Here is a 137285-nt window from a genome sequence, read left to right as displayed (position 1 = left end):
TGGGGTGTTTCGCCCCACAACAGCCCCATTGACCCCCACAGCCCCCATGACTCCCCACACCCACCCCATAGACCCTTGTGCCCCCCCCATAGTGGGCAGTGGAGGCGTGGTGAGAAAGGGTGGTGATGTGGACAGAGGTGTGGGGTGCTGTGGGGCAGAAACGTGGATCTGTGGGGGAAAATGTAGAAGCCATGAGGTGCTATGTATGTATAGGGCAGGGTGCAGCAGCTAAAGGGTGCTGCAGGGCAGCACCGTGGTTCTAAGGGGCAGAGTGCAGGAGCTATGGGGCGCTGTGGGGCAGCACTGTGGATCTATGGGGCAGACTGGAGGAGCAATGACATGCTGTGGGTCTATGGGGCAGAGTGAACAAGATATGGGATGCTGTGGAGGAGCACTGTGGGTCTATGGGTCAGAGTGCAGGAGCTCTAGGGTGCTGTGGGGCAGCACTGTGGGTCTATGGGGCAGAGTGGGAGAGGTGTGAGTTGCTGTGGGGCACTGGTGTGGATCTATGGGGGAGAGTGGAAGAGCTATGGGGTGCTGTGGGTCTATGGGGCAGAGTAGAGGAGCTATGAGGTGCTGTGAATCTATGGGGCAGAGTGGAAGAACTACAGGGTGTGGGTCAGTGTGTGGGTCACTCACCTGCAGGGGGTTCAGCCTCTTGTGGGGTGTTTCACCCCACAACAGCCCCATTGACCCCACACCCCTGTGACCCCCCACAACCGCCCCATAGACCCTTGTGACTCCCCCCATAGTGGGCAGTGGGGGCGTGGCCAGCTGGAGAGGGGGGCGTGGCCAGGCGGGAGCAGATGGGGGGCGTGGCCAGGCAGGAGCAGATGGGGGCGTGGCCAGGCAGGAGCAGATGGGGGGCGTGGCCCGGCGGGAGCAGATGGGGGGCGTGGCCCGGCGGGAGCAGATGGGGGGCGTGGCCCGGCGGGAGCAGATGGGGGGCGTGGCCCGGCGGGAGCAGATGGGGGGCGTGGCCCGGCGGGAGCAGATGGGGGGCGTGGCCCGGCGGGAGCAGATGGGGGGCGTGGCCAGGCAGGAGCAGGTGGGGGCGTGGCCAGGCTGCCTTCACTGTTCTCTGAGCAGGAGCTGCAGTCGTAAAAAAAAAAAAAAAGGAAAAAAAAAAAAGGTGTTATTGGTTTCAAAATCCTGGGAAATAGCCCCGAACCCCCCCTGCTTAAATATTACCTTAGTGAGCAAATTGATTGCAAAAAAAAATACATCTTAAAAGCTTCTCTGAGCACAAATTATCCTAAAAACAGCCTAAAAATATCAAGAACCCACCCAAGTATGGTCCCTCCCAGCTTTAAATAATAGAATAAGATATATATTAATGTATTAGATATGTTATATAGTAAATATATATTATATCGATACTAATATTAATGAATATTAACATATAATAAATATTGTTGTATTATACATCACATTACTATATTATGTTATTATATATTAATTAATTAATAATAGTAATTGATGGTTAGTATATAATTTTTTATTATTCATCATATTATTACATAATGTATATTATGTTATTAATACACTAATATGTTAATTTTATATATCTATATTTTTTATATTCATATATTACCATATTAAATAATACAGTAATATTTAAATAATACAATTTAAAGAATTAAGCGGGTTTAGGAACGCGGCGACCAATCAGCGCCTTCCTCCCCTGGGAGACAGCCGCGCGGGGCTGAGCCAATGGGAGGCTTTCCCGCCAGACGGCACCGGCCAATCAGCGGGCGTCTCCTCACCCCGCTCAGGGTGAGGGGGGAGACAAAATGGCGGCGGTTAAAAAAGCCGAGTTTGTTCCCGCTTAAATATTAATTTAGTAAATTATCGATAAATAGATTTTAAAAGCACCAGATCTGGGACCCCGAACTTCAGATACGTTCAGTAAAGTGAATTCAGCCCCCAAATCGCCTCAAAAAGCAACAAAATGCCCCTCCCGACTTTAAATACAATAATTTACACAATTAGGTAAACATTTAAATTATTTCAACAATTAAGCGGCTTTAGGAGCCTCACAACCGCCCAAAAAGCTAAAAAAAACCCTAAAAACCTCAATTAAAAAAAAAACTCATAAAGCCCCGTTTAAATATAATAATTTAGCTTAATAAGGAGTTAAAATAAAAAGCCGAATTTGGACTCGTAATCCTGGGAAACAGCCCCAAATCTCCCCCTGCGCTTTAAATATTAATCTATTGAATAAATTCGTTATCAGTAAATAGATTCTAAAAGCTTTAAAGCCCCAAATCTGCCCCTCGAGCTTTAGAAGCGTTAAATAAACCTTTAAAAAGCCGATTTAGACCCAAACAGCCCCAAAACGGCTCCTCGCAGCTTTAAATAATTAAAACAATTCAGCGGCTCCAGGAGCCTCGAACCGCCCGAGCCCGCTGAAATAAAACCGCGAAAACCATTGAAGTGCAAGAGCCCAAATAAATCGGCCGGTTGGTAAAAACCCCAGTTCGGCTCCAAACCCAGAAAACCTGAATCCGCGGTTTGAACTGCTCCATAAACCGGTTCAAATGAAGAGTTTTAAAAGCTTTAAAGTCACGAATCAGCCCCAAAGTGGGATCTGCAACTTTAAATACGTTTAAAATGCGATTTCGACCCAAATGGCCCCTCCCGACTTTAAATACAATCATTTCGACATTAATAAACGGAACAATTAAATTTTAGGAGCCTCAAACCCGCCCAAAATGTTCCAAATAAAACCTCAAATAAACCTTTTAAACATTAAAAAAAAAAAACCCTAATCTGGACTCAAACTCCTGGGAAAAAGCCCCAAACCTCCCCCCGAGCTTTAAACATTAATTCTCCTGATAAAATGTCAATAAACAGATTTTAAAGGCGCCTTTTAGCACAAATTGGCACCCAAAACCCCCCTAAAATATGTAAAAAAACCTTCTAGAAGCCGAACTGGACCCAAACCTCCCCGGACTCCCGAGAAAAGCCCCAAACCGGCTCCTCCCGCTTTGAACACAACGATTCGAACAGTTAAAGCGGCTGCGGGAGCCTCAGCCCCCCCCCAACAGCCACAAACCCGCGGCTTTTAAACCCCCAGTTTCGATCAAAGCCCCAAATACACTCAAGCCCGCCGGGCGCTCGTCACCCCGCTGAGCCCCAATTAACACCCGCACGATAATTAACGCCCTGACCCGCCCGTTAATCGGTCCCAGCCGCCGTTCCCGCTGCTCTCGGTCCCTCGGGTCCCGCGGGGGGGGGCGGATCAGCCGGTTCGGCAGCGCCGAGCACCGCGCGCAGCCGCCGCCGCCACGTCCTGCACCCGGCGCGCTCCGCGCCACGTCCTTTATCACCTCGCTGTCCCGCCCGGTCCCGCCCTCCGCCCGCCCTCCGGCCAATGGACGAGACGCCCGCCTCAGCCGCTCTGGCCAATCAGCGCCTCGTTACTGTGGAAGAACGTCGGCGGGAAGACGGAGACCAATCAGCGCCTTTTTTACCTCAGAGGCACTAGCGAATCAGCGCCTGGCACGGACGGGGCGAACCTCGGCGGGAAGGCAGTGACCAATCAGCGCCTTTCTCCCCTCAGCGATACTATCACCAATCAGCGCCTTTCTCCCACCCCCTCGGAGAAGCCCGCGCGGGGATGAGCCAATGGGCGACTTTCGCGCCGGGCGCCGGCAGCCAATCAGCGGGCGCTCCCTCCTACCTCACTATAAAATAGCGACGGCGCAAAGGAGGGGAGAGAAAAGATGGCGGAAGAGGCAGGAAGCGGTGGCTTGTCCGGCGGCGGCGATTGAGGCGGGGCGGGGAGATGGGGCTGGGCGGAAAAGCGGCAGCTCCTGAGGCGGCGGCGGCAGCAGCAGCAGCAACGGCGATCGGGGGATGTGGGGGGGGAAAAGCGGCGGCTCCTCCGGCCGCAGCGGCAACGGCGATCGGGGGATGTGGGGGCGAAAAGCGGCGGCTCCTCCGGCCGCAGCAGCAACGGCGATCGGGGGATGTGGGGGGGGAAAAGCGGCGGCTCCTCCGGCCGCAGCGGCAACGGCGATCGGGGGATGTGGGGGGGGAAAAGCGGCGGCTCCTCCGGCCGCAGCGGCAACGGCGATCGGGGGATGTGGGGGGGGGAAAGCGGCGGCTCCTCCGGCCGCAGCCAGGACGTGGCTTCAGCGGCACCGGGGCCGCGAGGCCGCGCGCTGTGGGGCTGCGGGGCGGGTGTGGGGCCGGGGGCTCCGGCGGTCCCGCAGCGGCGGCCGCGGGGCGGGATGGGGCGGCTGTGGCGGTACCTGTGGGGCTGCTATAGGGGCTCTTCAGAGGCGTGTCTGGAGCACTTCTGGGCAGGTACAGGGCTGCTATAGCGGTACCTGTGGGGCTGCTATGGGGTTACTTATGGGGCACAGATGGGGGGGCAGCTGGGGGTGGCACCGCACGCAGGGGGTGGGGTCAGTGCGGAGGGGCGGGGACTATGAGAGGACGCGCCCACGGGGAGCCCCGCCTGGGGAAGGGGGTGGAGCCTCCGTGTGTCACGCCCTGTGGGAGGAGCCCGGGGGTGGAGCCTGTGCAGGCAGCACCCCTTGGACAGCCCACTCGGGGGTGGGGTCAGGAGGGGATGTGCCCCAAGGGGGCGTGGCTTAGCAAAGGAGGGGGTGGAGCCTTTACAGGACATGCTCTGAGGGGGCGTGGCTTAGGGGAGGTGGTTGGGAGGGGTGGAGTTGGGGGCGGGGCTTCAGTGCGTCATGCTCCTCGTGGGTGCGGTGAAAGGGGAGGGGCCTGCATGGGACACGCCCCTTGGGGAGGGCACACACTGGCAGGGGCGGAGCTTTAAGGGGATGGAGTTGGGGGCGTGGCCTCTCGAGGACACGCCCCTGCAGGAGAAGCCCAGACTGGATATCACAGTGAAAAATTAAAATTAACTGTTGTTAATCAGATGTAGTTTGCTGTCTTTTTATTTTGACTCTACTTGGAGGTAATTAATACCTGTGATGTTTTCACACACCTCCCAAAAAAGCTGTGTTTAAATTTGAACAGTCATGACTCACTGTTTTCTAATTTTGTTTTACATCTAAATCTTTTAATGTTATGTTGGGAATCATTACTGCCTCGGAATTTTTTTAATACCTCCATTTAAAAAAACAGCCACTATTTAGTGATTCCTTTTCATTTCTCTTTAACAAATCTACAGCTTTGACTCCATTTGGTTCTGAGCTTTGTTGCTTCCAATCTCTGTTATAATTTAAATATTAAACACTCCCAATCACTTTCCAATGCTGTTTAAAATCTAAAACTTCCTTCCTTTGTTTCCAATACAGTCATTCATGTCTGCAATTTATTGCATAATTGTTGTCCAAACGAAGCTGTTAATGACTCCCAATTAGTTTTCTGCCTCTGCCACTTAAAAGTAATTCCAAACTATTAGTTTTTTAAACTACGATACAGATTGGGAATAATTACTGCCTAGTTCATTAAGTAATAGCTGACATTAAATTTAGTTATTGCTCGCACAGGCAGGGGACGTGTTGGGGTATTTTTAATTAAGGGAACTTCTATTTCAACTGCAGGTGAGAGCAGCCGCGCGTACGAGGCTGGACACAGCAAACGTCCCGACTTGCTCCGCAGCTGCTGACAGGCTGTCCGGCTCGGTCAGTAAAGCTGAAGTCGAGCAGCTTCAAAGAGTAACGTTAAAAAGCAAGGAACAAACCTCGGTAATTCGCTTTCTACTACAAAGCTGTGTGTATGTTTACCTACCCCGAAACCTTTGGCTTTCCTGGCTGGCCCTGCGCTGCAGTGCCCGAGTTTCGCCACACGAGGGCAGCACTGTGGCGAAGCAGCGCCCGCTGGGCTGCTGTAGTGCGGGTTTAGGCTTTCTATCATTAGAAACAATTTATTGGAAGCGAAACTCGTGGAGAGCTTGGAGCTCGGCTCTGATGAAAAGCGGGGGGATGTGAGTTCACGCTTTATTTCCCTGTGGCACTCAAATTTGGTTTAAAACAGTGGAGTCATTCCTGCTTCTCGCTGTTGCCTTTGCTCTCATCTGAAAACCAGAAAAAAAAAAAACAACAACAACGAAAACTTGAGGTAAGCAATAGGAAAAAACCCTTTTCCCATTTTAAAGATGCGCAGGCCGAGCACTGAGGAAGGTGAATAATTCATTCCACTAAGAACACAAAAACAACTTGGCTTTTCTCACCCCTCTCCAGCAGTGGAACAAGCGAGTGGTGCTTTCCCCACGCTCCATCTCCGGCTCTCTGCTGGCCGCGGGAGGCCGTGGCCCCCGCTTCATCCCCCCGGGAGGGGACCATCCCATCCCCGAGCACCGGCTGGGCTTATGGGGTTGAAGACAAACAAACTGAAGTCCGGATCGCCACTGTGAGCACTCAGCCTGAGAACAAGGACTGGGCTTTTCCTTGGCGGGCTTTTAAAGACCACCCATACTTCTCCTCGCTGTAGATCCTGCACAATCCAAGCCCAAAGCCGGGGTGTGGTTTAATCCCAGAATATCTGCGGGTTCCCTGCACCGTGGCTGTGAGCACTGGTGCAAGCTGGCTCTCTGGGGGCTCTTCATATGGGATCCCAGCCCCATGGAACTGGGACCGAGCAGTAGCAGTTGGGATGCTGCCACGTGGCCACCTGCTTCCACCCCTGCTGTGGTATCAGGGTTTAAAGGTTCTGTACAGCCCTGGGAAGCTGATACCGTAAGTGAACTTATTTTCTTGCTGGTCATTTCCTCTTCTTTTGGAGTCAGGTTAAGGACCTGTGGCAGGATGACGCAGTTCTGGTACCAACTTGAAATTGATGCCCCGCTTCCTTCTGCAGATCTCTTGGGCTGTTTCTGGCAAAGCATTCAGCAGAGCAACTCGGTGCTTTGAATACTTTCCACTGAAGAAAAAAAAAAGAAAATAGTAATTCAGCCAAAAACAGGAAACACATGGCCCAGGGCAGCGTCTCTGATTTGAGTACACCTGTTCCTGTAATGATCCCGGCAGCAGATATTAACTCTACCGCAGCAGAAGCTCCGTGGTTGAGGCATGGACTGCAGCGCGGGGCTCTGGCTGCTGATCTCTCTCGGCTGTCTTTGGGGTATGTATGTTTTCCTCTCCCTGAAATACTCAGTTTGGATCGTGGGGTTTGGGGGTTTTGGGGTTTTTTTTGTCAGATATGAAGACCTTTAGAAATCACAAACCGTGTGCCAGGCAGGCGGGCAAACAGTATAAATATTCATATAGAAGATAAATGGCTCACAACTCCAAGCTGGATGCATGGTGCATGCCTAATATGCTCCTACCAGCTGGGCTGAGGGAGGAGAGAATAAAAGATGATGGATGAACAGAGACAGCGATGGACAAAGTGTAGCTGCAATAGTGAAGCACTCTACCATGCGTTTTGATGGGGTATTAACAGCATCAAGCAAATAATTTAGTACCAGATGTGAACTGGGGTACATGAGATGAAGGTCCTTGGTGGAGCATCTCACTGTGTGTGATACTGAGAGTGTCTTAGGTCAAGAGGTGCTGGTGGGCTGGGAGATGGTACCCAAGTAATAAAGCATGTATAAGGCAAGTGGAAAGAGACTGGCAGTGGGGCAATGCCTGTTTTCTGGCTGCCTGGAGAGCTGTGGCTGGCTGTGGATGGTGTCATGGACATGATGGTGTGCTGGACAAGTCGAAATCCACTCCCTTTACTGATCAGGGCGTGAGGACCACCCAGATGCCCCCAGGGCTCCTGGGTCCTCTCCTTCCAGCCTGCTGGCAGTTACAGGAGGTTGCTGAGAAATCAGTTTTGGTGGCACAAAAGAGCTCAGACAAGCCAGGGTCCCCGAGCAGAGCAACAGGAGCCGTGACTGATCCTGACCCTCTTCTTGATGCCAGCCTGACATCGGGTCCCCTTCCCTGGGGACACCATGTGTCCTTGAAGCCCCATGAGCCCTCTGCCACTACATCTGCACAATCACCGGGAGCAAATCAAAGGGCTTGTCTGGGAAATCAGAGACCTTGGCAGAGCTGGGGTTTCTCCTCAGCTTTTCTGGCTCACTGTTACTAGAATATCTGCCTGTAAAATCTCCCTGGGATTTTCTGTCCAGCCAGCACGCCAAAAGTCCCACTGGCCCAATATCTGATGCAAGGGCTGCCCCGGACCCAGTGCCGTGCTAGTGCGGATCACTTGTCTTCTTCCATGCCCTCCATCCGGGTTCCATCACAGATGGTTCCAGAACTCTTTACATCCCTCTTCCTGCAGCCTTGTTCCAGCTGAGTTGTCTTCCCCACAAAGGAGATGTTCCTTGCCAGGGCAGACGATTTTTCTAACATGATGTAAAAAGGGCTTTTCCATTTGGTAATGAATGAGGAGCCTAACCACTGTGCGTCAAAAAATACGTGTTTCTGAGAAAATACAGCATCTGTCTGCGTATTGGTCTTTCCAGTAAATGTATCAGCAAAAAAAAAGTGTGAGGCACCGAGTCAGCTGAACCGTGGGGTTTCTGTGGGACGACGACTGTGTCCACATGGCTGCTTTGATGCCTGGGAGATGTAGTCCACAGGGACAGCTCAGGAACTGCTATGTTTTTTTTGCCATAGAGGTGGAAAAATAATGAGTGATAGCACTCACTTGGGATGACGGCAGAGAGAGTGTTTGCTCTGTGGTTTTTACTGGAAACATAAGTGCCACAGGAGAGGCAGGCATTGGGTTTATCTGAGCCTCCCCAGACCTGTTCTTCTGGGGTAGCTTCGCCCCTCTTTTCTTTTCTGGGGCAAATCCTCATTCTGATGGAAAGAAGTCAGTAGGAAACATGGAGGTGACATGGCTGAGGTCCCTTCCACGCTCTTGCTGCTGGCAGCTGGCAGCAGCAGTGAGCTGGCACTGCTCCCCACGCTGTTTCCTACAAAAACAAAGCTGTTTGCCTTGGGGGTGTGGGCAGATGTGAATCACTGCCTTGCAGCCAAAGACAGGAAAGGGTTCGGGGAAGAAGCTCCTCCTGCGTGCTCTCCAGGAAAGCCAGGTGGTTGAGGTGCTTTGGGACGGGTGGGTGAGTGGCCCAAATCTTTGTCCCACCATCCCTGGAGATGCTTACACTCTCTTCGTAAGAGCATTTTTCCGTGGCCATCAAGAAACACACCTGGGACCACCTTGACCAGGAGAAGGACAACCTGGGGTTTACACCTGAACCCACACCTGAACCTGAATCCACTCTGTGGATTACTAGGGTGGGTCTGACGCTGCTGCTGGCTACTGCAGCTCCGTGGGCATCTGTATTCCTCTGGCACAGCTGGGATGGGGGGACAGTCACCCTGAGCTCCCCATGCCTGCCTCAGCCCTTCTCTCCCCTCTCCTTCCAGACACGGGCCGTGGAGTGAGGGAGACAGTGCTGGGCACCTTGGGGAAGGCGTCAATCTTGCGGGTACCCCCTGAACTCCAGAACCTCACCTTGCGCTTCGGGACAGCCATGTGGAAGCGGGACACAGAGGACCCACAGAGGAAGCTCGTTCTGCTCAAGTACTTGGGTGGCAACTACACCAACTACATGCAGGGACGGACTCGCTTCCACGAGTTAGATTTCTCCCTGGAGATCCTGAATACCAGTCGGCAGGACAGGCAGCTCTATGAGTACATTGTCAGCAAGGAGTCGGAGGAGAAAGTCTGGCAGATACAGCTGGAGGTGTACGGTGAGACACACTGCTTTGGGAGGACCACGCGGGATGCTCCCAGCCTTTGGCAGTGCCGGAGGCAGGTCTGGGAGGTGGGCGGTGGCTGGGCGGGCTGGGAGGTGCCCACCCTGGTGTCAGGGTGCTGCGGTGAGTCCAGGACCCTCTGCAGCCCCATCTGGGTACCCCAATGAGCCTTTGGGTGTGTGTAGACCATGTCTCTAATGCCATTTGCAGTGGCTCTGGGGCCAGACTGGTTCCTCTCCATCACCTGGGGATTTAGGAGCGGCCAGAAGGATTTCCCAGGCAGGGACCAAGGCAACGTTTGCATCCTTCCCCAGACACAAACCTTTGCCCTTTCTCTTCTCTTTAGAGCCGGTGTCTGATCCCAGCATCCAGATCCTCAGCTGGGAGCTGGCCAACGGCAGCTGCACCATCACCGTCAACTGCACGGCAGAGCGAGGGGACAATGTCTCCTACAGCTGGGAAGGCTGGGATGCCGGCACCTGGGGGCTCTGCAGCCACAATGGCAGCCTCCTGCACCTCTCCTACCCCCTGCAGAACTCCAGCATCGCCTGCGCCTGCACAGCCAGAAACCCTATCAGCAGGGGTGTTGTTCCCTTCAAGTCCTCCGAATGCAGCTACGAGCAAGGGGGTGAGTTCCCAAGTGCTGACCTGGCTCTCTCCAGCCTCCTGGTCCTGCTCTCACTTTGCAGGGGACTTTTTCATGCTGTTTTAGGCAGCCTCAAAGGAGCCTTTCACAGGGAAAGTGGCCCGGGGTTGCCCAGTCCTTCCTGTAAATGCTGGCCCCAGAGCTGTGGGTCCCACCTGCCTCCTCAGGCAGCTTGGCCACCACGGTCCGGTGCTCAAGGCTTATTTTAAGTGCATGAGACTCATATGCTGGGTGGTCTGGGGAGGAGAAAAACCTCGGTGACAACTTTCCCTTCAGAGTCTCTCAGGGTAAAAGTCACACTCTCTCTCACCGGGGTTTTCTAGCACTCCCTTGTGACATGGGGGACTTTTGCTGGGGCTGGGTGACATGGTGGCTGCCCCTTTCTCCAGGGAGCCAGAGGTGAACTCACACCTCTGCATGGAGCTGTGCTGGGGCTCTCGCGGTGACTTGTGCTGAAAAAATATCTCCATGGAAAAAACGGTTGGGACTCTTGCTTAGGAAAGGGAGATGCTGAAATGAAACACCGTGGGGGGTTGGGAGTTTGTTTCTCATCTCTTTGCCCCAACGCCCCTTGCATGGTGGGACATCCCTGCATGGTGTCACCACTAGTGGCCCTTGAGCGGTCCAGCCCGGGCGCCTCCCTGCGCTGGGAGCCGCAGAGCTCTGTCCCCGGGCTCCGTTCTCGTGCACATGCCATGCAAGGGCGTCGTACACAGGGGCTGCCTCCCTGCAGGCCTCCAGAAAGCCACCGGAGATGTTTTTAGGGTTTTATCTGGCCCCAATCTGTCCTCCAGCAGTTGGTTTTTTTTTTTTTGCTGACTGTTGCAGTCTGGTGGCAATTAGAGAGAGCTCTGTTCAAGAAAAGCATTTCCTGTCTCTTGTTTCCTGTTCTACCAAAATTAGCTGGTGAGATGAAGGCAGAATTTAGCAGCCTGTTCTGCTCAGCTCTGGGTGACCCCGAGGCCCGGGCCCAGCGGCTGACGCCCTCCCCTCTCTGTCCCCCATCCCAGGCAGCACTGGGCTGAGGCCGGAGCACCTCGTGCTGATGGTGGTGGTGCCCATCGCCTTAGTGGTGGTGTTGACTGTGGCTTTCATTGTCGCCCATTTGGCCACACCTGTTGGTGAGTGCGGTGAGGGAGGGGTGCCGGGGCAGCTGGTGGTCCACAGGTGGGATGAGCCTTGCAATGGGGACAGAAACTGCCCCCAGCCAGCTCCAGTGAATAGACCAAGGGGCTGGTCTCCATGGACACCTCATCTGCAGGGTACTCTGCCCTGTGGGAAGGAGCGAAATGTGTTTCTTTTGAAGTATAGTGTCAAGGGCGGGAAGGAAAACAGTTTAAAAAAAAAAAAAGAAAGAAAAAAATAAAGGTACCTGCATGTGTTCTTCAATACTTCACCTGGATTATGTGCTTCTGAGATCACATCTCCAGGTCTCAAAGGGAACTGAATGATCCCAGTCCACATTTGAGAGAACATCATCTCTCCAAGTGCCTCAGCCGGGCTGTGCCACCCCATCCCATTCCCTGTGTAGTGACAAATTCGCTAATCTGACGTGTAGCACCCAGAAATCCTCTGACCATGGCTGGGCAGGTGACAGGGACACAGCTGGGTTCAGCCAGCAGGCACTGTGCTGGGGACAGACCCAGCACGGGTTCACCCTCGCCGTGCCCTGACGCGCAGGAGCTCGATGCGGGTTGCAAAGTCTCGGGGTCCCCCCAATTCCTGGTCCCCTCTGACATGCTTATCCTCCCGCAGCTGGCCAGGAGCAGGAGCAATTGTCACCCACCGAGGACAGCACAGTGCACACCATCTACTCCCAAGTGCAGCGGGTGGAGGTGAGCCATGACCGGCACGATCTCAGCCTGTCTTGGTGCATGCAGAAAAATGCTCCTTTAGCAATGGAAAAGCTCCTTCAGTGACAGGACCCTGAAAGCTGCAGCCTTCAGGGACTGTGGGCACAACTCTGCTGGGGTTTCTTGGGTGGGAGTCTCGGACAGCAGCACCCAAAGCCCCTGGTCGCTGCTGGGTCCCTCCTTACAGGTCTGTGGCACCCTCCATGATGGGTTTTGACCGCTGGGTGTCAACACAGCCCCATGGCTGGTGAGGGAACAGGTTAAATTGTGACCGTGGGGGACTGGGATGGCTGTGGACTCCTCGGAGTCACCCATCCCTGCCATTGCAGGAGTCAGTCTGGCCACTGTTAATTTGGGAATCTTTGGGAGTAAGTCTGGGTGCTGTTGCTTCCCCAGCCACCAGCATCCCAGGGTGGCTCTGGGGATGGAATGGGTATTTTTTCGCTCCTCTCCAAGTCCTGCTCAGTGCAAACCAGGGACGACATGGGGGTGGAGGGAGAAAAGAGCTCCTGTAGCAAGCTGGCTGCCGCTGCTCATCCTTCACTCTCCACGCAGAAGCAGAAAGAAGTCCCCACTGCTGAGCACGCCTCCTGCACCACCATCTACGCTGCGGCCACTGGTCTGCCCCCAGACACCGTCCCGGCTCCCAGCAGAGCCCTGCGCCCTGTGTGCACCCTCTCAGCAGAGCCACCCTCCCTCTCGCAGGTAAGGGAAGGCTGCCCTCCAGCGCCGGGGCGTCACTGTGGGACACCCCACAGCATCCCCCCGTTGAGACACCTCACCAATCCCTTTGCTTCCCTGTTTTTTGCTGCAGACACCAAGCCCTGACGTGGAGCCCAAGACAGTTTATGCCAGCGTTATGAGGCCCATGGTCTGACGCCCAGCCCAACCTCCACCTCTGCTCACTGTGCACTGACATCCCCATTCCCGGCTGGAGGAAACCCCACTTGTCCCTGGGGAACTGGGACAAAACCCTCTGGTACGCGCCAACACCCACCACAGCCGAGCTGGGGCGATGCCAATGGCAGTGGAGGTGAGGGACAGCAGAGCAAAGAACAGGACTGAAGCAAAGCAAGAAATCTCCCCGGGTTGCGGCTAAGGGCAGCCAGTGAGATGCTGAAGCACCAGGAAAGGGTAGAGGGGCTCTGGATATGACCCTACAGCTCGGCATGAGCGAGGGAGAGAGAAACAGCACCTTGGAGAGGATGTCTCAGCCCATCAGCACTGTGGTGCAGCACTGCGAAGCGTGGCCAGAGCAGATTTGTACCTCAACTTCATCACTGCCCTGTGAGTTTTCACCCTACAGCCTCATCCTGTGGCCTTGAGTTCACTAGAGGGAGCTCATTGCAACGAGTGGCACTGGTGACTCTCAGGGATACGGGTTAAATGGCAGTGGAGAAAAATCAGAAGTGAATATTTCTTTTGACATCTGCTCCACAGTCGGTTATGAAACTCCTGGGTTTTGGCCGAAGCGGTGAAGAAAGTTTTGCAATCCCCTCGGGGCTGAGCCCTGCACTGGGGGCATCCGCAGTCCCCCACCCGAGCCTGGGGCAGCAGCCGCGTCCCACTGCACTTTTCCATCTCCATTATGCGAACAGACAAGGATCTTCCAGGTGGACTATTTAAAGCTGAATTTCTGACTGAGAAGGGGGACATGGCCCCTGCCTGGCCACCATCCTCCCCATAGCATCTCCCATCTTCCCTGTGGAAATATCCAGCGTGGGAACGCAGGAGGGGCTTGGATGGGAGGGATTTGGGCTGTCAACTCTTTCCAGCCTGCCTTCAGTCTGAGTTGTTTCATAATCCCAACATAACTTGGCTCATACAGCAGATCTGATCTTGTGTGCCGCTGCTAAGGGAAGGGTAAATAAATTTATAGTAAAGCCTTTTGGAAAGGTTTGCTGGAGGTGTGTATTAGGGGTTGGATCAGGCCTTGGGGGAAGAGAAATCAGTGTTTTGGCGCATCTCAAGCTTCCTCCTTTTCTCACTACAGAAAATCAGCTGAGCTGCTTCATTGGAAAAGTCTGCCCACAAAATGACCGCTTCCCCCAGGGGCATGGACAGGTCTAGAGAAGGTCAAGGTCACACTTGTCCTTATGGCTCTAAAATGGTGCAAAAGCTCCAGTTTCTGTGACTGGCACTTAGTGCAGGATGGAACTGGTCCTTGCAGAATGATGGGACAGGTACTTGACCCTGCATGGTGCCATCGGGATGCGCCAGATGTCAGGTACTAAATATAGGGAAGAGTTTACACAGAGGAGAACTGAGCCATGATGACGTGGACACACTGAGCTCCCATGTGATGACTGGAGGAGGCAAAGTCATCTGCAGGGTGGCTCGTCTCCCAGGGTGTCTCTTATCTCACCCCACTGCCAGGCATTTCCAAAGAGATGAGCTGGTTTTGGGAGTTCAGGAACAATGTTAGTGCTTTGGTGTTGTGAAGCAAGGCACTTGTCTAGGCTCACCAAGATCCATAGACCTCGCGTCATCTCCCGTGGGCTCTCCAGTATTCCCCAAGGCTCCCCTTGGCTCTGCAGGGACACGCAGTACTCCCAAGGGCTCGCCTCAGTTCCCCAAGGCTCCTCAGTCTTCTCCAGGGCTCGCCTCAGATCTCCCAGGCTGCCCAGAGCTCACCTTGGTTCCCCAAGGCTCCCCAGAATTCCCCAGGGCTTGTCTTGGCTTCCCAGGGCTCCACAGTCTTTCCTAGGGCTCGTCTTGGCTCCCCAAAACTCTCCAGTCTTCCCCATGGCTTGCCTCAACTCTCCAGGGCTCTCCAGTTCTCCTGAGGTCTTGCTTTGGTTCCCAAGGGCTCCCCAGTCCTCCTCAGGGCTCTGCTCGTTTCCCCAGGGATTCCCAGTCTCCCCCAACTGCCATACTTGCTTGGAAATGGAGTTTTTCAGCTCAGGTTTTCCATTTTGCACATGCCATGGAACTTTCCTCCTTGTCATACCCCTTCTCTGACGAGTGTTGATGCCACCCCCAATGGACAAAACATGTAGTTTTATCTCCACCCATCCACCGCGGAAGGGAAAACTGCGCAGGCGTTTCGTCTTCCTCTTGCCTCCACAACTTGTAGTAAATACTCAGGCGCAGAGACCCCCTCTGAGTGCGTTGGGGTTGATGGACGCTTTGCAGTGCCTGTTGCTCACCCTCCTCCTCCTCCACCAAGCAAGTAAGTGCAAGATGCTCATTTTTCCCCTCGATGGTGGAAGGGAAGGAGCCCATGGGGAGCTCAGGGTGGTTTAAGGGACTCGAGAAAGAGTGGGGGCAGGACTGGTGCATGCAGGACCAGCAGCTCCAGGTGCAAGTGCAGCTCTACAGGGATGCAGTTGTCCCAAAGAAATTGGGAAAACTGGTGTGAAAGATGCCCAGCAAGATCCAGTGCTGGCCTCTCATGCAGTCCTCCCCTGCTAACGAGTGACTGTGTCAGGTCTCAGCTCTGGCCCAGTTTCCATCCAGTTGCTGTCAGATGTGTCCCGACCGCTGAGTTCTCTATTCTGCTTCATGTTCATAGTCTGTACCCTGCATGTTATCTCTGAGTTTTCTGTGTTTTTGTGGTTTTGTTGTGGGGTATTTAGGGCTGTTTGAAACAGGAGACACTTTCTACCTCTTTTCAGGCAAGTTGTAACAGGCAGAGGTGGTGGCTCTGCCCTGGACCCTTCCCTGCATCCTCGATGAGGGTTTTGCTGCCAGATGAGCCCCTCGCTGCTTTATCTACTGTTCCGGCAGAATTTCCTTCAACTTTATCTCCCCAGCCAGTTTTTTCCTTCTCTGTGGCCAGAGATGCCTGTTCTTGTTGTCCTGGGGGCATCCGGGCAGAGGAGGACCAGAAATGCAGAGCCCCGGGAGAGGTGACAACCGCGGGGTCTGGCTGAGCCTGGATCAGTTTCCTTTCCAGGAACTGGGGAGGAAAAACTCCATCCCCCACCAAAACAGGGCAGCACTGCTTTATTTGAAATGGGAAGTATCCAAAATAAGAGATAAACATCTTCCTCTTTCTCTGAGGAAGGGAGAAGCAGCTGCATATTTGGGGAAGAAGCCCCCTATTTTCTTGCCTGCTCATGGAGATGAGCTTGGTCTTTTGGTCTGGTGATGCAAGTGAATCTGCCTGACCTTTCTGAGTCATTGCAAACTCTTCAGCTTTCGTTTTGCACCTCAAGGCTCTCTCCCTTCCACTCTCCTTGCACATGGGATGCAGCGTGGGTGTCCTGTAGCTGCAGGGGACCTGGTGCCACTCACTTCGTGAGCCCCTGGGGGATGTGAAAGTACAAGTCCTCTTGAGGCACCTCAGCCCAGAGCCTCAGAGGCAACTCATTTGTTTAAAATAAAAAAGGAATCCCCTGCAATCACCCTGAAGTGGAGTGGTTCCCAAGTGCTCTCCACATCCAGTGTCGGTTATCTGAGGGTGCATCCTCATCCCCAGGATGCCCCAGAGGGTACAAGTGAGCCAACGACATGTGCTTGCAGCCCAGAAAACTGATTGTCTTCTGGACTGCATAAAGAGAAGCGTGACCGGCAGGTCAACGGAGGGGATGCTCCCCCTCTGCTCCGCTCTGGTGAGACCCCCTGGGGCAGCGCGTCCAGCTCTGGGGTCCCCAGCACAGGACAGATGTGAACCTGCTGGAGAGGGGCCAGAGGAGCCACAGAAATGATCCGAGGCTGGAACAGCTCTGCTGGGAGGACAGGCTGGGAGAGTTGGGGTGTTCAGCTGGAGAAGAGAAGGTCTGGGGAGACCTTAGTACAGCCTTTCCGTACTTATAAGAAAGATGGGGACAGATTTTTTTGGTAGGACCTATTGCAATAGGACAAGGGGTGATGGTTTTAAACTAAAGGAGGGGACATTCAGGCTGGACATGAGGAAGAAATTGTTCCCACTGAGAGTGGTGAGACCCTGACCCAGGTTGCCCAGAGAGGTGGTGGATGCCCCATCCCCCGAGACATCCCAGGCCAGGCTGGACTGGGCTCTGAGCAACCTGAGCTGGGTGAAGATGCCCATGGCAGGGGTTGGACTGGATGAGCTTTGAAGGTGTCTTCCAACCAACACCATTTTATGATTCTGACTTCACTGACAGCTGAGCAGAGGTGCTGTGCGAGATAGCACGTGGGGCTCTGGCCCCTGTAGATCAGCCTGTCCATGGCATCATGCTGTGTGATTGCAGTGGGACCAGGCTCTTTTTAGCTGAGGACCCTTCCCCAAGCCCTCCTGCCTTCTCCACGAGCCAGCCCCAAGCTTGGCTTCTCTCCCTAGTGTGCTCCAGTGTCGGGGCCGAGGTGACCAGGGCCGCGGGCAGGTCCGTCACCTTCCACCTCCAGAACCTGAATGGAAACACCGTAGTCTGGAGCTTTCAACACGATGTCATAGTGACCGTGACATTTGGCAGTCCTCCCAAAGCTGTGTTTTTTGATGACAAGTACAAGCCACGCTTGGCCTTCCCCAAGAATGGCAGTGCCCTCACCATCTCCCAGCTGAGGATGGGCGACGCCGGTACCTACACTGCAAAGACCACCACGGGGGCAAAAAACACCTTCACTCTACACGTGTACAGTAAGTGCCTCTTAGTGTTGGCGGGTTTTTTTAATGCTTTGTGCTAAATAGGGGGTCAGAGTTTTCCTGACAGTCCCCCACTTCCCACAGGAGAGCTAGTGGTGCTAATGGTGACCTGCACGGTGCAGAACTGCTCAGCCGACAGCTGCCACTACACCCTGCGCTGCACTGCGTTGGGGTCTGGCTATGGCAACGTCTCCTACGGCTGGAGCCTGGGAGGCTTGTGGAGCGAGGGGCCCACAGTAGTGCTGGAGGAGTCACCGCTGGACAAGCTGCCGCTCACATGCATGGCACAAAACCCCGTTAGCAGCCGCAACACCACCGTGGTCTCACCTGCCGCCCTCTGCGCAGGTAACGGCTGTGGGAAGGTGCGTGGGTGGGTGGTGGGGATGGGCCATATCCTGCTCCCAGTGCCTCCAGCTCTCCCCTGAGCTGCACCTTGGTGTGCAAAGAGAGAAGCACAGACCCCCGGCAGAGGCACTTACCACTTTTCCTGTTCTCTCCCCTCACCGTGCCGTCAGAAAACACAACCCACCCTCCCAGCACTGGTGAGCTGCCAAACTGCCCGTCTGTGTCCAGCCTTGCTCCTAAGTGTCTGAGTCTGCCCGAGCCAGTTAAAAGTGCCTGGGTTCCCGGACCCCTGCGCCTGCGGAGGGGGGAGATAGGCAGCCTGAGACCAGCACAGTCCATCTCCTCCCAAAACAGCTCGCAGGGGATAGCCAGGCTTTCTGGGCAGTGGGCTTAGCATCCATGCATGTCTTTGTCACCTGGGGAATTTGGGGAGGGAAAGTGGATCTCCATTTCTAGCTTGTCCCCCAAAAAAGTCCCAGCTTGGTGTGGGAGCATCAAATCAATTCATGCAACAGAAAGGCAGAGCCAAGGATGGGCTTGAGGTGGGACCGTGGCTCTGTGTACGTCTGCTGCCTCAGCCCATTGGGGTTTTGGCCCTCCAAAAGCCACTCCTGAGGTCCCTGGGACACCAAAATGGGTGGTGGTGGAGGTGCTGGCATGAGAGTCTCCCAGCTGCTGCTCTGTCTGCAAAGCCACTTGTCCTTGTGCAGTGTGTCGCCTCCTTTCCATGTTGGACCATGTTATCGTGAAACATGGGTCCCTGTGAAGCAGGGAAGGGCTCAGCGGGGTGTTGGAGCAGAGACACGCCTATTTCTCCTGCTCTGATGCTGGGAAGAGGCAGATGTGTTTTGGGGTGTCGCTACTGGATTTTTCTCTTTCAAGGCACCTACTCCAGCAAGCAGGCTGGAATCGTGGCCGCAGCAGTGACCGGAGCGGGAGTGCTTTTAGCAGTGGTTATCTTCTTGATCTACTGTAAATCCAAAGGTGAGCTGCTTCCCATGCAGGTTACTGTCCCTGCAGACCTGGTGAGCAGACGGGACCTGAGTGGGGAAGACACAGCCAGGCCCTGTGCCCGGGCACCCGTGGGGCTGAGGATGCTGCGTGGGGTTCCCTTTGGTTGCTGCTGCTGACGGGAGCCCCGTGTTGCTTCTCCCTCAGGCTGGAAGAACTTCCATTTCCCTGCAGTCGAGGCTACGAACCCAGGTAGGTCTTTGGGGCTCCCCCAGGCATTTTTCTTCCTCTCACTTTTTCCTGATGGGAACAGCCTGGTCACATTTAAGATCAGGAGGGAACCCATTCATCGCTGTGGCTTGGTACCGGAGCGCATCCCAGCTTGCGGGGCCCCGACACCTGCCCGTGCCCCTACCCGGCACACATGGAGGCGAGTGAAAGGGGACGATCCATGCGATGCCATGGTGGCTGAAGCTGTGCTCTCCCCCAGTCTGTTTCTGGAAAACTTCCGCCAAACCACCAAGAAGGAGCCAAGAGTGTAGCCATGAGGTCACCGAAGCAAGAGGGAGTTTGGGAAGAGATAAAAGCTGGCAAGAAACAACTGGGGACATGTAAACAAGCGACGAGGGGCTGCGCAACTCCACATCCAGAACCAACCCCCGTGCAGCACCAGGCACAGCTCGAGCAGCTGCTGCCAGCAGCCCCTACCTGAAACAGCTGCTGCCGGGTGTCACTGGCTCTTGGGGACAGAGATCCAAGGCTCCTGGGAGAGGTGGCACAGCACAACGATGGCCGTAGGGACTGAAGCACACCCTTGGCGTTGCTTCAGGATCAGCTCCAGTAGGCTCAGGGGTTCAGTGTGTGAGTCCAGCTTAGAAACCCAGTGGAAGAAGAGACCCCTGGACTGGTTCCCATCTCCTCTCCCTGCTGTTCAGGGCAGTTTTGTGAAGGGATACGCTGTGCCCATCACTGCTACAACTGAGCCAACTCCAAGCAGAGACCTCACTGACTTTTCTGGGCGTTTTTTATGTGCATGTTCTGTTGTTTCCATAAGCTGAAATAAAGCTGTCTTGAATGGGGGAGTTCCTGCCTCATGTTTTGCATTTGCATCTGTCCAAGTGGGATGCTGAGGCGCACCCAGCACCAGGACTACAGGCTGATAACTTGGATCAAGCTCTTCCATTAGGAACCATGGGCAAAAACCTCTCTCCGAAGCACTCCTGTCTGCACAGGCTGAAACCTGCATGGTTGTTCCTCTGTGGGGCTGGCAGCACAACTTCAGATGAGAGGGACTGAAATTTTAACCCAAAAATGGGATTATGAAGGATTTAAATCCTCTCTCCTCACTCTGTTTGATGAGCCAGAGACCAACCTGACGCCAGCACTTGCTGCAATGGTGGCAATATATGAAGGAGAGACAAATGCATATCACCCTTCAAAAGCAGCTGGGGATCTTGTATTTATACATAAAACCCTGATTTTTACTAGCAAGTCCTTTTTTACTGCTGTCCTTTGAGCTAGAAGCAAGAGCCTTGCTCCTGCAGCTGCCAGGGCAGGAGGGACAGTGGGATGAGAAGCGAGGATCCCCTTGACCCAGACCCACAGCAAACACCTCCAGCAGCTCTGAGTGGCTGCAGCTCCTGCAAAGCCGAGCTTTTGCCTGAGCTCAGCACACTTTAAGAGGGGATTCCCTCCAGCCCTTGGTGAGGAGCATCCTGGCAGCACTGCGGGTCATCCAAGGGATCCATCACAGCCCCTTCCCAAATGCGGCAACATGCCACCTCACTGACCCTCTGCTTTTTTCTTTTTGCAGAGGCCGGAGCAGGGTACTCGACGGTATACGCCCAAGTCGGCCCTTACCAGGAGGTGAGTTTGCGAAGGCTCAGCCCTGTCTTCCAGGTACGTGGCCGGACCAGGCTGCACAGCCAGGGGGTCCCTGCACAGGACGGGGATGGCCTGGGGAGGAAGGACAGCAGCTGGGCAGCCCCGGGGTTTGTCTGTTGGATCCTCCTGGGAAGTTAAAGGGGCACATGCCAGCGCTGGGACTTGCCCAAAGGCAACCAGCACAGCCACCTGCCTGCGCGTCCCGATGCATCACCAGGGTTTCCGTTCCCAGCCCCACCAAACTTAGTTTCTTTGGCCCACCCAGGCTTTAAGATCTCTTTGCTAGCTCCGAACCCTGGAAACACTTTAAAAAATCTTTTCCCCAGGTGCACCTGTGGAGTTGCTCTAATACACAGCAAGACAACTCAAAGCAGACTCTGGACGCTGGTGTGGAGACCTCCAAAACCATCTATTCCACCGTCCAGGCTCTGGCCTAGGTGAGTTGGCATTTGTGGCTATCTCCCCTGGAGGGACTCCAGCACCAAGGAAGGAGATGGGCCAAACCTCAGGGTGAGAGACATAACCCCTAGAGTGAGGGATGGGGACAGATGGGTCTTCACTGGGCTTTCTCAGTGTCCAGAACTTCAAGCCAAGCCCGTGGGTCCCTTCCCTCTTGCCAATGGAGAGGTCGGGTCCCATGAGCCCAAACAAAGCTTTTGTCCCTTTGCAATTGCAGACGGATGATGAGAAGATGAGCAACAGCATGTTGGGGTGCCAGAAGCAGGATGACAAAAGCCCCTACTCGTTGGTCTGCTAGCCAGACCCTGCAGCACAGCCCCGGCACGGCTCCAGTGCACCCATCAGCCTGCCCTGAGCGCGGTGCTCTGCTCTGCCTGGCCCCAGCCTATAGGACTGCAGCATCCCCCCCTTCCCTCCCCATGGCTGGTGTCTCTGTTTTGCCTGCTGGCAGTGGTCCTTGGCCATCGATGTGAGGATGGAAGCGTCCCGTAAGTGCAGGCTTGTCTGGCACAGAAGCTTTACCAGTGTTTTGCCATCCCCATGGAGTTCGGGCTCATTTTTCTGCCCTCTCCAACCAGACCAAGGAACATGGACCAAAACTGCGATTGCAAACCCAGCCCTCCCAGTGCAAGGACATGAGCCGATGCGCCTGGGATTCACTCTGCAGCGCCTCGCACTGCGGAGCCTCAGGACAAGAGGACAGCAAAACTCAAGGAGCTTCTTAAAGTCCTTTTAAATATCTTTCTTTTTGCTATACTTTTAAACTTGGTAAATATTTTGGCTCCTTCGTTTGGTTGCTAAACCAAGAGAAAGCAAAAATAACACTTGGTGGTAGAAAGCTGCAAAAGGAAACACGTGCCTTTGCTCCGGCGCACACACATGGCTGCTGCGGTTTTGGTGCTGCCAGCTGCTTCCCCAGTGCTCGATGATGCTTCCCTGGTGCTCATTGCTTCTGGGCCTGCCAGGCACCTTCCAAACCTTGCAGCCCTGCAACACGCTTCAGCATCACTGTGTGCTGTGAATGCACTTGTGGTCCTCGGAGATGCTGCAGGGCCACGCTGGGGTCTGGAGGCAGGAGGTTGTCCAGGCTCAGGGGAAAGCAGGACAAGGAACGTGGCTGGTGCCATGCTTCTCCATTCCTTGGATGTGTTTGTATATGAGGCTTTTATTCTTGGATGAAATATTTGGATGTGAAGTGCTGTGGCTGCAGTGAGGTGGCTTCCCAGCAGACCTTTAGGGAGGAGAGCAGGTCTCCGAGCCCCGAGCGATGCAGAGATGCTGCACGGGGAGACCGCGGCTGCATCCCGGCAGGATCTGCCTGGGTTCACTCTGAGCTGGGACCCACAGGGACCTGGGTTCCCGGGACACTTCCCCACCCTCCCTTCTCCCCCATCCTGCCCAGAGCAGTCAACTGAGCAAAACACGCACATTGGCATCAACTTTCCAGCGCTGCCGGACAGACAGATGCCGCCCATGCGGGGATGTCTCTTCCCGTGCGTACCGCTTCCCCTTGCTCTTTGTCTTGTCTGTGCAGATAGTAAATTATTCAGGGATGAAACAGGAGATTTCTTTGAAGTGCCTGGCACAGGAAAGCCCTCTAGGAGCTACTGGAATAAAAATGCAAGACACATCTGAGCTCAGTTTCTGTCTGCATGTTATTTTGGGTGAAAACAGTCATTTACTGATGAGCCCGTGGAGTAATTTGTTTGTTCTCTGTGTTTTCACAGTATGTGACAGGCTTGATTTTGAGTTCCTCAAATTCATGCCGATCAATTAAAGATATATACCTCAGTGGGTTACATATTTTACCAAGGGATTTGTCTACGTGGCACCAAATGTCTTCTTGTAACTCCAGTCACCATTCTGGACAAGGTGGTGATGGCAGCAGGAACTGGCCTGAACGGAGCCGGGATAGTGCTGGACCATCACCTCGTCCTTCGCCCATGCCAAGGGCTGTCGGGGCTCCATCCCTCACCCCAGAAATGACCTCCCAGGGCCGTTTCTGGCCATTAATCACCCTATTTCAGTGCCAACACCTTTGAGCTCACAGGAAGCCGTTGGTGGGGCAAAAAGGGGAAGGAAGACGTTGCAAGAGGGAGCAGCGGTGGAGAGCTCGGTGAGGCAGAGGAGGATGGAGCTGAGCAGCGTCAGGACGATGTGGCTCTGCTTCGCCGTGCTCTGCTCCGGAGCTGGTGAGTGCGGCCAGGGGGATGGTGTGGGGTCCCGGTGCTCCCCACAACTGTGGTGCTGGAGAGAGGAGGAGGAAGGGCTGGTGTGAAGGCAAGTGGGTGTGAAGCCGCAGTGCCTTTCCAAGAGACATTCTGTGGCAGGGCAGGATGCTCACCTGGTCGTTTCATGAGTAGCAAGGCTCAGAGCTGCCTGCTCTATTGCTTGGCTTGGGTCTGGCTTATGTGGGGGGACGGACTGGGGTTTTCTGGCCTCTCCCTCCACCACGCTGGGCCCCAAACCAGCATCCCGGGCTCCCCTGCTCCTGCCCAGCCCTCTGCTGGCCAAGCAGTAAGGGTGCTTGCTGACCACTCGGCCCCCTGCATGGCCAGAACCGTAGGCGGCTGCGGACTGGTTTGCTCGGGGACCCTATTTTGCCACTGCAGAGCACCCGTCTGTGACAGCACCACTGCCAGTTTCCCAGCCGCCAGCAGCTCAGTGTGACGCCACCCGGCAGCATGTGGCCCTGCACGACTTCCAACCAGCCCTCGGTTCTGTCTCCCCATTAGTATCTTCTTTGTTAGTGGGGGTTTGTCTCTGCAGGGCCACGTGGGAGGGGGGGTGGTGTGGGGTCGGCTGCTTCAGCGTCCCAGCTGGTGTGAGCTGGCGGAACCCACTAGCACCCGCTGGCCCACTCAGGCGCTGGCCCTCAGGCCCCACGTCTCCACCCCAGCTCACTCGAGGTTGGCAGGACGTGGGTTTGCTGTTTCTTGCTCCTACCTTGTGTTTCCAGCCGTTCCCGGTGCAGGACCGTGGTGAGGCTGGCGCAGCCGCTGGCTCTGCAGCTCCATTCCTGCTCCTCAGGGGCAGTTCTGCTTTATGGAGGCATTAACGTGAATAATGACCCTTGCTTCCAGCTTTCACCCTCAACGGAGAAGAGCTGAGGTATCAAAGCACCACAAAGGGTGATCATGTTCCAGAGACCATGGGAGACCCCGCCACAACCACTGGGGATGAAGGCAAGCTGGTGACATGGCCAATGGCCACCCCGACTCCTCTGGTGACTGAGGTCCCTGTCACCACCCTCGTGCCAACACAAGTAGGCACCACGGAGAACAAAACACGTGAGTGCCATGGACAAAGGAATAGATGTGGCTTGGGAATGTGCCACCATCCTGGAGGGTCCTGCATCTCCCAGAGACCCCCAGTGCCAGGAAACACCCCCCCAGGCTGCTTTTGTGGGCAGAAAGCCTACATCTTCTGTCTTTTCCCATAGAAAACATGTCAGCTGTTCCCATCAGGTACTGGTCCCCTGTCATTTTTGTGGTGGTTGCTCTGCTCGTGCTCTTCTTCACCTACCGGAGGAAAAAGGGGGAAGGTGAGCACCCCGCCGGGGCACCGGTATCTCGCAGCTTCACTCAGCCCCACACTAGCTTAGCAGGAAAGGGGGAGCGGCCATCCTGTAGCCCACATCCTCAAAGCAGCGAGAAGTGCGGCAAAAAGTCGGTTATTCTGGTGCAGCCCGATGCGGGGGGGAGGGGGGGTTTGCCTTTATGCTGCAGGGACGGGATAAGGCCCTCACACCAACAAGAAGCCATCCCCAGAAATCCCCTTTGGCCACAGCTTAGCCCCATAGGGACAGTTCCCCCTTGCACAGATCTAGCTTTAAAAGTCCAGAAGTCTGGACTTTTCTGCTCCATTTTGCATCTCTTGCTGCCAGCTCTGCCCTTTTACCCCACGCGGGGGTGGCTTCTCCTTCTCTGCTTTAACACAAACCTTGGGCTCAAGGGGTTTTTTTGCTCCTGCAAAGCAAAACCAAAAGCTTGCCTGCTTATCCCCTGCTGCTGCCCTCTTACCAGGGGGGTCCTGCTGGGCTTTCGGTGGAGCTCGTTCGGCCCCACTCGTGTAACACCTGTGTCTGCCCTGGCCCACAGGGAGCCGGGACCAAGTCACCCCCGCCAGCGACTCTTCAGGTGAGAGATGCTCAGCCCAAGTGGCTGCGAGGCCAGGGTGTCGTGTTACCCCATCACTAACTGTGCTGGGATTCGCATCTCATTGTGTTGCAGATTTGGGAGCCCTGGACCCACTCCCTACCCAAGACACCACCCCGATAATTCCTGCTCTCCAGGTGAGCCCAGCCGACCGGCATCCTCTCACCAGCAAAGTATGAGCTGGGGGGCGGGTGGTAGGTTGAGGGCTGCTTTCCAACCCTGCGTGGCTTTGGCCAAACCCCAGGCCGTGACTCAGTTTCCCCATCCACCGCAGCAGTGGGGTGCAGTGGTGGCAGGTGATGAGGATGCTCAGATGGGTCCTTGAGCTGCTTCTCTTGCAGGAGGCGAGAAAGGGGCTGGAGAAACCCCCAGAGGACACCGAAACCAACTTCTGTGAGCCGGGTCCCCCAGTGCCGCCCCAGGTATTTCAGCCCAGCGCCCGGCGGAGGGGGGAGCTGCCAGCTGAGACCTTGGCCCTCCAGGCTGTGCAGGTCCCCGTGGAGGGTTTGTAACCACCCCTCCGCCAGCACCTGATTTTGCTTCTCTCCAGCCCGACACCCCCACAGCTGCTGGTGGTCCCCGCTGTCCTGGGGAGCTGGGAGCTGCCTGAGGGGTCCTGGGGGAACCAGTGGCTTCCAGACACCCCCAAGGAGTGCAAGGCCACCCCCAAGGGACAGCATGGGGATGATGCTCCTGGCCAGAGACCGTGTGGGGGCTGGAGGCCATGAGCATCCTGTGCCACCTCTGCCCTTCCTATGGATGCTGGAGCATATGCCTGAATCCCAGAGGAACAGGGACACGTGTGAGACAGGGACCTGTGTGGGATGTGGCCACACGTGTGCCCCGTGTGTGAGGATGGAGGCTCTTTGCACTTGCGGAGGGCATGGCTGGGCCAATAAAGCAGGATTTCACCCCAGAACCCCTGGACTTTCTCTGTTGGGACAGGCAGCCTCCGCCAGTCACCCCAAGTTGAATAATGGAACTGTTCTGGTTGGAAGAGACCCTCAAGATCATCAAGTCCAACCATAACCCACCCCTGGCACCGCCCCATGTCCCTGAGAACCTCCTCTCCACATCTGTTCAACCCCTCTAAGGACGGCGACTCCACCACTGCCCCGGCCAGCCTGTTCCAATGCCCGACAGCCCTTTCCGTTAAAGTTTTTTCTCTGTGACAGTTGTCACTTTTTCCCCCATTTCACACCGAGGGTGAGAAGTTGCCATCGGGGAAGGAATTTCTTGTGTTGCTCAGTTACTCATGGAGGGGAAAAAAAACCCACATAGGGCTGAAATAACCCCCGGCTTCAGGGCCAGGGGCTTGTCAGGTAAATGTAAAACTCATCACTGGGCAAAGATGGGGTGAGGGCTGGAAATAAACACCCCAGGGAGCCCCAAACCTCCCATGGGTAATGCAGCCTGGGAGAAGCAAGAACATCCCTGGGTAAATGAGGAGCTGGGGGGGAAGACAGACCCTGAGCCCCAGCATGGCTCACCGGGGGGCCAGCAACCCCCCGGTTCCATCCGCGCACTCGTTGCAGGCAGCTCGCGGCTGCCACAGAGCTGCCTCCGTCTCCCCGCGCCCACAGCACACGTCTTCCTGCGACAGGATACAGCATGGGGGGCTCCGAGGCTGAGATGAGGGGGAGGAAAGGTGCGAAAGCCAAAGGAAACGCTGACGCCAGGTCCCAGTGAATCAGCGCTGCCGTTGCCGTAAGGGGATCCCAAACAAGCCCCCGAGCCGGTGGCGGGTGCAGGTGCCGGCGCATCCGCTGCCTCCGCAGCGACCGCAGGCAGCAGCCGTGCAAGGGGGAGCGGGAGCTGCGCATGAAGCGGGGTTTGCTCCCCAGCAAAGGGCCTGGGACTTGTCCCCACCCCAGGGAGGGTTTGGGCATTTCTCTGCTAGCAGAGCGGCCCCTGCTCACCCTAAGCCATGGCCCCATCAAACCCGCTCAACCCCATAAACCCCAAATCCTTGGTCCACCAAAACCTTGGCCCTCATAAATTCCAAATCTTTGGCCTTATAAAGCCCAAACCCTTGACCTCACAGATCCAAAACACTTGGCCCCATGAAGCCCAAATCCTTATCCCCACGGATCACAACCCCTTGGCCCCATTAGACTCTAAATACTTTGTCCCACAACCCCCAAATCCTTGGCCTCCCAAACCCTTGGCCCCACTAGATTCCAAGTTATTTGTCCCATAAATCCCAAATCCTTGGTCCTACAAACCCTCAGCCCCATAGACCCTAAATTCACAATCCTACAAACCCCAAGCCCTTGACCCCCCAAACCACAAAACCTTGACCCTCCAGACCCCAAACTCTTGGCCCCCATAAACCCCAAATTCTTGGCCCCACAGACCCTAAATCCATGATCCCCCAAAACCCCTGAGCCCTCATCCTACTCTGAGCATCCTCCAAGGGCAGGAGGAGTTTTTCTCATTGGACGTTGGAAGACAAAATTAAAAAAAAAAAAAAAAAAAAAAAAAAAAAAAGTTAAACGGGTTTATTTTATTTTTTTAAAAAAAAGTACAATTTTAGCTCCTCTATGAAAAAATAAACCAAAACCAACCAACAAAACTTCCTACCACTGCCGTAATGCTTCGATCCACTGCAAACTGTAAAAACAAGCTTTTTATATATTAAAAAAGAAAAATATATACATTTTACAGTTTTCTACATGCATGCACAAGGTCTTGGCTCTGCAAAAAAAAAACCAAATCAAAACAAAAACAAACCCAAAAATGAATGAAAAAGGGTTTATTCTTAAAATCCAAGTGGAAAATCCCCCCTCCCTGGTCGACTCATCCGCTCGCACCCATGGAAGGCTTTTTTGCAGTAAAACACACCAAAGATGGGCTCCCAGAGGCAGCAGCACTGATGGAGCGGGAAAAAGCAGGGGGGTGAAACCTGGGTCCTTCAGCCTCGAGAGGCTGGAAGACGAGGGAGGTGGCAGAGAGGGGTTAGAAGCTCCTGAAAAACAGTGATTTCCTGGAAATTGGGAAAGTCAGCCCGGAACAATGCGTCGCCCGGATGGGGACAGACCCCACAGGACTCCTCCAGCTTCTTAATTTTGCTACTGGTACTAACTGGGGAAGTCCCCAGCCCCTCTGGGGCGGCACCTGTGGCCTGAGGACACGCAGCATCGTTGCTCCCCTCAAACTTAGCCCTTTTTAGCGCTTAGGACAAAAATAAACCAAAATCCAGTAAAACCACACGCCTCCCCGGGATGAAATTTGGCAGCTCCCATGACCAAAGGACCCCACCCCGCCCAGTCACAATCCCCGCTGGGGCCCCATGAGACCCCCGGCCTGGCTGGATGACAGGATCCAGAGGGCTAATAACAAAAAAAAAGTTAAAATAAATCCATGAGGTATTTGTGACCCTAAGAAAACCAAGGGAAGGCAAAAGCTTTTGCGTCCCCAACCGTGAGCCAGTCCCTGCTCGTGGCATCACCACGGGCCACTTGCCGCCCTGGGATGTTAATTAAGGACCTCTGTGAGCCAGCAGCCCTCGTCATCCTCGTGAGGAAACCCTTCTGCCACCCGCCCTGCGCTGGCTCCGAGTCCAGGGTTGGAGCCCCAGAGACAGCTTAAGCTGCTCTTCCTGCAACCCACGGCCACAGCTCCAGCCACCCCATGGGGGTGTTGCTGAGACCAGGGACACAGGTCGCCTCGGGAGCAGGGAAACGGCTTAAAAAAGCCCCTTCTCTTTTGCTTTAAAAACAGATTTTTTGCTTGCTTTTGTCAAGAGCTGAGCACAGAAACCATCAGCGGAGAGGCAAGGAGGACATTCCTGCGTCGCCACTCTGGTTTCTTGGGTGCCAGGGGAGGTTTTCATAGCAGCCATGGATCGTGGAGGTGTTTGCAAAATCCCGCCCCCAAGAACTCTCTAGGATTAAAAACCAGCCCCAAATGCTGGGCAGCGGTTTAAGGCCAGAGCCGAGACAGGCACCACGTAGAAAAATCGGTGAGCTCAGGAGGTCCTTGGGACCTGATGGTGCTTGAAGACGCTGGTGAAGAGAACGTAGAGTTTAGCCCTTGAGTTATGCCACCAAAACGCCGTCTCCTTCCTGGCTGTGCAGCTGTCCTCCGCCCGCTGCACCTTCTGGGGGGCTGCTGTGAGGACCTGGGTTTCAAGGAGGAGGAGGACGAAGGAGCTCAGCCCACCCTGGCGGAGGCTGAGCCCAGGCGGAGGGCGAGCGGTCGCGGGCGGGTGATGGAGCCACGCACGGGCACTGCGTCCCAGTGCCCACCGCAGTTCTGCCCTCGAGCTGCAGCCTCCCGGAGCCCCAGCGGACACGGGGAGGACGAGACGGGGGAGTCTGGGGAGGGTTTTCCCCCCTGCCCCCAACCCCTCTCCATCCCTCTTCAGCTCACACAGAAGTCTCCGACTGCAGCCTCATGACGAACTTGTGTGACTTGGGGTCCACAAACTCCTCTGAGAGCTTGAAGAATGGGATCTTCTTGGTGCTCACCACGAGGCTGAAGTCCTGGCGCTTCAGCACAAAGACCACCCCGTCTTTCAGGCCATTTGTCACTGGCTCCTCGCTGACCAGCGTCCACTGCTTGGCCAGCCAGCGGTCCTTGTGGTACTGGATGGTTGGTCCTGCAGTCAGGTACCGCTCGAGGAACGCCTGGAAGAAGGAAAGGGCATGTGAACACCACCTACCTACGGCTCAGCCCATTTTTTATTTTTTTGCAGCCTCAAGTTGCTTGGCAGGTCCTGCAGGAAAAACATCCCCGCTCAGCTGCTTCCCATCGCCGCACATTGCTCCCTCGGGGTTACACCCGCTTTTCTGGCTGAAGCCCCCAGCCCCTTGTCCTCTCAGGGGAGAAGCTCTCACACAGTGGGGTAAAAATCCCACCCAAGCCCTCACCTTCTGGATCAAGAACCTGGGGACCCGTCCCACCCCACGCACCTTGGGCGTCATGTCGTGGGTGATGCAGAACTCGAGGTGCTGCAGGATGCTCTCCATGGTGTGGTAGGGCTGCTGCTTGGTGGTGCGCAGGTACTTCTGCATGGCCCGGGCCATGGAGGCGAAGATGGCCTGAGCCGCTTCCCGGGGGTCCATGATCTCCCGGGGGTTCTTCTGGTCCTCCTCCTGCAGCCGCTTGATGTGGGTGAAGGCTTCTTCCACCGCCACCACCAGCCTGCCAGGAGGACAAACCGTGGATGTGGCTGCGGCAGGGCAGAGTCCAGCGACGGGCAGGAGATCCCCTGGGGCTGGGGTGTGGGCCACTCGCTGCCTGCCCACCTATGGTGGCAGGAACCCAGCTTCCACCCCACAACAGTTCTGGGGGAGATCTGGCCATGCCACGCAACAGCCAGGCTTGCGATCATAGAATCATAGACTCATTTTGGTTGGAAAAGGACATCCAGATCATCGAGTCCAACCATTAACCCAATGCTGGCACTAACCCATGTCCCCGAGAACCTCATCTCCGCATCCGTTCAACCCTTCAGGGATACCCTGGGCAGCCTGTTCCAATGTCCAACAAAGATGTGCTTGCCCAAGAGAGTGGGTACCTTGTTTTGGGGGTGGTAGAGGTGGACACCCCATGGGAAACCCCCAAGGTCCTCGGGGGGCGGTCCTGCGCACCCCAAAGGGAGCAGCAATGGGGCACCCAGTCCCCGCCGCCAGCCCCCGTACCTGGCACGGCGTTTCCGCACTCTGCGCTCATGCTCAGCCTCCTCGTAGTAATACTCATTGTGGCTGTTGTCGCGCCTCCGGGCAGCCGCTGCGATGACGGCCCGGGACTGGCCCGTGGAGTTGTTCGTTGTGTTTTCTGCGGGGAAAGGGGTGAGGTTAGAGAGGGCTTGGGGGGCTGTGAGGTGCCCGATGCTCCCCCTGCCCTTCAGCCAGGCTGCGATGATCCCACTGTGGACTCTCTGGAGTCAAGAGGAGCCTCCCGAGGGGAAAACATGGGGATGGAGAAGGGAAGGAGAAGAGAAAACAAGAGGAGAAGCCAGGGGAAGGTGGAACTCACCCTCGCCAAGGGAATAGACTTTAAACCCGGACATTTTCTTGGACAGGACGGATTTTGGCAGATTGAGGAGGGCAGGGTTGTAGACCGGGAAATCGTGGTAATAGTTCTCCAGGATCCACACAGCCGCTCGCTGGATGCTGCAGGGAGAGGCAGCCGGGCGGGGGGTGCACAGAGAACTGTGAGCACCGCGCCACGGCGAGGGGCACACACAGATGGGCAGGACAGGGAGGGACGGATGGACAGCATGTGGCACCACGAGGACAGGGACGTCTTGCCCCACAGAAGGAAGGGAGCTGTGCCCGCCAAGGGGCACACATGCAGCTCCGCCGGCCGGCGGGTGCTGGGTGCCATGGGGGGAGCAGTGTGGGTGCACCCACTCCTGAACACACGCATGGATATACACACATGCACCTGCACACACATGAGTGTGTGTGCTCAAATGCATGTGCACGTCTGAATATACATACACATATGCATGTGGACATGTATCAGTGCGTATGCCATATGTACGCGCACATGCCCATGTAGAAGCAGAATCACTTTGGTTGGAAAAGACCCTCAAGATCAGGGAGTCCAACCATAACCTAAATCTAGCACTAAATATGTCCCTGAGAACCTCATGTCCGTCTGTCCAACCCCTCCAGGGATGGTGACTCCAGCACTGCCCTGGGCAGCCTGTTCCAATGCCCCACAGCCCTTTGGGGAAGAAATTGTTCCCAACATCCAACCTCGGCCTCCCCTGGCGCAACTTGAGGCCGTTTCCTCTGGTCCTGGCGCTTGCTCCTGGGGAGCAGAGCCCGACCCCCCCTGGCTCCAGGCTCCTTTCAGGCAGGTCAGAGATCAGAAGGTCTCCCCTCAGCTCCTGTTCTCCAGCTGAACCCCCAGCTCCCTCACCGCTCCCATCACACTGGTGCTCCAGCCCCTTCCCCAGCTCCGTTCCCTTCTCTCAACTCGCTCCAGCACCTCAAGGGCTTTCTTGGCGTGAGGGTGCACACGCGCAAATCCATGGACACATATGTATGTGCACATGCACCAACACCCATGCAAACAGATGAATACGCACTCACACACGGGACACGCAAGCACCCCATGGTCACGCAAACCTTGTGCACACCCACGAACGCAGGACCCCACCTCCCGGCACCCCCGCACCTGAGGTGGCCAACGTTGTAGAAGCGGCTGGCCCCGTCCGCGGAGCGGACAGCCTTGAGGGTGAACTGGGGCTGGAGCTGCCGCAGCTCCAGCAGCACCACGGCCAGGTAGTGCACGAAGAGCAGAGCGTCCACCAGCGAGACCGTGTACTGCACCACCCCCTGGTAGTTCCGCTCCCGCGAGTCCAGGATCCGCACCCCGTAGAAAAGCCAGTAGGAAACGACGAGGAGGAAGACGAGCACCATGAGCAACGCTCGGAAGACGAAGATGCGGGGGAAGAAGGCTTTGGGGCGACGGAAGAAAAGAGCCCAGCTACCCAGCAGGAGGATGAGGAGTTTGAAGGCCACGGAGATGAAGAGCCCCTCGCAGGGGGTCCCGCAGGGCTCCAGCTCCTCCCGCCACAGCAGCTGGGGCAGGACCATGAAGGCGAGGGGGGTGACGAAGGCCAGCAGCGCCAGTGCCGCTGCCAGCGAGACGCCCAGGTGCCGCGAGCAGTCCAGGTGGGCACTGTCCTCCATGTCCTTGGTGATGCGGGTGATGTCATCGTGCGAGATGCTGTGCTCCGACGTCCCCGTCACCACCGTTGTGGTCTCGCCCCAGTTGTCATCCTGGGAGAGGCAGATGGGAGGGTTGTGCGGGGGGTTGGCTCTGTGTCACCCCAATCCAACCCCGGCATCTCCCATCCATCGAACCCCAATGCCTGGCACCATCACCCCCATTTCATTGGCAGAAACTGCAGCCTGGAGCAGGGGGACACAACGATTTGGCCGCCACCCTCCATGAAACCCCTATTGGCGGCTCCGTGCCGCGCTCCACCTCTCTGGCAGCGGTACGAGCAGCTTTGGAAGTTGGAAGCATCCTGCTTCCAGGCAAACCCCCTTGTCAGCGGGGCCAGAACGAACACGCCCAGCCGCCGTCCCAGCACAGCCTCACTGCCACCGCGCGGGCAGGCGCTGCCGCCTCCAGCACCGGGCAGGACAAAGTCACCGGTGATCCGGCAACTCCGAGCACCGCGCAGGTCTCCCACCACCTCTGAAAACCCCTTCCTCAAGCCAAGTGGTGCAGAAACAAACCATCCCCTTTTGATTCCTTCCCAGCTAAAACTGGTTTCAGTGAAGGGAGAAGCGTTGCGCCGCAGCTGCTGAAAATGCCACCCCGGGTCTGTCCATCTGTCTGTCCGCTCACTCAGACTCCTACATTCTGTTTTATAGCACGTCAGCATCCCTGAAAATTGGCAGTTTACCATAGTGTATCTTTTTCCCCTACAATTTCTGCAGGAAATCCAGCAATTTAATCCTAAACATCAAACTAAAGGCACAGCCTGGGGCTTTCCAGAGGGATGGGGAGCAGAGGAGGGTCCGGGAGGGCCAGTTCCTACCCAGCCCGTCCCCAGGTGAACCCACGACGCTGTCGCTTCGCTCTGCCTGCAGCTGGACTGGGATGGCTCAGCCGCCGGCACCCGCAAACCCCGGCCTCTGCTGGCACTGACTTCTTGGCGGGGGAAGATGAAAAGAGCCAGAGCCGCCTGTGTAGGTGGCTGGGAGATGATTAAAGCTGGGGACTGGGCTCCAGCGCCCAGCGCAGGGGGCACGGCAGCACTGCCCCCGCTGCCGCTTGCACCGAGAGACCCCGTGGGAGCGTGGGGCTGGGGTGGCTGGTGGAGGGACGGGGCGCGGGATCCTCACAGGGTTATGAATGCTTTGGCATGGCCGAGCCGGCATCGCCCTGTGGGCACCGAGCGAGGAGCTGGAGCTAATCTCCAGGGAGCGGATCCCCAGGGAGCAGATCCTCAGGGCATTTTCCACCCTGGGCAGCCTGCACCCACCCCAGCTGCTTCCACGGGGCACCCCGACAGCCAGTCCCCTTTCATTTGCATGCATGCTGCCCGCCCGCCCTCCCCACTGGCACCCAGCGCAGCCGCCAGCAGCCCAGGCCTGCCCAACCAGCTCGACTGCTCTGCTGGGGAGCACCGGGCATGCCGGGAGCCCCCACGCTCCGCCAGCAGCTCCCACCCAGCAGCATCCCCGTGGCGGGGCTGAGATGCCGACCCCATCCCTCCCCCTGCCCGACTCACTCTCTCGTCCCCCCGGGTGGACTCGTTGTCTAACAAGGGCTCGCCTGGTGCTTGGATGGTCACTGATTTGTCTCCGCGGCTCCCATCCCGGCTTTTGGAGCGATGCCGGTCCCGCCGGTCCCTGGAAGGCAGAGAGGGGAGAAGGTGGGCGCGCTGGCATGGCAGCACCCACTGGAGCCAGGGGGCTCCCCCAGGCATGCACTGACCCCTCACCTGTGCTTGCGGGAGCTGCGGGAGTGCCCGGATTTGTAGGAATACCCCGAGTACTGGGACTCATTGTCCATGGTGTCGCAGCGCCGGGACTTGTGCCGCTCCACGCCAAAGGGCTTGGCTCTCCCCGGCCCCGGGACGGCGGCCAGGGCCTCCTTCAGAGGGGGTTTCTTCAGGCCCAGGGGCACCTTCAAGAAGTCAACCGTCACCTTGAGGGACTCTATTTTGATCACCTGGTTGGGCTTGTCTCAGGAGAAAATGGCTCGCCTGCCTGCAGAGGGGAAGTGAAGGGTGAGTGGCAGAGCAGCGGCGTCCCCTCACCCACCGCCCCCCCCTTCCTCCATCCAGCCCTGGTGGCAAACAGCGGTGGGACTTCGGCAGGGAAAGGGAATTTAGGTCACTTTGGGGCATTTTCTATTTTATCCCATGCCTGAGCTGGGTCTGGGATGGCCACCTTCCCCTTTATTAACAATATAGCACAATTTGCTTCTGTTTCGTGTGACTTACGCTTTAACTAATATCACGATCATTACTTTAACTGCTGAGAGCGCCTAGGGTGGGGGCCAAAAAAAGAAAGGAATGAATAGTTGGGTGCAGGCAGCGTTTCAGGCCCATCTCGCAGTGTGGGGCGCTGCCTGGACACGTTTCCCAGCACGGAGTCAGGCAACGGGCGCGCGAGTCCCACTGCGCTGCGGAGCGCTGCTGTGTGCCGGCTCCGGCTCTCCTCGCACCAGCAACCCGACCCGGGGAGAGCTTTGGGTTTGCTGGGGGAATTGGGGGGCTCCCAGGCTGCTGGGAGCCACAGCGGTGGCTCTGAGGGTGGGACTGGGGACCGGTTCCCATCGCCCAGCTGGCTCGGAGCAGATACCATCACCCTGCACCGCTGACTCACAGCTGCCACGTTGCTGTTTGCCAATCCCAAACTCCCATTACAGGCATTTGTAGGCCCAGACGTATATAAATATATACACACACGCACATGACACCCACCTACACCTACCTGTGGTGTCAGATCTCTGCTGCGCTGGGAAAATATCACCTTGTTTCAAACCTGGCCAGATGGCACAAGGCACTGGGACCTCGGGGAATGGCTTGGGGGATGTAGGCGGGAGCTGGGTACCACATCGGTTGTCTCCAGGGTCCCAGCCCGTGCCACCCCACTGTCCTGGGGGACTCGTGAGCTACTTATAACTGCGACATGGCTTGCGTGGGTCTGTGATCCCAGCAGCGAGGGGACCCGCGGCGGGACGGGAGCCACCGGCGGGGCGGTAGTGGGGACACCCTGCTGCCTAACGCGTGCTGGACGCTGCCGCAGGGGTCCTGCCAAATTCTGCTGTCCCCACCCTAAGGGTGCTGGGGGGGTTGGGGGCTGTTCAAAGCCCTGAACCCCTTCTCTGGGCCAGCGCCGCCCCGAGGGGTGCGCACCAGGGGGGCCATGCTGGCTGTGTTTGGAGATGGGTCCGTGCCGGGTTACAGCAGAAATGCCATTTCGACCAAATAAAACCCAAATGTCTTTTTGCCTCTTTTCCAAGGCCTCAGGGAAGGGGGAGATGGGGTTGAGGAGGCGAAAAAGGGGGCAGCGGGGGATCCTTTTGTCCCAGATGCTGGATGCTCACACATTTATCACTATGGAAACAAAAGCCCTCCCTCGCGCCCGTTGTCTAGGAGATGGCAACAGGGCCCAGAGCTCGTCCCGGCATCCCCAGCGAGCGATGGGGGAAGGGACGGGGAGAGAAAGGACCCCCCTGTGCCCCCCCCAGACCCTCCTGCCAGACCCCCTCTTCTGGGCTTTGTTTGCAGCCCGGGATCGGGTTTCTGCCGGGAACAATGACAGGGCGACGGGGCGATGGGGCGATGGCGTAAGGACACGCCTGTCCCCAGCCCAATCCATTAACACCAACAGGACATCGGTACCGGGGCAGGGGACAGACCCAGGCGGACTCACGGGCAGGGCGGCACAGGTCGGGGTGAGGCGGCTGCGGCGGGTGCTGTCCCCCGTCCCGGCGGTCACCGAGGCACCTGGGGCATCCCGAGCCGCCGGCGGGGACAGCATCCAGCTGGCGGGTGCTGGAGGGGGCTGCGCATCGGGGGCCCCTCACGGGACAGGCGGCCGTGCCAGGGGTCTGCGGTCGAGCTGGGAGAAGCAAGAGAGAAGGAAATCAGGAGCCAGGCGTCCCTGCCGCACACAGACAGAATCAGAGAATCGTCTTGGTTGGAAAAGCCCCTCAAGATCATCGAGTTCAATCGTTAACCCAACACTTGCACTAACCCCTGTCCCTGAGAACCTCATCTCCACGTCTGTTCAACCCCTCAAGGGATGGTGACTCCACCCCTGCCCTGGGCAGCCTGTTCCAATGCCCAAAAACCCTCTTGGGAAGAAATTGTTCCTAATTTCCAATATATAGAAAGATGCTTTGTGGCATCCCTTCCCTGGGGACTGGGACCACGCGCGTGCTGCAGTAGCCACCCAGCACGTGTTTGGGGGAGAGTCGCAGCACATCATGCTGGGGACCACCAGCCAAAGTACTTGTCCTGCAGGTCACCCAGCCCCCTGGGGACACCCACCCCATGAGAGCTCCTCGCTTGGCCATGACCCTGCTGAGCACCCAAGAGGAGCAATGGGCAGGGGAGGAAGACAAGGGCAGGCTGGATGTGTGCACAGACACCGCAACAGCCCAAAACCTGCCCCAGCATCACTCCTACGTGGCACCAGCACCCTGCCCTGTATCCAACACCAGGCACCCGCTGGCTGCTGGATGTGACACCCCGCAAAGTGTCTGGAGCCCCCAGCGTGGCTACCGTCTCCCAGCCCCAGCCCGGAACTCCTGCAGAGGCAAAGCCGATTTATCAGCCAAAATCAGGACGGGGTTTTCTAACACATCTCAGCGATTCAAAGCACTGGCCCGTGGATTTAACGTTTCTCAGCCACCACAACCGCACGGCCAGCGGCCACACTTTGAGTCTGTCCCCGAGTCGCAGGTCCCTGTGGCTGCACTGGTAACATGGGAACCCCGGCACCGTCCAGCAAAGCTGGAGCCGGGAGATGAAGGTGGATTCAGAGGGAGAACGAGCCCGGCCCTTCCATCACCATCTGGCAACGCGGCTGAGGTTACGAGCAGAGGCTTTGGGACTCTTTCCCAGGGCAGAGCAGCAGCACGGGATGGTTTGGTCCAGCAAAATCCACAGGTGAACCAGAGGCAACCTCCAGATTCGGACCAGGGCTGGGCTCTGGACGATGAGGACCCTCTGTCTCGCCCGCACAAGAGCGGCTGAACCTTCCCCCAAGCAAAAGGCTGGCGTGGGGATAAAACCCCAGCCCAGGAGTTTTGCCAGATTAATTTGTAAATCAAGCAGGTTGCTGGAGCTGGGAGCTCCTCATCCATCCCACAGCTGCTCCGGTGCCGGCGGAGCAACTTGACTGCTTCAGCGAGGAAGAAAGGGAATTTTTTTTGATGGTTTGCCCAGCAGAGTGGGGAGAGCCGGTTCGGCAGCACAAGGCGCTCAGGTGGAGAGGCTGGAAATGGTTCCTCACCTCCAGGAGAAGTGGCCTCACCTTATGGAGCCCGTGGAACAACCGCCGAGGGCTGGGAGCGAGAGCCAGCCGCATGCAAATGAGGAGGAGAATTCACATTTTTTAACAGCGAGGTGATTAACCATCAGAACGAATTCCCCAGGGGAGGAGAGGATTTGCCACCTCTTTACATTTTCAAGTCCAGACTGGATGGCTTCTTGGGAAGATGCTGGAGCACATCAGCGCGTTCAAAGCCGAGAGAGCTCGGCTGGGCCCTTGGGATGGTCAGAAAATCCGCTGCCACCATCTCTCCTGCCTTTGGGCACACGAACCTCAAAAAACGAACTCTCTTTTACATTCAAATGCTCAAAACTAAAAAAGCTCCAAGCCTTTCTAGTTGAGAAAGCTTTCTTATTTCAAATAGCTCCAGGGCAAAACCTGAGAGGGAAATCCTCTCCTCCCCGCCCCCCGGGCATGGCAGCGTGTCTCTTGGAAGGGGCAGCACCCGGCTGTCACCCCACTTGCTTCAGCACCGAGACCTCGCGAGAGCCGGGCACGACATTTGCTGGAGAAAAACACACTTGGAGCAAAGGGCAGAGGGAAAAACTGATGGCTGAGCAACCCCTGTCCCAGCCAAGAGAGCTGGGACCGAACCAGCTGCGAGCACCCGCGCCAGAGCTTAGCCAGGTGGGACCACAGCCCCGAGGGGACGTCGGGAACAGCCGTCAGCAACCGAACCGCGCTGCCTGTTTCCTGAGCGACCGTACGCCCGCACCTCTGCACTGCCAGGACAGGGATGGAACCGCAGTGCGGCCGCCTGCATTGTGCCACCATGCTGGTGCCCACCATTTACACCACCGGTGCTTTTCTTCCAGCATCGTCAACTCTAGTGCAGTTAAACAAATACCAGCGTTAAGTCAGGACGCTCTAATGTGGTCACGAGAGGGCTGCAAATGCAGCCCTTCGCACACTGGCGATAGCTGGCTTCCCGCTGCTGAGTCAAGCAGGAGCAGAAGGAAACATCAGCTCGGGCACATCTGGGCAGGTGTTTTCCTGCTCGACCTGATGAGCATTGCAGCAACTGGGAAACCGAGTCGCAGAGTGGGTCAGGAGGACCCTGGGGTCCTGGAACATCGCTCCGCCGCTGTTTGTCCTCCCAATAAGCCCAGGAGAGCTGGAAGCATGGCTCTGCCCGTGACAGAAACAAGGAAACTGAGGCACGACACGAAATTGAGTTTATGGACAGGCAGGAAAGCTAACGCGAGCCTTGGCCCTGCCTCACACTATAACTTTTGGGGGTGTCCTCCCTTGCCACGTCGACACCGGGGAAGTTGACCCAGGGACCCCTGAGCAGCGATCCCCGCCGCGGGGACGCCAGGTACCGCCGCCACGCTTCCAGACCCGACTCTTTCCCTGCCTGGGAATGGGAGGCGCCTCCCGGCCCCGGCACACGGCTGAGCCGAGCCCAGTGCCTGGTACATTTGCTTGCTTGGCTACACAAACACGCCTTGTTGCCTCCACACAATAGGCACCTTCCCCCGCTGGCCACCGCCTCGGCTCCCCGCTGGCCACCAGCCCTCGAGCCGCACACTGCCTGGGGCGGGGGGGAGGCAGCTGTATTTCCCATATGCATCGAATTCTGGGGAGCCAAGGCAGCTGCTGGCACTGGGTGCCCACAGGTGACCGGCAAAGTACAGAAGGTGGGTGCCCGGTGGGTATCCCTGCTTGGAGCGGGGGGACATGGGCTGCCCAGGGAGGAACTGGGGAGGGTCAAAGCAGATCCCCCACTTCTGCCACATCCATTCAAGCCCCAAGCACCAGCCGTGCATCATCTACCAAGGAGCTGGGGAGAGGCCACCAAAGTAATTCGCTGCCCTCCCCCTGTTCGCTTGCCCGCTCCAGAAGGACGAAGACCAATTTTTCCACCCCAGCGCCATATCCAGCCCTGTACCTCCTCTCGGAGCTCACGGGCTTCACAGTGAGCTCAGGGCAAGTCCCTTGTCCACAGGCTGCTCCACTCCCTTCCAGGGACAAGTCCCCCACCCCGGGCTGGGAGACCGGCTGCCCCGGCCCCCCGTCACCCCAGCCCCGAGAGATGCCACCACTAGGGGGAATCCACAAACTCCCAACTTTTTGGTCTGTTGGCACGACCAGGCGCTTCGGGGGGATGCAGGAAAGGCCCATGGGAAGCCCGAGTGGCTTAATCCACCTCCCCCATGGGGTCCCATTCTGCTCTCAAATTGCTCAGCGTCAGCTTGGATGCAGAAGGTTTAATATCCCTTCCAAACTGCCAGCTTTAATTACAATCACTCGGGATTGTTACCATATCCACAGGAACGTCCAGTCCCTCCAGCACCCAGTCCCCACCAAGTTTCCGCCGGCAGGGAAGTCCCAGTGTGTGACTAGGGGACAAAGCCTGGCCTGTCACCCAGCATTTCAGTCCTGCTGCGTGTCCGGGAGTGACGGAGGTCGCAGCCACATCAGGCAGCAGGGTTGCGCTAGCTGCACAGGTGAAATTCACTGCACCAAGATCTTGAACCAGAGGAAGAAAAAAAAACTTACAGAAAAAGAGAAGAATTTGCATGACAACCGGGCTGGATGCAAAGAGAAAGCTATTTGCCTTGCAAAATGTGCCGGCACCAAGGGATCCTAACTCCAGCCCTACAGCTGGCTGCTCTCCCAGGCACCCACCCCAGGGCTCAGAGGGCTCAGCCTTCACCCCATGTCCTCACAGCCCCCGTCCCCCTCAGCCCGAGGCCGCTGGAAGTGCTCAGGGACCCCCAGGAAGACGAGCGGCAGCTTGGCCCTCGTGGTTTCTGGTGCCAGATCCAGGCGGCGGTGGGATGGCACCACGACACCCAGCACAGCGCCCGCCCCACCAGTGGCACCTCCGGGTGGGGTGACGGCGTGAAGTGACAAACCTATGGCCACCCTGGCGCAGAGGAGGATGCGAACGCTGGTGTTTGGGGCTGCTTCTCAGGTGGTCGCAAGCATCACAAGCTGATGAGGCGCAGGGGTCCGTGCTCGCAGCTTGGACCGTTACTTGGATTTCAGTGCACTCTCCAAGAGCATCTCCAAGGCACTGCAGTGACACCCCAAAAGGCCAGTTCCCACCCCAAAGGGACACTCGCAGTGTAAACGACTGTGGTTGTAGATCGATTATAACTCTGCTCTGTCAGCTGTGGATTTAACCCTCCCAAACCCTGCCAGGCTGCGGCAGGCAGACAGCATTATCCGCCTCTCGGAGCCTGGAAAGGCAGCGCAGAGCCGGGATCCGTCCACGGAGAGACACGGAGCAGGGTGACTGCGTTCACACACCAGCTGTGATGCTTGAGGTGAAGCCGGGCTCAGCCCAAGGTGCCAAACGCCTTTTGAGGGCACAAGGGAACAAAAATTCCCTCCATGCCGTGTCTGGCTTTGGTGGCTGGTCCCATGGGGACTCAGGTGTCACCCCGGCACCGCTGTGCCACGATGGCCGTGGGTTTGCACACTCTCTGCCTCATCGCTGGCACTCGCCCAGCTGAGGACGGGCAGCAAAGCCCCGTGGTTTTCTCCAAGCCTCCTCCCAAGCACCCCAGCCAGACAATGAAGCCATAAAGCATCCGCCAGCCACACCAGCTCTCAAAAGACAGGACCAAAAATCTAAAATTAGCTCAGACCAAAGGACCTGGGGTTGATTCAGTCCTGCCTGATGCCAGGGTGAGGGGCTCCCTGCCTTCCCCCAAGCCCCCTCCGGCCTCGTTGTCTGCGAGCTGACGAGAACGAGAAACCACATTTGATCATTCAAATGGCTGAAGGGAGCCCAGAAGGAGCATGGGGATGGGCAGCTGGTATCCCCAGCCCTGTGCCCATCCTTTGGGCCATGTCTCCAGAACAAGGGCTGCCCACAGGACCCGGTGACCCGCGCCCCTAAACCAACCAAGCTGACGGCCACCCCACAGTCCGACAGCCAGGTGAGGAGCCATCACCAGCTCTGATGTAGTCATCTGCTAATTAAATCAGCCCGTCTCATCCTGAGTTCCCCGCCCCAGCACAAAGGCAGTGTAAATACACAGGAGAAACCCAGCTGCTCAGAGATCGCATCTGACTCAGGCTGCCTCGGAGCCCAGCTCGGTCCCAACACAATCCCGAATTGCTGTGATTAAGCAACAGCCATCCCCAGAGGCTCCATGAAGATATTTAATTCTTTTTTTTTTTTTAAACCTCTGCCTCGGTTATTATAGCACGGCCTGCAGGGGGAACAGACTCTACGCCCTCTTCCAAGGAAATAAAGCCTCTCACCCCAGACAGAGCAGCAGGGCCGATGTCTGAGCTCGTGCTCGGTGTAGAGTGGAGGGAACTCCCTGCCGGCTCAGGGCGCTCTGCCAGGACAGGACCAAGATAAACCGGATCAGAATCCGGCCAGGTCTCTCCCAGAAGCAGGTGAATGTGCTGGTGCGGCCAGACCCTGCCCCGCAGGTCCCGCAGATCCGGCAGGAGCATCACGTCCCCGTCCTCACCAGCAGCGCCCCAGCCCTGGCACAGGGCAGGTACTGGGAAGGACACCCCATAAGCGCCCACCCTTGCCCGGGGAGAGGCTGGCCGCTGCTGCGGTCACTCTTTTGCTCGCAGGGGTTGCAGGCAGGGATAAAACCCTGTGCCTACCCATGCCGGGCACAAAGGGCTCGAAGGCCAAGGGCTGTTGACTGCAGCAGAACAGCTTGACCAGTAAACTCCAGTATAAGCACGCCCGCTGCAGAATGAAAAAGCCACGGGCACTGGTGCAACCGGGGAAGCCCCGGCCCCGCTGTATTGCCCCCCAGGGAGGCTCCCCAGGGCCAGCAGAGCCCTGTGAGAAGGGAGCAGCCAGCACGCTGGGAGCGGGGCCCATGCCCAGGCGCATCCCCAGCACCCCCCGCCCAGGGACCCCGGCACCGCAACCCCCCCACCCCGGGACGCCCTCGTACCACGCAGCGGGGCACCCCCGGCAGTGGGGCTCGCCGAACAGCCGTTCCCCGCCTGGCTGCCGGCCCAGGAAAATCCCCGGCTTCCCAGGCCCCTCCTGCGGGGACACGCCGAGCCCGGCCCCGCTCCCCCCGCGCTGCTGCGGGGCCGCCCCGCTCCCCCCGCATCCCCCGCGCTTCTTCCCCCCGCACTCACCATCGCCGCCGCACCTTTGTGCGCGTCAACCCTCCCCCCCCGCACCAAAATCCTGGGGCTGCTGCTGCAGCGGCGGCGGCGGCGGCGGAGGAGGAGGAAGAGGCGGAGGAAACCTCGAATCCCAGCGGAGCGGCTCGCCCCCCCGCCAGCCCCGCCGCTCCGCCGCGCCCCGGGCCGGCAGCCCCCGCCCGCCGCTGTTCCCGGCCGCTCCCCCCGCGCCCGCCCATTGTCTCCGCTCCGCGCTCCCGGCGCCCCTTCGGGGCCATTGTCTGGCGAGAGGCGGGGGGGGAACCCGGCGGCCCCCGGCGACGCCCCACCCCCGTACCTGCAGGACCCTCGCCCCGGGGAGCCCACTCGCTCCCCCGGTTCTCAACACTCAGCCGGGGCTGTTGGAGTAAGGAGCGCGCGGATAGCGGGGAGGCGCCCTGGCGGGGGTCCCTGCTGCTGGGGGTGGGGGCATGGTGAGGTTCAGGATTCTGCCCTGCTGGAGTCTCCCTCAGCTTGGGCAGTCGGTGGGGTCACAGGGGACCCCCAAGAGGGTCACTGTACCCCCAGGTGCCCCTCTGCACTCAGGCATGAGCCGCTTCGGGGCAGGAGTCTTCGCCCTGGCAGAGGTGCCCCCAGAGGGGTAACAGCCCATGGGGGTCATGCTCCTGCTCCCACCTTTGTGCCAGGCCTAGGTGTTTTGGGGTGGGGGTAATGATGTGAACACGCAGCTCCCCTTGGCTCTTGAACCCCTCACCTATGAAAGCCAGGGCCATTGCCCGGGTCTGGCTCTGTTTCTCAGTGTGCCTGGGTGGAGGGTCTGTCTGTCACCCCCATTGCTGGGGTGTCCAGGCTCAGCCAGGAACAGGCCATGGCACATGGGACCTTCCCAGTGCCAGAGCGTCAGCGCCGAACCTCCACTCCAGTGGGGCTCCTGCCGCACCAGGCTGGGTGGGAGCGCCTGGGAGACCCCCACTCGCTCTCCCAGCTACCCCCAGCCCTGCGCCCCAAGGACAAGGGATACACAGGGAGCAAAGAGGGACGAAGGTGCACAGGGGCCAGCAGCTCAGCACACACCTGCAGACCTCCCGTTTGCAGGGAGGGACCCAGAGGGCCTGGCAAGGATGGACCCAGGGGTGGGGGTCCCTTGTGGGGGTCTCAGGGCTCAGCACCATCCCCTCACCCAGCAGGGCCTGTGGGAAAGAGCCTGTGCGCTCACAGGCCGCTCGCAGCCCCGCTCACAGAGAAGGGACACCCACCCAAAGCCAGATCGCTGTATTTTGGGGGGCAAAGCCCACGCGCGGAACACCCCGCGGAGGGAGTCGTGGCATTTCCTGGAAGAGCCGGGCGCTTTATATCAATGAGCGAGGCTGGGAATGGGCCGGGCCCACCCCCCCGCGCTGCCCAATGGCGTGCGGCGCTCTCCTCCCGCAGCACGCCATAGGCCGGATTTAAATGGCTTGTTTCCCTTAATGGGGAGGAGGCGTTCGGGTAGGAGGGAGCCAGGTTAATATTAGTGCCAGGCCAGGCTATGCCATCGTGTGCCCCGTAGGCAGAGGTGTCACCTGAGGTCCCTCTATGCCTCCACCTACGACGTGGCAAGGAGACATGATGCTGTGTCCTGCATCGGCCACAGAGACTGGATGGAGGTGGATCCCAGCCTGTGCTGGTCCCCTGGCACCTGGGACAGAGCTGGGAGTGTCACTGCCCCCCTTTTTCACCTGGATCAGTGGGTTGTATGAGTCACTGGAGCAGCCTTGAGGTGTAACCCCGGGGGTGTAGGAGCTGTGGCCAGGTTTGGGACCTTGTGACCCAGTGGGGACTGGGGATCACTGCCCGGTGCTGGCCCCCCTGCAGCCAGCTGCCCCGGGCTGTCCTCTCGCTCTGGCTCCAGGAGTGATTAATGGGCCCTTGGAGCTCATTTCTGGCCAGCTGGGGTTGCTGGAGCTTCCTAGCCATCTGGGAAGGGCCGCATTGTTCCACCTTGTGGTTTACAGGGATGGTCCCCTCCCTCCACAGCCTGTTTTCAGGCCAGAAGAGCCAACCCAGCTCTGCAAAGTGCCCTGTGCTGTGTGGAGCACCTGGGATAGCACTACATGGCGTGCTGGGTGCTCCCCATCCATCTCCTGGGGATGAAGGAGTCCCCAGAACCAGCTCTGTTTTGCCTTGTTCTTGGAAATGACCTTCTGCAGAGCAGAGAAGACCCGGAGCCCTTGCAAAGTCCTCGTACACCTCCCTGGGCAGAGTGGGGGCAGTTGCATCCCCTCTCTTTGCCCAGAGCCACCCACCACCCACACACTACCAACCAGACCCCAGGCAGGTCTGACACCAATCAGCTCCAAGGCGTCATGGCTGGGCTTCCTGCTCTGCAGGAGGGGGGCAGAGGCTCCAGGCAGATAATTCTGGAGATTAGAAGGTCCTAGGAAGCCGCGTGCAGGGTCGTTACACTCTCCTTGCCCCAGGCGGTATCAGCAGCATCTGACTCATCCCCACAGAGGTTTGTCTGACCTGTCTGCAAGCCCTGGGGCAGGATCACACCAGATCCCCCCTCCTCTCGCAGTGCCACATGCTGCAGACCCTGTCTGGGAGGACACGCGGGTCCCAAACGGCACTCACTGCCCCGCTGCATGCCCTCACCCCTGACTCTGATCTCTGTCCAGACAGGCTCTTTATCTCTGGTACGCGATCGCTGGCGTGAGGCATCATTAGTTCTTGCTCCGTATCTTGTAAGAAGGGAACAGATACACGATTTACCTCCTGTAACCCTCGGCCCTTTTGGGCCAGGGCATGTCACTCTCAGCCACCCTTCTCTGATTGACATCGCAGCCTCAGGGGATCCTTGTGCTCTAAAGCAAGCATTAAATAAGCATTTAAAATGATGGGTCATGGAAGATGCTTTTGGGAAGGTCCCACACATGGACATACAGGCGCCGTTTGCCTTTGTCCCTTGTGCCAGTGCCAGTCCCGGCCCTGCCCGAAAGCTGCAGCAGGGGGGTTACGGTTCGCAGGGGACAGCGATGCTCCAGGGCTTGGCTGCCAGGGCCAGGGGTCCCCAGCTTGGGGGTGACGTGGGTCTGGTGTGAGCATGCAGGGACCCAGCAGATGGCACTGCCTCCTCACACAGAAGAGCTGGGGACACAGCTGCTGCCCACAGTGATATCCCTCAAAGGACCAGGGCACAGGCAGGCGGCCTGGCCCTGGGGCAGAGGGCTGAGACAAGGGGGGGTCCTTCCCCCCTCCCAACCCAGGGCATCATATCCTGACCCAGCTACTTCTGTTTGGAGGAGGAAGGGACACAGAATGGGGCCCGCAGCCATCCCCAGCTCATTGTCCCTGGGGCAGGGACACAGAAATGCCACCGGGCAGAGGCAGCCAAGCAGTTTCATGCATCTCTCTTTTTCTGCGCTTTCAGGACAATTTTCCATGGGTATTTTTCAAATGAAAAACCACTGTGAAACATTCCTCTTGCACACACCTACCTGTGCACCAGGACCAGCATCCTCCAGAGGCTGGGGAAGGGATGGAGAGATGGAGATGTGCATGGGGAATCATAGAATCATTGAATCATTTTGGTTGGAAAAGCCCCTCAAGATTATTGAGTCCAACCATAACCCACCCCTGGCACTACCCCATGTCCCTGAGAACCTCCTCTCTGCATCTGTCCAACCCCTCCAGGGATGGTGACTCCACCACTGCCCTGGGCAGCCTGTTTCAGTGCCCAACAGCCCTTTGGGGAAGAAATTGTTCCCAATATACAATCTGAACCTTCCCTGGCACAACTTGAGGCCGTTTCCTCTCGTCCTAAGGGAAGGAGAGATAAAGAGAAGGAAATAGCTGTGGGAATGGGGAAAGAGCTGGGAAGCATCTGGGAAAATGCCCAGGAAGGTAGAGGGTGAGCCGAGCTGCCCGTTACCCTGCCCGTTACCCTGCCCGTTACCCTGCCTGCCCACATACACAAAGAACAGGCCAGGGACCCAATCTGTCGGAGATGACAGCGAGGCCAGAACCAGCATCTAAATTAGCATGAAGTGTTTCCATTGTGCACGGCACAATGAGGACCATATGTCAGGGCTGGGGCTGGCAGCCGGGAACAACGGGCACCGCTGAGGTTTGGCAACTCGTGCTGCCCAAACCCGATTACCACCTCCTGGAGCACCAGCGGCCAGGGGTGGGATGGGGACGGCCAACACAGGGGGGCTGGGAGCAGAGCTGGGTCTGGGTGCAGGCGGCGAGGACATGATGCATCCCAAGGGGTGAATGCCAGGGAGAAATCCCTGAGATGGGACAAAAAGGCAGCGTCCAGGTCCCCTCCCACACCTCATCAGCCACGATTGCCCCTTCAGCCCAATGCTGCAGAGTCTCCCTGCTCCCTCCCCCACATTTATTATTTCCCCTTTGACACATCTCTGCTGAGCCGAGCTGCAGCCGAGGCCAATTGATTATATGAAGAAATTTGGAGCAAATCGGCGGACAGCTGCAGCCTGCCCCCGGGGATGCACGGGATCGGCACAGACAAAGGAGAAGAGCTGCAAACTTGCTTCCCCGCTTAGGTTGAGATGGGCTGAGGATGCATGTAGAGGGCTGGGGGTTCGCAGGGGGGACTGGGAGAGGGGAGAGGGCTGGGGGCGCGTGGAAGGGACCGTGGGGGCTCTGCCAGGGGTATGGTCAAGCGACGTGTGACCTCGTAGCCAAGGCCACACTGATTTCCCAGGGAAATGCAGGAGAGAGGGATTATTGGGCATGTTTGGAAATGCGGATACCTGGACCAGATGTCCTCATCTGTCTGCGGTCATCAGCAGGACTGGGACATTCAGGGTTTGCTCGTCCTAGCGTTGCCAAGCTGGGCTCAAATGGTGACTGCAGACCCAGGGAAAGGTCAAGACACGGGGTGTACCACGAGCCTGAGTCTGGCCAGTGCTGCTAAGACTCTGCAAGTGCCCAGAGTCCCCTGGCTGGAGTGGAGGGTGATGCTCTCCCTCCCGCTGGCCCCGTTCACAGGCATGGCCGCAGCCATCAGCTCCTGCGTGGGGAATCTGCTGCCGCCGCTGAACAGCGCAAGGAAGACACAGTTAGAAATAAGATTAAAAGAAAAGAAAAAAGAAAAAAGAGAAGCTGAGCAGTCCAAGTTCAAGATCTCCCTTTTGCTGGCAGTTTAATTAATTTCCCCCTTCCCAACTTCCTTGTCAACTCATAAATAATAAATCCTTGCACAGTCTGAACAGTCAAGACAAACACACGCTGGGGCATACCGCATACAAGGGTGGGCTAATTAGTTGGTTTACACCCTGGTCATTACTTTTTGTTTGTTTGTTTGCTTATTTTCTAGTTTTCCTTTCCAAAAAGTGCACAACACAGCAAAATAAATAATAACATTTATCAATAAATTAATTCAATAAATATCCTTGTGGCACAGAGACATGGCTGGTGGGTGGAGCGGAAGGATGGGCTGACCTGCTCCGTTCTCCTGCCCCGCTGAGCAGTGCGGTGACAGGGGAGCCGGCAGTGGGGACGGCTGCTCCGGCCCCCGGGGATCCCATATTCACTGGCGAGTCCTTGCGAGACAGAGGTAGTGATCGTTCTCCCCGCTTTTATGGGGAGGGAGAAACTGAGGTACGGAGCGAGGCATCACTGGGAGCTGCGCAGAGACGGGGTGGGGTGGGGCCGGGAGGTCTGCGAGGTGCCGGGAAGCCCAGCCGGGGTTTGTGGGGCTCGGACACTCGGCGTGGGCAGCAGCAAACACCTCAGGAGGGCAAGAAGCAGTGGGTGGGACCCCAAAGGGCTCCCTGCTCACGCTCTGGGGGTTTGCTGGCCTTCACACAACATGGCACTGACCCTCTCACCACAAATGTTTCACCTCTGGCACATCCAAATCCATCTTCCCCCAGCACCCACCCTGTGTCCCACAGCACCGCCCGTCTTGTGGCAAGGCTCAGCGCCGTGGGCAGGCTGGGGCTTTGCTCCCAGCCCAAAACGCTGCGGTTTCTGCACGATCCTGGTCCCCCATCCGTGTTCTGTTTGTGCTCTTGCCACTGCCAGTGCAAAATTAACTCTTAAACCAAACGAACACCCAAAAAACAAGGCAAAACATTCATTCTTGCAATGAGCTTCCCCCAGCCTCAGCGTGCCCTTGCTGGAGAAGAGGCTGCTCGGCTCTGCCTTTCCTTCCCTCCCTTTCCCGAAGTGCTGATCCATGTTCGGGGGGCTGGGGAAAGCCCCGCCGGCTGGACGCTGGGCAAAGGGCTGGGCTGGGGGCCGTGCCCACTTCCTCCCCTCTCCAACCCGCTGCCCTGCGAGTCGCAGGTAAAGTGCAGTTTACCCCAGCAGAGCACATACCGTGAAAGGTCACGCCGCACCAGTGCCGCACTGGTGTAAACAGGGGGGACCCCTTTGCACATGAGTCCTGGCAGCACCGGCTGTGCTGCGGGGGAGGGACAGGGCGCTGGGGGAGCCGAGCACCATGTTCCCCCGCACTTCCCCCCAACACTTGTGACCCTCACTCGGGCTTTTTTCACCAGGCGCACAGAACTGGGGAGAGTGGGGAGGGATGAAGTGCTGCACTGGGAGCCCTGGTGCCCCGGGGTTGTGGCTTCACACTCACGCAAAGGAGGGTCAGGCAGCGAAGGTTGGGATGCATGGGGCAGGGAAGCAACTTGCTGAGGTTTGGGGAGCCCAGACCGTGCAGCTGGGGGGCTTGGTGAGACCCTGGGTGCTGCTCCGGCCTGGGGCCAGTGCGGCTGCGGGGACTTCGCGGGCAGCGCAGCGAGCAAGTGCACCTCCCTGGCAACCTGCCGCTGTCGTCCGCAGGAAACATGGCCAGGTCCTGCCAGGTCTGCACCCTGCTTTGTGCTTCCTTTCGGGGTGTGAAGAGCCAGAGAGAACACCAAGCAGCTGCTCCATGCCGAGGGATGCTCCTGGGCTGTGTTCCCTCTGCAGAGCGGATGGTCCTGATGTCGGCATTTAAGTTCCCAGCACGATGCCAGGGGCAGAGCAGCGGCAAACAGACAAAGTGCCCAGACTGGCCATGCTGATGAGGTGGCTGGTGGGAGAAAGCACAGACAGACATACGGACAGGACCACGGGGCTGCTTGGCACTGCTGTGTTTCACAGGTCCAGTTTTTTGTGGCTCGTACAAAAGAAGTGACACACAGACAGACTTGGGCTCGGGGAGTGGACACAGCTGGGGCTCAGGGAGTGGACACGGCGGACAGACAGACGGATGTGGGCTCAGGATCTTGTAGGCAGTATCAGCGGGATGCGCAGCAGAAGGACAGACAGAAGTTGGGAGCACAACACAGCCAGCACAATCTTCAGGTGGCAGATACAGCAGGACAGAGAGATGGCTGATGGACCAAACATCCAGCCTGACTCAGTCAGGATGGACAGACAGATGGACGTGGGCTTGCTGGTGGGGAAATACAGAACTTAGAGAGAGGGCAGAGCAGACAGCTGGGGACTTGGTGCGTTTGAGCAGATGGATGAACACAGGCACAGTAGTTCAGATGCCTAACATGTGGTTTAGGTCATAGCTGGACAGATGGACTTGAGCCCTTGGCTCAGATGCCCAGTTCAGGTGGCAGGCAGGCAGACAGACAGACGCAGGCTGGGCGGCTCAGACGTCCAGCACGTGGTTCAGGTAGGAGATGTAGCAGATGGCCAGGCGGAGGATCTCAATCTTGGAGAGCTTCTTGTCGGGTGGCAGGGTGGGCAGTAGCTTGCGCAGCTCAGCGAAGGCCATGTTGAAGGCCTCGACACGGATGCGCTCCCGCGTGGCGTGGGCTGTCCGGTATTTGGCCGTGGCACGGCGCCGGCGCCGGCGTTCCTCCCGACTCAGGTGCTGCAGGTCTTTCTTCACAGCATCACCTGGCTCGGCTGTCCGGGACTGAGAGCACAAGCCAACGCCGCTGGCGTCCTCTGTGCTGCCCGTGCGGCCGCAGTCGCCGAAGATGGACTCGGACTCAGAGTGCGTCGGGGGCAGGTCGATCTCTGTCTGGTCCGAATTGAGCATCATCTTCGTGGAAGAAGGCTGGACAGGGGGGACAGATGCTTCAGAGACGTGGTATGTCAGGAGGACAGCCTGACCCAGGCACGATGTCAAAGCAAATCTGCTGCACTTTAAAGAGAAGGTTTCGGGCTCACAGCAAGCCCCTGGTTATTCTCCTCCTCTTCCTCCTCATCACACACACTCTCTGCAAGGGAATTTTAAAATTTTCCCTGGAGAACTTGTAGGGTGGGTGACAACTTTCACAATAAATAACGTAAGAAAGATGGCAGGATGCATATAAATAAAATAAATAAATAGATATCCTCCGCGTGCACAGGCCCAGAGACCACAGGCTCTTCTGTGCAGCTGTGGCAGGACCCAGTTTCGGAGCCGTCAGGTGTCAGAGCTGAACTCCTCCCGTGAGCTCTAGAAAACAGAAGCACAGGGGCTCTCAGTACTGCCCGGCTCTTGGCAGACACAAGAGACGGAGCTAGAGAGCGTGAGGGCTCTTTGCTCCACCCGCCCCGCGGTATCGGCCCCCACCGAAGCAGGGGACAGCCCGCCGGGCTGGGACAGGGCTCCGGGTCCCCAGTTGAGGGTGATGGAGCCGGTGGGATGGCTCTAGAAGAAGGTGGAAGCCATTTCTCCTGGCTCTCTGGAGAGATGACAGGTGGTGGATGAGCGGAGGGGAAAAACAGACTGCGGAGGCGAGAGGAAGGGGGGAGCTTATTGTATAGTAAATGAGCCCGTATGTCATGGATCCTGGCACCCCCAACATATGGAACCCAACACAGCTGCTTTGCTTGATGTGACCAAACAGACGCAGGCTCCCTGCTCCCTCCGGGACGCTGTGCTGCTGTCTGGGAAAGCTGCCTCTCCTCTCCCTTCTCCCCCTGCGGCCTTCCTGGCACAGCTCTGGCACACGGGAGGGGGGGCCAGGCCCACGGGGGCTCCCAGGCCGGCACAGATGCCTCGGGCATACCGGGAGCAGGGCTGGGAAAGAGAGATGTGCCGCAGGCGCATCTTTTCCCCCTGCCAAGCCGGGGAAGGGCTGGGGTGGAGCAGAGGAAAGGGAACAAACTTCATACGGGGAAATGCTGCTGCTGGAAGCAACGGCAGCCTGGGAAGGCGGCCAGGCAGAGATGTACAACATATTACCTCTCCCAGGCCTGACAAGCTTGTAATGAGCCATACAACTGAGAAATGGAAACTAAACAAATATGGACAGGCAGTGACTGGGGAGAAATTGTCCACAGCCTGCTTTAAACTACTGGCGGGGAGCAGAGCCCTTGATGTGCGTTTGCAGAAGCACTGCCCAAGGAACACAAGGAACCTCATAAGCGTGTATAGAATCACGGAATCATAGAATTACAGAATAGTTTGGTTTGGAAGGGACCTTCAAAGCTCACTGAGTCCAACCTCTCTGCAACGAGGAGGGACATCTTCAACTAGGTCACATATAGAAACGCCTCCACAGCCCCTCTGAGCACCCCACCACAACATGCGTGGCTGTTTCTCTGCGTGCTTACACACACATGTACACATATACACACAGACATGTTTCCCAGCACATTTGTGTAAATGGTCCCAGTCAAAGTCTCCTCCGCAAGAATCTGACATCCATTTATGCACAATAATTTACAGCCACGCTCATAAATCTACCCAAAGTTGGCATCTCTGCGTGCACACACACACACATACACACTCACCCTTGCACTGTGATACTCAGATTTCACTAAAAAAACTACCTGGCCATCTTTGCTCTAACACAGAACCTTTCAGCTCTGTGTGAGAGTATCGGTAAACCATCCATATCCCAAACTAAAAGTTATTCTTGTGCAGCCCTTAGCCCAGAGATGACGGAAGGGCCGATGGAAACGTGGCTCTCGGGATTCGTGGAGCTGCCCTCTCAAGGCTGTGAGCTTGCAATGAACTGCAGTGTCCTTGGAGCAGGACTGAGTGTGGTTTTGTGTTTCACTTGCTCTCCCTGTGATCGGCTTCAGAGACAAACCAGCCAGGGACCAAGAACCATGACGAAGTTATTGAATCAGCCGCGTCTGCTGTAGCCACCCACCACAATGGTGACTCCTGCACCTTTTTAGCCTCCTGCATTCCCCCCCTGCTTTAATTTCTTTTCTCTCTCCACTCTCGTCTCCTTCCCACAGACCCAGGACCTCCCTTCTAGCACTCAGTGGTGGAGGGATCATTCCTGCCCTGCCCTCGCGAACACCACCCAAAGCGAACCTGGGGCAGGCCTTGCTGCCAGATCAAGGCTTCCGGCCGCGGCCGCGTTCCCCTGCGTGCTGACAGCGCTGCCCGGCTCCCAGCCTCCCTCCCTGGAGCACCGCTCCGGCAGCGGGGCCGGGACAAGGAGGGCAGGTCAGCCCTGGGGCCAGACGCATGCCACAGCCGCTCTGCACTTTCAGCCCCAGGGCTGTGGCAAGGAGTTGGCGCGTGGACATCCCAGGATCACGCTCACATGTGCAGCTTCTCTTTAAATACTCTCCCCTGCTTCTTGGGGATGGGGAACTCTATTTGATCTCTCGCACTCTCCTCACCGCTCTTCTGTCTCCCTCTTACCCCGGCGCTGCTGCTCTGAAAACCACAGGCCTGATCTAGTTTTGCTCTGCAAACTCAGGCTCTGTCTCATCCGCCCGCGGCCGTGCTGGAGGTGCTGTCCACGTGCAGGTGAGCCACCCCAGCAGGGAACTGCCCAGCGGCTCTGCCGCCTCCTGGCCTCGTCGCTTCAGCACAGGGCAGGGAAGGAGACAAACCACCTCCGAGGACACCAGCACTGAGGCACAAGCGCGTCACTCATCCTGGTGGAGGAGAGGCTGCAGAAACTCCTTCTCCTTGGGCAGATGAGCATGGTGACCTGGCCCGGGAACAGCCCGGGGAGCACTCACCAGTCAGACATGGGCTGCGGGACATGTCGCTGTTGCTGTTTCAGCATCCTTGCGAGTGAGTCCAAGGTGTATCAAACACGGGAGGCAGGAGTCCTGCACGGGGTCTCTCTCTGTTCTCAGTCACAGAAGGATGTCAGCAGGAGACGCCAGACCATTTGCACGAAGACAAGTTCCAGTACTGGACCCAAATAAACTCCTTCTCCCACTCTTCCTTTGCTGGGTTAGTCCAGTCCTCAAAAAGCTTTCCCTTCACCAGGGTGACTTGTGCTCTGAGGGGCTCTTTCACTCTCCTTCAGATGAACTGTAAACTGTTGTCTTCCTAAATTAATCTACTGCAAGAACCTCCTTTAAACCTACACTTGCTCCAGTCCTGCCTTCAGCAAAACCTCAGTAATGCTTAAACCCCCGAGGGGAAGCAATGCTTCCCACCTCCTCGCCTGCCCTTTGCCTTGCACTCCAGACCAGCAGTATGACAATTTTTGAGGACTCCCTGGCCATGCAAACTGTGGCTAGTGCCCACTTTAAGGCCATCTGAATGTAGGTATCTTTCCTTTTTCCTGATCAGAAATCCCCTGTGCCACCGCCAAGCCCAAAGCGAAGGGCGCGCGGGCGGGTTTGTGTGTTAAACCTTGCCCTGAGTGAGAGCAGAAGGGTCAAGCCCCTTCACGAGAGAGCCTGTAAGTTTTGCGCAGAGGGCTTCCATCCCACACAGACCACGCTGCTTATCTCGCTCTCCCTCTCCCCACCTGCCATGCTCCCATTTTCGAGCATCAAACCTCAGAATCATCCAGGAGCACTGTCCACCCAGCCCCAGGACAGCCACCTTACCCCCAAGCCGATGACCATTCCCAAGCTCCATCTTTTCTCTTCCAGCAGGATGAAGCTAAAGTAATCCAGGGAGGGAGGAATTGCTTGGCTCACCTGTCCATTGAGGAGGCAAAAAGTTTCTCTGGGTGCGCACGGTGTCCTGCTCCACAGGACGGACCTGGGGGGTCAGGGGGAGCCCCGGTGGCCTTGGGGCCCGGTCATGCTACTCCTAGAGCAGGAGTGGGAGTTGAGATGGACACCCCAAAGAGGCATGTGCCCCATGCGCTATATATACACCCCAGCCTCGCACGCTGGGTCCGACCCCGGCTGCCTCATTGGCCGCTCCAGTGCTCCCCCCCTCATAAATATTAAAGTCAAGCGAGGGGATGCCATTGGCTGTGCGGGAGGTTGGAGCCCCCGGGAGAGGAGGGAGGTGGAGGTTGGATGTGGTCCTGGAGGGTGGATGGAGGTGGTGGGCTGGGAGAGAGGGAGGGAGGAGGGTGGGGGTGCTCCGGGAGAAGGCGACATCTGTTCTCCATGCATATTTCATAAAGGAGAAATAGAGAGATGGGAGCAAACATGGAAAGGGGAGAAGGAGAGACAGGCAGGCAGGCAAGTCTCTGTGCAGGGTGGGATGAGGAGCGGTGTCTGCAGAAGAAGTGGGACTGACGACGCAGCCTTCCTGGTGGCTCCCACCGGTGCGCAGCCCCTGCTGCTGTGGCGTGAGTGCATGTGGGAGCCAGACTGCGTGCCTGCGCTGCGCTGGCACGCGTGCGTGTCTGTGGACACACAGCCGCATGCTGCACGGGTCTGCGGGTGCGTGTGTGGGGTGGGTAAGCACTGGTGGGTGCCCAGACCACAGACAGATTCCACCAGCAGCAGCAACTATCCCATAGGTCCTGCCCAGCAGCTGCTGTAAAATTCACCTGTAGTAAAGTTTGGTGAGGAGAGAAAGTAAGTGAAAGCAAGCGGTACCTAGAATACGCAGGTATTGCTTTGAAATGCTGATCCTCTATTTAACGACGAAACAATGATCTCTTTTGTGGGTTACACTTTGTCTCTGCCTCTCACCCTTCTCTGATTTCAAATTTTCCTGTTAAACTCTGTCTTGCAAAAATCTGCTCCAGTTTGTCCTCATTATCAGTAAACCCCTGCATCCTCCATCCTGCTCATATGTATGTGTGTCCTCTTAGACGTCTCTGTAGTTTGCTTGCTGGAGTCTCCTACCTTCATCCTCTCCCTCCCTCCTCCGAGTGCTGGAGGTTATGGCCCCCCGTGCTTCTCCCCAGGCCCTGGGGGCTGGTTCCCCCTCCCCTGCACAGCAGGCAAAGGCCAGGTGATGGGCATCTGCACCTGAGCGGACTCCAGCCCGTGGCATGGATCGGCAGATGGTCTTGGAGTTTGCAGGGTGAGCGGCGGAGGAGGCAGAGGGATCAGATGGCAGCGAGGAGCCTGCCTCGCCATTGCTATGGCACTGATTAGAAAACAATATTCGCCTAATGAGCTCGTGGCAATAGCCACATCCGCCCCGAGACCAGTGCACACGATGCACAGCACGCCTGGGTAGGGCGCTAGATGCAACGCACACCGTGCATCCTTCACACACACACCCCGTGCACACTTTGCACACTCACACATCATGCCTTGCATGTGGACACGCGGGCAGCACGTACAAATTCACGTGGCCGTGTGCACTCTTCACCGTTGCACACCCCACATCCCCCTGCACACACGTCCCCCTCCTCCCACGCTGCCTTGCTCTGCCTGGGCCCCCCATCTCCCCTGAGAGCCCGACAGGCTGTTTGTATTTATTTCTCGCTCCGTGCTGCCTGTCCCTCCTCTGTCTCGCCTGCTCACCCCCGGGCCAGCTCCTCTCCCCCTGCCAGGGCGCCAGCAGGGCCCCACCTCTCTCTGCAGCTGATGCTGGGCTGCTCCGGGCATCCTGCCGGGCTGGGCGCAGGGAGGAGGGGAGGGATGGAGCGGAGCCGGCTGCCGGAGCTCCCCCACGGGAATGCCAGACCTGGTCTGTGCTGGCCTCATGGCCATCGCAGCGTGCAGCACCTGGGCGAGCAGGCACGTTTCAGCTCCCTTCAGCAGGCTCCTGCTCCAGTTCTCCCAAGCTGAGGATTTGGCAGCTCCGAAATACCACCCTGGATCCTCTTGGCTCGCCCAGGGAGCGATGCACAGTGTTCTGTGGGAACACCGGCTGCCTGGCTCCTTCCCGAGGCAGGGGTCACTAAGCAGGGACAGCCCTCTCCAGTGACACAACACAGCCCCCGCTCCCCTTTCCCACAATACGGTCACCTTAACGCTGCCTTGGAATGATGAAGACTTTCAGCCTTCCTCCTCCGGCAGGTAAGAGCTGAGATTGCAAAAGCCCCTTTATCTGTCAGCATCCAAATTTTGTGCTGCCGGGACAGAGGATTTCACCTGGGGATGTCCTTCAGCTTGGAAAATGGTGGCTCTTTGTACCTGAGAAATGTCTAGGGGCAGGATGCCTCCCTGATGCTGAGTGCAAAGCCTTGCAGAACCGACTGGCTCATGGCAGGTGAGGTGAACGCCGGCGAGGCTGCGCTGGGGAGCAGGGCAAGATGAAGCCACAGCCACGGGTCTCGTGGGAGGGTGATGGCAAAGCAAGAAACTCAAGACCTTTCTTCCGCAATCTCTGCCGCGGCTGCAATCCTCCCCAGTCCCTGATCAGAGCCTTCAGCCTGGGGAGCTGCCCTGGTCCCTGGGAGTTTGGCTGCTACCTCATTCTCTACCTTCTCAGCAAGAACTTCTGAGCTTCAAATATCCTATGGCTGTCCAAAAACTGACGGGATTTGGGGGACAGCAAACAAGAGACCATCCAGTTTTTTTCTTCACTTCTGAATTGCCCAACTTACTAGCTGGGAGAAACTGGGATTCCCTGTCAAAACCAAGCAGGTTTCTTAATGGCAGGAGCCCGCAACCCAGAGCCTGCAGAAAATCCCCATTTCCCCTGAATTCCTGAACCTCCCTTTCAACACAGCATCATTCAAGGAGAAAGAGGCTGGCGAACACTGACGGGAGCACGGCCAACTTTTGAAAATCTCTTGATACCTTCAACTTGACCCCGAGTGGGTCCATTGTGGCATTTCCATCCGAGGGGACGAAGCCCTCCGGGACTTGCCCACTTTAACACACAAGGTTCAGGGATCAGCTGCAGAGAGAGGAGCTGTGGGGCAGGGCCGGGGGGACCTGAGCTGGGCTCCCCACGTGCACGCAGGGAGGGCACAGTGAGGTATGAAAAGAGACTAGAAGAGGCAGCATTTGGCAGGAGATGAGGTGACATATTGTACAAAGCCACTGGGGACCACACTGGCCTGGGCTTGTCAGGGAAAACAGACAGCTTTAACCCTTGTGCTGCTGGAGCAGCCCCAACCAGAATCATAGAATCATAGAATCATTTCGGTTGGAAGAGACCCTCAGGATCATCGAGTCCAATGATAACCTAACCTAACTCTAGCACTAAACCATGTCCCTAAGAACTCACAACTTTTCCACAGCGAGGGGTTGGATGCCATAATGATGGGTAGGAGATTTGGAAGAAGATCCCTACCACGATGCCAGGAAGATCAAGACCCAGGGGGTGTTACTGCTTCTGCCCCTAGCAACTGCTACCTTCATGCAACCGGTGGGACTGTGCCCCATCTCTCCAGCAAGGACCCTCTGCAGAACAAAAGGCACTGGGCTCCCCCACATTTCTGTGACCACCAGCTGCTCATTCATGGCAAAGCCTTCTGCAGCAGACCTGCCTGTTTGGGCTGTTCCCTGCAGTCAAGCGATCAGAGATCCCGTACCATCCACAGTGTCAGGTTTGGTGCCATTAGACTTTGTCCAGATGTGCACAAGTGCAGTTTGTGGAGGGGGCAGCTGCCAGCTCCACCCTGTCTGGTTTGCAGCATGCTTTTGCAACCAATGGTTGCAGCCCGAGCTGGCTGTGAAGGTTCAGATGCTCCGCACAGACGGTGTGAGGCCTCTCCGACCACACTGTGATGATCAGCTGGGTGAGCTCCAGCTACCAGACTCTTCACAGACAGTGAGTGGGAAGCAGAGCTATTTGGATTGACACTGGAGAAGCACCCAGGCAGGCTGCTAATCATCACTTGGGGTGATGATGCCCTGCAAAGCCAGGGCTCAAGGCCTTTTTGGGCCACTACGTTAGAGCACACAAATGTGTGTGTGTGTGCAGGCTGTCTGTGCAAGCTGTGTGTGCACAAGTGTGTGTGCACGTGCAAACTTGGGCCGCAGGGTACGTGTGCATGCGGGTAGGTGGCTGAGCAAGGCCCAGCACCCCTCGGCAAGTGTTTGCACGCTCAGCTGTGTTTACTGTGCATGTGCCCAGGTAACAACAGAAGGTCCCTAAACGGCACGGCTCTCCCCATGCCCTGGGCACGCTTGCCTGGCTTGTGACAGAAGCTCTCGGCTCCGATAGCCCCTCTCCTCTTCTCGCCTTTGTCTCCCTGGCTTTTATTGAGTGCAGGTTTTGTGAGCGGTCGGTGACAGACGGCCCCGGTGCTCGATAACTAGACAATCTGTCACTACCACCACTGACAGCTTTCACAAGGAGCCCCTTTCCTTTCATCCTTCCCAGTTCCCTTCGCCTTTGCTTGTCCCCCTTCCACACGTGCTCTCTGGCTTTGTTCCCCCCTAAAAGCCAAATAGCGACAGAAGTTCCTGATCATAATATTGCTCTAATCGAGTCTGTCATAATCGGATCCAATCTAATTACGTTCAGATCCCTCTCTTCTCCTGACTCTCTCTATTGCCTGTCCATCTGTCCCTCTCTTCCCTTCCAGTCTTTGTGTCCATCCATCTGTTATCTGCAGGCCTTTCTCCCTTCCCATCATCTCCCTGGGCCCCTGCCCCATTTGCAGTGTGGCCGCCCCAGCCCTTTCCTCCAGCAGCTCCCTCTCCAATCCATCTCTCTTAAAGGCCTCTCCATCAATCCATTTAGCAGCAGCTCCCTGCCTCCTCTAGCCCATCTGCTTCTCCCTTTCTGCTGGCTGCAAGATGTAGAGATACTGTTTTGTTTGTATGTCGATCTTGATTAGCCGCAGAAACCTTGCTGTTAGGGCCGTGCTGGCACTAGGGAAAGATCACCTGGGTAGCAGAGAGCTGTATGTGTGTACCTTTGATTTTTCTCCAGCCCTGGTTATTTCCCTCCAGGAATGCACATGGCTGGCTGGATGATGGGCAGATGAATGGCTGGATGCGCAGGCATTGTGGTGGTACCTGCCTGGATGTTCTCAATGCACACAGCGGGGACAAGGCCAAGCAGAGCTGGGGCAGACAGTTGCAGTGGTACCCACTGGGGGAAATAGGTGCCCAGGTATCAGGGTGTTGTGGATTTGGGGTCACTCGAGGGTCTCCTGTGCCTTTCCCAGCAGCACCTGGTCCCTGTCAGGGACAAGGGCAGCCACAGAGATGGACCCTGGGCATGATCCAGTCTGGCAGTTCCTGTGCTCCTATTTGTAGCAGTCAGACCCTGATTTTAAACACATGTTGGACTCAGATGCCTGCTGGGTACCAGCCAATGGCCCTTGCTTGCTGTGATAGTTACATCCTGAGCTAGGCTGCCTTCATTCGTTCATCTGGACCTTGTAGCTGCTCATGGGTACGGCACAGAACACGGTTGTCAACAATCATGGCAGCAGGACTACCAGAGACTGACCGTAGGCTACTGGACAGAGAGAGTTCAGAGAAGGGAACGGAGCTGGGGAAGGGGCTGGAGCACAAGTGTGATGGGAGCGGCTGAGGGACCTGGGGGTTCAGCCTGGAGAACAGGAGCTGAGGGGAGACCTTCTGATCTCTGAACTGCCTGAAAGGAGCCTGGAGCCAGGGGGGGTCGGGCTCTGCTCCCCAGGAACGAGAGCCAGGATGAGAGGAAATGGCCTCAAATTGCACCAGGGGAGGCTGAGGTTGGATCTTGGGAACAATTTATTCCTGGAAAGGGCTGTCGGGCATTGGAACAGGCTGCCCAGGGCAGTGGTGGAGTCGCCATCCCTGGAGGGGTTGGACAGACCAGAGATGAGGTTCTCAGGGACAGGGGTAGTGCCAGGGCTGGGTTATGGTTGGACTCAATGAGCTTGAGGGGCTCTTCCAACCAAAATGATTCTCTGATTCTATGACAGAGCACTGGACTAGGACACAGGACTCAATGTATTCTTTAGACAGCAGCATCATGCAAAGGCTCTGTTATGTCCATACCCACTTCAGTGGTCCACAGACCAAAGCTCTGCCAGTCTACGCAGGGAAATGATGGGCTCTGACCCACTTCAGAGACTTGAGGCACAGGGCAAACAAAGCTTCAAGCTCTTTAAAGTATTCAGCATAGACAGATCTAGAGCAGTTTGAAGGCGTGCAGAAGGAGTAGCTCTTCTTCATGAGGCAAGCGGGTTTTCTCCACATATTTAGTTGGCAGTTAAAGCTAAATTCTGTCCCTGCAAATGATGGTCCCAGCAAGGCCATCTGTGAGACAGCTCAACTGTGGCCAGCTGCAGCACTGCTGCCCAAAGCACAGACACGGGGCTCCAGCACTGTGAACAGGAGAGGCACCAGAAGCTGGGCAGACTGGAGGGGAAGGAGGAGCAGAAGTGGGGAGCAGAAGTGTTAACTCCAGCAGTGTTAACTCAAGTCAGAGAAATAGTGACTTCTCAGGGAAGTGACAGAGAGCACAGTACTACGAATGCTGCTCTGCGATGTCCCAAGCTCAGTCCCCAGCTTGAATAATGCACTGGGAGCTGCTCCTATAGCTCACCCAACAAACTCTGCTGCCCTTTGTCAGAAAGCCTCTTTGGTCTCCAAAAATCAAGCCCTCTGCCTTCCAGTCAGCTTCATCTATATTTTAGCTGCTGATAAAACATAGAAAAATTATTTGAGACGACACCAATTTTTTCTTCCTGTCTCCACCGCTTCCTTCTCCCAGAAGCCAAACAGCCCTGGCTTTGTTCTGGGTATTAATTAACTTTGCTGCCTCTTAATATTCCAGAGCCATAAAGTTCCCAGGAGCTGAGAGGCTGAGCGCTAAGAAAACATACATTTCCTCTCCTTTCTCCTTGTCTCATTGACTGTCACCCCCATATGTCTCCCCCTCAGGGCACGAGGGCAGCTGCAAACCCTCCTCTCTGGGCTCAGCCCCAGCCCTCTGCCTCCTGGGAGGCAGCTGAGTTCACAGGTCAAGAGAGTCAGTGGCATCTTCTTTTTGTGCAGAAATCCCTGGTAGAGTTGCATGGGGAGAAAGGAGAGGAAATTGATGCTTGCAAATTATGTATGTGCATGAAGGGGGGGGGGTGTCTCAGCAAGATGCCTGGGGGCTCTGCAGTGGAGACAGCATGCGCCAGCTGCCTTCCTCAGCAAGATGAGTCGGAGGCTGCCCAAAAAAATGAGTCTGGGCTTTGGTAGAGCTGGAGGTGGTCTGGGGTAATCCAGGCGCTCTCTCAGTACCAGAGGCATGGGTGGGAGTTCCACGGAGAGGCTGTGGGGATATCGGTAAGGATGAGACTTCTCACTAAACTGTGGAATGCAAAGTATAGGGATGAAGGTAATTTTGGAGGACAGTCAAGGACAGTCAGGAGAAAAGTGAGGCAGAGAGATCCCTGGGTTTCTTTCTATTTCTGGCTCAGCACCTTGTAGCCAAAAGCCGTCAGCTTCTCTCCCAAGTTTGACAGGAAAGGAATTTCCAGTGTCCTCTCGATCTTCTCCAGGGCTGCCCTGCGAGCACCAGCTTCACTGGAGCTGGACGCAGAGAGGAGATGGGAACAGACGCAGAGCTGCAGCCCTCACCACCAAACCCAGTGCAAGGTGCAGACAGGCGGGTGCCCCTGGGAGTGGCTGCCCCTGGGAGTGGCTGCCCCAGCCCTCGCTGGCATCAGCAGGCTGTTTATTTGGAGGAGCAGTTCAGCAAGACTTGCTAGAAGTTGCATCACTTCTTTTTTCCCCTGGGAGAGGGCTGCAGAACTTGCTTCTTCCAGGCTCCATCTCTTGAAGGTGTGTTTGCCTGTGGGTACTCAGCTGCTTTCACTTTTCTTCCCTGTTTCTTTGGTCAAATGTTGAGCAGAGAAAAGAGCTTGCAGACCCTCAGTCCCTTTCAGCCAGCAGAATAACTGACCTGCTGATCTCAATGCCTGAAAGATGCCAAGGACGCCAAGTGCTTGGACAGAACTCAAAGCCGTCCAGCACCTATAAGCATCAGAAGAACTGGTTAGACCAGGAATAATGTAAAACAACCTCAAAATGTAGTAGTTCTGGAAGAAGTACTCATGATTTGAGCAACAAGGCAAAGTCTAAGAGAAAAGAATATTTTCCCAGTACCTGAACTTGACTGTGATGTTGAACTGAAACAGAGTGAGCTTTTGCCTCCTCTGCTGGCTCTGCTAGAGGGATGGTAACCTTTGTCACCCGGGAGAGTATCTTAAAACACTGCAGCAAGGTTTGTCAGGAGAAATCTGTCGAAGCCAGAAAAGAGCTCAGTACCTCTAGAGCGTGCAGCTGGGAAACAATTCACAGTAACTGTTTCCTCCTGGACCAGCTATGACAGACACAAGTGGTCCTTGCTGCATCCCTTCCCTTGACCAAGAGGCAGCCAGGGTTACTCTGCTATGGGTGGCTGCTTCAAAGACAACCAGACATGGAGCAGAAAAGTTGTTTGCTTTCCCTACCTTTTGCATAATTTTCCATGCAAACTTTTCTAATTATCGAAGCAAATGGGCTTTGAACAGGGGAATTATGCCATTCACCTCAAAGAAGGCCAGCACACATTAAAATACACGCAGTTGCACCTCAGAACTCAGTAATTTTGTTTCTGCTGTAAAGATAAAAATAAACATATGCATATACCAACACTCTACTTTCCACATTCATGTACTGAGAAGGCACTTACTATTGCTTATTAGCATTAGGGATGCTCTAATTAATGCACATAATCTCAGGAGTGATGGAGAAAAGCGTATCAGGGGAGTTATCAACTTTAAGGCTTGCGCAGCTGAGGACAGCCGCTCTTACACCACAATGGGCAGGACGAAAAAGAGATAAAACTCAGCCCCAAACCAAAGGCAGCTACCGCATGTTACGAAGGAAGATAAACAAGAAGTCAAGCCTGTTTCATTTTTAAACTGGGGATGCATCTACTGCAGATAACTGTACTCAGACTGAAGGCACGGAAAGGATGGCTTAAGAGGGAGCCTTTCTAGGGCTAAGACACTAACTCTGGGCTTAAAGCAGCAGACAGCAGCTCCCTAAGGGGCAGCGATTTAGTAGCTGTACACAAAAGCTGCAAAGGCTTTCCTATTCCCAGCAGAAGGGAATGAGCACTCCCAAATCCACTGTCAGCTCTTCGTTTGAAGATCAGGAGTGACACTAAATGACTGGATAGGTCAGAGATCCCAGTTCCTCCCATTTATGATCTGACGAGGGATGCAGGTGAACTTAAGACTTTTTGCATCATCTTGTTTCTGTGTAAAACAGGATTTCATTCTCCACAACACACACAGCAGTTTCCTTCACCAATGCTAGCTTTACTTCAACAAAACACCTTTGTATTTCAGGTCCAGTTCACCTCGAGGTGTCAGAGCATCCTCTCACCCCTGTGAGACAGGGCAGACAGGGCAGCAGCAGGGGCCGTGTCACCAGTGAGGACAATGAGAGGGGCAGGGAAGCGGTCATAGACAGTCTGGGGAAGAGAAACCTGGGGACTCGGACTTGGTCTCATAGCTCATTTATTTCCCAGACAAATCCCACAATCCTGACTATTTCTTCCCCACCCCCTTTCATCCAACACTCAGGCCCAATTCCCCAGAGGAAGGAAGGCTCAGATCTGCATGGCGCAAGCCTCATCATCAAAAGCCAGCTGAACAAAACAAATTTACTGACCACGGCAAAACACGACAAGGAGGGCTGGAAACACCGACGGCCACTGCCTTTTCCTTTTATCCCCTCTGTGCAGCAACATTGCTGGCACCAAGAGAGTTTGAGAGACACACAAACCCCCAGCTCAGGGGAAATTTTAGGCTGACAGTCAAGCGAAGACTTGCAGTCTTCTCCAGTGTTGGCAGCAGGAGGGAAAATGTGTGTCTGCTGAAGTGCCTGCCAGCCCTCGCTTCTCCCTTCCTTTTGTCAGGCACTGATAGGAGGGTTGCTCATCGCAGCATCTACAGGGAGACCTGTTGGCCATCCAAGGAGCAGCGTCGGCATCGACAACGGAGGCAGCTGTTTGTTCGCCTCACCAGAGAGCAGCTCTGAACGAAAAGCTGGGAGTGGAAAATGGGGTTGGGAGCAGTAAAAGGGTTTCTTTCTGTTTGTATGGGGAAAAAGAGGAGGGAAAAAAAATTCCAACCAGAAACCTTCAGGAAAATAAAAAAAAGCCCAAACCCAAGCAGAGAATCTAGATTTGAAAAACAGAAGAGAGAACAGTATGGGAAGGCTGCATTCTTAATTTGAAAATTATCAAGAACCCTGTGTATATCGACTCAATTTGCTGATTAGCCATCACCGATCCTACCATCTCTCCACACAGCACTGCTCCACCATGAATTAAGCATTTGCATTTTGATATGTAAAAAAACATAATAAACTTACCTTAGGGAAGGAAAATATATATTTTATAAAATTCTCTGCCAAATCACACGCTCTTTCGAGGTCTTCTGTCTCACCCAAATACTTCAATGCACAGAAACAGTCTACTTGGATAATTTTTGGACACTGATTTTGTTCTGATGAAGTTGGAATGAGTCCAAAGATTAGGAGTTAGAGGCTATAAAAACCCTTATTGTAAAGACAAGATATCTCAATTTAAATTGAGATACAAGTTTCTTCAGTATTGCTAGGAAAAACGCAAAGAAATCCAGCACAGAAACACTTCACCAAGTATCAGGAGCAGTTTCCTGATAGCAGGATCCTTTATCAAGTGGAAAAAGTCTCCCTCAGGGTGGCACTGAAAGTACAAGGTCTGAATTACTTTAAAACTCCAGAGTGTACACCTAGTTGAGAAAAGACTTAAACATAATAAGCCCACACTGTCCTCTAGGGAAGGGAAGCCAATGTCTGCCTTTGTGCTAGTCAGCTCTGATTTCTGCGATTAATCATCTCTATTTTCAAGCCAACAACAGCACTATCGCACCTTTGAATCATGATCGCTGAAGAATAAGTGAATTTTTATACACAAGAATAAATCGGGAATATCTGAGTGCTCGGTCAGTCACAACAGAGCCTGGTCTTGCTGGGCACTAAGCAACAGCATCAAAAGAAACAAAGTGTGTGAGTAGGCTCACTATAAAACACATTTATTATACCCGTGCCCAGGGACCAACCAAGAATCAGGAGTGACGAGCCATCCTGCCTTGGAGAGCCTACAGTCTGAAAACCAGCGAGTCAATTCCCTGTCATCCCTGAGAGCACAATGTCTTTCTTTTGTCCAGTTGTAGAAAGAATTTGAAGTCCACAGAGAGCCAAAAAACAAATCAGACAAACTCCATTTCTCCCAAGACCAAAGTATATTGCAACATCCAGTGGTTTTGGTCCTTTTGGCAGCAACTTAGACAAAATAGGCAATGGGTTAATTTGTAAGTGGAGATTTTTTAATTAAACGGAACTATTTATATATATACAAAACCCAGAAAATATTGCACCATTAAAAAAAGGACATTTTACATCTAATCATCTGTTAAACATACCTTGCCCTCCCTGCATCGTAGTAAACACAGATTCACAGCAACTGTCGGACATTAACAGGCAACCTGTGCTGTCAAACACCACGTAATTCCGCTAGTCCACATTCATCCCAGAGAAAATACCTTTCCCCTTTCCACCCCTGCCTTCCTTTAGGGAACACATCCACCACATTGTTGTCTCGGTGGCATTCAGGACCAATCCTCTCAAGTTGCTCAAAAGTAAGGACAAATTAAAAAGAAATGCTTTGCGAACTTCTCAGTCACAGTTTCTTTCAGGCTTGGTCGGCATGGTTTTCTGGGCAAGTCTCTTATGTTTTGGGGCTCAGTCTCCAGAACCCAAGTACGGAAGCTCTGGTGAGAACCATTTGCATCCCTATCCAGAGAGGGGCATTCCAGTGTAGTTTTGACAATTGGAATCCAAGGACTAAGACTTCTCAAGCCCCGAGAGCATCTTCAGTAAGCCACAGCCCCAGGGTCCCGTGGGATGCTAAAAAGCACATCCGCTTTGGCGTTGATAAAATATGTGGCGAGGAGAGAGATGATCAGAATGGCAATGCCCACAACCAAAGTGATTATCTAGGAAGGGATGAGAAACACTCAGCATTGTTACACACACAAATCTGCAGCACCTCACAGAATTTGCATCCAATTGGGAGTCTCTGTCAGAAGCTACAGAGACCAGCTCGTTACTGAGCACTATATGCATTAAAATACAAAGATAATCTGAGGACCTTACAGTCTTAGACAAAAACAACTACCAGACAGGATCAGGTCAGCTTTCATTGAAGTTATCAACAGTGCACATAAACAAATGTTTAAGAGAAAAGGTAAAAAAGTGTCATAGATAAAGGACATATCACATTTCAGAGTGGTTGACACAGTTTGCAAAGATTTTTTAGTGAACATTCCATATGACACTTCGGCTACTCCCGCATGAACTGTCATCTCCTCCAGCAAAGAACTGTAAATGCCTTCAAGCAGCACAGTTACTGGCAGAATCAACATCTGCCAACAGCCTCTGCATAACTGAGATCACCTCCTGCTCAGCACCTTTCCTGTAGCCTAAGTGCCAAACCAGTCCATTAGATTCCTCTCCGACAACCCTTCTCCCTGTGGGATAGGACTCCCATTCCCAGTCTCCCCCGAATATCTCAGGGCAGTCTCCATACAGTGGCCAGAAACACACTGCTACGACTCTCATGGTACATTTTCTATGGGTCAACACTTTGGATGGCTGGGCTCAAGCTGTGCCTCTCCAGGGCACTAGGATCTACTGAGCTGTAACAGGCCGAGAGGCACAGGCAGGTCACAGTGCCACACAAATAAATTGCTCATATTTCAAATAATCACCTGAGAGATGCAACGATTGCCTGGGTTTGTACAGCTTTTAGGTGACTTACTGCTAGCACATGATGATGAAGCTCTGGTGTCTGTCCTGACAAGGCATGACATCATTAACAGCCAACCAGATGACACCATGACAGGCACAGAGTCCCAAAGTGACAGTATGCTTAACCCTTATTCTGCTGGCACCAAGCTCAGGGCTGCTCAGAATCCGAGACGCTGAACCAACAGCAGCTTTTGTTGGTGAAGGTTTGTGCAAAAATTATTTCTGGGCTGTTGAGGGCAGATTTGAACTGCAGGAAGATCTGGGTTGCACATCATGTAAAACACCTGAACAGCCAGATTCACTGCCTTGGCTTCCTGCGCTTGGGGAAGGAGTTAAGACTCCTGTCACTTCCTTTATTCACAGAGTTCAGCGATTATGCTGCACTGTCTCAGGCCCAGTGACCAGTTTATTAACCCACAAATGGCTGGAGGTGGTAGGGTTATCACCAGCAGTGCATTCTTGGTTACCTCTTTCTCAAGGATCAAAGCCTGGCTGTTCTTAACTGAGGAGCTCACACAGGATGATGGTACAAGATCCTGTAACAAAGTCTGAATTGTTTCTTCAGCTGTTAGGAGGTGTTATTCAAAGCCCTATGGATTTCACCCAATCACTTTTGGCTTTTTCTCTGGTTTTCTCTTCCAGACATGTACAAACTCACCTCTAGCTCCTTGCTGGCTACCAGAAATATTCGGGCACGGATCTCTTTCCACCGACTCTCTGTCCACGTGGAGTACTCTGTAGATCCCCACTGTCTCAGCTCGAAGGCAGGAGAGAGCGCTTTGCTTAGGTGAACGGTTGACCGAACACAGTAGGGGACTCGCGATGTTGAGTTAGGGTCCAGGGAACCCTGCACCCAGGCATATTCATACATCTGCAAAGAAAACACAAGAGTAAGAGACAGCAAACGGTCACTAGCAAATAACCAGACTACCCCCTTGTTCTGGAACCTTTCCGGTGTCCCCAGAGAGAAAGAGAGACTTTACAGAGTGTTCTCACTGTAAAGGGATCCTTTTCACACAATCACAGAATGGTTGGGGTTGGAGGGGACCTCTGGAGATCATCTAGTCCAACTTACCTGCTAAAGCAGGTAAAGGAATGTGTCCAGGTGGGTTTGAATGTCTCCAGAGAAGAAGACTCCACAACTTCTCTGGGCAGCTTGTTCCAGGGCTCTGGCACCCTCAAGGTAAAGAAGTTTCTCCTCATATTCAGATGGAACCTCTTATGCTTCAGTCTCTGCCTGCTGCCTCTCATCCTATCATTGGGCACCACTGAAAAGAGTCTGGTCCCATCCTCTAGACACCCACCCTGGAGATATTTATAAACATTGATGAGATCCCCTCTCAGCTTCTCTTCTCCAGGCTGCACAGACCCAGCTCTCTCAGTCTCTCCTCATAAGAAAAGTGCTCAAGGTCCCTAATCATCTTCATAGCCTGCTGCTGGACTCCCTCCAGTAATTCCTTGTCCTTCTTAAACTGGGGAGCCCTTGGGCATTAAGATGCCTCCTTGTTGGAGGAGTTTCCCAGCTCTCCAATGTGTTATTATGAGGAATTCTTAATCAGCTTTCCTCAAAAGCAGAAAACAGCAAATTGGACAGCAGATGCCTGTCATCCCACTCTGACTGATACTTACTTCCTTCTCACTGTTGGGTGTTTTTTCAGGGTTCAGACACTCTTCCTTGGTGAGGTTCACAACAGTGCCTGTGAGGTTGGCTAGGACGTACTGCACAAGGTAGGTGGTGTTCACAGGGCTGGAAACGGCGACGTAGTGTTGGGGAACTTCACCTGGAACAGTCAGAGAAATGGGATTGGCGGGGAGATGGCCAGAAGCAGACAATGTTAAGTGTGGCGCTTCAGAAAGCTGCCAGGTAACACATGGGGTCAAACCCATTCCTGTGTTCTTCTTCCCTATGCTGCTCTTACCCAGAATTCCTTTTAAGTCTGGTTTAATGATGGACTGAAACCAGGAATTGTTCATTTTAATCAGAAACCCATACAGCATTCGAGAGACCTGGAAAGAGACGGAAATTGGTTTATACAAAGAGGAGAGAAAATAGCATCTTAACAGCTATACCTCTCAAGATCATTCGTCTGACACATGACAGGGGCCAAGAGCACAGCAAAAGAGAGACCATATGTCACAACTTTATATAATTCAGGACCAAGCTGTGAAAATTTGGTTTGATTTCAGCTCCACAGACTCCTTAGCTGATCCCTGTGGCACACATTGCCATTTCACCTCAGCTTCCTCTTTTGCCTTATGGAATGAGGATACAGGTCTGTTTTGTAGAGGGCTTGTGAAGTTTAATGTCCGTCCAGAGATAGAGAAGCAAGGAACTAGAGAAGGGTGAAAGGTTTTTCATTCAGCTGTGGTGGGGAAAAGGAGAAGTGGGGAGGCAAAGCCCTCATGGAGACAGACAGGACAGCATGCTGTGTAAACACATATAAACAGAGACAGAAGGGGGGCACATGAGGGCTCATCAGAGATGCCAGGGACTCAATTCCATCTGCTCGTACCGTTTTTGGATCTGCCTGAATAGCAGAGGTGTTGTTGGCTCCTCCTGCAAGCCGGTAGAGGGCACGGGCGACCACTGTGGCAACTTCTGCCAGGGACTGCAAAGGAAGAACACTCTGTGTTAATCAAGATAGGCAGATTCAGCAAAACAAGCAAGGAGAGCAAGCCAGAATCTACCCATCCATCAAAACACATTGGGCTAGCATCTGAGTGCCTATCGCCTTTGTCGCTGTACAAAGCACTCCTGCCTTCCTCCTGCCCTTTTTGGAAACAGCTTTCCCCCTCTCCCTATCACCCTGCTTGTTATCTGCCCCTGCCCAAAGCCCCATCCACCCCAGATGCAGTAGCTGAAGAAAAATGCGAAGTAGGAACCTTGGCTGTGTCCGTGACATACTCCAAGGTCTCCTCGGGGCTGAGCCCCTCGGGATATTGCATCCGGATGTTCTCTGGAGTGTCGTACATGCTCTGGTAGTATCTGAAAAGAAGGAGGCAAACAGAGGTTGGGGAGGGGCAGAAAGAAACCACAGGGCATGGAATTAAATTCAGAGTCTGCCTAAAGCAAACAGTGGGAGCAGTCTCCTGGGAGCAGAGGTACGGCCCTGCCAAAGCGCTGCCCTGCCACACGCTTCTTAAACCAGTTAATGAGGCTTTATAATTAACTTGGCCCTTCCGCAGCTTCTCCCATCTGAGGATCTCCAAGCAATTTCCAAGCTGTGATTAGCCTTCAGGTGGGCAACAGCCCAATCTATTAAATGGGTAGAGAAACTGAGGCAAGGACAACCCATGCAGGTGGTCTCCTGGGATGAGAGCTTTGGATGCAAGTCATGTGAGTGGATTTTATTAATGCCTCATCTTGAAAGCAGTGAGGAATTCCAACTGAAGTCTACAAGAGATTTACACCGAGGCATCTGTGGCACATGCAGCTGAATGGGGAACTGGGCTGAAAGCCCATGGCATAGTCTGACATTCCCAGCCAGCCTGGGACTCATCCTCCCAGTGTAAAGACGGGTCGCACAGCAGCAAAGTTTTTTTTCCTCCACCCCAGCTCTTCTTACCCCTTTAGAGTAATGCAGATTTAGATGTGAAAGGGAATTTACTTCCCTTTGATTGCTACAGAGATTCTCAGAAACCGCAGAGAAGGGTTGAAGATAAAGGGAAAGAAACAATCGGAAGAGTCTGGGGGAAAGGGGAGAGGCATATGTCTGTCTTCTACCCCACATCACTTCCAAAGTTGATGAGGAGCAGGGGATCTCTAAGGAAAACACTGTAGTAGGGTCATGTGAGGTGAATGAAAGTGCCCTTTCCAATGCCTGGGGCCTTCTGCCATCACAAATAGAAAGCTATATTAAAAAAAAAAAAAAGAAAAAAAAAAGAAAAAAAAAGGCAGCTAGCTTCTGGAAGAACAGATGAGGCTTAGGCACGCTCAGTTGCCATTTGCTCACCTCTGGCTTCCAGCCAGCTGTGGGGAACATTTTCTGTACAAAACTGGATTTCTTTCGGTTGTCAGAATAATTATGTTGCGCTTGTTCAATTACATGGCACGTGTTTCCTCCTCTACTCCCCCCGAACTGCTGCTCTACATGTATGTTAGCCAGCACACCCCGGGCACAGGCGTTGCAGGAGCTCAGGTGCCCTCTGCCGGCTCCGCTGCCTTCGGAACGAGGGCCAGGCGTACCTGTTCTGGAAAGCTGTCTGGTGGTCAGTCAGGACCACGCCGGGGATGTGCTGGGCCCGAAGGAAGCGCTGGAAGGAAGATGGGGGAAGAGGCTGCGAATATCCAACTTCCTGCAAACTCACATTTGCTCCCATGCTGCTGCTACTCAGAATATCTAGCAAGTTCTTAATCTGAAAAAAAAAGACAAAAAGGCACTGTTCCACTATTCTTCTGGATCTATAATTTCTCTGGAAAGGTTAACATCCTGATCATCTGCAGCGTGCTGAAGATCCCACAGTATTTTGGCTAGACGACTGACTACATGTTGCTTTCTATTACCTGCACTTGAACAGATTCATTCATTCGAGAGACAGGGTCTGTATGCATCCATAAAGTTGAGCCATTCCTTAGAGCCACCTGCAAGAAAAAAAAACCCACCATAAATACATGACTGGAAATCACTGAGTGTTGCAGAGCAGGGAAGTTCAGTCCAGGGAAAAGTCTAAACCAGTGAAAGGCTGGCTGGGAAAACCACAGCAAAATTATCAGAGAAACACGGAATAAAAGGTCCTCTAACTTAACCCACACCTGATTCAACTCCACAAATGAATGAATGTTGTCCAAGCGGAGAGGAAACTTGTCTTTTTCCATATCATACACCATTCGGGAGCTGCCGATGTAATCAAAGGTCTCCTGCGAGAGAAAAAAAAAAAAAATCACACATGAATCACATACAGATTGTTGTCTGGCACAACTAAAAGCAATACTTGAGAGGCTGAGGTGGAACAAAACCAAAAGCTTGAGGGCCAACTACTGCACCAAGTATTTCTGAAGGTTTGTGTAGCCTGGCATGCGCCAAAAGTAAATATTACATTGTCCCTGGCACCAAAGACAAAGGTGTTGTAGGCAGGGACAGAGCAAAGGACAAAAATTAAGGCAAACAGCAAAATACAGGGGACAGCTATTGAGCTCCACAACCAAGAAAGGCACAAAGGCAAAGTCAGACTTAAGCAAGCACTGATATCTGGCAAGGTACTGAGAGTGAGCAACAGCAAAGACATTAATACAGCCTCTGCCCTGGCATACATCCTCCTCCTTGGTTTTGGGGAGGGAGGACAGCAAGTCAGGGAAAAAGGACAATTCTCCAATCCAGGAAATAAAAATATGAAGCTTCCCTGAAAGGAGGGGTATCTGTTTCCCTTGAAAAAAGGGGGGTAGGCAAGGTGGCAGAAATGACAATTCCGGTGACAGAGACGAGCAGTGAGGTCAGCCAGCCACCAGCCATCACCACAACGAATTTACAGCCAAGTCTTATCATTCCTCCTCCATTCCGGAAGCACAACAGAGAACGTTCACTCCATAGTGCTCTACACCTCCCTCCCCCAAGGAAATTCTGGCTAGGGATGGATGTGCTGAGCAGGGCGAATGAAGGGAATCACAGGGCCACAGAATGGGAGCCAGTTTCACAAAGCTGTACTAGAAAAAAGCCATCAGCACAGATGCCTTGAGGGGAACATCAGCTGTTGGCCATCAGTCCCTCCTCTACAAGCTTGTTCTGCGTTTCCACAGCTGCCGACTCCAGTGCTGAGTTCTCAGAAATGAGCTACATTTTGCTGCTGTCAACACATATATTTTTAATCTAGCCTTCTCTGCGCTTCATTTCAGAATTTAAAGCCTGGCCACTGCAGTTCATCCTGAACTGAAACAGAGAACAAACATACAGCCAGGCACACTGGGAGGAGAGGGGAGGGAAAGCAAAGTTTGTGTCATTCATCCAGAATGAACTGTGGGGCAGAAAATGAGCTGCCCCAGTGGAAGCTCCATTTGCTGTTGTTATCCCAGTGCAACTAAGATCTCGTTCTTGCTGGGGGAGCAGAGAAAATCATGGTGCGGGGATGCAAACAAATGACTCTGCACAAAGAGTAGGGAAAAAATTCATTTGCAGGGAGCCAAGGGTTGATTTGTTATCTTAGAACAAGCCAAATGGTGGAGTGATGCTGCTGCTCCTACCCCTTGGAAGAAGGTGAACATGATATTCCTTTGCAGCAAATGAACATCTGACAGTTTATGAAGGGCTTCAGCAGCAGCCAAGTGGGTGACGAAGGAAGAGACAGCGCTCTCTGCCCCAGGTGCAATGTTCCAGAAGAAGGAATGGCTGTCGATCTGTAAGCGTGGACAGGAGGCATAAGAAATGTGCACACAGAGAGAGGAACACTGTACCAGGAAAGCAAATCCATCGCCTCCCTCCTATCCCACTCATCCTGCTGATAAGGGAAGAACCAAAGCACCCCATCTAACATAACCGAAAATACCAATTGCATTGCTGCGGCAGTCCTAAGGCCTCAGAGCTCTGCCCCCACCACCCTCAGCCCTGATCCAAAACAGAGATTATCGAGCGTGCCGTAATTTTAACACTGGCAGCACTGTTCAGCACTGGCCTCTGAGATGGCAAACAAAATGGAGTTTTGAACCGGCATCTTTGGAAGGTGTAAAGTGCCTGTAAAACAGACTGCTAGACGGGGAAGCATACTTCTTTCTCAGCCCTCACACTGACTCAGTGCTTGACTCCAAGTGATTCAGTTTCCCTCTCCCAAAAAATACAGATGAGCCAACTGCACTGTCTCCTTCTCTGTAACACATTTTAAGGATGTGAAATATCTTAGGAAAGCGTAACAGACACACCAACTACTTCGATTTGTCTGGTTCCATTAGTGAAGAAGATGCTGAAAAACATTTCGTGTAAGATAGCAAGAAACAAAATGCAGATGCTTTTATATTGAAACAATAAGTAAATATATATAAAACTACCAGCTGAAAGGCTCACACTTGCAGAACCACAATAGCCAGTCAGATCTAAAAGAAGGTTTGAAACACGGGAAGAAATTAAAATATACAAGGAGTATATTCCCATAAGACTAAGTCTATGCCTTCCCAGAATCCTTCCAGTCCACACTCTAAAAGCAAGATTAAGAGGTACCTACTCGCGTAGCAACAATAATAACTTCCTTCTCGGGATCAACTTTTCCAGAGGAATTGATAGGTTGCAAGGTGCTCCAGACATTGTAATCAAGCAGAGGATCACACACAACCTCTAGGAAGCAGAAAAAACATGGTTTGAGTTGAGCCTACAGCAGTGACAAGTGAGAAATGAGCTTTCTGGTCAGCTGTAGCTCATCAGTGGCTCTACAGCAAGAGAAAATTTGTGCTCAGTGGGGGTGAAGTCCTGGCCCCAGGAAAGTCACTGGTAAAACACTCATCAGGATTTAATTTCATGCACACACAGCCTAACAGAGCAGTAAGCTCAGAGCCATTCTTGATGATTTACATAGCAGGTATTAGGTCCCATCTTTTTATACATTATTTTCCAAACTGAAAACAAACATATTTTGAAAAAGCTCAGTTGGCAAGCAAGCCTTTAGGGAAACTCTAAAATTTTCTTTCTTTTGCACAACTGTATTCCACTGAGATGTTTACCACCAGGCATAATGTCGAGGAAAGGAAGAATCTGCTCACCTGGATTGATGCTGAAGGTGCTTTGGAGGGAGCTGCGCCTCATGCAGGTGACGGTGCTAGTGACAGCGTGCATGTGAGAAAAAAGCTGCATGGCACAGAGAGGGTACTCGGGGCCTGATCCACCGCGAGGGACATTATGATCTTGATAGCACTGGATGGAAACAAAAATCAGGACAAAACTTCGTATTCCTGTAAAAACATTGTGTACTGCATCTAAAATTTGACACTTTTACTGTAGATTTCAATATCTAAGCTGAGAGAAAACAAAACTTCCACTCCCTTTCCTGAATAGTGCAGGAGTTCCCCTTCTGCTCGCTGAGGAAGCACAGTACCTGCTTAATAACTTGAGTCTCATTGGCGTCTTCAAGGAGAAAAATAGGGAAGTCAAAATCCTCATATGACAGCCCACTGCCCACAGGGTTCCACAGAGTCCTGTTGCAGTGTGCAAACTCAGGGCCGTAATCTTTGGAATAGACACCTGGCAATAGAAAGAAACAGGTGAATCAGAGCCTGCAAGAGAAGAATAAACGGCAGGAAAGGTAGGGTCTGCTGAGAAAATAGAGAATGAGCACCATGACAAGCTCAGGAACCAGCTGACAAAAGCTTGGAGAGATGGAGCTACTGTGCAAACAGCACAAAGGCAGAGATGTGACAAAAGTCAGCGTGTCAAACTCATGGCAGGAGTGGACACATAGGAGAAAGCTCTGTGCAAACTACTGAAGGCGTCGCGATTTCTCCCCTCCAAGGGCGATACAGTAAGTTTGCTGCATGAAAAACCAGTGAGACGAAAACCTGACTTAAACCATGGAGGGAAATGAAGGAGGTGGGATGGAATTTTAAAAAGTAGTGACTGGCCCAGACAGGGAGGTTAACACGCTCGTTGCTCAATCTATGCAAACAGAGGATGCTTTTACCATCATGTGTGGACCAAGTACAAGTTTCACGTGTTAAAGGAAGTTACAACCACCCTTGGTCAGGTTTAACACCTTTGTGACTTCACGCTGTTTTAGTCAGCTTATCTACCAGTCTTTCCCAAACACCCCTCCCAGCCCTTGTTGAGAACTGATGAGATTCCAGCTCAGACCAATCACTTTGAAAGGAGATATTGAGCCTGTTATCTTAAACATCATTTTGACATTAAAGTGGAGTTGCAACTTCAGCTATTCTTCGCACATCTTTGACCATCCAATGTCAAGGCATCATTTTTCTTCCTTCCAATGAGGATCAAGACTGAACGTTTCCTTACCAAACCCATCATTGGGGCACTTCAAACCAGGAGAGAAGCCCTGGGGAGGGTTGGGTTTGGCCATGGTCACAGCAAGGCCTGAGACCCGGGAGGTTCCCTTCAGCTGCAGTATCACCCTCCTGGAACACAGAAAACATGAGTGAAATTTTGAATTCATTAACAAGCTCTTACAGTTGAGCACATGAAATAATTTTGATCAAAATAACCAACATCCCTTTTTCATTTTCTTCTACATAAGATTATGCCCACAGCAACGAGGAGAAAATTTCAACCACTTCTTTCCTGCTCTGCCCAGGAAGAGACATGACCAATCTTAATCACGTTATTTAATGAACTTTAGTAACTGCTGGTAATGAACATGGCAAGAGAATTCATACAGAGCAGAGCCCTTCTAACCGCAAAACAGCCCATTTAAGAAGAAATAAATTCAGGCACTAAAACACAGTAAAGACACAAATGTTTCAACCTCAATATAGTTTGGTGCAGTCAGGTCTGATTTTGTCATCTGTCACTCGAAAAATGACATTTTTACCATCAGATTAAGGACCCAGAGTGGTCTTGGGGGCTTGTGTTACCCTGGGAAGATAAAAGCTGATGGTGACTGACCTGTTGAAGAGGTTCCCATCCAGCAGTATCATGTAGGGTGGGTGAGGGCCATCAGCAAGCACCCACTTCAGGTCTTCCTCCTTCTCAACCACGTGGATCACCCCCATGTCTCCACTGATGGAGGCTGTGGAAAGAGAGTGTGCCCTTCGTGTGTCACAGCCATCTACTTCCTTCACACCCCCAAACCACCCCAGAATAGAATCATAGAACCATTTAGGCAGGAATAGACCTTGAAGATCATCAAGTCCAACCAAACCATGTCCATACGTGCCACATCATAGAAACACAGAATCATTCTGGTTGGAAAAGCCCCTCGAACTCATCGAGTCCAACCATAACCTAAATCTAGCACTAACCATGTACCTGACAACCTCATCTCCACATCTGTTCAACCCCTCCAGGGATGGTGACTCCACCACTGCCCTGGGCAGCCTGTTCCAATGCCCAACAGCCCTTTGGGGAAGAAATTGTTCCCAACATCCAACCTCAGCCTCCCCTGGCACAACTTGAGGCCGTTTCCTCTCGTTCTGTGACTTGTTCCTTGGGAGCAGAGCCCGACCCCCCCTGGCTCCAATGCCCTTTCAGGCAGTTCAGTGATCAGAAGGTCTCCCCTCAGCTCCTGTTCTCCAGCCTAAACAGCCCCAGGTCCCTCAGCTGCTCCCATCACACTTGTGCTCCAACCCCTCACCAGCTTTAAGGGCAGAGCAATGTATTCCTAAGGGCTTTAGGGAAGAACAGCTCACAGGATTAAAGGGCTGGAGGAAGCAATTTGGTGAAGTGATACCATTTAGCTAAAGCAGGACAGAAAACAGTGGCTTTTAGTACAGGAAAAAGATGCTGAAGGGCATACATTAAGAAATAAGCACTTGTGCTTTGAAAGCATCTTTTGTTTAAGCTCATCAAAGCACTTAAGGACCTTCAGATAACGACGGCCTCCTGTGACTGAAGAGAATAAGGAAGGACAGAAGGAAACTGCAGCCTGAAATAGAAAGGAACTCAGAGGAGCCAGGACCAGCCTCAAGGACCACAGCCACAGAGCCAGGTTAGTGCTGCCCCTCCTCAAGGAGTAAAGATCACAAATTCAGAAACCCGCTGCTCAAAGACAGCTCAGCACAAGCTGCGGAGGAGCATGGGGGAAGATAAAGGGCAAAAAGATCATGGCAGCAAAGGGGGACAAGAAGCAAAGCAGGTCCGCTGCTCGTCATTTCGCCCTGTCTGAATGAAAGCAGACAAAGTGCTTTCAGAAGAAGCTCCTGATAAAGACAAGCATCTTGTCAATCCCTACAATCAGTAATTGTTGTAATTAATGGCCACTGCCTGTGCCAGGGGAGCAGGATGGCGTACAGCTGCCTGCTCAGGCAGTGGGCTTACAGCAAAGGGTGGAAGAGGCGTCAGAGAACCTTGTACCCTCAGATATCTGCCAGCTCAAGCGCGGCTGTGCTGCCTTGTTGTGGCAGCTGCCAACCTCTGCTGCAGGGAGTGGCTGAATGAAAGCAAAACTCAGTTGTAAACGAGTAAAACACTGACTCACAGGAAGCCCTTTCTACATTAACTTCAGCCCGGAACCCTGCTTGAACAGGGTTATAGAATCACAGAATGTCCTGAGTTGGACTCACAAGGATCATCGAGTCCAACTCCTGTCCCTGCACAGGACAACCCCACAGTTCACACCGTGTGTCTGAGGACATTGTCCAGTCTCTTCTTGAACACTGTCAGGTTGGGGCCATCAACACCTCCCTGGGGAGCCTGTTCCAGTGCTCCAGCACCCTCTGGGTGAAGAACCTTTCCCTCCTGTCTAACCTGAACCTCCTCTGGCATATCTTCCGGCCCATGGCACAGCCACCCCAGAGAGCAGCTCTGGGGCCCGCTGCTGTACTCACACTGGCAGCCGACCTGGTGGGTGGCATTCAGGAGGCGAACACACGGTGCAGTTTTGTTCAAGGGGATGTAGATCTTCCTCTCCACCGAGTTACCCTGGCAGGAGCCTGAGGAGAAGACGCAGCCCCGCCTCAGAGGGAGCCGAACTAGGGGCTCCCCACGTCTTAAAAGGCTCTCCCCAGCTCAGGGTGAGGAAAAGCGAGCCCCTCCACAGCTCGGAGGGGGGCGCCGAGGGCTCCCAGCGCCGCCATGTCAAAGGGGGCCAGGCGGGGCCCTCCCCACCTCCGCCCCAGCCCGGGGGAGGTCGGGACTGCCCTGCCCCGCCCCGTCCCGCCCCCCTCCCAGCCAGCCTCACCCGCTGCAAGCACGGCGAGCAGCAGCCCCCACCAGGCCGGGAACGGGGTCCAGCAGCTCCCAGTAGCGGCCTCCATCCGCCGCCGGCCCCCGGCTCTCCCCGCCACCGCCATCTTCCCAGCCCTTCCGCTTCCTCCGCCGCGGCCGCGCCCGGGCAGCGCCGGAAGCCGCTCTGCGCCGGCGGGAGGACTGACACTCGATGGTCGGGGAGGTGGCGGAAGCGGAAGTCGGCTGGTGGCACTTCCGGGACGCTGACGTGGAGCGGCGGAGAGGGCAGGGGCGGAGGGCGATGCTGACCAAGTTCGAGACCAAGTCGGCCCGGGTGAAAGGTAACGGCGGGACAGGACTGAGGCCGTGATGGGAGGCGGTTGGGGGCTCTGCCGGGAGCTTCCTTGGGGCTGCTCCGCGTCTCTGGGCTCTCCGGTGCGGGAGGCCTCGCTGACGCGTCTCTCGGTGCCTTGCAGGCCTCAGCTTTCACCCCAAGCGGCCGTGGATCCTCACCAGCCTGCATAATGGCGTCATCCAGCTGTGGGATTATCGGATGTGCACCCTCATCGACAAGTTCGATGAGCACGACGGTCAGTGAGCTGCGGGGAGCTGGCAGGTGTTGGGACCTGCTTGTGGGGGGAGAGTGAGAGGAGGAAGGGAGGCCGAGCCCGAGTGTTGTTGAGGCTTGTCGGACTCCTGTGTGTTTCCGTGAGGCCAGTTTACTGGTGCTGAACTTCATAGAATCATCAAATCATTTGGGCTGGAAAAGCCCCTCAAGATCATCAAGTCCAATCATTAACCCAGCGCTGGCACTGCCCCATGTCCCTGAGAACCTCATCTCCGTGTCTGTTCAACCCCTCCAGGGATGGTGACTCCAATGACTGACAGCCCATTCTGGGGCGAAATTGTTACCAAGGTCCAACCTCAGCCACCCCTGGTGTAACTTGAGGCTGTTTCCTCTCGTCCAGGCGCTCGTTCCTTGGGAGCAGAACCCAATCCTCCCTGGCTCCAGCCTCCTTTCAGGCAGTTGCAGAGAGCGAGAAGGTCTCCCCTCAGCTCCTGTTCTCCAGGCTGAGCCCCCCAGGTCCTTCATCTGCTCTTCATAAGACTTGTGCTCCAGCTTTGCTTGCACATGCATAAATTTGGGAAGTAGTTTTGTTTCTGGTGTGAAAATGACCCTGTAAATACAGAACTGAAGGTTCTGGATGTTTTGTGATGCTTTGTTGCAGGTGTGTTGATGAAAAAAAGCACATTTGGAAATGAGATCTCAGACTATTATGTGGCTTTTCAGTATTATTCTGAAGCTCTTAATTTATCCATAGCAGCAGGATTGAGGAGGAATGCGAATTGTCGTCTTTTAACCTGCTCAAGGGGCTGCTCCAGCTGTCAGCCATCTTGTGTCCAACCTGCTCTTCCTATTTGCAGGACCTGTTCGAGGTATTGATTTCCACAAGCAGCAGCCTCTCTTTGTTTCTGGAGGTGACGATTATAAAATAAAGGTAAAATTGTATCCCTTCAGCTCTTGTTCTCTCAAAGGCATCATCTAGGGAAGGGAATGTGGAAAGAAACTGGTTAAAAGATGAGAAAGAGTGTGGTGGAGGAGGGAAATAGTGTTGGGGTATTTAAATTCTCCTGTTTCATAGGCATTAGAGTTGAGTGCAGCGAGTTGAAGTCTCTTTGTAGCGTTAGAAACACGTTTTAAAGTGGAAGTGAGAGGCTTGAAGTTGACCTGAAATCTTGAATCTCTTGAAAAAGGACAAAAAAAATCTTGCTGGCGGAGGCGTGTAGAGTCATTGTTCTGCTTCTGTGTTGTGCAGGTCTGGAATTACAAATTGCGCCGTTGTCTCTTCACTCTGCTCGGGCACTTGGATTATATTCGCACGACGTTCTTCCACCACGTAAGCTCCTCTCATGCTTACCTGAGTGCTGGGTGTCTCCTCTCTTTGTGTCTGTGCGTGGGAATCTTTGCTAAAGAAATTGTGCTGGATTTGCTGGTTTTAGGCTGCTCCAGCTGTGATGGCCTTTTGTAGAAGTGTAAGAGACATAAATTCTACTTCCAAGATCTTAAATAAAATTTAAAATGGGTTGTTTCTGGGGATAGTTGGAAAATATCATACGAGGAGGGAATGTCTGGGATGTGTGTCATTTCATATAAGAATATTTTGTCTTTTTAGGAATATCCCTGGATCTTGAGTGCTTCTGATGACCAGACCATTCGGGTTTGGAACTGGCAGTCCAGAACTTGTGTTTGGTAAAATCAATGGGCGCTTTAAAAAGCGACTGGACGGTTTGGGGATGAACTGTGATCTTTTGTCATGTTCAAGCAGAAGCTGCACTTAGTTGAAGGAATAGAACCAACAATGGGATCTGATCAGTTCTGAATCTTTCTGTCAGTCTTTTTCTTGTTTATTCTGATGCCACTAGGCCTGTATTCATCAATTCATGTGTTGTTTGGTTGAACGTTTTTTGGAGGTTAAAGTAATACGTGTCTGCGCCAAAGCCTGTGAAGTTATTGATATCAGAAAGTCGGCCCTTGAGTGCTCTTTGTAAGAACAGAAGCGCCCGGTGTTCAGTCATGGTAGCTCTGGAAGAGCAGCATTTAGCAATCCTGTATCCCTCATCATCCCTCCCCAGACTGAGCTTCTTGCTGTTGGTGCAAATTGGAACTCTAATACTAATACATTTTATATTTAAATTGTATTTTCTGTCCTTTTTGTTGTAGCGTGCTGACAGGACACAACCACTATGTGATGTGTGCCCAGTTTCACCCCTCCGAGGACCTGGTAGTGTCGGCCAGCTTGGATCAGACCGTGCGCGTTTGGGATATTTCTGGTGAGCTGCCCAGATCGAGGGGTTACCCTGTGGCGAAACCCACTTCAAAACTGCAATTGCTGAAAGCCATTTGAGGCAGGAAGGAACAGTTTGGGTCCGAGAGCAGGAGCCTCAAGGCAGAGAATTAGAAAATTCTCTATTGGTGGGGACTTATTCCCCTGTGTTTCCATGAAGTTGTAGGATAGTGGCTGGAAGGGCTTTCTGGAGGCCACCTCGGCCACCCTTTTGCTTGAAGCAAGTCTTCTGCAACAGTAAATGAGGTGAGCTGTGGTTTTGTGCAGCCAAAACACCCTCTAAAGATGGAGATTTTGCAACCTTATCTCCCGGTCTGATTTTATAGCCAACATAAGCAAAAAGTATTGCAACAAGTGACATAGTGTGACTTCGAGGACGATTTTAGAAAATTCTGGATCACTTTTATCCCCTTGACAAACTCTTGGAGGCAGCAATAAGTCATTTGTTCTGAGAGAAAGAAGAAAAGACCTCTATATGGGTCGCCAAAAGGGAAGGGGTTAGGAGTTTGGGGTTTTTTTTTGGTAGCCTGGTTGTGGGTGGTGACAGGGAGAAAATATTATTAGGAATTCTCTCAACATTCAGCCCACTTGTCTGCTTTATAAATGGAAAGTGGAACAGGAGCTGCAAGTCAAAAATCCAAAGTACTGATATCTTTGCTATTTCTTAGGTTGTACCTAGGCTGCAAGGTGACTTCATGGGATGAAATCTGATTCCTAAAGGAAAAATTAGGAATGGAAAAAATACCAGATGGAGATCAGGGACTGGTGGGAGGGAGGGAAGGGCAGGACTGGTGATGCTGTGACACAGAGACCCTTCATCCACTCTTGCCATTGCAGTTTTGGTTGGGCATGCGGCGTTATTCGTAACACATGCTCAGATGCGACCAGCTGTGTCAACTTTAGGGGCTGGGGACAGGATATCCCAGTTATTTAAAACCTGTCCCCCTCTCTACTGCCAGCGTGGGGAGTTTAACGGCTCTTCTGCTCTTTGCTGCTGCATTCTCCCACAAACACTCTCTCTCAGCAGAGTTCCAGCTGCCAAATTGGTTTGGAGATAGTACAGCCCTTTTTTTTTTTTTTTTTTTTTTTTTTTTCCCCTCTCCTCTCAGCTGATATGTGGTGAGGGATTTTAGAGACGCACTGAATTATTGACTCAGCTGTCCCTCCAGTCAGACATGACACTGTGAGAATGCTAGTGTGCAGAAAAACTACAGAGGGATGAGAAACAAATTCAAAATACATTCCCTCCCTACACAGTTTTTCTCCCAAATTACTTATATGCTTCGCAGGATTCTGTTCTGGCTCTAGCAGTCTCCCAGGAAGGATTATTTCCTCGTTTTGTTTGATGTCTGTTGTCGATACAATCCTGCTCACAGAGAGCAGCATTTGGTGTTGAGCTTTAACCGTTTCTGAGCACTGCTGTTAACTTCCACCTTCTGCTGACATCAGTGAGAATTTTCTTCAGCAGGTTTTGGCATTATGAGCACTGGGTTTTTTTGATGTTAAATGAGTTTAAAGGTCGCATTCCAAAATCCTTCTCCCCAAACTCTCAGTTCTGTCCGCAGCCTCCGCAGCGAGTGTGAAGGATGAGGAACGTGACCCAGCCTGGGCACCAGAATGTAAAGATGACCCCGTTGGTTTTAATTTTTATCTAGTTCGTGGTCCTTGGTCTGAAACCTTCTGCTCATCAAGGATCCTCAGTGTCAGACAAGTGTGCTCAAGGCAAAAGGGTCTGTTTCTTGCTGATCTCCTGAGAGAGACTGTGAATGCAGTCAGAATAACCTTGTTTATATATTAAAATGCATGAACATTTGTGTTGTGTTATTCACCTGTGCTGTGGAATGAAGTCCTTGCTCGTGAGGTTGATACTAACCTGCAGAAACTACAGAATAATCTGGTTTTCTGTCTCTCTGTAAGTATTAACCTACGAGGAGGGTGTTAGTGGTCTTACCCTGATCATAGCACTTTTGCACATGCTCTAACATGACACACTAACTCCCATTTTGCTTTACTGATGGTTGGCAAATGGCGATATCTGCTGCTTGGCAGGAAACTTACTTATTTTTCCTTATTCAGTCAATCTGGATGACCAGCTGAAGTGAGGATTACCAAAGAGTTTGGGCTGAAGATGTCGAGAAGCCCTGGGATGGGGAGGACCTGAGCTGAGTCCCCAGATAACATCTGTAGACCCCTCCAGCCTCTCCCCAAGCACCCTCAGTGTGTCGGTTGGCAAAACCTTTGTACAACTTCAGCCTCCACCAAATGCAGGTGGATTAGAGGGGCAGGAAGGAACCTGAGCCCAAAACCAAGAGTCTGTACCCAAGGGTGCTCTTTAGTTTCCACTGAAGAAGAAAATAGAGCAAAAGAATTTACAAAGGACTGTCTGTCTTCTACCTTCTCTTGTAACTTATACCATGTCGTTCACAGTTGGCACGTTCCCCCTTTGCTCTGGTTATTTTAGTGCCCATTCTGAGAGCTCCTCTGCATGTCGAGCTGAATCTCCTTTTCAGGTTTGTTTTCCACAGCTGTCCTCAGAATGCCTAATATCTGCTTTTCTGTTCCAAGTCCCTGTTCTGTCCCTGCTCCCTCCCCAGCGCGGTGCAGGAGGCTGGTGTGTTCTGGGAGTGTCCTGCTTTTTCCTCTCCATTTGTGCAGCGACGCCACAGATTTTCCACTTGTGCCCCAGACGTGTTTCCCTGGCTTGTCAAAGACTCCAGTATTTTCTGAAAGCCATGTGTTTTTTCACTCGTCTTCCTTGGATTATGTATGTTTTATTCCGCTTGTCAGCTTTGTAGGATTATCTACTCAGCCGTTCAAGTCCTTCACCGTTATCTGGACCATCTGTACATGCACCTCAGTGTGCTGAGCATTTGTGCATTGCTTTGAGACCCTGCTTAACGTGATGGTTTCATTAGACTAACTTTTCCAAAGAGGTTGTTGAGCTGTTAATCCATGAGAAGTTTGGGCATCAGAATTGCAACAAGAATATGATAATTTTTGTCTTCAGTATTTGTTTCCTTCTTACGCTTCCCTCTCAGTTGGCATCCGTATCAGTGCAATTCTGCTTTTATCCTAGACAGTCTTTTCTCGATAAATTTCATGATAGCTTCCTCAGGTCCAGTACGTTTAAATGGAAAAGCAAATTTTTTGAGTCTTATTTTAGCGTGTTATATGTACAGTGTTGTACACTGTTGGAGAAGAGGCTCTTCTCAATTCTCACTTTCCCTTACTGTGTTCTGTTGGGTTTTAGTGAAGGATGGCTGATGTAGGTCTGTTTTAACTTGCGTGACTTAGTTTTCTTTAGAATCAGGATCAGACTTTATTTCCTATAGTTTTAGCTCCTGAAAATATCTTGTGTCTAGGCAGCTTGTCCAAAATCCGTAAGCAAGAGATCATCGAAGTGGCCTGGGTGAAATTTCCTCCCCCCACAAAGGCACAAGCTCGGATTAACAAAGGGATGAGAGGGGGAGAAATAAGAATGTGTCAGCCTTTTGCGGAGGCGCTGCTGTTTGCATCCCAGTGAGCTGAAGTGAATCCTCCCTGCAATTTGCTGCGTTGCAGACTTCGCTTTTGGTCTGTCTCGTCTGAGCTTGTGTTTTTGGAGGAAGTGGAAGAGGTTCCTGGATGTTTCTCACCATCTTCCACTCTTTCAAGTCCCCATTTTCCACCTGAAGATGTGTGTAAACAGCACAGGGGAGTGCTCAGCTTGTAGATAAATTAGAAACATTGTCTTGATAATATACTTTTTGCTTCCTCCTCTTCTGCTTCTCCTTCCTCTTTGTTCCGCAAGGCCTAAGGAAGAAGAACCTGTCCCCTGGAGCTGTGGAATCGGATGTCAGGGGAATAACTGGTGTGGATTTGTTTGGGACAACAGATGCAGTTGTGAAGCACGTTCTTGAGGTACAGTGTCAATGTGTGTGTTCAGCCTTTTCAGATTTATTTGATGAAATCTCTGTGATGCAAATGATTCTCTAAAAGCCAAGAAGAATAGCAGAGGAGGAAAGAGCTAAAACACCAGACTCGGCTCTATAGATATACATGTTCTTATAGATTATGGCACTCCTTTTTCTGGGAAGTTTAAAAACAGAAATCTGGAGAAGTTTGTGCTGTAACCAAACTGATACAGTTGTCTCTACGCTGCCAAAAGCTTAGTTAAATAACAGATGTTATTACTTTGTGTTACTGGAAGCAACAGAGGAGATTATGGTAGAGAGAACCATCTGTAAATGGCTCGTTAAAGCTGGGATGTAGTGCTGCTCTGCTGCCGAGCTTCAGCTTTGCTCTACTGGTGAAGAACAGTATCTGCAAAGCTTATTATCGTGGGCGTCTATAAGAATGCTTTTACTATCTGTGAGCATTCAGCATGAGCAGTATGGTGTATAAAAAGGGGGAAAGCTGTGTCTTGGCAAGCCCGTCCACAGTCTTTGTTGCTTCATCCTTCCTTTGTTCGTTCCATTCAGTCACCAAATTGCTTCAAGTGACTTTTCTTTTTGCCTGTAGGGCCATGATCGTGGGGTGAACTGGGCTGCATTCCACCCGACAATGCCGCTTATCGTGTCGGGAGCTGACGATCGGCAAGTGAAGATCTGGCGGATGAACGGTGAGAAAGTTCTCCTGAGGGAGCTCACACAGAGAAGGGGACTGAGAGTTGAAATTTATGTTAGAACATCTATAGGCTGAACCTGGAGGTAACTTGCACTTTGCAAACATGTCTGTATGAGAGGTAAATAATCCCCAGTAGCATTGGCTTTTGCAATTTGAGGAGACCTCAGCTGTCTAGCAAACACCTTTAGCTTCTTCTGATTTACAGGTACTGCTGGATGGAAACTTGCGGGAGTAGAAGAGCTTGACTCTGAAGTTTTTTGAATATGCATTAATGGAATAAGAAAGGGAGATGATTTGAGAGCCAGGAATGGTCATGCTTTTGTCAGCTCAGTCCATCTCAACTGTGGACAGTTCTTAGTGCCCTTTTGGCAAACTGACTTATTTGTTGGGTTTTTTTTGTTGTTTTTTCTCACTTGAGCTGTGCTCATGGTTAAAAAGTGATCATAAATGTAAATTGCAGAGAATGATCTAATAATTATCAGCCGATGCAGTCACTTTACTAAAGTATTTGTTGTGTTTCTGCTATGGCAGACCTTAACCTGTTTAAGTTTTCTTTTCCTTATTCTTTTCAACTTTTGGTTAGAATCGAAGGCGTGGGAGGTTGACACTTGCCGGGGGCATTACAACAATGTCTCGTGCGCTGTCTTTCACCCGCGGCAGGAACTGATCCTCAGCAATTCGGAAGACAAGAGCATCCGTGTCTGGGATATGTCTAAACGGTTAGTGCTTGTCAAGCATCTGACGCAACCTTATTATAAAAACTTTTACACGTATGAAAGGTCTACGGTTATTTCTAGAGAAACTGAACACTAGCAATTCTTAAAACAGTGCTAGTGTTTGAGAATTCAGGAGTGAGAAATCATGTTTTGAGCATTCTCTGTCCCTTTGAGACATGTGCTAAGGGCAAGGCTTGTAGTTGTCTGAAAGCAAGCAGAAGAAGGCTGACTTCTCTAGTGATACTGCTGCTGAAAATGTGTTAAATGAAAATATGTTATTTGACAGAAGGCTTTGAATACAGTGTTTTGAACTCTCAGTGGACTTGTGATGAATATTAGAGATGGTCTGTATGACAAAGCTTAGGATCTTCATTTTGGGAACTGAAGTTTATGCCATGGTTGCTTTATATTTGCTATTCCTTCTCTTGCACATTTAGCACGGGTGTCCAGACCTTTCGGCGTGATCACGATCGCTTTTGGGTATTGGCTGCTCATCCCAACCTCAATCTCTTTGCAGCAGGTAAAAAAAAAAAAAAAAGACCCATTCAGTGTCTGACAGGTTGCCATTGAAGAGAAAATATATTCCATATGGGAAATCCATGTAGGATGTGCTTTTCTTTAGCATGCTTTGCAGAACATACTGACTTGCAGATGCTTCTATTAAATGTATTGTTGGGAAAAGATCCTTGTTGAACTTCCTGTAGTGTCTGAAAGCTGTGAGCAGAACACAGTCTCGTTTGCCAGCTGCAGTTCAAAGCTTAGAACAAGGCAGCCTCTGCATTAACTACCAAAATGCTCTAAGGCTAAGAAAAGATGGGACAGATCCCCGGGGATCTAGTGATGCTTAAAGAAATGCGTGACAGCAGGGCAGACTGTTTTTAGAAGAGTGTCAGAGCTTAGATTTATGAAATGTAAACGGAGTGGGAACATGGCCCTTAGTGAGGAAAGAAGTGGTATCTCTTAATTCAGTCTGGCTGAGGAGTAGCAGACGTGGCCGGAAGTCACTGGTCTCATTAGCTCTTCCTTGGTTTGAAAGACTTGGTAGTGTCACCTTCATAATGAGAAAATACACAGGATTTAATTCACATTTTAAATTCTTCCATGCCTTTTCTCAGGCCATGACGGTGGCATGATTGTGTTCAAACTGGAGCGGGAGAGACCTGCTTATGCCGTGCATGGGAACATGCTGTATTATGTGAAGGACCGTTTCCTCCGCCAGCTTGATTTCAACAGCTCAAAAGATGTTGCTGTCATGCAGCTGCGAAGGTGGGAGATGGGTGCTCATTGTGTTACAAGAGGTGTTGCCAGTATCCTGAATCCCGTATTAGTTTTGCGCTTACAGATAGGTCATATTGTTGTATTCACATACCTAGGTTTCAGCCGACTCTTCCATCATATGAACTTAGAAAGCCTACAAGAAGTTTTTTTGGTTGGTTTTTATCTGTGCGTAGATATACATTTTTTCGTAACAAGCATTAAGTTTGAAATAATTTCAAACTGAAATACCAGCTCTTTCATTTGTGAGACACTGATGTTCTTACAGTGTTTCCAAGTGGTTTTGATCCAGGAAATTAAACAAAACTAAACTTTTCTGAGATTTGATGTATTTCAGAAAATGAAGAGTGTTTATCAGAAGATGACTCTTGGTCCACTCTAACTTTTTTTTTTTTTGTTCATGACCCTTCTGCAGTGGTTCCAAGTTCCCTGTGTTCAACATGTCTTACAACCCAGCTGAGAATGCTGTCCTTCTCTGCACAGTGAGTCCGTTTTGCTGCATAGTGTGCTAAAGAGCTTCCCACAAAGCTGTGAAATCCTATCTCAAAATGTTTTTTTTTCCTCTCTCTGCAGAGAGCCAGCAACTTAGAGAACAGTACTTATGACCTGTACACCATTCCCAAGGATGCAGACTCCCAGAATCCGGATGGTAGGCATTTCTTATTTCACATTAGTCTTTGTGAGTGTTTATTACTGTGTAGCTGTCCCATCCTCCACTCTCCAACTGTGTGTGTGTTATATATAAAAAAGCTTCATTTCTCTAAGCCTCTCTTGTTGGACTCTGTCTTCGTGTTTCCCAGTGCCCCTGCAGTACACATCGTTTGGCAGGATTCCTGCTCACTATATCACACTACACTGACTTGAAAAATTCATGTTCATCCCAAACTTTTACTGCTACAAATATATATTTTATAATTTTGTTATTAGGAACTTTCCATTTTTCCCTTTCAACTCAGCAGGCAGCCTTCCCAGCTTGTCAGCAAAGATGGATTTTAATCAGATATGTTTTGTTCTAAGAGCCTTTATACTCCGAAAAGTGGCTATAAAAGTGACAGTGCCAGGATGCCAGTAGTCATTATTCCTCTCGGCAAATTCCAGATCAGTTTTGGGCAATTTACAAGTCAAAACATGATTTAGGAAAAAAAAAATATCATTCTTTCTCCTAACTATGAATTCCATTTGGAATCTGAAACTCCAGCTGGTTCCTCCTGCCTCTGTCGTCATGGCAGTAAAGATTTTGAAATGAGTGGGAGTGATGAATGAGTGAGACTGGAATCCAGCTCTCTCGTTATAGATTTATTGGTTTCTCTGGATCTAATGAAGGGAAGATTTTGCTGAGTACAGTCAGCAAGTGTATTTGGGGAGAGAAAGAGAAATGGAGCCTTTTAGTAACTTAATATAGCTTAAACATTACTAAATATATTTCAAATATTTAGGTTGAGTGAGGCATTCAAAGCTGACTTGTCTGGGGGCACCCAGTTTGTGACCCTTTATATAAGGAAAGGGGGTATTCTTCCAGAGGAAGAAATGTCTATACCTCATGAAAACTGCGAGCTGTTAATGCATTGTCAAGAATAGCATAAAATTTTATGGGCTGATAAATACCTTCTCCAACAAGCTGCTGTGTTCACAACCTTCTCATGATCTCCAGGACTATAATGTAGATGTTTAACACATGCCTTGGAGTTGCCATCCTCATGTCCTCCAGCTTATTTACCTGACCTACAAGGGAAACTAAGCTTTCTTGTTGTTCTTTAATTCTGGGTAATATATTTCAGTCATTTTCTGCCTGATCTACAGTCAGCGTTAAAGACTTAAAACCACTAAAAATGTTGAGTTGTGGAGATTCTGAAAAACAGGTGAAGTTGCCATCAGAAAACCCCAAGCAGAGCTGGGAGTTGAATTCAGACAAGTCTTTCTTGTGTTGGGCTGTAAATGAGGGCTGAGACAGTTCAGGTTTAATTCGTCATTTATTTGGATGTTGATGTGCCACAGATAGCACTTTGCTTGGTGAAATAGCACTTGGTGTGGTGGGTGAGTCTCCAGAAACACTCATGCTGAGCAGCGGGAGGACTGGTGAAAAAAGAGACTGAAACCCAGAGTTTTATTTTACCGAAACAGCAACAGCTCTCTCGCTTTGCTTCTCTGTTCCCTTCTGCTGCTGCAGAAGCCGCCTCCGCATCTGAAGCACGTCCTGCAGCACTGCTCTGTCTATGCATCCGACATGCTGAGTGTTTGTGTTTGCTTTTTAAAACCGGGAGCACAGCTGCGTGCTGGGGAGAGTGCAGCCTTTCTCCTCCAGCTCGTTATATCACTTTGCAGGGGGGGGTTGCATTGAAGCTGGGACCCTCGCTGCTCGGTTTGTTTGGCCAATGAGGCTCTTGCTCGTTAGCTTGACAGACGGTGCTGTCGCCCAGGATGACTCTCTCCTGCGCCAAGCAGCGGTGTTGGCAGGACCGATGGCCACTTGTGTTGTGCCTTGGCTGGAGAGAAGGGCTGGTGCTGGCCACGCTCCCATCTGAAAGGACATCGAGGTGGAAATGAGTCTCGTGAATAGCCTGGGGTTAAATAGGAATTAGTAGGAAGCAGCTCCGACAGCCAAGATGGGATCAAACAAGACTGACTAATATGTTGCTGTAAGAGCCTGCCAGAGGTTTTATTCACTGCCTGTGTTTTGCTCTTCCTCAGCCCCCGAAGGGAAGCGTTCTTCCGGGCTGACAGCTGTGTGGGTCGCTCGGAACCGCTTTGCAGTCCTGGATCGCATGCATTCGGTAAGGGGACAAGCTCAATAGGGTCGTCCTTTTAACAGGATATTTTGTCATTTGGAAGCACGCAGATGGAAAGCGGGGAGATTGGGTTAATGGAATTATTGGAGATCCGAGTAGACTGGCAAGGCATTGTCAGGGTGAGCTGCAGGCACACGTGAAGAAATATAATATAGTGAAAATGTTATGAGTTGAAATATTATTTAACTCCTTTGACAGTAAATCTTATCTCGGTTGCTGGTTGCCTGCTGCAGCAGTTGAGTTCAGGAATGAATGCTTACCAGAACAGGGCTGGGAAGCCACCCAGGCCATGTTCATACGATGAAATTAATGTGGAAACAGTGAAAATACAGGTTCAGTTTTTATAAAGCTCTTTGTTCTCACATAGTACAATAAGAGAAAGGGGAAAGACAGTCATGGAAAGTTCTCCCTGCTTGAATTTGCTTGATGTGAAGGGGAAGAAAAGTCTTGCTCTTTGCCCCATGCAGGATATTGTATTTTTTTCTTTTTTCTTTTTTTTTTTAATTTAGGGCATTGTTATTTGTTTGTTTGTTTGCTTAGTAAGTTCAAGTTTATTTCATACCTGTTCGATTACTCCTCCCTTCTTTCCCTTTCTCCTGTTGCCTTTCTCCTGTCTCAGCTTCTGCATTTCCTTTTTCTGGCTACACTGTGTTCTCTCTCACTTTTCCCTGATATTTAAATTGTTCATATACTCATTGTAGAGAGGGCTTGCAAATTGTATCAGCCAACTAGTCATGACAGCAGTGAGGCTGAAAAGAAAGGATACACTGTGTCTGCACCCTGACAAACCTGTGGTTGGGTTTTCTAGCAGGATAAAGTCCCATCCTTCAAGAAGGCTGAAGCTCTTTTTTTTTTGGCCTCTTGTCACAGAGGTTCAGCTACACAAAAATTCCGAGTTCAAATAATCCTGAATTTCTTTGTAGACTCTACCTAACTGTAGAATCGACCTAACTGTCCTTTGCTGTTACATTTCCTCTCATCAAATGGCAGATCCTCATCAAAAACCTGAAGAATGAGATTACGAAGAAGGTGCAGGTGCCGAACTGTGATGAGATTTTCTATGCTGGCACAGGGAACCTGTTACTGAGAGACGCAGACTCCGTCACCCTGTTTGACGTGCAGCAGAAGCGGTAAGATCTGGTCTGCTGGGAGAAGTTTTAATATCGTAATCCTGCTGGCTATGTCCTCTGGGGACAAGTAATAGCTATTAATGCACTCCAGAATTTAGCATCAGCTGCAGGCTGTGTCAGGCTGATCCAAACCACAGCTAACAACTGGTATGAAGAGCAGAGTGCGAATGTAGCCAAGGTGCAATTTATGCTGCAGGCATCATGCCATTTATTTATCACACGGAGATGTGTGCCATACCCTTGTAAATCCTGTGACTGCAGAATTGGGTGCTATAAAAGTGGAGAAAAATAAAACCTCAGTCAAGCTAAGCTTGCCTGATTTATTTTATATCTGCTCAAAATGCTCTTGAATTGGAATGTGGCAGCCTGTTTGTGCTGGTATATGTGTTGCTGGTCACAAAGAGATGGGTGAGGAATTGGTGCTTTTTGCCATCTTTGTAGTCTTGAGAAGGTTCTGGATTATCTGCAGATGGATACAATCTACGTTGATCACTTCCATCTCAGAACATGCCTCATGACTTTAATTTCCTTATTTTTATGCCTTTTTCTTTCTAGTATTTTTCAGAAAGTCGCAAATATATCTAACAAAGCAAATGCTGTTTAGAAATATCTTCTTTCCCTTGTTCTGTCCAATCTATCCCTAAAACCGCCTCAGAAATCCAGGCTTTGAAGTCACTTGTCACTTCAAGTGTATTTGTTACTGCACAGATGTGGCGAGAGGTTTATTTTGCTGAACTGGACTGCAGAGACACACAATTCTGCCTCATGATTTTGTAGCTCCAGAATTGCAAAAAGGAGCTTCAGAGCATCTGCAAAGTGGGTTCAGGGTATTGGGTACTGGTAGTTCTTGCACAGCTTGGTCACCTTGTTCAGCTCTCTGATGTCAGTGCTTTCCTTTCCCAGAACTCTGGCATCCGTGAAGATCTCCAAGGTGAAATACGTCATCTGGTCGGCTGACATGTCTCATGTTGCTCTGCTGGCAAAGCACGGTAAGCAGGGCAGGAGGGGCGCAGTGTTTCACCCGGATCCTGGTGCACAGTAGCTCCTTCCTTGCTTGGGAACAGAGTCCCTGCTTGCATGGCCTTCTAGAGAAACCATTCATTGTGGTGGCCAGCAGTGAAGGTGCAGCTGAAGACGTTCACAGTGTGGGCCCTTTCTTCAGCAAAACCTTTCTGCAAGCTTGTAAGACAGAGGACTTCTTGTACTCCTCAAAATGATCTGGCTAATCCCTTTTGTAAAACAAAGGCACATGGTGACAATTTTGGTGTTTGCCATCAACTCCTTGGTGTCTGACTCTTTGAATATAGTCCCTGTTGCTGGGACTGTGGAAGAGAGATGTTGTTATTCTGAGGCAGATTTGTAAGAGTAGAGGATTCCCTAGCCTTACTTCTTTTGGCTTTCCTCCCCAGCCATCATGATATGCAACAGAAAGCTGGAGTCACTGTGTAATATCCATGAAAACATCCGCGTCAAGAGCGGTGCCTGGGATGAAAGCGGTGTTTTCATCTACACCACCAGCAATCACATCAAATACGCTGTCACCACAGGGTGAGTCTGGGAGTCGTGCACCGAGTCCAGTCCTTGAACTAGCAGACCTTGTGCACGCTACCATGGGTTTTTTTTCGGTAGATGCCGAAGCTGGTGCTTCTGAAATGGCACTTTTATTACAGCATGGACATACCCAAAGAGCTAAATACTCATGTTTGGTTGCTTACTCGGTGCACTGGTATTTTATCGCTGGGCTGGATGGCTGCACTGTTCGTCTGACTGGGGTTTGTTTTTTATAAGCCAGCCTAAAATAACACACAGAGTGTATGAGCCTTTTTGAGGTAGGGGTTGTGGTCATACAGATGTGTTGTGTTGGCACGCGTGTCACACGTGTGCTGTGTGTTGGCGTAGGGATCACGGAATTATCCGCACCCTGGACTTGCCTATCTACGTGACCCGCGTAAAGGGGAACAACGTGTACTGCCTGGACAGAGAGTGCCGCCCCAGAGTCCTCACTATTGATCCCACAGAATTCAAATTCAAGCTGGCATTGATCAACAGAAAGTATGATGAGGTGAGGTGGCATGAGAAACCCTGCACTCTTCCTTGACCGTGGCCTGAGGATATAGAAAAATTCCTCACAAGTGGTGGTGTCAGCTTCAGTGCTTGGGCCTTTTCTTTGCAGGTGCTGCACATGGTGAGGAATGCGAAGCTTGTGGGCCAGTCCATCATTGCCTACCTGCAGAAAAAAGGCTACCCTGAGGTGGCACTGCACTTTGTCAAGGATGAGAAGACCCGTTTCAGCCTCGCACTGGAGTGTGGCAACATTGAGGTGAGGTGGCAGTGGTGCTGTGACAAAGGCATGTCCTTGTAGGGCACCACTTGCAAACCTTACTCTTTGCTGCAAGGAGTACTGAGAAGAAGTATTAGTTGAGAGTGATAGTGTCCCAAAAACAGGGTTCTGTCACCTGATGTGCAAAAAGGAAAAGCCAAATTGTAGCACAGAGAGATGAGCTATTGTTTATTAGAGAGTTGTGCAAGCCTGAATGCTGGAATAAAGCCAGCAGGCCAGAAAGAAAAGTAACAGCCATTATATACAAAATCTTATCACTACATTCACATCTTAAAGAGCCAATTGGTGACACATTTGCATATTACATTACGTAATCCCTTTAGCATATAATGAGCAACGTTCAGCTAAAGGACAGTTTGTCTGACAATCTCAAGATATGTGTTAAAACAAGACTCGACTAATCGTGCGGGCTACAAAATGTCTAAAGCTGCAAGGTCAGTCTCTCTCATTAGGTATTTTTCAAGTCACCCTTATCTTTGTCAGACTGACCTAAAACTGAGAGGATTTACGTATCTTTAGGTTAGCAATTGCAGCCAAGATTCATTTTTTTAAGTGATAATGACAGCAATAGAGTTGAGAATGATAGCAGCCCTGCTAAGGCACGGCCTCTCAGCTGGGGGCAGGATTTAGTGCAATGATCCTTGTAATCCCATGTTTTCCATCACAGGCATTATCAACAGGAGCCTGCAGAGAAAACTGCTTTCTGGAAAGCTCTTGTCACCATGTCACTTCTCTCATTAGATTGCTCTGGAAGCAGCCAAGGCTCTGGATGACAAGAATTGCTGGGAGAAACTGGGAGAAGTGGCGTTACTGCAGGGAAATCACCAAATTGTGGAGATGTGCTACCAGCGCACCAAGAATTTCGATAGACTCTCCTTCCTCTATCTCATCACTGGCAATCTGGAGAAGCTTCGGAAGATGATGAAGATAGGTGAGTGCCAGAGTGCTGGCAAAGAAGAGTGAGATAAGAAAATCTGAGTGTCATTCCCACAGGGAATGAGCAGCATCACAGTAGAAGCTATTGAGACTTTTTTTTTTCCCCTTTGTTTTAGCTGAGATCCGTAAGGATATGAGTGGCCACTACCAGAATGCCTTGTATCTAGGAGATGTGGCAGAGAGAGTGAGGATCCTGAAGAACTGTGGGCAAAGTGAGTCATATCAGACTAACATGGGGAGAAGCTGGGGAGGTAGTTGGAATGAACAGTAGCTTCTGGAGTCAGATCAATGTAGTCCCTTCCCTGAGAAACTGAATCAAATGAGCAGAAAATAACCCAAGAGCTCGAATACCATCCAGGAGACCTGAGTCAACTGTGGATGATATTCAAATGGTCAGTCATTGCCTACACATTCTAGAGACACCCCTAAAGGTGTAAGTCTGCACCTTGCTGTGCTGCTCATCTTTCCTTTGTGAGAGTGTGGCCATGTGTGCTGCTACGAGAAGTTTTTGTTTCTCTAGGCAGTGAAGAATGTCCACTCACGTTAATTATATTTTATTTCAGAGTCCCTGGCCTATCTCACAGCTGCAACTCATGGTCTGGATGAGGAAGCTGAAAGCCTGAAGGAAACATTTGATCCCGAAAAGGAAACGGTTAGCAGACTGACTAATGCTTCCTACTTTGTTACAAGAGCTCTAGAGTTTGGGAAGATGACAGTGGGATCTGGTGTTAGTGTGACTGGCGAGGCAGCTCCTTGCTGGGAGGGAGGAACCGTCTCCATTCCAGTCACCACTTCTCAGGCTTCAGACTGTCTGTGCCACTTGGAGGTGGGTAGGTCAAAGAATCAGATTTTCCTTATGTGGCCTTTAACTGTTTTCTGCTCCTCTCTGGTCAGATTCCAGACATTGATCACAATGCAAAACTGCTGCAGCCTCCTGCTCCCGTCATGCCGTTGGATACCAACTGGCCATTGCTGACTGTCTCCAAGGGGTTCTTTGAAGGAACAATTGCTAGCAAAGGTATTGCTTTGCACTTGGAAGGCTGCATTAAGCTGGGATATGCAGAATGGAGATATTTGTCTCTGTGGTTCCTGAACTGTTGCTGTTAACCTCACAGAAGCTGGAATCCAGCTTGGCATTTACACCATCTTTGGCAAATTTCTCAAATCTTTGGCCTTCTAGCAGAAGATAGGACTTGACAATTGGAGAGGAGGGTGCTGGCCTAATGTAATTCTTTACTTAACACCTGACCACCTCAGAAATGAGTAAATGAAGGATCTTGCCCTTTTTGCAGGCAAAGGAGGAGCCTTGGCTGCTGATATTGATATCGACGCTGTTGGCACTGAGGGCTGGGGAGAAGATGCAGAGTTGCAGCTGGATGAAGGTGGGGGAATTTAAGAGTTTTTCTTGCAGAAGTGTAAGGGTGCATCTGTGTAAGAGCTCTGACTATTTCCCGCTGCCCGCTCCATGCAGATGGCTTTGTGGATGCTGGAGAAGGCTTTGGAGAGGAAGGTCTAGGTAAAGGACAAGAAGAAGGAGGTGGATGGGAAGTTGAGGAAGATTTGGATCTTCCCCCTGAACTGGTAGGAGGCTTCTGAAGTAGCCCAGTTGTAGCAATGACAACTTGTAGTGGTGGGAGAAATGTGTTCTGGGCTTCTTCAGAGACTTGGTCACCATAGCTGTGGCCAGCTCTGACTTTGTCTGGATGCTGGAAACTTCCACGCTGCTCACTGCTCTGTGTGTTCCCCCAGGATGTTCCTACAGGTCCAGCAGGAGCAGCTGAGGATGGATTCTTTGTGCCACCCACCAAGGGCACCAGCCCAGCTCAGGTAACAGCACAGATCTTTCATTGTCATTCTCAGAAGCAGTCTAATTTGGCACTTCTTTTTTTGGGTTCAGTCCTTCTTGTGAACTTGTGTGAGCACAACGTAGGAACTTGTTAAGGGGACTTGGGGGTGATGAGGGTAGGTAAGACTAATGTGCACATATACACATTTCCTCTTGTATATGTTTCCCTTCCCTTCTTGTAGGTGTGGTGTAACAATTCTCAGCTTCCTGTGGACCACATTCTGGCAGGTTCCTTTGAGACAGCAATGAGAGTAAGTTTCCTTCTGGAGTTTCTAGGGAAAAAATTGCATGTTTGTCCCCCATGTGCTGTGATCCAGTCTGAAGCTTCATTTTGTGTCCTTTTGTGAGTCATTTTGTGCATTGTTTTCTCTTCGTATAAAATAAGAGCTGCTGTGAGCCTGAGTGATGTCTGTGCAGCTTTTCTACTGCCCTGGACAACTTTTACTCAGCAGATCAATGTGTCTTTTTCAGCTCCTCCATGACCAGGTAGGAGTAACAAACTTTGGACCCTACAAGCAGCTGTTCCTGCAGACCTATGCCCGTGGCCGCACGACCTACCAAGCTCTGCCGTGTCTCCCTACCATGTACGGATACCCACATCGCAACTGGTAAGCAACCGGGTCAGCTCCTTTTCTCTGCTCTTTTCCTTGTGCCATCCACCTCCCAGACTCCTTGAGAGCAACGTCTCCTCCCTCTGTTGTGAATCATATAATCATTTTGGTTGGAAAGGACCTTAAATATCATCGAGGCCAACCTATAACCTGGGAGGAGCCTTCCTGTTTGCTGGATATAAATAGGGAGCATTCTGTCTTTAGTGGGATTTTTCTGCTGCTAGATGTAAAGATGTTAAAGAACCGCTTTCATTTTTTTAGAGACTAAAACCAGGGTGAGGTAGTTGGGATACTGTGTTTTCTTAGACTAGTGCTGCCTCTGACAAAGCTGGTCTGAGGCATCTAGAGAACCACAGGTGTATTTTTACAGTGATGGCTGGAAGCTGCTGTAGAAAAATGAGCCAGACTTCCCAACCTGTGCTAACACAGAGCTGAGTATTGTGGGGGCAGAATTATGGAAGCATGGATGTCTTTTGTGCTAAGCTGATGGCCAAGAAAAACAGCGTGGCCCTGGGTCAAAACATTTCTGACAAGTTGCAGTCAAGCAGACAATGCCCATGTTCTTGCTGGTCCCTGCAGCGGTGTCATTTGTACCCCCAACCCGTCTTTGGTGCCCCCAGGAAAGAAGCTGGCTTGAAGAACGCCCTCCCTGCCATTGGGCTGAAACTGAACGACCTGATCCAGCGCCTGCAGATCTGCTACCAGCTGACTACGGCTGGCAAGTTTGAGGAGGCTGTGGAGAAGTTCCGCTCCATCTTGCTCAGTGTGCCCTTGCTGGTGGTGGATAACAAGCAGGAGATCACTGAGGTGAGGGGCAGACTCTGTCCGTTGTCTGTGTGCCTGTGGGGCAGGAGGAGACTGAATGCCTGACTCTGTCTCCCTCTCTGAAAGGCTCAGCAGCTGATTGCTATTTGCCGGGAGTACATTGTAGGACTCTCGATGGAGATTGAGCGGAAGAAGCTGCCCAAAGAGACCCTGGAGCAGCAGAAGCGAATCTGCGAGGTATAGAAACTGTGTGAATTTCCTCACTGGGAGGTAGATGAGTGGGAATCGTGGAATCATTTTGGTTGGAAAAACCCCTCAAGATCATAGAGTCCAACCGTTAAGCCAACCCTGGCACTACCCCATGTCCCTGAGAACCTCATCTCCGTGTCTGTTCAACCCCTCCGGGGATGGTGACTCCACCACTGCCATGGGCAGCCTGTTCCAATGCCCGGCAGCCCTTTGGGGAAGAAATTGTTCCCAAGATCCAACCTCAACATCCCCTGGCGCAACTTGAGGCCATTTCCTCTCATCCTGGCGCTTGTTCCTGGGGAGCAGAGCCCGACCCCCCCTGGCTCCAGGCTCCTTTCAGGCAGGTCAGAGATCAGAAGGTCTCCCCTCAGCTCCTCCAGGCTGAACCCCCAGGTCCCTCAGCTGCTCCCATGACACTTGTGCTCCAGCCCCTTCCCCAGCTCCGTTCCCTTCTCTGAACTTGCTCCAGCACCTCAAGGGCTTTCCTGTAGTGAGGGCCCCAAAACTGAACACAGTATTCAGGGGAAGGGCCTTGAATACAGCATTTTTAGGGCATCCAGATTTTCCTGTGGTTGGTAGTGATTATATTGACACTTTCCCTCCTTCTCCCTAATGCAGATGGCTGCCTATTTCACCCACTCCAACCTGCAGCCTGTCCACATGATCTTGGTGCTGCGTACTGCTCTCAACCTCTTTTTCAAACTCAAAAACTTCAAGACAGCTGCTACTTTTGCCCGTCGCCTGCTGGAGCTGGGTCCAAAGCCTGAGGTGGCTCAGCAGGTATGTCCACAAGGTGCATGGGCAGAAATATCTGCTGGGGCAGACCTTGTTGGGACTGCTTCCTCACCGCCCCTCTGGTCGATGTGGTTGCTTCTTGCAGACTCGCAAGATCTTGTCAGCATGTGAGAAGAATCCCGCTGACACCTACCAGCTCAACTATGACATGCACAACCCCTTTGATATCTGTGCTGCCTCTTACCGACCCATCTATCGTGGCAAACCAGTGGAGAAGTGTCCGCTCAGCGGAGCCTGCTACTGCCCCGAGTTCCATGGGCAGATCTGCCGTGTCACTACGGTAAGGGGATCTCGATGTCTGTTACCACCCACTCCTAGTCCGGGATGTTTCCTTTGAGAATCCCCTCCAGCAGCTTCCCTTGGGCTCCCCCTAAACTGAGCTGGCATGGGTTGTGGGTCAGGCTGAACATCGGAAGACTTGTGAGGTGGAGCAGTTTGGGAATTGGGAAATAACAGTGTCATTTAAAAGCGACCTTCAGGGACTGACATTGCAGTGATCAGCAGCTTGCATTCTCAAGAACCGTCTAGGCTCTGAACGCCACGTACAGGGTTGGGCTGTCGAGTTGCTTTTCAGCATTAATCATCTCCCTTTTATTCTTCAGGTGACGGAGATTGGCAAAGATGTCATCGGGCTGCGGATCAGCCCGCTCCAGTTCCGCTAGGCCTTGCCTGTCCCAGGGAGGTGCGAGATGGGAAGTAAATGGTCCCGTTTCACAGCACAGTCTGGAAACTCTCACCTCCCACACCGTTCCAGCTTCTAGTCTAGTCTAGTCTCTTCACCGTAGCTGTGCAAGTACTATCTTACCTGCTCTTCCCGCCCTGAGGAATGCTGTAGTCAGATTCTCTGCTGCTTCCCAGTTGTAGCAACTTGTGCTTCTGTTTCCAGATCCACCGGACATAATTTTTTCTATGCATGATTCTCTCAAGGCAAATCTTTTCCAGAGGATAAAGGGTGACTCTTGCTGAGTCCCAGTTACTGCACAGTACACTCTGTAGAAACTGCTTGAGAGGCACCACCTGCCTCTGACATCCTTTAGTGTTTGGCTGCTGACAGAAGAGCTCAAAGATGCTGCTGCAGCCTGGAGAGCAGGGAGAGCCAAGCCCAGCTCTCTTGGGAGCACAGCGCTGTGTAGAGCTGGGGCCAGCGCAGAGCCTGTCCCTGCTCTGGGACAATTCTGCTCCCCGCAGAAGTGGCAGGAGAACAGCTCATCATCCAAGTGCTAGTGTTGACTTTTTGTTTTGTTGTCCTAGCAACCTTTCTCAAAATATTCAGCTTCTCTCATGAATAAACTAAGTTGATCATCTTGATCTTCCTGTTTTGTAGCTCAATTGGCTTTACTGAGATAGAAGAGAGATTAGACTTAATTTCCTCATCTCATCTCCCCCTTGCACTTCTAAGATGCCAAGTGTGGAGGGTTTTGAAGCTCACAAAAAATGGAGGCTGTAGTCCTGAAATAATTTATCATGCCAGGAGGGGCTGCTTCTGCTGATTACTAGTGTGTAATCGCTGTTGCCAGTGCTGAAATTATCCTTATTGGTAATGCTCCTGCCTTTGCATTTACCTTGCATGGTTGTACCATTTAGTATTAGTGTACTGTAGTACTTAGGAGGCTGGAGGATCTCCAAAGCCAGGCAGATCGTAATTTCCAGCAGTGACAAGGATGAGAACACGTGTTCTTGTCTCCATGGAGAAGCAGAGGGGAGGGTAAAACCTAAAGATTCTGCTCCTGTGGTGGCTGGACTAACCACCTAGTGTTTTCTCCTCGCTCGTGATGCTGAAATAAAACCATACCTTATGCTAGAATGTCAAACCTTTTATTTTATACGTAAAAATGAGAGATTGAAAGAGGAATTGGGATGTCCCCATCTTGAGGGCATTGCTTCCAGCTTTGCATCCGTCTTGTTCGAGGAGTGTTCACAGTGGCAGGGGAGACGCAGCAGCCAGGGCTAGTGGGCAGGGGCCTTAACAACCAGGGTATCATGGCAGGCCACTGCGATGCCCCCGATGAGGTTCAGGAACTCCTGGAAGTCCAGCTGCCCATCGCTGTTTAAATCGAGTTTCTTCATCATCCTGTCCAAGACAGCTGGGTCCTTCTGATTCTGTAAAAGACCAGAGAGGTGGGAATCGAGGTTGGCCTGTAGGCAAAGAAACCCTCCTGCCCCAGGAAGGGAACTGCAGCTGCTGATTTCAGCACCAGGGGAGAGAGATCGGCAGAGAAAGGCAGAATGTAGTCGGGCTGACACAGATCAGGCCATTCCGCGGGGGAGCCAGCTCTTCCCATTGCCCATCCCACAGCATTTGTAGGGTAAAGGCTTCACTGGTGTCCCAGGGGCTGAAGCTGCACCAAAGGAGACTCCTGGCCTGGATTTTGCTCACCTTTGTGAAGGCGGCCAGCTCACTGTTCATGAAAGCCAGGAACTCCCGCTTGGAGAGCGTGCAGTTGTCCCCTTCGCGCCCTGCATACCGCTGGAACACGGCCAGCAGCGACTCGATGCAGCGTTCAGTCTCTGTGGGCTGCAGGAACAAGGGCAAGTTCAGGCGAGCGTTGCAGGGAGCTGTGGGCGCGCAGACAAGCAACTCGGCTCCATTTCTGGAGGAAGGTTGGGCTGAGAGGGGCCTCCTGCAATTGTTTTCCTCAAGGAGTCTCCTCTGCCCAACCTGCCCAGCTGCATTTTTCTTCGGTATTAATTTCTCTGCTGTTTGGGCACAGCACTATGGTGCAGGGTTGGGGAGTGGTTCATGGAAAATCCCCTGGAGAGATGTCAGCTCCCATCAGAGGAGTGTCCAGGATGGGAAAGAGCTTGTGCTGCAACCACAGCAGCATGCTAATTTTTTCCATGCTCTCCAGTACGGCTGGATTGAGGCTGCTTTTCTGGAAAGATAAACCAGCCTGCCGCCTCCTTTCCCTCCCCCTGCCCTGGCTGGACAGAGGAGAAACTCTGAGTCAGGAGAGAAAAATGCGACTGGACTTCGCTCCAGGCAGGGAGGGAGTGGCCTGTGTGGGGATGGATGGGGCAAAATGAGGGAAATTGGGGGGATGTGGGGCTCTTCCCCCTGGGAAAGGGACGGCTCTGGGAGGAATCCGCCCTTCCTGGTCTAACCTCAGCATCCTGGGGACTCCTTGCTACACTCTGCCGTGCCTGAGGCTCAATTCACTCTTTTTTGGTTAATGCGAGAGGAGGTGAGTTGGTTCCACCCTCAGCCGCAGGTTCCTGGCTCCTCTGCACCCCTACCCTGCTGCCTGGGCGGCAGAGGGGATGAGGGTGGGGGCCGAGCTGCAGCCCCGGCGATGGGCATCGGAAGCATCAGAGCGGAGGGGGGGACTGCCTGGCTGGGGGCGAAACACTGCTCCTTGGTCCCCCCAACTTGTGGGGACCCTCTCCCCTCCTTCACTAACTCTGCACCCTCTTCCTGCACCCAGGCCCCCTCCCCAGCAGAGACTGAGCTCAGCCCTTGGCACCCTCTCCTCTTTTCCCTGCCAAAGCATGTTTTTGCCTTTGGCTCTGTGACCACTTGAGGAAACTCCCCTCTGTCATCGTCCTCCTCCCCCTACGGAGTCACTTCTCCCTCCTCATCCTGGGGTCCCCGCTCACTCACCATGGCTGGGGTGCGAGGAAGGGGCTCGGTCCTCAGCAGGGTCACGGCGCAACGTGGCGAAGCGGGAGCTGGGGCAGTTATGAACCTCACGCCGCAGCCACCGCCCTTCCCGTGTCAGCCAGCGCCGAGCCCTGACTCAGCCCCTGGGCTGCCTTGGGCAATCGTCAGCAATAACGGCAGATCTGGACGTGCCTGTGGTCCCCAGGAATGGGCTGGGCCCCTCCTCCGGGTTCTCAGTCCCTTTACCCTCAGTTTTATTCTTTACAGTTATTTACACTTCAGTTTTCTCCTCCTTATCTGTTTTCTTCCCTCAGTCCTTTGCAACTTGTCTCTTTATGGCTCCCTTTATTTCTTCCCCAGGCTTGGAGCTCAGCCCCCGCCCCCAGCACTGCCTTGCTGCTGCCGGGAACATCCTCAGTGTTTCCTCATGCTAGGGCAAGATTCAGCCATCCCCAGCTTTGCAAATGAGGTCAGCGGAGGCAGGTCAGGCACAGAAGAGCAGGCAGTGCCCTCTGCCAACACAGCTGCGGCTGCCCACACCTGGGGGCCATTTACCCCTGTCCCCATCAACCCTGACCCAACCCACCTGCTGATAAAACCTTTTCATCATGTTGTACAAGGGTTGATTGTGTTGCAGCCAGCATTTGTCCCCAGTAGTGCAGGTTTGAGCTCCTGGCCACGGCTGCTACAGAGTGAGAGTCCCCAGAGGGGTGAAAATGGGGAAGTGCAGAGGTGGAGGAGGGACGTGGGGCACCTGAAAGGCAAGTGATGAGCCAAAATAGCTCGGAGCAGGGAGGGTGGGAACTGTGGGGCTTGTGCTGCTCAGAAACTAGCACACAAGGCTGTGCTGCCTGGCTGCAACCCACCCAGCAAGAGCCAGGGAAGCTGCTCAGACATGTCGTGTTTCTCTGTGTTTGCACAGGCAACCAGTCCGTGGTTATGGCGCCCGTGTCTGTGCTTTTGTGACCAGCGCTGACGCAGAATCATCCACTCAAGGCCATATTTCCCTCTGGCTCCCAGCCCTGGGTGGTGCCACTGTTCCACAAAAGCTTCAGGGGGAGCCTGGAGCAGAGAGGTTGGGGCGATGTGGGAGCCGGGATGTCCTCTGGGATCTGGGACAGCTTCTAGGCATGGGGCTCTTTGGGAAATCCCACTGGAGACTGAGACTCAGCACAGACTGGGAGAAAGGGAAGTAGCAAATTTGGGGGCCAACAGTCCCAAATCTCCTTTCCTTTCTTGCCCCAATATCCTTCCCCCCAAACTATCATTCTTTTCCCACGTATTGAGGAAAAAGTACTTCCCTCTCCCAGCCCCCAGCCAACCCCTCCTGAACTGCAAACAGTTCAGTCCACGTAAATCAAAAGGATTTGCCAAACCTGGGAGCTGAGGGCAGGAAACCTGCTGCACTTCTCTTTGGGTTTTGCACTCCAACCTACTCTTTTGCTCCCTTAACAATAAATTATGAGCTAGTTGAAGGCGCAAGTGTTATTTTACCCTTTGCAAGAGCAAATCCCAGAGTGGGTTGTGGCCCGACCCTGTCCTGGCTGCAGTGGGGGATTTCAGGATGTTTCTTCTTCTTGCTGCTGCCATGTGTGTTTGTGGTCCAGGCATTGGCCCTGTTTGCAGACAGCCCATCTGTGCTGCCATATGTTTGTCACCAAGACTAGCGACTGTCATGTGCATGAAGGGGACATTGGTCAGAGCATTGCCTCATGCATCTGCCTGCCTCTGGCTGGGACAGACCTTCCAGGTGCCTCTGGCACCAGGTTCAGAATGTCACAGGGTGGTGGCTGTGGCTAGGTGAGCAAGAAGCACTGGGTGCTGTACCCTGAGGCTGCATCAGGCTGTGGTGGACCTGAGATGCCCTTGTTCCTCCTGGCCAGCCCTGTTACCAGCCAGCAGGCTCTGGTTGCATTTAAGAGCAAGGCACAGATGGTGCTGGGGTTGCCCTCGCTTCTCTGTCTTCTTGCAAAATCACAACCCCATCTGCTGCAAAGGGAATTGGTTCTCTTTTGCTCAAGGGAAAGAAAAATGAATAAAATCTGGACTTCTCAAGGGAGGGTCACTGATGTCTCCATTTCCAGCCTCATGCACCATGTGTGGGATCTTTTTTTTTGCATTTTTTGGTGCCGTGCTGCTGCCTCTCTCCTGCCATAGGATCAAGGAGTGATCCTGGGCACAGGGAAGTCCAAGGGAAAAAGCAGATGGATGCATGTGGCCAGGAAAATGTGCACTGGGCTGGCTTTGCACTGCTGGCTCTCCTTGTACTGCACCTCTGCTGTGGAAGCGGGAGCACATGGGCACATCTGCATGTCCCCACGTGGGTCTGAGATCACAGCATGTGCAGCTGTGCTGGGAGTCCCTGACATCATGCAGATGAGTAATGAGGGCCAGAGTTTCAGAAGGATGTGGGCTCCTAGATGTGTAGTAGGGGCGATTTGGTGGGATTTTTGGCAGCCCCTGTCTGGATTAAGTGTCTGGCATTAGGAAGAATGCATGACCTGAACTGGGACACCCACCCATCAGATTGAGGCCCTTATAGAAATTAGATGCAAGGATGAAGGATGGCAGCCGTCAGTGCAGTCACCAGCTATTTATTCTGATTTTTCATGCAATACATCAGTGTGAAGAACAAAGAGACCTACCCCCCCCGCCGCCACCATTATCCTGCGGTAACCACAGCATAACTCAGTTGCTCCAAAGCCTTCTTGAGGCCAGAGTTTGGATTCTGCTCTGTTGAGGGAGCAGAAAGGTGTAAGCAAAAGTATTGAGTCTACAAAGGTGTGGGGTTTTTTTGTCAACCTTGATGATTCTCAGGCTCCAGAAGGAAGATGATTTTTTTTTTTTAAATTTTTTTTTTTTTGCAATGCACAACAGAAGCTAGCATGAGAGCCAGGCATGGGACAAGGGACACATGAGAGCGGTGAGATACAGGACAGTCACGCCACAGCGTAGAAAGGATGACAAGGACATGAAGGCCAGACAGATCAAAAAACCCATTAGGAGCACAGAAGTGACTAAATAATACATTAAAGTAGACAGACATAATGCAGGAAGGCAGAAGCTCGAAATCTTAGGGTAAATCTCTGCCTACCTAGCTGCTGTTAGGTGGAAAATCCAAAACTCACTTAACAGCCTAAAAGAGAACCCCTCAAAACTTATATGTTGAATACCTCTGTGTCATACACAGTAAAAACCTGGGAGGAAAACAAATAGCAAAATTGATCCTAAAAGACCACCAAGTGCTGCTGGTGTTTGATCCTCCTCTCCTGCTTGGGATCTTCCCTTTTTTTTTCTCGGCAAATCCTCCTCTCGTGCTCTGACTCTCGGTGCTCACGGGGACGGTCCCTCCTTTCCAGGTTCTCATGTGGTTCCAGTTCCCTGGAGACGTGGTGGATCTTCACATCTGCTTCTGCTGCCACCACTGCAGTCTCCTGTGCTCTTTCGTACCTCACCGACTCACGTGGTCTCCTTCTATAGTCTTCAGGCTCATATGATTCACTGTCACGTCTCTCACGGGCCTCTTTCTGGTCACTGGTGGCACCTCGCTCTTCCCTTTCTCTTGTCTGGCGGCTGCGGCGCTCATAAACTTCCAGTTCCAGCTCCCTTTGGCGTTCGATCCTCCTCTCCCGCTTGGACTCTTCCCTCTGCCTTTCTTGGCAAATCCTCCTCTCGTGCTCTGACTCTCGGTGCTCACGGGGATGGTCCCTCCTTTCCAGGTTCTCACGTGGTTCCAGTTCCCTGGAGACGTGGTTGATCTTCACATCTGCTTCTGCTGCCACCACTGCGGTGTCCCGTGTTCTTTCGTGCCGCACTGACTCACGTGGTCTCCTTCCATCGTCTTCGGGCTCATATGTCTGACGGTCACGTCTCTCGCGTACCTCTCTCTGGTCGCTGGTGGCACCTCGCTCTTCCCTTTCTCTAGTCTGGCGACTGCGGCGCTCGTAGACTTCCAGCTCCTGCTCCCGTTGGCGATCGATCCGCCTCTCCTGCTCGGGCTCTTCCGTCTGCCTTTCTCGGGAAATCCTTCTCTCGTCCACTGGCCCTTGGTGCTCACGGGGACGGTCCCTCCTTTCCAGGTTCTCACGTGGTTCCAGTTCCCTGGAGACGTGGTGGATCTTCACATCTGCTTCTGCTGCCACCACTGCAGTCTCCTGTGCTCTTTCGTACCTCACCGACTCACGTGGTCTCCTTCTATAGTCTTCAGGCTCATATGATTCACTGTCACGTCTCTCGTGTGCCTCTTTCTGGTCACTGGTCGCACCTCGCTCTTCCCTTTCTCTTGTCTGGCGGCTGCGGCGCTCATAAACTTCCAGTTCCAGCTCCCTTTGGCGTTCGATCCTCCTCTCCCGCTCAGACTCTTCCCTCTGCCTTTCTCGACAAATCCTCCTCTCGTGCTCTGACTCTCGGTGCTCACGGGGACGGTCCCTCCTTTCCAGGTTCTCACGTGGTTCCAGTTCCCTGGAGACGTGGTGGATCTTCACATCTGCTTCTGCTGCCACCACTGCGGTGTCCTGTGTTCTTTCGTACCTCACCGACTCATGTGGTCTCCTTCTATAGTCTTCAGGCTCATATGTCTGACGGTCACGTCTCTCGCGTGCCTCTCTCTGGTCGCTGGTGGCACCTCGCTCTTCCCTTTCTCTTGTCTGGCGGCTGCGGTGCTCGTAGACTTCCAGCTCCCGCTCCCGTTGGCGATTGATCCTCCTCTCATGCTTGGGATCTTCCCTTTCGATTTCTCGGGAAATCCTCCTCTCGTGCTCTGACTCTCGGTGCTCACGGGGATGGTCCCTCCTTTCCAGGTTCTCACATGGTTCCAGTTCCCTGGAGACGCGGTGGATCTTCACATCTGCTTCTGCTGCCACCACTGCGGTGTCCCGTGTTCTTTCGTGCCGCACTGACTCACGTGGTCTCCTTCCATCGTCTTCGGGCTCATATGTCTGACGGTCACGTCTCTCGCGTGCCTCTCTCTGGTCGCTGGTGGCACCTCGCTCTTCCCTTTCTCTTGTCTGGCGGCTGCGGTGCTCGTAGACTTCCAGCTCCCGCTCCCGTTGGCGATCGATCCGCCTCTCCTGCTCGGGCTCTTCCGTCTGCCTTTCTCGGGAAATCCTTCTCTCGTCCACTGGCTCTTGGTGCTCACGGGGACGGTCCCTCCTTTCCAGGTTCTCACGTGGTTCCAGTTCCCTGGAGACGTGGTGGATCTTCACATCTGCTTCTGCTGCCACCACTGCAGTCTCCTGTGCTCTTTCATACCTCACCGATTCACGTGGTCTCCTTCTATAGTCTTCAGGCTCATATTTTTTGCCGTCACGTCTCTCATGGGCCTCTCTCTGGTCACTGGTGGCACCTCGCTCTTCCCTTTCTCTAGTCTGGCGGCTGCGGTGCTCATAGTCTTCCAGCTCCCGCTCCCGTTGGCGATCGATCCTCCTCTCCCGCTCAGACTCTTCCCTCTGCCTTTCTCGGGAAATCCTTCTCTCGTCCACTGGCTCTTGGCGCTCACGGGGATGGTCCCTCCTTTCCCCATCCTCACATGGCTCCAGTTCCCTGGAGACGTGGTGGATCTTCACATCTGCTTCTTCTGCCACCACTGCAGTCTCCCATGTTCTTTCATACTCCACTGACTCACGTGGTCTCCTTTCATTGTCTTCGGGCTCATACGTTTGACGGTCACGTCTCTCGTGTGCCTCTCTCTGGTCGCTGGTGGCACCTCGCTCTTCCCTTTCTCTTGTCTGGTGGCTGCGGCGCTCATAAACTTCCAGTTCCAGCTCCCTTTGGCGATCGATCCTCCTCTCCCGCTCGGACTCTTCCCTCTGCCTTTCTCGACAAATCCTTCTCTCATCCTCTGGCTCCTGGTGCTCACAGGGATGGTCCCTCCTTTCCCCATCCTCATGTGGCTCCGTTTCCCTGGAGACGTGGTGGATCTTCACATCTGCTTCTGCTTCCACCACCGCGGTGTCCTGTGTTCTTTCATACCGCACTGACTCACGTGGTCTCCTTCCATCGTCTTCGGGCTCATACATTTGACGGTCACGTCTCTCGCGTACCTCTCTCTGGTCGCTGGTGGCACCTCGCTCTTCCCTTTCTCGTATCTCGTGGCTGTGGCGCTCATAGACATCCAGCTCCAGCTTCTGTTGGTGATCGGTCTTCCTCTCCCTCTCGGGTTCTTCCCTCCTTCCATGCTCTTGTTGTTCGGTCTCATGATTCTGCTGAATCTGTCTTACACTTTTTAGCTGACATTCCTGGTTTCTCCTTTGTTCTCTTTCTAGCTCACAGGTCTCACTGTACCTCAGATCAATCTCTATTGGTTCCTGAATGTATGACTGATGCAGGCATCTTGAGTCCAAGCATTGAAGCTCATGTCTGTGTTGGCTCCTCTCTTCAAGTGCATTTTGTTCTGACTCACGTAGGTGGTCCTGGCTTCTCTTTTCCATTAGTAATTCAGCTTTATGTGGCTGATTGTAACTTCCTCTATCTGTTTCTTGTGGATGATGGTTTTTCTGATCATAGACTTGTAGTGCTGGCTCATTTGGCTCATGGCTTCTGCACTGGTTTGGCAATGGTTGAGGTTCACGTGTCTGGTTGTGACTCCTCACTTCTGACAGTTGTTTTGGCTGAGGCCTCTCTCGGTTTTGCCGTTCATCTGCCTCTAGTTGGGTGTGATGTGCTTGCAAGTTGCTGCACTTTTGGAGTTGTACATCTCCTTGTCTGTCCAGCTTCGTTGGCTCACGCCTTCTCTGGCTGTTACGTTGGTCTTGTGGCTCTTGGCTTCGCTCTTCATATACCTGAACGATCGGCTCCCCTGGCTCGGTGCTTCGTTTTGCATTGTTTCTGCTTTGTGTGTTACGTTGCTGGTGATGACTCCCCATTTCCTCTAGAGTTTCAATCTCATTGATCCCAGTGTCTCGTTGCAACTCATGTTCACCAGGGGGATGATGATTGCTCTCACAGGTTTTTCGTTCCTCCTCCTGCTGATGCCGACGGCTCCCGCTGTTCTTAACTTCAGGTTCTTGGAGTGACTTATCACTGGCTGCCAGCTTTGTTCTTTGCAGAAGGCATGGTGCCTTCGGCTGGTACCAGTAGCAGGCCTTAGCCACTCTGAACACCAAAAGCAGGAACTCATTAAAATCTATTTCCCCATCATCATCCCAGTCCAGAAACTGCAGAATCTTGTAAATCGTCTGAGGGTCATGCGGGTTCTGCAGGGAAAACAGACGGGGAAACAAAAAATGGATTTTAGCCTTTGTGCTTCCTGTCAGAGAAATGCAAAGCCAGGAACAATTGCAATCTTTTCTCCTTCCATCTCTCCTACCTTTGCTTTTATAGCTCAGCAACAACTCCATGTCTTTTTTCTCCATTTTCCTGTTTGTTCCCTGGCTGCAGCTCACCAGCTCTCCTCTTTTTGGGAGATGCTGAATCCCTCTACTGGATTCATTTATTTTCTACCTTTTGAAGAAAACCGTACCTCGCCACAGTTGATTCTCCAACATTTGCCCATTTGCTCATGACAAAATGTGTTGGAAGAGCTGTTGAAGCAATCAGTGCAAAGAGACACTTCTGATACTCCCCTTTGGAGAAAGCCTCCCCATAGTCATAAGAGTCATCCCCTCTCTGGAAGGAGATTTTGCAGTCCCTGCACTCCAGTCTTGGACTCAAGCCCTCCTTCTTGCAGCAGCACTCACCGCTATAACATCTGCAAACTCCCTCTGGATGAGCTCTCTCATCTTCCTCTGGCTGAGGTTGGAGCAGCCTCCATCTTCCTTTACGTGTTCATGGAAGACACTGATGATGGTGGAAATGCTGTCCAAGAAGTGAGACATCTTCCTGCAGATTCAAGCAAGCCTGCAAGGAAAGGAGCAAACTTAAGAATGGGATATTCACTTGCCTTTGCGCATGAAAAGAGGGGGGAGAATTCATGGGGTTAGGCTGTGTGTATTAATGGGACACTGGGAGCAATGTGCTCTGTGTCTATTCCTGTGCCATGGCGAGCTCTATTTCACCAGAGCACTGGGAAGAAATTCAAATGCTTAGGTGTTTTAGTGGGATGGGGAGTGTCCTTCAACTTGTCTACTGACGTCTTTGAATGAGATTTGATAGTGGATGGCAGGATGCCTGTGTTTATGGATCACAGGGAGGGGACTGGGGATGGTGATTCAAGAGATGCCCTGAGAACCTGTCCCCCTAGAGCTATACCAGGTATTTATGTTTTTCTGGGACCCGCACTGACGTACAGTGGCTTCTCTGGAGCAGGTTAGAGGATGTCTAACGCAGCGCTGGCATAGCCTGAGACAAGATCTACCTGGATCAGAGACAGGTAAAGTGCTTACAGAGAGTTAAAACAAGCCTTGTTACCGATGGTCCTATGACCCGTAATAATGTAAAACAATTGACAAAGTTTCCATCACAACATCAGTTCGTTGGCAAATTGATTTAGCCAGAGGGGAACAGTCAGATCACCTAGGTCAGAGCTACTTATATAATTTTACTGAGATCTGCTTGGCAGAACGCTGTGCTCCTGTTTGAGCTTTTTGTCTGGAACCCTCAAAAAGCCACCTCCTTCTGTCCTCCTCATAGGATCCCCAAGCCTGTTATCAGGCACATCAGTGCAGCTGGTGAAGCTGTACTGGGTCTGCCTTGCCGCCCCTATTTTTTTAATAGATATATATATATATGAAATTATTATTTTATATATATATACACATGAACACACGTGCACATCTCTGCATACAAAATCCTGGGGTTTGGTATTTCTCTTGAAAACAGAAAATTTCTGCAGTCTGTTCATTCTGGCTAGGAGCTGATGCTAGACCAAAGTAAGGCACGAAACCTGGCTCCCTTTCTTGGTTTCTGTTTGAGAAAAGCTGCCTCTACACGTGAACACACAACAACCGCATGCAGGTATCTGAACTGCACAAAACATTTCACTGCATATAAACGCAGACTCCCAGAAAATACTGTGGCAGTAATGATGCTACCACCCAACATGAATCCTATAGAAACAATATGTTCTTGCCGAGCAAAGAGCACATTTCAGGAGTGACTTACCCAAATCACCAGCCGGATCAAATGGGATTCCTGTGAAGCCGTGCAATGTGATCAGAGGACCCAAGTGCTTTTATAGGGTCCTTGATGGAGCTACAGAAAGGAGACACCCTTTGTGGACATTGTCCTGATTCATCTTTGGCCAAGCCCAGCTGCACCTTCATGTCCTCAAACGGGTTATTTAACTTATCATCCCCTTACCTATCATTTTAACCCAGAAATAGCAGTTGTCATGTGGCAATTCAGGCACTGGTTGGTTCCACCTAATCCGGACTGTAAAGTTATTTTACAGGCTGATTGCATTTCAGATTTTAAAAAATCTAGAACAGCTATAAAGTGTATATATGTATTAATGGGAGGGCGTATTTCTATATAAATGTGCATTTGCACAGGTATGAATTTGTATATGCATAATATACACACAAACACATAAAAATAACACTAGAATGAAATTTTGAAGATGGGGGCAGAAGTGCTGACAGTAGCAGAGCCCACTGTGAGTGGATCAGGGCCAGTCAAGATCTGTATAGCCAATGAGCTTGATACCACAGTATCAGAGATTTGCTTTTTGTGCAGTTCCTTTGGCACCTTGGGCTCAAGGACAATGGGATTTGGGTCTGGCTCTTGTGCACAGAAGGAGAGAAGATGACCTAAGTGAGATGACAATGGTGAAATGCAAGTGCACAGCAGTGAGGTCCCAAAATCCTCCAGATCTTGGCATGTGTGGCGTCTTTGTAGAGTGTGCTGAAAAATTTATTTTATTTTTGGTAACTTCTTAGTAAGGAGCCTTATTGTTATATTATCCAAGTTTCTGTTGTGAAAAACAAAACAAAACAAAAAAACCAGCCACAGACAGAATATTTCTAAATGGTAAAACTTGCAAAATGAGTTTTTGTACAAGAAGTCTGTTGAATAAGCAATGTCTTTTCATTGAGAAAAATAACCATAAAACAGTTTTCATGTTAACTGTCTTCAAATAATGACTTTCATTTCAACTTTGCTTGATCTTTAATTAAAAATAAAAGCAGAAACCTCTCTGCTGAGAGGTTGATTCATGTTGAATCTTCATCTGGTTGCCCTCGGCAGCTCTTGCTGTAATTACAATTTCTTTTTTTTAAAATCTTTTAACAGTAAATTAATTAGAGACCAACTGACTCCTTTATTCACCCTGAACTCTCCCAGCACAGAGAGCAAACGAGGACGATACCAGCTGTGCCACCTGGGCCCCAGCTTTTGGTTTTGGAGGTAGGATGCTGCCTTGCCAGCCATGACGGAGACCTTGCAGAGTATTCAGAGCATGAACTTGTCATGCAGCCTTGGGTGAGCGGCTCATCTGGCCCATCTGTAAGGTAAGATCATACTGGGTGTAGGAGCCTAATTAATTAGTGCTGGTAACACCTTGGGGATACTCATACAAGTGCGTACTAAGGATTGTTACTAACCATACTTCATTTTTGAGCTTTTTTTCAGGATTAAATTATACTTGTGCAAATTATACCCCACCTGTGGGATAATAATACCCTTGGGAAACTGTAATTTTATGGTAGATTGGAGTTATTATTAAAATTAGAGTATTACAGTGTGACTGGACCTTGTACACTTGGTGTCCTATAACAGTCTCTAATCCCCTCTGCAAGGACTAGGTCAGTGCAGGATGGTTGGGTGGTACGTGAGCCGTTGGGCAGAGTTCAGGTATCGACGCAGCAAAAGGTATGTTGCATTTTCAGCTATGCACATGCTGGCATCCTCACCTGCTTTCCTGTCCTTTGCTACCATTCCTAGGACAAAGCAATGAGTTTCAAAGTATGTTCTTGGCAGCACCAGATGCCCCCTTTCTCCCAGGGCCTGCCTTTCCCCAAAGACGCTTTCATGGTAGGTTTTTAAAAGCTTGTTACCCAAGAGCATGGATTCCATCTTCCTGCTTCTTACCCAATTCTGCACCCATCCCTGTTGCTGTTTATATAGGGTGATCGAGCCTCTATTGCATTTAATCTCAGAAGATCCAAGCTCCAACACCTCCCAGACTTGCAGGACTATTTTTTTAATTTGTGTCAGCAGGATAATTTTCATTGTGCTATAATGTTCTCCTCAAAATGAACAACAAAAAAAAAATCCCTTCTTAACTTCAAATATGACACTCCTGATAGCAAAAGTAGTGTTATTTGGAATAGAGAATATAATTAACACAACCCTACCAGGGCTTGGTTCCTGCCTGAACTGGGAGGTCAGTTTTTTATTGATGCTGCAAAAGGTGGTAGCTGATGGACAGACAGACTACAGGCAGGTGGTTTGGTCTGGTGATTTGAGACCCTAAGCCAGAGCTAAGAAGTAAAAGAGCTGTTGGACAAACTCCTGAGACCTATTTTACAAGAAAAATGGAGTTTTCTTGAAAATGAAATGTTTCAAGAAATGTTTCAAGGAATGTTTCAGATGGAATGGGGTTTTCACAGATAGGTGATGAAATTTAAGTCTTGACTCTCTGATTTCCTGTCCACATCTGTCATGAGGTAGATATATGTTGTGTCTCATACATTTAATTATGACATTGGCACTTTTAGACCAAATCATTTTTGGATGTACATTCTGGGGATAGTTTTGAAATGCTGGTTTTTCTGATTCAGCGCTTAGCAAATTGTGAAATTCTGGGGTGTCCCAGAGGAATGACGTTGTATTTTCAAGTGAGGTCTCTGTGTGCTGCTTGTCACCAGCCACAGAGCAGGGGGTGTGGGTGCATTTATCATGTGCTGATTTAGACGATAGGTCTCAAGTGAAAGATAGCAGAGTGAAAAACAGGCTGAGCATCACCCTCCCTGAGGGATGCCAAGTCCTGGGTCTGCCTGGTGGTCCAGCATGTGTGAACCCCCTAATAAACCACACTGATTTCACCAGACTGCTCATGCCCTCAGAATTATCCACATTCCTGCATGGAATGTGTCTGGACAAGTGCCCAAGGCCCTGGTACCCAAAACCACATGAACTGAGTATGAGTTTGAGATTGGGTCCATTTGTGCACAGTTTGCATTTTAGCTCTTTATCTCTGGCTTCTCAGTTGTTGCTGGGATTGGATGTATGTGAATAATCATTTTTCCTGTGTGTAATGTATCTCCACTCCTTCCTTTGGAGTTTTCCATAGCTAATAGGGATTTCTGTTCTTCATAGCATGCTCCAAATTCCCCTTACTTCTGAGGTTATTAATAAGTGAGGTCAAATAGGAAAAATCCCTCCCATTCAGTTTTAAGCAGCTGTTTATTCTTTTCACAGACATGAAAAATGCCCAGAGCAGATGGAGGCTGAGAGGAATCTGTGCAGGTCAGCTGTGCTGTTTTGTTAATCCAGACTTCTACCCTCTCTGAAGACATCTCTTGCAGGGATGTCACATCCCTGCCTGCGAGGAGCAATCGATTCACCTCGGCTAAATTTCAAAGGCGGCTGAGCAGCAGCTCCTTTAGGCTATCCACCCCCAAGACACACCTGCCTCTCTGCACCCGTCCCTCCGTCTGTACCCTGGAGCAATGTGGCCGTATATCATGTGAGGGACAGACACTCGGGTCCTCTGCACTGCGTCTTGTCAACCTGGCTTTGCTCAGAGCTGGGTCAGGGGTAGTCTTGCAACAACACACTGGGACAGAATGTCATTTTTGTCTTCAGTTTTATTGCTTTGCTTACACAGACAGAGGCAGCCTAACACAGAGTAAGAGGGAAGGTCTCTAGTCATGCAGAGCTTAATAAAAACCAGAGGTGAAGCCCAGGGTTAATAAGGAATGGGATAAGACATGACTAATAGAAATGCAAAAAACAGAGTGAGACGGGACAAAATATACCTCTTAGGGAACAACAGCTTCACTTAGACAGGGGCTTGTTTCGGCCTTTACTGCTGTGGTGGCCATTGATATAGCGACTTCAGGAGCTGTTGCTCCATAGCTGGTTGTCTTTGGCCATCAGTACCTTGTTGCTGTTGTGCTGGACACCTCGGAGCCTCCACCTTGCTGTGCTCCTGCTTGAGCACCTTGCATACAGGGAGCTGATGGAAAGCCAGGTCATGATGCATTCCCTGGGGCTTGGGATCCCGACGGGGGCTTGCACCCCGCTGTGGGTGCCGCAGCTTCTCGGTCTTGCCAGGGTTGGGGTCCTGCCAAGGGGCCTCACAGACCTGCATCTTGTTGTTTGCGTGTCTCTCTTGTGTCTCAAAGGGACAATTCTGGTTCTGCTCTGCTGACTCTGTCTCTGGGCTCTGATCACGGTTTGAAGCCTGTCCTGGTATCTCATTTTCTTGGGCCTGGTGGGTTTTTGGGTCCTGTTTTCGTGTCTCAGTCTCTTCAGCCTTATGGGTATTTCTGTCCAGTTCTTGTTTCTTGGTGTCCAGGATCTCACCTCTCTTTGCATCCCCCTCTGGTGCTTCAGTCCCGTCATCCTGATGTGTGTCCCAGTCCTGCTCCTGTGTCTCACCCTCCTGGGTTTGACGGGTGTCCTGGTCCTGCTCCTGTGTGTCACCCTCCTGGGTTTGACGGTCTTCTGGACCTTGTGTCTTGGTGTCCTGGACCTGATTGTTCACATCCTGCTCAGGGACCTGCTGGTCAAGGGAGACCCTTCTGGCTGCATGTGGCCCCGGCAGCTGCTCCCCACCTGCCTTTCCTTGCACTGTCAGCTCTTGATCATCTTCTCGCGCCTGGTGTTGCTGGGGTGGCTTGTAACAAGCCTTGGCCACGTGGAAGACCAGGCTGAGCAATTCATTGAAGTCAACTCTGCAGTTGCTGTCATCGTCCAGAAAACATAGCACCTTCTTGATGGTTTTGGGGTCCTGGGGGTTCTGTAAAGAGACAAATAGTGTCTGCAAAGCCAGTGAGCCATTTGTGTAATCTCTCTAGGAGCACCTGGGTGTCTCAGAGCAGAAATCTCACCCCATGCTTCCCCCACTCCCCATGGCTTGTGTTTATCCCTGCACCAAGCTCTACGAGCTGCTGGCAGTGGGAGAATGAACAGCCTCTCCTTTTCCCTGCAGATCATGGGCTTTTGGAGGCATCTGTGCCTTTCCCAGGGAGCCAGGTGTCCTGTATACCCGCATGGGACTGCCTGGCTTTACCCACTGTGCTGCACACTGGATCCCAGCCCTGCAGCCAGAAGGTAAACCTGCGGCAGACGCCAGCTGCGGGGCTGGATCCTCACCTCCATCACATCGGCAAACTCCTGCTCGAGTAGCAGCTTCAGCTCCTCCCTGCTCAGGGGCCTGCAGTTGCCGTCGCTTCTAGTGCATGTGTAGAAAGCAGAAATGATGCTGTTGGCATTTTCCTGGAGCTGGGCCATCTCCCCGCAAAACTGAGGCAGCCTGCAAGAAAAGCGCATTTTAAAAGGGTCTCTTTGTTTGTTTGTTTTCTTGCTTTTCAGCTAAGTCACTCTTTAACAACACCACTGGGCAGGCAGAAGAGAAAGAAGAGCCAGAGAAGGGCAAAGACAAAATGAAACTGTGTGAGTGAAGAGAAAGAGAGGGCAAGAAGGGTCTCACAGCAAAACATCTGAAAAATGAAACTCAGCTGCAGAGACAGTTAGGTGTAAGGATGAGCAGGTGATGGCTGGAGACATGAGGGACAGCAACATCCGAAAGGCTGGGGGAACATAGAAAGAGAGAAGAGAAAAAATCCCATTTGGCTTTCTCTGGAGCAGAGCAGAGCTGTGACTGCAGGTCATCTCTAACAAACCATGGAATACTGCAATTCCAGATCTCTTTTATAATTTTTTTTAATGTTATTTTTTTTTTCTTTTCCTTTTAGGAGAGCTCAGCAGTGTCACCTTCGGGGACATCCTCATGGCCAGAAGCTCCTGCTTTCCTGCTGATAGCAAAGTCAGTGTGAGAAGTCTCTCCAGGCTTACCTGGGCAAGGAGCAGGAGTGCCGAGCTTTGGGAGGGCAGTCTGGAGCGAATCGGCTCTCAGCGGTCTTATATACAGTTCAGGGTCACAGCCTTGCATTTTCCAGAGGAGACACCCCTTCATCAGGATGACCTGAAACATCTCTCACCCAATTACATTGTCATGTCCCTGTCTTCATTTGTCTCTTTCTCATTAACTTCTGCTTTGATGCTTTTCTCTAGAGTTAATATGTGATCCTTCCCAAGCTTGCCCCACCTGCAGATACATTTCAGAGGAATTTAACAGAAAAGGCTATTTTTACCACTGGAGGAGTTAATGTAAGATGATGCCCGAGCAACGCCTGGGACTCTTGTGTTTGGCAAACGTGTTTTGTGAGATGGAGATCCCCAGTGACTGACGCGCAGGGGAGGGGGCCACCCGGGAGTGCTTGCACGGTGAATAAGGAGAAAACAAAGGAAGAAAAATAAGGATATTGTGATGCCGAGGTTGATATGATTCCTTCCAGAAACTCCCCCTTCTGCATCCCCACAGGGAGGTGGACATCGAGCAAAGAAATCTTTTCGAACAGTGCCACCAAGTGGCGCTTGGAGTAGGACAGAGGGGCGGCACGGAGTGTCCCAGAGCCAGCGAGCAGCTGGGGGCTGCGGACACGGTGGGCTGCGATCGCCCATTTACCAGAGGGGGAAACTGAAGCATATGACAAGGAAAGGACTTCAACTTCTTGTGCTGTGTCTGGCACAAGTCCCTGCTGTGACCCAGTGTCTTGTTGATGAGGCCACCATACTGAGGCCCAGTGGGTTAACTGGAAGCCCCACAGACCCAGATGCAGTTATTGCTGCTTGCTCAGGAAAATACGTTTTTTTTCTTTCCCTATGTTGTCTTATTGCTCCTCAGCAGCTCCAAATGCAGTGTGATATGAAAGTCATTTCCAAGGCACTTTGAGCAAGACTTTTAGCTGTCCTCACCTTAGCTATTTTTTAAAGTCTTTTCTCTTGGTGAACACATGGTTAATAAGAAAGACGTGGGAAAAAATGATGTCACAATTCCATATAGCTTTTAATGGTACAGAATATTGAACATGGCCTTTTTTTAACTGGAAAAAGCACTCTGAGGAAAATGCCTGGCTTGCTCCAGAAGAGAAGGGCTGCAAGGGGATAAATATGGGAGGTTGAAGGGTCAGGAGGGCTTTGCAGGCTGTCCAGTCCTTTGGTTGTGTGTTGAGTCCTCTTGAACTCAGGGCTCCTTTTTCTCTGGCAGGTTCTGTCTGAAATCATGCCCTTTCTTTAAGCTGAAAGGTTTCTGATCTGTCGCAGCTTTAATCCCAGGTACCATCACGCAGCTCTTCTGTCAGCCTGAGCAAGCAGTGCCCAGGGAGCAGCTGTGACCTCCTGGCAGTGCCCTTTTGTTTTTATCTATAAATCTATCAACCTTTCTATCACATCTGCATGGAAACACACCACTTTACTCTAACGTGTGGTGTGTTTGCTATGCACTTTCTCATTAAGTTGCAGTGAGGGTGGGGGGCAATTACTGGGGGCACCGTGGGAGGCTGAAGTATTTAGGGTGTTGGTGCTGAAGATATTTCTAGCAAAACCATGCAGACCCTGAGCAAGGTAGTTTCTCCTCTTGTAGACAATAACAGGTTTATATTGTACAGGATTTCATACATGCTTTATGAAGCACAAAAGGTTAGAGGGTCAAATGATATGTAAAGAAGTTAAAAGTGCTGCATGACAAAGAAGAGAAAAACACCTCTTTTAGCAGAGCTTGCAATAAATTATGTTGAATCCAGGGAGTGGAGGGCAGGTGCTTCAGAGACTTGTGCTAATGAAACCACGTGAAACTTCAGGGTTACTGCATCGAGAACTCTGAAATAGGAGGGGAGGCTTTGCACAAGCTCACACCTGGTTTGCAATGATGCTGGGAGGTTTTGAACAGGATTGAGATGGTGCCGCGCAGAGTTGCTCTCTGAAAAGTTCTAGAAAGAAAACCTACAGTTTAGATCACACTTAAGTTTCTCCTGCTGTGTTTTAATGAGTAAAACTTAAACTTCAGCTAAACCAACCTCACCTAAAATTCTGTTCTTTGAAAACAGAACTACAAAACTGGTGCGTCATCAGGCATCCCAGGGTTATTTTCCTCTTTTCTGCCTGAAGACCTTATGGATCTGTGAAATTACTCAGTGCCTTGGTTAATGGGGAAGAAGGGAAGAAGCAGATGAAGGGGGCACAGAAAAAGCATTGCCAGCAGTCAGGGCTGTGTGGTGAGCATGTCAGGCAGTAATGGCAGGGACTGATGTAGAGCTGGTATTGCGTGTTAGGGCTGGGGGTGTTTGGGGTCTGGGGCCCAAGAGGGAAGGAGTTAGGTCAGAGTGGTCTGATTTCTCAACAAAAATAAAGCAGGAAATTACTGTTTATTCCTGCATGACTACGATTGTTCTTGCTTAGCAGGGAAGAGCAGAAGTGTAGGTTGGCACTAAAGAAGGAAGGAAAGTTCTACGCTGAAGATTTAATGTGAGAAGGTATTTAAATATGGGATTTGGAGAGCTGGAAGGCTTTCGTGCTCAGATGGATGTGGCTTGCTTTTGGAGGTTAAAATAAAAAGAAGATATCGGGTTAGTGCCTGCGCTTTCTGCAGCCATGGGACTCAGGTTTGATCTGTGGTTATTGCCTTCCTAACATACATCCTTTGCCTTTTCTGCCTGTTGTTTCCTTCTTTATTTTGCCTAATGAGGGCAGTTTATGATGAGGTTCAGGCTTGCCTCCCTTTTCTCACCTTGTTCCACACACGAAGCACAATTCTGAAACTTTCCTAGGGCTGGAACTCCTCATACAGAGAGCTTTATCATTACATCTGTGTCGTTAGCAGGAATTAAACTAAACTAATTGGAATAAAATGCTTTATTTTCCTACACTGCCTGGGCATTTCAGCAAGTTATTTCTGTTGCAACCTTCTTTATTGCTAATTCACTGTGACATTAAGAAGTGTAATACATCAGCTTTTCTCTAAGATGTTTCCATTTTTTTACATGTTAATGACCACATTTAACATATTTCTTCAGAGACAATTGGATTCTAAGGCTCCTTGCGGTAATGCAATGAAAGCCAGCTAGCAATGCCTTTAATATCTAAGACTCTTTCTGCGTTTGAATAATCCCAAAATTAAAATTAAGAATTAATCTCTTGTCTGAAACAAGATGTTTGAGGATACCTTTCTTGTTTTGAGACAGTTTTAATACATATGTTAACTTTACTTACAGAGAAGTTAATTAAATCCCTCCTTTGCATTTGTATCCTAGAACTCACAAAGGAACACAGGTATCTCAGATTATCTTGTTTCTCTCACCCATTGATCCTCTTTGTGAAGGCAGGATTTTTCTGTGCTTCATAGCTTATCCAGCTGGCTATTTTAATTCAAACCATAGAAGCTATCATTGAGTAAATTATTTTTTCTGAAGGTGTAAAGGAACTCACAAGTTTACTTAAATGGCTCTAGGTCTGGAAAAGGAAAGGAAATTATGATAGGTAGGTAGGCAGTGCATAGAGAGCACATATGAAATTCTGTATCTCTTCTTAAGCAAATCTTTAGCAATTAAAAACTAAGAATAAACCTAAGGGGGAAATAGAGCAGGGAGGAAGGTGAGATGAGATTATCTCACTTTTACTGCTATGAAGAATTATTTCACCTCCGTCCGAAGGCACCTGCTTTTCACTGTGAGGAGGATCCCTGGTGAGGCAGCATGCTGTATGGCAGCCATTCAGCCAAGATGTTTGGGAATGCTATTAACTGACAGCTGATCAAGACAAAATTAATTGCGTAGCTACTACTGGTTATGTCCAGCCCAGAAGACTCCAAGTCCTGTTTTTTACCTGTCATCGAAAAAGGAGCTTTGACACTGCCGGTATGTTCCTTGCCTTTCAACTTCTCCAAGCTCCTGTAGGAAATCTCCTCCAGCCTTCCTGTGCTGTGCACCACCAGAGGACGCTGCATGTGTGCATGCACCGTCACACGTGTGCGTGCTTGCTGTGGGTGCCCAAGCCAAGTGTGTGCATGCACAAACACACCTGTACGTGCTTGGCGTGGGCAGCTAGGATCCCATCCCTCCTGCCAGGTCTGCTGCCTGCACCCAGACATCATTCAGATGTGCTCCCTGAGCCAGCCACAGGGTTTAGCTCTGACCATGAAACAGCTTTTTGTGCTAGCACTCAGAGGCTGGGCAGGTGTAGCAGCCCAGCTGTGAGCGCTCCTCTTTACTTTTTCCCCCCGCCCCCTGTATCATCCTGAGCTCAGAGTCTTCATTCCTGCTGTGTGTGGGGAGCCTGGTGGGGCATGCAGGCAGTAGCAGTTCATTCCTACCACCTGCATGCCCAGGGACCTCACTGCCTTCTCCCAGGGCCACTGGCAGAGGAGATGGGCTGGTAGAACACAGGGCAATCAGCTCGGTTGTGGTCTCTGCTGGACTGCTCCACTCAAAGGCTGAAGGTTTGGTGGAGACTTGAGTCACCTCTTGTGGCTCTGGTGGAAATGTGTCATGGGTTGCACTCATTTTGGCTCTCTCCTTGGTGGCGGGGCCAATTTTGGTACTTTTGCCTGTTAGGTTCCTTACTGCCCAGTACATCAGCAGGAGAATTTAAGTTCTTTTTACTAGCTTGTTTTAAGAGAAAGCTGCAACTTTGGTCAGTGGCTTAAAGCCTCAGCTTTAGTATTTTCTCCGCTTGGAGTGTAAAGCTGCTTTCTGCTTTCCTGAAAAGCAGCTCTGGCCGCCAAGGAATGACCAAAGGAGCATGGATGGCAGATGGAGAGGAAATAACTAAAAAGTACTCAGGGGCGATTGTGCTGCAACAGTGGGAGTGTTATCTAGAGCAGAGGGTGGAAGAGGGCAGAGAGGACATGTTGGGAAACTCAACCTGATAGAAACCTCACAAAAGTCAGGCTGGCAGTGTAATGGATCTGGCTGGGCAAGGTGCTGCTGGGGAGGAAGGAGGTGTTGTGTCAGGCTGGCAGCCATGGACCAGAGCAGGTGCTCTGAAGCAAGACAGATATTGCCTGGCAGGGATGTGTGTCTGGCAGCAGTATATCAGCGCTCTCCACGAGGCAAACAGTGCAGGGCTGGAAGCTGCTTACACAAGGCTCGAGGGGTGACAGTAGGGAGAAAGCCAGGCAGTGAGCAGACTGATGTACCTTGTCCTACACCATGCCACTTGTGCTGCATGCAGCAATGCAGATCCTGCCTGCTCCTTATCTTTTTTTCTAGAAAGATGTACTAACTGGGAAATCACCTTTTTTTTTTCATAGAGGTTCATTTTCCTTTAGCTTGACTTTCCCAAGAAGTAAAGCTTCTATACTCCCGCTTTTAATATCCTAACCTATTATTTGCAAGCAAATTCGGCACAATGGCACGGTTCAAACAAACACTAAATCTCTACTAGTTTTATGAAAATCAGTAGAGACTTGTTTAATGCTGCCGTGGTAGAAAGTTTGCCCTCCATTGGGCTGTTGGACATAGGAGAGATGGTGGAAACCAGGCTCTACCAGTTCTGCCTGTGGCCTGCCTCGTTCAAGAGCAACATTTCTGTTTGTTTACACTGGAAAGGTGAGCACAGAAGAAGGTGTGCTAGGCTCCAGCAGGCTCCCAGCCATCCTCAGAAACTTCTTGCCTGGCTGTGTGTTCGTGCTGAAGTTTAGAGCTGTGTCCTACTCAAAATGGAGCCAGTAACAGCCCACTGGCAAGAGTCACCTGGTCCTGAGCCAAGCAAAATGCTGGATGGGAGCCTGAAAACCAGAGGGAAAAAAATGGGAAGAAGAAATAGGGAATTCAGAGCCAATGTGGCATGTCTGAACTTGTTATTTTTATTAAATACTTCATTTCATGCAGGTTGTGTGTGTTCTGAAGAGTTACTTGGATATACTAAGCATGGGGGTGACCTCTTTTAGTAAAGAGTGGGAGATACTCATTTTAACTGGACTTCTCAGTCTCCTTCCTGTGCCTGGAAGACCCTCTAGAACTGGTGACTCAGGCCAGGAGAACATGGACTCCAGACTAGCATCGCTCACAAGTGCACACACGTAGCAGTTGACTTGCTCTGAAGGATCAGCTTCCTAAAATGACTCACCTGGCTCCATGAAATAAACAGTACCAGCACTGGGGTACTTCTTATTGTCCATCTCTGTACCAGCTGAGATGTCTGTGAGCAAGCTCTCAGCCCTGTTGGCCCTGCCTGAGAAATGAGGTCCTCAACTTCTGTTTGCAAATGTTTGACCAAACCCAGGTTGGATGGCATTCTGTCCTTCCCTTCATCTCTGTAGGAAAGGGATAAATTACTAGCTGATATGTTAGGAATGCCACAATCACACCTGATGCCTCTTTTCCAGCTGTACCAATTACACTCCACCCAATGAAGATGAGGTGTCACAAGGCAGGAATAATGACAGAGGGAGAGGAGGAGATTGTGGTGAGTAGAACATGAGAACTGTCAAAGGAATGAAGGGCTGGGGGGAAGGCAATGAACGAGCTGCTCATGAGTTTTGAAATGCAAACACAATACATCACCAGATAGCATGGGCCAGTGAAAGGATATAGCTGGATCCAGTCCTCTTCTTGCTTTGCAGCTTTATCACCAGCACTGCAGGCCTGGGACTGGGATCAGGACATTGCAGCCCAGCCACAAAGACCATCTCTGCCCCAGATCGCTTCAATGAAGGCATGCTTGCTGAAATTACAGTTGATGCACCTAACAAAAAAAGCAAGTCTTTCCAGGTTTAGTTTTCATACAAAACATTACATACTTATGGCCCTGGCTAGACTGCAGAGTCTTTTCAAGAGCTAAAAAAACCTTCATTTTGGTCTTGATGAGCACCTCCAGCTTAATGACACCTGAGGAAAGGAAACAAGGATTGGCTGCTGTGCTGGAGGAAATAGCTGAGTCTCAGGTTTTGTTTTATTGTCATTGGTAAGTGCTCAGAAGCACCCAGGATGATATCAACAAACTGAGCATCAGCAAATGGGTGTTTGAATGTCAAATGTGCTGGGATGGATCACACTGTGTTGGCATAACCATAAATGCTGGGGATGTGCCAGCCAGGGAGATGCAAGTGTGTGATGAGAAGTTATCTTTTTGTAACTGAGATTATGTGGGAGAACACAACAATTTGTAAAGGACAGTCTAGTAATATGGTGTCAAAAGAGCATCTTTTAACAATGAGCTGAGTTTATCTGACTATATGTGGTGCTACACTAAACAGTATTCCTCTGCTTAACATCTCTGTTGGTTCATCTTCAGTTGTCATTTTTATGTTACTATAGGCTATCTTCACTAATGTTTGATTTATAGGTGTTTCTGAAGTCTAATACCACAGATCTAATCTGACTCGCACAAGAGACATATTACAACATAATGGGTGATATATGTAGTTTCAGGCACAGTAATCTGGCATAGTGTCTTGAGAATTATACCTGTTGATTTATTTACTGAAAAAAAAAAAAAGAAACAGCTCTCACTTTTCAGATTCCTTAAGATTTATTCCCTCAATCCAATAAACTGCAATTATTGCTACTGTGTAAGGACTTGTTTCATCTCTTTGCAAATACACACAGAGTGCTAACACATAGACATATTTTATTTGATGTGTATACAGAGGCAGAAAAATCCTTTCTAATAGAGTACATTAAAGACCCAGCAAACAATGTACCATAATCCAATAAAAATGGCTTTCATTGAGCAGCTGTTTACAGGTACAGAGGCTGGTTCTCAGCATTATTTTTTTCAGGCTGTCCTGAGCTAGAGTGGGATCTCCTTGCAATGGAAGCAAAATGCTGTACCAGCAAACAGCAGCTCATGACCAGGTGCTACCAAGAGAATGGAGAGCCCTGGGTGCTAGCACCGAATCTGATAGGGCTGCTAGGCAAGAAGTGTCAGATGATGTATCAATTACATGGCAGGCAGCTGCAGGAATAATTGGCCTATCCTTCTCCCCCAGCCTTTCTATAACTTTAAAGAAAGCTTTATTCATCTACTGCATCAGGTTGCTGTTAATATTTAGATACATAACTCTATTTCTGGGGAAAGCTGTTATGTAACAAAACCTTTTAATTATATGGAGTTTTACCCAGTCTTCAACTGGACATTGTGCAACAAAACTCTTATTTCTCAGCATTACTCTTCTGGTGTTCTCTGCAACTTCTTTATATTCAGTGCTTGCTCTTTCTTCACCCTAAATGGCATCTATCATTTTGTGTCTCCTTAAAAGACCTTTCTCAAGCTATGGTAAAATTATGCCTTTGAGCTACTTTTCTCAATATTCTTATATTAATTTAAACCTAAAAGATCAGTAAAAAGAGGATAGAAAACCCAAAGCAAAATCATAACTGAATTTAAAACCAACTGTAAAAATGGTTATTTATATGCGGGAAGTAAAAAGGTTGAAGATGATGAAATGGGTTTCTGTGAATGCAAATAATACTTGCATTGCACTTTTGCCATTATTATTGCAGTTAACACTAGGCAATAAAAATAAGGGCTATAATTAACAGATGATTGAAAAGAATTTTTTATTTAACATGAAGCAATATTCTTTCTTGTTGATACATATGAGAAAGCAAGAGACTCACTAGAGGAGGTCTCATTTATGCAGGGAAGCCTCACACCCCACCCGTGTGCCCGCTCACATCACTCTTACTTCTTGCCTCGCAGCCACATTTGACACCTGTGAAAGCACCGCTCTATGATGGTGGAGGTGCGCGTGTTCAGGCAGAAAGATGCTCGTGCGTACAGGGGGGCGCCGGCACCCTTGGTCGTGCCCTTGGTAGAGCTGGTATCTGCAGGTCCCATGGTGTTCTGGGGTGGGCATGTCCCCATGGATTCTGTGGTGTTCTGGGGCACGCATGGCTCTGCACAAATCACACTTTGGGATATGCAGGGATCCACACACGTCACCAAGCACTGGTCAGGGCAAGGATCTCCAATGGTCACATCTTGAGGACAGCAGGACTTCTTGGTCAAGGCTGTGCAGTCAAGGGGCAAGGTCTCTGTGCAGGTCTCAAGCACCTCGATGGTGCTGGGCTCCACAGTTGAGATTGGATGCTGCAAAGGTAAGTTTTCCAGGTAGGTCCCAACTTTCTTGGGGATGCAAGGTTCCACTGGCAAGATTGTTTCCTGGAGGGGGAAGGTCTCCACACATATCCCAGCTTCATCAGGGATGCAGGGATCCACTGGCGAGATCGCATGCTGAAGGGGGAAGTTTTCCACGCAGGTCTCAGCTGTCTCAGGGGTGCAGAGCTCCACTGGTGAATCTGTGAGCTGGAAAGGGAAGCTGGTGCCTCCCTTGCTTTGGTGGGTCTCATAAGGGGTTGCTGCTGGGGTCATACAAGCACCAACACAGCTGATGACGCATGGAGGTGTGCAGGTGTCCCCAGGCACAGGGACAGAAAAAGGTGGGCAGGTAGACCCACCCTGAGGACAAGAATCCAGGCAGGTGACTGCCCCTTGACACGGGCAGTGATCCACCTGGCAAGTCTGCTCAGGACAGAGATGCATATCCTGCACGAGGCAGGGATCCAGGTCCACCATGGCACAATGCGATGGGCAAGTGTCGGTATGTGCAGCCTCCCCCATGCAGGCAGAAGGGGGAAGGCAGGGCAGCTTGCACTGGTAAGACATTTCTGCGCTGCAGGCAAGCCTGAAAGAAAGAAAAGCAATCATAGAATAGTTTGGGTTGGAAAGCTCATCTAGTCCAATCCCCTCGCAATGAACAAGGATATCTTCAACCAGATCAGGTTGCTCAGTCTCATCCAGCCTGGCCTTGAATGTCTCCAGGAGCAGGGCATCCACCACCTCTCTGGGCAACCTGGGCCAGTACTTTACCAGCCTCATTGTAAAATATTTCTTCATCATGTCTGACCTGAATTTCCCCTTCTTTAGTTTAAAACCATTAACCCTTGTCCTGCAATTTGGTGTCTCCTAACCTAAAATATCGGGTCTTTCATTTTCTTGGCTGGTGAACTCTTCAGCAAAGATGCTTGCTGTTCGTGCCACAATTTGGTCATGAAATAAGGAATATAGAGAAAAAATGCTGTTTGTTCGTCAAATTCTGCAGCCACTCCATATGAAAATAATTTTGGTCATTCTGGTTTTCTGCATAAACTTCCAAAGCCAGGTCTTCCTATTAAAATCTGTTTTCAGCCAAAAAATTTCCCCCATTGGCATTTTCTTGTGCAGATAGCAGTGGATTTGATTAACATTTTCAGCAGGTTTATAAACTTCATGTTAACTTCCTCTTTTCTAAAGTTGTTCTCCTTGTTCTGAAACTCCCTTGCAGGAGAATACCCAGCTCGCAGCAGCTGCAAGAGATGCAGTTACCACTGTCTTGCATTTGCCATTGCTAAAAGCACCAACAGGTTATACAAGTAGAAGAAAGACATAGTTGCTTAGATTTACCATGAGGCTAGGTGCTTTTACCTGGGACCTTGGCTGCTGCTGCGCGCGATGCCGCAATTGTTTCACCACTTAGACGATAACTACATGCACAGCAGTTTCTGCTCCTGCCTATGCGAAGGCACTCAGTGAACAAGACAGTGTTTTAGCTCTCTAAATCCAGTGCTGAGACATCAGGAAGCATTTTGCAAAGCATCCATAACAATTACAGCAAAATAAGAATGAAGGAAGAAGATTTTTACTCTTTCAAATTCTTATCACCGAGGACGTGTTAGAGACAATAAACAATTTCCCTTACACAACTGGTAGCAGTAACAAATTTCATCAAATAGTAGAAATTAACACCAGTAATAGGATGAGATCTGTAAAATCCCAAAGATACTTACCCAGCTCAGTATCAGCAAATAAAGACAGTGAGCAGACACGGCAACTTTAACCTGGGATCTGCCTTGTATATTCAAGAGCCTGACCTCCAGCGATGAGGTGCCCTGGGCACATAGACAAGCTATCCTTTGTTAACTCAGACCTGCTCCACCTCTGCCCTGTGATGGATTATTTGACTAATTATTTTTAATGGAAACCAGTTATTTCCATGGCTGTAGCATTACCCTGAGTGAGCAAAGATGGTTTGTGAATTCACGTGTCCTTTCAGCAGGGCTGATGTCAGAGAAGAATTTGGCAAATGAATGGACTCTCAGCTTGCTCTCAAGTAGTCGGCCAGTCATGGGTCAGTTTTTCTGTGACAGTAAAATATCCTCCAGCCCAACACATCATGCAGGCCATTAGAAACAGGATGGGATGTGGGATTTGGGGGATTCTTTTAATTTTTAGCTATATCTGACCTCTTTCTGTCACTGCCATTGTCCTGTTCAGACACGGTGCTGTTGTTGGTAGCATCCTGATGTGCTTCTGGAAACTCTTATATCATCGCTAGTCTTATGATGTTTTGCATGTTGTCTGAAAGCTCTGACTCAAAAAAACAGCACTATTCCATCACCATGGATATTAGGAAACATTTCTTCACATAAAAGTTTGTGGAGCAGTGGAACGGGCTACCCAGGGAAGTGGTGGAGTCACCATCCCTGGAGGTGTTTGAAAGATGTATAGATGAGGGTCTTAGGGACATGGTATAGTGCTAGATTTAGGTTATAGTTGGACTTGATGATCTTAAGAGTGTCTTTCGACCAAAATGATTCTATGATTCTATGATTTTGCCTTTATTCTTATGCAGTTACAATCCTGAAGATCAGACAGGTGATAGGAGGAGTGACCACTACCCTTTTCCCTTCAGCCCACTGGTTTACCAAAGCTGGATGTGTTATACTTGGTTCATTCAGATCACTGTGGTCAGTAGAGCACTGGCAAGCCAAGCGGTCACGCATCCTGCATTTACTTATTTTGATTTAAATAACAATTCCAATTTTAAATAACCAAAATCCACTATGCTGGGCACCACCACACTCAGCAGCATGAACGTGCACATTTAAAGGGATAATAGAATGCAGACACAAGAACGCACCTTCATCTCTGGCTGATGTATGTCTTCGTCTCTGCATGCAAGTAATAATGATTCAATGCTTGTGTCACCAAGTGACTTAAGGCTAGTTTGGAGTGAGCAGAGAAGGAAGTTTTAGAGTGTTTGATCTATCACAGGTGCTGCTCTTGTTGGCTCTCCCTTCTGTCTTATAACGAGGGAATTTCAGACAATAACATCTTTACTTGACTGCAATTGTGGCAGGTAGAAAGCAGCAACTCCGTGCTATGGCTGTCATGCACAGTTCACTGTCTTTCGTGAATGGCATGTTTAAATCTCACTTTAGCCTGCTATATGATAGATATGTGCACAGCAAACCAAAAAGGGCCACTACCATGGACACTGTGGTCAGAGCACCGAACACAGGTGCTCCTCCACCCTGGAGCATCATTGCAAAGAGATGTGCCACCACAGGAGAAGTCCTGGAAGGAGTTTAAGTGACTCTGAGGATCTTAATGTAATGTGAAGACTTCCCTGGCTGCCTAACTGCTAAAACCATAACAAATTTTGGTTATGCTGGCATACTGCACTTGGTTGAGGAGTAGAGATGTTATGAAGCTTCCCAGAAAACTTGAGTGCGCCCAAGTACTGAGCTGCACTCTCCAGAGTGCTTCCCTCTGTCTGGCATGTGTGAGATCACATCTGGATGCCGTGTGAAATTTGGGGCCCACAGTGTAAGAAAGTCTCCAACAAACTGGAGTGAGTCCAATGGACACAACCAAGATGGTCCAGGGGGCTTGAACAGATGATGAATGGGGAGAGGCTGAAGGACCTGCTCACCCTGGAGGTGAAAAGACTTAGGGGAGATCCTGGGGACCCTTTTAACTATTTTGACGGTATTAATGGAGAGGATCTTCTCAGAGCTGCCTGAAGACAGGGTGAGAGGCAAGGAATGCAGGTTACAACAAGGGAAATTCTGACCAGATTATCAGGAATAAAATTTTTGGTAAGAGGGTTATTGTACACTAGCAAGAGCAAGCAAACTTTCACAGTAGAGCAGAACAAAGCTGCTTACGGAGTCCTAGCCCAGCTGTAATTGCAATCTGCATGGCTATCTCAGGAGAAGGTGCAAGAAAATGTAGCAAAGTATCTTTTATCAAAACAAAGTTTAATCCTGAGGGAGATTGTTTCCAGTCTGTATCATCAGTTCTTTGTTCCCCCTCCCCCATAGGAAATACGTGGATCAGGAATTCAAGCTTGCAGGCAGCAGTTACGGTGTCACATATACCACCTCAGTGGCTATGTTTCATTAAAAATTATAATGTAAGCACAGAATTTAATGACTGGAGGTGCAACAGGTCTGGATTATTAAAAATTATATTTCCATACTCCTGAGGTGTCTCACTTCCGGAGACAAGGACACTGAAATCATATAAAAGGATTCATATTGTAGCGTTTCTCAAACCATTTTGGTTTCATTTGCTAGTGCCGGTGGTGAATTGGGTAAGTCTCTCTTGGCTTACTGGGAATTAATGTAGTGGCCGGGGTTATTTAATTTTTAAATATTGTCTGCAGAAGCAAGTTAGAAGACTTACAAGTGCTTCTGCTTAGCAAGATTTGTGTATGGTACTTATCACGTAGCTGAGCTAAGGGTAAATAGTTATTCCACCTTCTACCAGTCTTTGTTTGCTCTATGTTTTGCAACTGCTGTGCTTGCTTTAGCGAGATGTGTCTCAGTGTAGCTGAGAGTGGACTAACCTCTCTCTTTCCCCAAGGACGTTGCTACCCTGTTTAAACCAGGAAATTATTGGGTTTGAGAGAGATCAAAAGGCAAGGCTAGGATTTCAAAGGAAAGAAGTAGGAGGGAAGATAAGAAGTGGAGACTTGCAGGCTGCAAGGGTAAGCAATGCCTAGAAGGAAGTCTGGATGAGAAAAACTAGGAGGACTTCTGTGGGAGAGGTAGGAAAATGGCTGTACTGTGGCCATCAGATCCTTTCCTTGTGGAAATTTTCCAGTGTGAAGCCTTGACTCATGTCCTCCACCTGAGGACCTACGTGTGGACAGGGCACCGACAGAAGCCTAGTAGTTTCCTTTTTGGGTGGAAATAGGGAAGTAATTTTGAAGAGTTAATTCCAAACCAAGAAGAGCTGTGGACAGGTGGGGGCTGTCATGACTTTGATATAATCTAGTTGAGTCCAAATAACCTCACTTTTCTTTCCTGTTTTGAGAAGAAGTTGTTTGAAATGTGCACGCAGCCAGTAGCTACAAATGTGTCTAAAATGCTTTCATGTGGAGTTAGTGTCCTGCTGTGGATTTCAGTCTGTTTTCCCAGTGTATTGTGAAGTGTTGCACTGGAAAAAGTATAGTTTAATTCAGTGTATAAAATAACCTTGTGAAAGCTGAATGTCTCTGTTTCCACAAAGTATATTCCTTTCCTGCTTTCAGACATTACCCTTCCCTCAAAGATGCAGTGCGAAAATGATTACCAAATCAGACAGATCTGCCTTCCGCCTCCAACCATCTTGGTGAAGAATTTTCCTGTGAAAAATCGTGTGGAACCCTGTGGCACTGTCTGTAACATCCAGTGCTTGCCTCCACGTGTGGAACCCTGCTGCTATGGAGGGGTTCCTCGGGGCACCACCACTTACGTGAACCTGAGTAATCTTGGTATGACACAGACTGCTGGTTGTGTAGATCCATGCTGCCTTGGACTCACCACACGTGCGCCTCTGTGCTGTGAGGAAGTGACCAAGTGCACCACCACACGTGCAGTCCCATGCTGCTGCAAAGTGACCGAGTGTATCACCAGATGTGAAGATTCATGCTGTAAGGAAGTGACCAAGTGTACCACCACATGCGAGGATCCCTGCTGCAAGGAGGTAACCAAGTGCACTACAACATGCATGGAACCATGCTGTGGAGGTGTGAGTGAATGCACCACTGAGTGTGTGGATCCATGCTGCAAGGAAGTGACCAAGTGCACAACCACGTGTGTGGACCCATGCTGCCAGGAAGCGATCAAGTGCACCACCAGATGCATAGATCCATGCTGTAGACCTGTGACCAGGTGTGCCACCACATGCGTGGAACCGTGCTGCCAGGAAGTGACCAAGTGCACCACCAGATGCATAGATTCATGCTGTAGACCTGTGACCAGATGTGCCACCACATGTGTGGAACCATGCTGCAGCAAAGTGACCCAATGCACCACCACATGTGTTGATCCATGTTGTGGGGAAGTGACCAAATACACCACCAGGTGTGTGAATCCATGCTCTAGAGAGGTGACAAGGTGTGCTACCAGGTGTGTGGATCCATGCTGTAGAGAAGTGACAAGGTGTACCACCAGGTGTGTGGATCCATGCTGTAGAGAGGTGACCAAGTGCACCACTAGGTGTGTGGATCCATGTTGCGACAGAGTGACCAAGTGCACAACGCGGTGCATAGATCCATGCTGTGGAGGTGTCACCAGATGCACCACTAAGTGTGTGGATCCGTGTTGCGACAGAGTGACCAAGTGCACAACGCGGTGCATAGATCCATGCTGTGGAGGTGTCACCAGATGCACCACTAAGTGTGTGGATCCATGCTGCGGCAGAGTGACCAAGTGCCTCACCGAGTGTGTGGAACCCTGCTGCGAGCAAGCGACCAAGTGTACCACTGAGTGTGTGGAACCCTGCTGTGAGCAAGTGACCAAGTGCACCATCTCATGCGTGGATCCGTGCTGCGAGCAAGTGACCAAGTGTACCACTGAGTGTGTGGAACCCTGCTGTGAGCAGGTGACCAAGTGCACCACTGAGTGTGTAGAACCCTGCTGTGAGCAAGTGACCAAGTGCACCACCTCATGTGTGGAACCCTGCTGTGAGCAAGTGACCAAGTGCACCACCTCATGTGTGGAACCCTGCTGTGAGCAGGTGACCAAGTGCACCACCTCATGTGTGGAACCCTGCTGTGAGCAGGTGACCAAGTGCACCACCTCATGTGTAGAACCCTGCTGTGAGCAAGTGACCAAGTGCACCACCACATGTGTGGATTCATGCTCTGGGGGTGTTCAGGTTGTAACGAAGTGTGTGGATTCCTGTCCCACCGCCTGTGTTACACAAGCCGTGCCTGTGTGCGTGTGCACCTCTGCCTGTGGCCGGCCCTACTCCATCAGATGTGCAGATGTCTGCTGTCGTAAATGCAAGGCTCCTTGAGGAGTTGAGTGTGGGGGTTCCTGTTGTGGGAGCTGAAAGGGAACCCCACTCCGCAGTGCCATTGCCCTGTGGATCCTCCAAAGGCTAAGGATTGAAAATGGTTTGCAGATCCCTGAACCTACCAACATCTTGCTCACATCTTTGCTTTCCTAGTTCCCTTCCTGTCCCAGGAAGAGTAAATCCTCAAATGGTTTTTCCTTACATTTTGCATAATTTCTGCTATATTTACCTCAAACACAATACTTTTCCTTGTAATGTAACTAAATGATTTTGTGCCCCCAGGAATATTGCCTGGGAGAGAGATCCTGTAATTCTTCTTTGCACTGATATGGATGGAAGAATTTCACCATTTATTCTTTATTTCCATCCTCTCCTTTTCTTTTATGAAGCAATTAAAAAAAAGATCTTGACATTAGGTGTCTGCGTTTCCTTCACTTTCACACTCCCCCAGACTCATGCTTTCTCCTTTTAATTTCTTCCTGAAAGCCTGATCTCTGCAGAGTGGCAGCTCCTGCTAGAATGCATGTGAAAGTCTAAGGCAATAGCCAGAGATCTGAGGCTCATCTGATATGTTCTGGATCATAGAATCACCATCATAGAATGGTTTGAGTTGGAAGGGATCTTAAAGACCACCTAGTTCCAACCCTCCTGCCATAGGCAGGGACACCTTCTACTAGATCAGGTTGCTCAGAGCCCCATGCAACCTGGCCTTGAACACTTCCAGCCAGGGGGCATCCACAACTTTTCTGGGCAACCCATGCCAGTGTCTTATCACTCTCATAGTGAAGAATTTCTTCCTTGTATCTAATCTAAATCCACCATCTTTCAGCTTAAAACCATCACCCCTTGTTCTATCACTCCATGTCCTTATAAAAAGTCTCTCTTCAGCTTTCTTGTAGTCCCCTGTAGGTACTGGAAGGCTGCTCTTAGGTCTCCCTGGAGCCTTCTCTTCTCCAGACTGAACAACCCCAACTCTCTCAACCTGTTCTCACAGGAGAGGTGCTCCAGCCCTCTGATCATCTTCATGGCCCTCCTCTGGACCCTCTCTGACAGGTCTGTGTCCTTCTAATGTTGGGGGCTCCAGAGCTGGATCCAGCATTGCAAGTGGGATCTCATGAGAGTAGAGTAGAGCAGGAAAATTATGTCCCTTGTTCTGCCGGTCATGCTCCTTTTGATGCAGTCCAGGATATGGTTGGTTTTCTGGGCTGCAAGTGCACATTGCTGGGTCATGTTGGGCTTCTCATCAACCAACACTCCCAAGCCCTTAGGGCTACTCTCAATCCATTCTCCAGCCAGCCTGTATTTGTGCCTGGGATTGCCCCAACCCATGTGCAGGACCTTGCACTTGGTCTTGTTGAACTTCACAGAATCACAGAAGGTTAGGGATTGGAAGGGACCTCAAAAGATCATCTAGTCCAATCCCCCTCTAGGAACACCTAGATGAGGCTACACAGGAAGGCATCCAGGTGGGTTTTGAATGTGTCCAGAGAAGGAGACTCCACAACCCTCCAGGGCAGCCAGTTCCAGTGTTCCGTCACCCTCACTGAGAAGAAGTTTCTTCTCAAATCTAAGTGGAACCTCTTGTGTTCCAGCTTGAACCCATTACCCCTTGTCTTACTGTTGGTTGTCACCGAGAAGAGCCTGGCTCCATCCTCGTGACACCCACCCTTTATATATTTATAAACATTGATGAGGTCACCCCTCAGCCTCCTCTTCTCCAAGCTAAAGA

General features: G+C 51.7%; 10 protein-coding genes across 15 annotated transcripts; 4 read left to right on the top strand and 6 right to left on the bottom strand.

The window, feature by feature from the left end:
* The first annotated feature begins 6998 nt into the window (after window positions 1-6998).
* LOC136000167 (signaling lymphocytic activation molecule-like) lies at window positions 6999-13022 on the top strand. Its single transcript, XM_065653895.1, is given in 8 exon segments — window positions 6999-7050; window positions 9303-9629; window positions 9982-10263; window positions 11292-11402; window positions 12037-12116; window positions 12322-12393; window positions 12591-12839; window positions 12949-13022. Coding segments are annotated over 8 exon segments (1236 nt in total). The 3' UTR covers window positions 13012-13022.
* Window positions 13023-15232: 2210 nt separating this feature from the next.
* Window positions 15233-22175, top strand: LOC136000102 (SLAM family member 7-like). Of its 3 annotated transcripts, XM_065653790.1 has the most exons (9): window positions 15233-15306; window positions 17383-17679; window positions 17770-18030; window positions 18201-18227; window positions 18913-19014; window positions 19189-19233; window positions 20795-20847; window positions 21192-21302; window positions 21542-22175. In XM_065653790.1, the coding sequence occupies exons 1-8, from the start codon at window positions 15255-15257 to the stop codon at window positions 21300-21302; spliced, it is 948 nt and encodes a 315-aa protein (XP_065509862.1). In that variant the 5' UTR covers window positions 15233-15254; the 3' UTR covers window positions 21542-22175. The 3 variants fall into 3 exon arrangements, with proteins under 3 accessions (XP_065509862.1, XP_065509863.1, XP_065509864.1); XM_065653791.1 differs by lacking the exon at window positions 18201-18227; XM_065653792.1 differs by lacking the exons at window positions 20795-20847; window positions 21192-21302; window positions 21542-22175 and adding an exon at window positions 19472-19966.
* A 5850-nt stretch (window positions 22176-28025) lies between these two features.
* On the bottom strand, window positions 28026-43619 carry VANGL2 (VANGL planar cell polarity protein 2). Of its 2 annotated transcripts, XM_065653648.1 has the most exons (9): window positions 43553-43619; window positions 36848-37036; window positions 34906-35173; window positions 34693-34813; window positions 32619-33226; window positions 31467-31603; window positions 31130-31265; window positions 30398-30629; window positions 28026-30112 (listed from the first exon to the last, which is right to left on the bottom strand). In XM_065653648.1, exons 3-9 carry the CDS (start codon window positions 34974-34976, stop codon window positions 29852-29854), a joined length of 1566 nt encoding a protein of 521 aa, XP_065509720.1. In that variant the 5' UTR covers window positions 34977-35173; window positions 36848-37036; window positions 43553-43619; the 3' UTR covers window positions 28026-29851. The 2 variants fall into 2 exon arrangements, with proteins under 2 accessions (XP_065509720.1, XP_065509719.1); XM_065653647.1 differs by lacking the exon at window positions 36848-37036 and having other exon boundaries at window positions 43553-43616.
* Window positions 43620-48773: 5154 nt separating this feature from the next.
* NHLH1 (nescient helix-loop-helix 1) lies at window positions 48774-51550 on the bottom strand. The gene has a single exon (XM_065653779.1). The coding sequence runs from the start codon at window positions 51543-51545 to the stop codon at window positions 51147-51149; it is 399 nt and encodes a 132-aa protein (XP_065509851.1). The 5' UTR covers window positions 51546-51550; the 3' UTR covers window positions 48774-51146.
* A 292-nt stretch (window positions 51551-51842) lies between these two features.
* On the bottom strand, window positions 51843-80239 carry NCSTN (nicastrin). 3 transcript variants are annotated; one of them, XM_065653777.1, is made up of 17 exons: window positions 80072-80239; window positions 79719-79823; window positions 77839-77962; window positions 77233-77351; window positions 76319-76464; window positions 75987-76137; window positions 75455-75564; window positions 74484-74636; window positions 73062-73166; window positions 72813-72890; window positions 72495-72664; window positions 71192-71294; window positions 70822-70917; window positions 70228-70315; window positions 69938-70089; window positions 68967-69179; window positions 51843-51944 (listed from the first exon to the last, which is right to left on the bottom strand). In XM_065653777.1, the coding sequence occupies exons 1-17, from the start codon at window positions 80181-80183 to the stop codon at window positions 51912-51914; spliced, it is 2058 nt and encodes a 685-aa protein (XP_065509849.1). In that variant the 5' UTR covers window positions 80184-80239; the 3' UTR covers window positions 51843-51911. The 3 variants fall into 3 exon arrangements, with proteins under 3 accessions (XP_065509849.1, XP_065509848.1, XP_065509850.1); XM_065653776.1 differs by lacking the exon at window positions 51843-51944 and adding an exon at window positions 66804-67494; XM_065653778.1 differs by lacking the exons at window positions 51843-51944; window positions 79719-79823 and adding an exon at window positions 66804-67494.
* Window positions 80240-80319: 80 nt separating this feature from the next.
* COPA (COPI coat complex subunit alpha) lies at window positions 80320-102763 on the top strand. The gene is made up of 33 exons (XM_065653555.1): window positions 80320-80399; window positions 80535-80648; window positions 81484-81557; window positions 81876-81956; window positions 82233-82309; window positions 82781-82890; window positions 86695-86804; window positions 87405-87504; window positions 88093-88228; window positions 88663-88745; window positions 89341-89491; window positions 89916-89982; window positions 90074-90149; window positions 92189-92271; window positions 93277-93416; window positions 94320-94405; window positions 94826-94964; window positions 95316-95478; window positions 95590-95736; window positions 96499-96688; window positions 96810-96905; window positions 97257-97345; window positions 97588-97711; window positions 97986-98075; window positions 98165-98274; window positions 98443-98520; window positions 98722-98790; window positions 99011-99147; window positions 99771-99957; window positions 100042-100152; window positions 100783-100944; window positions 101045-101239; window positions 101562-102763. The coding sequence occupies exons 1-33, from the start codon at window positions 80360-80362 to the stop codon at window positions 101619-101621; spliced, it is 3675 nt and encodes a 1224-aa protein (XP_065509627.1). The 5' UTR covers window positions 80320-80359; the 3' UTR covers window positions 101622-102763.
* S100A11 (S100 calcium binding protein A11) lies at window positions 102760-104763 on the bottom strand. The gene is made up of 3 exons (XM_065653556.1): window positions 104558-104763; window positions 103337-103474; window positions 102760-103059 (listed from the first exon to the last, which is right to left on the bottom strand). Exons 1-3 carry the CDS (start codon window positions 104558-104560, stop codon window positions 102907-102909), a joined length of 294 nt encoding a protein of 97 aa, XP_065509628.1. The 5' UTR covers window positions 104561-104763; the 3' UTR covers window positions 102760-102906.
* Window positions 104764-107784: 3021 nt separating this feature from the next.
* On the bottom strand, window positions 107785-112371 carry LOC135999948 (trichohyalin-like). Its single transcript, XM_065653523.1, has 2 exons — window positions 112234-112371; window positions 107785-111750 (listed from the first exon to the last, which is right to left on the bottom strand). Exons 1-2 carry the CDS (start codon window positions 112369-112371, stop codon window positions 107785-107787), a joined length of 4104 nt encoding a protein of 1367 aa, XP_065509595.1.
* A 5090-nt stretch (window positions 112372-117461) lies between these two features.
* On the bottom strand, window positions 117462-119580 carry LOC136000138 (cornulin-like). The gene is made up of 3 exons (XM_065653852.1): window positions 119458-119580; window positions 118757-118904; window positions 117462-118400 (listed from the first exon to the last, which is right to left on the bottom strand). The coding sequence occupies exons 1-3, from the start codon at window positions 119577-119579 to the stop codon at window positions 117462-117464; spliced, it is 1209 nt and encodes a 402-aa protein (XP_065509924.1). The 5' UTR covers window position 119580.
* A 14245-nt stretch (window positions 119581-133825) lies between these two features.
* LOC135999947 (keratin-associated protein 10-4-like) lies at window positions 133826-135556 on the top strand. The gene has a single exon (XM_065653522.1). It carries the CDS (start codon window positions 133826-133828, stop codon window positions 135554-135556), a length of 1731 nt encoding a protein of 576 aa, XP_065509594.1.
* The last annotated feature ends 1729 nt before the right edge of the window (window positions 135557-137285 follow it).

Source organism: Caloenas nicobarica, chromosome 31 (genome assembly GCF_036013445.1).
Source record: "Caloenas nicobarica isolate bCalNic1 chromosome 31, bCalNic1.hap1, whole genome shotgun sequence".
NCBI lineage: Eukaryota > Metazoa > Chordata > Aves > Columbiformes > Columbidae > Caloenas > Caloenas nicobarica.
Note: the sequence above shows the minus strand (reverse complement) of the source record. Positions and strands in the feature narration are given on the sequence as shown.

Coding starts and splice junctions, on each gene's coding strand:
- LOC136000102 (XM_065653790.1), top strand. CDS start 15,255: ATGGACGCTTTGCAGTGCCTGTTGCTCACCCTCCTCCTCCTCCACCAA. Junction 15,307..17,382: donor CCTCCTCCTCCACCAAGCAA/GTAAGTGCAAGA, acceptor TTCTCTCCCTAG/TGTGCTCCAGTGTCGGGGCC. Junction 18,031..18,200: donor ACCTGCCGCCCTCTGCGCAG/GTAACGGCTGTG, acceptor CCGTGCCGTCAG/AAAACACAACCCACCCTCCC.
- VANGL2 (XM_065653648.1), bottom strand. CDS start 34,976: ATGGACAATGAGTCCCAGTACTCGGGGTATTCCTACAAATCCGGGCAC. Junction 31,604..32,618: donor TACAACGTTGGCCACCTCAG/GTGCGGGGGTGC, acceptor CTCTCCCTGCAG/CATCCAGCGAGCGGCTGTGT. Junction 30,113..30,397: donor CCCACGACATGACGCCCAAG/GTGCGTGGGGTG, acceptor TCCTTCTTCCAG/GCGTTCCTCGAGCGGTACCT.
- NHLH1 (XM_065653779.1), bottom strand. CDS start 51,545: ATGATGCTCAATTCGGACCAGACAGAGATCGACCTGCCCCCGACGCAC.
- NCSTN (XM_065653776.1), bottom strand. CDS start 80,183: ATGGCGGTGGCGGGGAGAGCCGGGGGCCGGCGGCGGATGGAGGCCGCT. Junction 74,637..75,454: donor TTATTATTGTTGCTACGCGA/GTAGGTACCTCT, acceptor CCACGCTTACAG/ATCGACAGCCATTCCTTCTT. Junction 70,090..70,227: donor AGACTTAAAAGGAATTCTGG/GTAAGAGCAGCA, acceptor TGACTGTTCCAG/GTGAAGTTCCCCAACACTAC.
- COPA (XM_065653555.1), top strand. CDS start 80,360: ATGCTGACCAAGTTCGAGACCAAGTCGGCCCGGGTGAAAG. Junction 81,957..82,232: donor GCACGACGTTCTTCCACCAC/GTAAGCTCCTCT, acceptor TTGTCTTTTTAG/GAATATCCCTGGATCTTGAG. Junction 88,746..89,340: donor CCTCAATCTCTTTGCAGCAG/GTAAAAAAAAAA, acceptor GCCTTTTCTCAG/GCCATGACGGTGGCATGATT.
- S100A11 (XM_065653556.1), bottom strand. Junction 103,060..103,336: donor AGCTGGCCGCCTTCACAAAG/GTGAGCAAAATC, acceptor GGTCTTTTACAG/AATCAGAAGGACCCAGCTGT.
- LOC135999948 (XM_065653523.1), bottom strand. CDS start 112,371: ATGTCTCACTTCTTGGACAGCATTTCCACCATCATCAGTGTCTTCCAT. Junction 111,751..112,233: donor AGTTTGCAGATGTTATAGCG/GTGAGTGCTGCT, acceptor TTTTCCCTGCAG/AACCCGCATGACCCTCAGAC.
- LOC136000138 (XM_065653852.1), bottom strand. CDS start 119,579: ATGAAGGGGTGTCTCCTCTGGAAAATGCAAGGCTGTGACCCTGAACTG. Junction 118,905..119,457: donor ACTCCTGCTCCTTGCCCAGG/TAAGCCTGGAGA, acceptor GCTGCCTCAGTT/TTGCGGGGAGATGGCCCAGC. Junction 118,401..118,756: donor AGTTTGCCGATGTGATGGAG/GTGAGGATCCAG, acceptor GTCTCTTTACAG/AACCCCCAGGACCCCAAAAC.
- LOC135999947 (XM_065653522.1), top strand. CDS start 133,826: ATGCAGTGCGAAAATGATTACCAAATCAGACAGATCTGCCTTCCGCCT.